The sequence below is a fragment of the Chanos chanos genome, chromosome 12, assembly GCF_902362185.1.
Source record: "Chanos chanos chromosome 12, fChaCha1.1, whole genome shotgun sequence".
NCBI lineage: Eukaryota > Metazoa > Chordata > Actinopteri > Gonorynchiformes > Chanidae > Chanos > Chanos chanos.
In genome coordinates this window covers 13,270,619-13,404,420 of record NC_044506.1, presented here as the reverse complement: position 1 = coordinate 13,404,420, position 133,802 = coordinate 13,270,619, and the positions used below count along the sequence as shown (strand labels likewise).

Genomic DNA, 133,802 nt, shown 5'->3' with positions numbered 1-133,802 from the left:
GTCTTACAGACATTTCAAATGTAATTTATTTTACTCAGTGGAGGTCTATCTGGGTAATAGGTAATTACTTTGGGTTCCCAGGTCATTTTTGTCTCACAGTGATGACCTTATTTTCTTTGTAGCTCTTATTTAATCATTGTGGGCCAATTGAATTAGGCTGCACTGCTTGGTTTTGTTAGCCGCACCAGAATCCCAGAATTACAAGGAGGAAGTGCTGTCAGATCCACGACACATCCTCAGATTGACGTTCCAAACTCACAAACAATGCCTCGAGGGGGGGTTTCTTCGAAACTACAAAGCCAGGCTCACTTTTTCGCCTCAGGTTAGAAAGGTTAAAATTAGGATTTGGTTACTTGAAACCTTATCTGGCAGCAGGGCGGTTGGGGCAGTTGTTGCCGATTGTTTTCAAGCCAGCTTTGTCTGGTTGGGTACCATAATAAAAAATATACAACACATTTCATAACACTTCACAGTATTAATGTGTAATCCTCTGGTGTAGGAAACGACTAATTGTTGAGCACCGATGAATTATTCATGTGCTGTGCCTGGTTCTTGAGGATCACAATGCATAATATTCTTTTTGATTGGTTCAGATCTACAGGTTCGCTCTTTTATATCACAGAGGAGCCCAATGAGACTCAGCCGAGTCTACGTCTGTGAGACTTAGTCATGTTTAGAGGATATGTAGAGTGGCAGTTACCTACAGAGAAAATTAGCACATATTTTAGCTCACCGATAATTACTGAGAACGGCATTTAAAGAAACGGAAAATCTGGGAGAGGAAACAGTGAATTTCTGGTAAATGTCTCTGCTGAATCACTGAAATGTTCCTAACCAGTGTTCAGTCACCATTTGTCTTAGGGTACTTCAGCCATACTTGCTGCTGAGGTAGTCTCTTTCTTTTTTTCCCTTATTGGTTATCACTTTATTTTCACAACTGTATAAAATGCATACAACTCTGTATTTTAAATTCGCAGAGATGTCAAAAGAAAATGTGTACCCTCACTATATGAAAACTGTATTTGACAGGTTGTTCATATCAGAGCTTTGAACAGTAAAAAAAAAAAAAATTGCACTACTCTTTTTCTTATTGCTGTGTCAGTTTGCTTTAGAGAAGTCAAGATGTCATTATCAGGTTCAATGTGGTCCCTATGCTAAAGGTGAGGTCTTCTATTACCACACTAGGAGGATGTCAGCGAGTGTTTATTTCTCATGACACAACACAAGAAATGAAGCCCTCACATCCTCAATCTCTATCTATCACTCTGTGTTAGCTGGAGGGGGAGCTGCAGTGTGGTCAGCAAGATCAGTCCAGGAGGTGATAGATAGAGCTAGAATGACAGTATCATAAGCAGTCTTCTTTTTCTGTACCTCTTTTACTCCCTGAGGTAATTTGACCAGTGCTCTATCTTTTAAATCCAGTCCTCCAGGATCCCACGCTCTGCCAATCCCTTTTATGTCAGGGTCCCGTAGATCTTGAAATGAAGCGGTAGTGGGTGCCGTGAGCAAGCCTTTCTGCATATTTAAGACGCATTCGAGTCGCAAAAGGTGGAATGACCGGCGTGGCTTGTGACCTGTCTGTCCTGTCGTGAAATCCGCAGCTGTGATGCGGCGTCGGTTGCCTCTCAGAAAAAATACTCATTTTTTGTATTTTCAACTAGTCTGACCCAGAAAAATGTTTGAAACTTGATTTAAAAAAAAAAAAAATCTTTTATGCTTCATTCTGTTGTTCTCCCGACCTGTGCCGTGACATTTTTTCCCTTTCGTTTTCAGCGTTCCCATTTTTATTGGACACCAGGTGTGCTTAACCAGTTCTCTGCTGGCGGAGCTAAAAGCTGCTTTGGGCTTCTGAAATCCATTTTACCTTTGATCCTACTGCTGTGAAATGGAGATTGTTCAGAAGGGCACAGTTTCTTTCTTTCTCTCTTTCTTTTTTTTAATTCGTGAAAGTTACTCGTGAACGTGATCATGGACATGATCACAATTTTTGTTCATTGTCAGTCTCTTGACATTATACTTATTCTCTCTGACATAATTATTCATAAAAACTGAAAATGATCTATTGCTGTGAGGGGAACTGTAATTATTATTTGCTGTCTCAAACCATTCGCCTTCTATGATTGCTACATTCCCATTACCACAGCACAAGAGACTTTTTTTTATTATCGCACCGCAAATTCTATCCAGACTTAATGAGCCGGAAAATAAGTTGCTTTTTTTCGCAATCCCTTTATCATATTCTCTCTGTCAGTCTCTTCTGTACCTCATTACACTCTTTTCTCTCACTCTTTTTTCTCTCTTTCAGGTGAATACTATCCATTCTCTTTATGCCGCTAAACCTCTTACTGTAATTTTAAATGAAAGTGTGCATATTAATGTTGCATAGAAAATGAAATACACGGTACAGCTGCTGTGCTGCTCCAAGAAATGGGGCAGCACCTCTCTCTCCCCCCCCCCCCTTAAAAAACACCTACATTGTAGGTACACCTTGCTGATGTACAGTAAGAGACTGTGGCCCGTCTGCTGACATGCACAGTTTGTGTTAGCCATTGTCTATCCCCTCATCAGTGGTCAGTTTCTGATCACAGAACTGCTGTTGGTTGGATATTTTTGGGTTGCAGGCCTCTCTTAATCCAGTGACACTGACGTGTGTAAAACCCCCAGGGAACACTGCTGTGCCTGATACATTCTTGTTTAGATCCTTTTTTGATCTGTGGTCTTTCCTCCCTTCCATCTGTCCTCCATGGACAATCATAAACTGTAAGTGGAGGTCCACTTTGACTAAGGTAGAACAGACTTTCCTCCCCTGTTCACCACTTGCTCCATAAATTCCAGGAGAGTTCTGGATAGAGGATGCAACATTTCACTCATTGTTTCAGAATTGTACAATATATTGATGAAGAGAATTCCTATTTTGGTTTTTTTCCCTTTCTTAGTCTAAAAGGGTTTTGGTTTTTTCAAGTATGTTTGGCACAAATGACAGGTTACAGCTCAGGAACATCTCCAGTTAGTGACTCATGGCACACATGTAAAGATAAGCCCTTGTTTGAGCCAGATTTGTATGTTTTGTGTGAGTGTGTGTGTGTGTGTGTGTGTGTGTGGGTGTACATGCGTGCCTTTGCATGTGTGTGTTTGTGCGTATGTTTGTGTGCACACAAAGGTCTGCATGCATTCCCCGCTCTGCGTTCCCTCTGTTGGCTTATTTCCTGTTGACAGAGCATTCTCTCCTGTGAGATCCAAGTAGAAACTATCAAATGATGAAAAGAATTCATGGAGATGGTGCATTTGTGCCTGTGTATGCAATATCCTTCTGTAAGTGATATATTTCTATAGTCTCTGGCAGCTTAGCTGGAGAGTGTGAGCTTTTATGTCCTGCTGAGTTCTGGCAAGTCCACTGCCTGTGAATGGCCTCATGCATTCTAGCACAGATGGATATTACGAGATCACATCGCAGCATAGCAAAAAGCCCAGCAGGAAAAATACAGTTGCTCGTTTTTAACTTGAGTGGAAATGGTTATTAAGGCCAAGGCCAAGAGAACTAGAACTTTTTCATTTTGCTGACTCCGAACAGTAATGCAGGAACTTTTAAAGATCATGTTCTAGAAAGAGAATCATTTGGAAGTGTGAGCCATAACGGTACGGTGGCAGTTACAAACAACACAACCAGGACAAAATACAATTTTTAGTCAACTTGTGTGATCTGTGTTTTTTGCAGTTTTTCTTTTTCTATTTTACATCTTTTCCTTTGTATCCTGTATCAAAGGATTATTTATCACACCTGTAAATATGATATTCACTCTTTCCCAGCGGGTGCTTTTCAAATGCTAATAACTCCACATATAATGTGGCCTGAATCTTTTTGTATGTGGTGAGGATGGCAATCCTCTTATCTTCCGGTGAATGTATCAGCTCATTCTCCCCTGGGAAGTGGTGACCACTCCGTGTAATTCCTTCTAGTCTGGTGCAAGATGAAGCGGGTATGTAGGGCCTGTTTCAGTGAGTTGCAGAACACGTTTAGTAGTTCCAGATCAAATAAAGGCCCCAAATGATCCAGAGTTTTCCACAATATGTGGCTTTAAGTCTTGCTGTTTATTAGATTAGTGTTATGCCTGAGGTCCAAGAGAGATTGTTTTTGGTCAGAACTGTAGAACAACAGCCAGGTGGATTTGATGTTTTGATGGTTATTTAAGAACAAATTGGTATATCATCCCTTTATTTTTTCAAAATGTAAATGCGCATTTTCTAGGACCAGCATAGCATTACAACTAATTTAAGATGGAAAAATAGGATTAATCCTTTATATTCATGTTTTCTCTGCATTATATTCTGATCAGAACCTTTACAGTGAAAGTAAATGAGAGCCTTCTCTACCTTATTTGGTGCCTGCTTGCACTGTTCTATGGAATAATATTCAAATGGGCAGTCATTTGTATGCCAACATCAATGTCACTGATGATATTCTGATTAGATCAGATGATACATTTCCATAGAAAATGCCACAAAATTTCCATTACTGAAAAGGCTAATTGTGCTAGTTGTCTGGTGTTATGTTAACTAAGCATACAATATTTCAACTGTCCCAAATGGTCCTCAGCGAGGTTATTATATAAATGTCATTTTTCAGTGTTTCTTACCATGCCATATTGTAATGTTGTCTAATCTGAAAGATGAATACCATGTGATTTTAAGTGCCCATGAATATGCAGAACTTGTCAGATAATTCCTGGTCAAAAGAATTATGAGGTCATTACCTTTGCATTGAAATCCAATTTTCTGGCTACTTTGTATGATCTTTCTTGGGACTAATATCATGCTTGATATCTTCTTCACAGAGGATCAAATGTAATACAGTGGTTGCGTTAGAAAGGTTTGTTTGGAACCCTCCCCCACTATGTGGAATTACTGTCATTGTGATAAAGTAATACACTGATGGCCCCTTCTCGTACGAGAGCTTTTAGCATGACACACAGGAAATGCTAAAAACACACACTGCTCACAAATATCATATATATATATATATATATATATATATATATATATATATATATATATATATATATATATATATATATATATATATAAATATAAATATATATGCATGCTTAGATAAGATACATGATGTAACAAGAACATTCATTCTAGTTGATCAAAGACTTCTTTGATCAGACAAAGAGTGCAAAGGCTTTCACCGTTATACCTTCAGCTTTAGTGATGTTTGTAGTGTGAATGAGAGAGAAATGTGTGAGAGAGGTAGAATGGGAAAGGGATAGAGTAGATGTATGTGAGAGCCGTGAGTGTCACAGAATGACATGTTGAGCTATGTGTGAGTAGATTTAGCAAACCTTAATAAAAGTGCTGGGAACCTATCATTGTCTGTAATGGTCACTCCTGACTGTGTGGTGAGTATTAACCCAATGCTAGAATGTATTATTACTTCTAATGAACATGCATAACATCCTGACAATATTTTTGTTTTGGTCTATTATATGACATACCGTTCTATGTGGTGTTCTGGTATTCTGGTGATATTCTGGAAACAATCCGAAAAGTGGATTCAAGATAACTATGAGCTAAAAATGAGACATTATAAGAATGTCTTACATATGTCCCAATTTCAATTCATGGTGGCTAAGTAATGCATTAATATAAGAATTCCCCAATCTGTTACTGAAAGTTTAATTAAAATGCCAGTGAAAGCAGGAGACTGATAAACACGCTCGCATTCCTCAATTACAGAGACCTGCTTGAACAGCAGTGAACATTCTCAAATTAAAGGGTAATTCAAACATCTGAGGCCAAAAAAAAGGGGGGGGGGGCATGATATGCATGTTTTAATCCTCATATTGTTGTTTGATTTGTCCACTATCTTCATTCCAGTGAAGACCCAAGAGAGTTAACTGTGTTCACATCAGAATGTCTGATATGATTATCCTGCAGTTGTGGCATCATCTAATATAATTAAGTCAAAAACCTTATTGGGCTGTATAAATCCAAGGTCATTAGAAATGCCTGGCTGTCCTTGGCTTAAGGTCACTTCTATTACCCTGCTCTATGGCACAACCAATTGGTCAATTACTTCTCAGCTTTATCCCCCTGCCTTTCTGTGTAAAAACACTCAAGTCATTTCATTTTCTAATCATGAACTTTGTCCTTTTATCCTCTAACTAATGCATCGATTAGATATCTCTTTAGAATGGCTACTGTGTTGTCCGTGTCAATGGTAAACTCTTGAGGTAAGCAAAATGTTACAGTTTAAAGTGCAAGTGCAGCAGTTTAAAGAGGCTGCCAGTTAACCATCAATACCTCCTTTTGCATCATCTAAAACAAGGCTATTTCATTTCAAGGCTTCATTTTCAAAGATCTGTGGATATTTTTGATTTCAGCTATACCATTTTTTTCAGCATTTTTCCTCATATCACAGTGCAAACTGACATTATTGATTTCTTATTACATTTATTTATTTTCCTGCAATAATGCATGTAAGTTAATATCAGATGTGTTACAGGCCCACAGGTGAATTCTAAATGTTATAAAGCACAGATACAAAGCTTCAAAAATTATAATAGCCTTGAAATGTGAACACAGAATTCAGAATAAACACTTATATCCACCAAATGGCACAATTTATTACACATGCATAGATATCAGAAAAAATGTTTTGAAAGTTAAGCTATTGTTATGCTTTAGAAGCAATGGTTTTCTTCCTCAAACAAGTTCCACAAGACAAAATCAGTTTTCATTTTTATGAATACACAGTTAATTTGTCCATTGAAAAAAAAAAGAAAGAAACACTTGTAATTACACATTTTGTAATTGTGACACTGACAGTAATCCAGAATTCCCAGAAGATGAAGACTACATTAAATAAAGTGGCATGGCCCTCATTTTGCCAATCAGTATCAGAGTAGCAATATTGAATATCCATTGTCCGGATAAAATCTCTTTGTAGAGGAACAGACATTATCTAAAACTGACACGGACCAGCAGGCATCTGTCTGAGGTGTGCTTCTGTACTCACTGCTCTTCTTAACTGTCATCCTCTAATATTAATATGCATGTGGAAAAAAAAAATATGGGAGAGTCACATGTAGCGTATACAACAATACCAGCGCGAGAAATGCAAAAATGTTATTTTAGAGGGAAAGGTTCATTTTGTACATGTTTTTTACACCCCAGAGAATATTCTGGACCTTGCCAGAGTATAGAAAAAAAGTATCTTAAAGTCAGTGTTTATGTTTGTCATTTTTATTTCCAGGAGCAGATATTTCTTTAGCAGGCACCACACTTTCTTATGAGGAAATACCACTGTAAACCAAACAGTTCCCCTCAGAGACCTATGCTTCTAGAGTGGAATGAGGATTTGTACTCTTCAGTGAGCTACATTCAAACATTCTTCAGTGGACACTGCTGTCAAACTGCATTACAATACAATAATGAACAGAAAATTTCCCTTACCCTTCCTTCCTTCCTTCCTTCCTTCATTCATTCATTCATTCAATTGTTCATGCATTCATTCGTTCGTTCATTTACGAGGGTTCTGCCTCTATACTGTGGGGCCTTTATCAGTAAAATGTGGGCTGAACGATACCTTGTGTTGTGTCAGAAAATCTTCTACCCTCTATTTACGTTTCTGTCTTTAAATTTACATGAAACATGTAAACATTTAACATTCTCTCATACTTTATTTTACAACTCTTACCATCTTAATATGTGCTTTAAAAAAACCCACTAAACAGTGTGTTCTTAAACTAATTATTTATTGCCTGGCCAATTACCTATTTATATTAACCCTTAGAAATACAACCTCCTGCTTACTTTGCATCATATGCATAAAACATGGCCCGGAAGTTAAATCTTCAGCACCACTTTATATCATCAAACTTAGCAACAAGATAACTCGCATTCTGCAGACTGCACGATTGGCTAAAACACTACCACATATCGGTGTGCTCTTATTAAAAAGCAATTTCATATATAGACATTGTCAGCTTCCTCTCATTTATTACCACAGCAACACCAGTTTGGAATCTGTTAACCTCTTTCCATAACCTCATTCCATTCCATTAGCAGTGCCTTCGTTTTGTCTGATATATAAAAGCTGGAATCGCAGGAGACTTGCCATAAATGAACGTCAGGGAAACGGTTTAAGCTCAAAATACTGATGTGGAACCAGAATTGGGGCGAACGCCACCCTCCCTAAACCACCCACCATTTAGGTCTCCTCAAAGAGCATCTTAAATGTCTGTAACAAACTACAGTATAAGACAGCTAGTCAATATTACCATTTCTGCTTCTAATTACAAAGTTAACAGAACACTTTCAGACCATCGCTTTTCTTACGCAAACATTTGCCTCGTCTTGTTGAGCGCATATCAAGATTGACTGTAAACCGGGTTCCCGTATGTGCATGTGTCCTGAAACAGCAGCTTCTTGTCAGGAAGCATATCCTCACAAGGTGTCAGATCATCTAGCTCAGTAGTGAAGTGCTCCGTGCTCTCAATCATGGAGGTTTCCTTGGCCACGCTGTAAGTTAGCGCGACACTATATGCTGCCTGTTTAGCCTGACTCTTGCGCCCACAGAGGCAGAGTTTCCGGAAAGCAGCACGAAACTTCTGCGACATGGCATTGTAAATGACTGGATTGACAGCGCTGTTTAGGTATATGCAGCTACGGCAGAAGAGGAGGAACCAGGTGTCCAAGTATGCTTCCTCAAGGAATGAGTTGACGACTACAAGGGTACGGTAGGGCATCCAGAGAACGGCGAACAAGATCACCACCACTGCCAGCATCTTTGTCACCTGCCAAAGAGAAGTGGTTTTTATACACAAGTATTAGACTATTAAATGTGTGGCCTTGCCTTTATTACAGATTGGAAATAAAGTCTATTGTCTGTAATAAAGGCACAGCAGGATCCTACGTGTTGTCGATGCTACATCTAACAACTGTTTCTGTTTTCTTTTCAAATTTTCTCTTTTTTACGTTTGATGAACGATTTAGTTAGCAATATGTAACCTATTCTGTAATATTATTAAAAACTGTAACAATAGATAATGTTAAATCACGACCAGTGTTAAAAGATGGATAAAATATGAAATAGTAACAGACTCATTACGATGTTCCACTGAAGACTGTCTTAAATTGGACTCAATGCATTATAAGAATAAGTCGAATTTTTGGTCACTGTTGGGGTTGTCGGATATGCTTGCAACTCAAGCTGACTCACCTGTCGTCGGGAAGTCGCTGTTGTGCTTGAGCTCTGGTTTGAATTTTTAAATTTGTTTATTTTATTCCTTTTCGAGATGCAGTTGTTGTCATTTTTAACCTTTTCCTTAGGGTCTGACGGCAGAGGGTTCAGAAAAAGGATTCGCGCAATGAGTCCGTATAGAATAGTGGCAAGAGTGAGAGGTAAAACAAAGAAAAAGCCAAAATCAAAGAAGTATATAGGCAAATAAAGGTTTCTGGACACTTTATAAGCGCACGTAATGATGGTCACATTTTCGTAGACAACCTCCTCAATATCAGACAGGTAAAACCACATTACACAGTAGAGTGAGGTGAAAACCCAGACTCCAAGAATGATCTTTTTTGCCCGAGAAAGCGTACACAAAAATTGGGCTTTAATCGGGTGGCAGATGGCGATGTATCTCTCGATAGTAAAAGCGGTAATGGAACAAGAGGACGCGTTAATTCCAAGGTACTGGAAATAGGTAATGCAGAGGCATCCAGAGTGTCCGAAAACCCAAGATCCATAGATGCTATCTGTTATATTCGGTAAGCCAGCTGCCGTCAACACCATGAGATCTGCCACTGCCAAGCTCACCAAGTAACAGTTGGTTGGGGTCCTCATGTGCTTGGTATTAAGGACCACTAAAATCACCATCACGTTTCCAATAATGCCTAGGGTACAGATTGCGAAAACTAACAAAGCACTGATCACTTTATATTCTATGCTGCGGTCCGTCCAAATTTCCAAGGTCTGATTATTTAAAGTGTTATTTGCCATTCTTACACTTAAAAACAAAAAGGTAGTTTCTAACCTGCCAACAGAATTACTTTAAGTATTTGACTAATGTCCAAAAAATGTCAGGTTTCAGTCAGATCGTCTGGCAACGTCAAAGATAATCAGCAGTCCGTAGTTTACCCTTGTCTACCAGTTTACAGTCAAAAAGAAGTTGTGAAATTTCACGCTGGATAGCTGTGTTGGTATTTCTGTACAAAACAGAATGACCTGGATTTCAGTTTTTTCACAAGAAAGTGGCAAATAAAAATGTAAAGAGCCGTTTTCAAAACTATGCTCTCTCCTCAAAGTTTAAAGACGGCGGAGGTCCGTTCGTTGTCTTATTACACTCGGTGGGAGTGAGTGAAGATGCTACCTTTGCCAAGTAAAGCGGTCCTATGATAGATAGCGCCGGTGGTGCCGAATTTGTCTTGCTCTAGGCTGCACGATTCATTGCGCAATGCAATGTGCAAATGAGGGGCGTTCCGAAGCAACACACGTTCAAATCAGATTAGCAAAACATAGCATTATTCATGAAGTGACAACACCGTGAGTTTCAGGGTGAACGGAATTTCCGAATAACAAGCTTCAACTACTTAATCGTAATACAGCCACCTACCTCTATTAATTAATCATAAAACTTCCAAACAACTCAGATCTTTCTCTGTTGACTATGAAATCAATGTCATTAATAGAGTGCAAGTTTGATTAACAGGCCTGCTTTGCTCTGATTTTCTAATCTATTGTAAATGAATGTGCCTCTTATCATTCATATATGTGTCTTCCTATACGTCTTACTCTGTATGTTCTGAAACACAAACTTGGTATTTTTGTTGGTGCTCCATCGTGTTGTAAGAAATATAACTCCTTCCGGTAACATGTCTTAGGTTGTTGGGCATTAAAGTATTTCTAACAGCATTTTAAACAGGGTTGTTGAAGTTTGACAAGGGAGGTCACACTGGTATGGAAGGAGGCACAGATGCTTTAGTCCATCGCCAACACAGACTGCACACTACATAGTAAAAAGGGAAGCAGAGGAAAATTGAACTCCAATGTCATTGCTTACATTGCTTTTCAGTTCCCATTGCTAATACAAAGTAAAGTTCAGTGCTTTGGTATTACAGTATCACACTAAACAAATTCTATTTGACCCTTAAGAAAGACTAATTTAGAAACCTCTAGCTGTTAAGACAGTGAATTCTTTGTTGTCTGGAAGACTCTTTCCTTCACTGATCAAACGAGGTCTGTAGCAGTCCCCAAGGGAATTCTCAGTAAAAAGTTGGACTGTGGAGTAATTAGACAGATCTCACAAATCTTACAAAGTCACCTTGTCCATAGAACTAGGAGTCACTCATTTTCACTCAAACTAAAGTTAAGGGTCCGCATAATGATAAACTATGCTTCTAAGCAAATTAGAGACCACTTACTATGTTAGAGATAAGACAGCTTCTCAAAGCACTCATTGGTTGCACCTGTCCACTCAACTGTCATACTGTCCTTGCAATAGCTGTGCCATACATAGGAATTGGTTTAGCTTCAGATACATTGAAGCTCTGGTGATTTGGCCAAGAGAGTGGCTGTTACTAGGTGACCTGATATGTTAAATTTGTCACTTACTTTTCTCTTTGTGTTTTAGCCAATATTGTATCAAATGAAATTTAACCTGGATAAACCTTGACTCAAATCTATGATTGATTTAATAAACCAATCCTGTAAAATTTATTACCTGGAGTTGGGGAAGAGCAATCATAAAAAACAATTTCAAAAAATCTTAAAAACGACAATTGTTTTTGTTTTTTGTTTTTTTAAAAAAAAAAGGTTTTACGTAACATACATTTATGTAATGATTCGTGACACTTTAAACAGTTGACAGTTTTTCTCTTTGTTTAATCCAAATGGTCCAGCTGATCAACCTTTCTATATGGTTAAATCATGAACATAATTGACTCATCTGGGACTAAACAGTTGCTCCATTTGTACATCATTGTGGATGTGAGAACAGTCTCTCCTCCTCACCAACTGTGACTATGGCAAGCACACAGCTCAGAGAATGTCCTCTACTGTGCCAAAAGTAATTCTTTATTTAAATTTTGTACTGAGGAGTATCTATCTTCCAGGACCTATCGACAGGTGGACAGATCCCCTAAGGGGACTTTGCTGTTCTTGTGCCATAATCTGTTCATTCTGCTGATGATAAAAAAATAAGACCACGAAAGACAGTGATCGCAGAATCCTTGTGTTTTCTATCTTGGTTGCCAGGATGTGTTCATTTTACATTGCTCGTTTAAAGGCACACATAATTAGAATCCTCTGCTCTGAAAATACACATTTCTGCGTATGTATTGCTCTGATAATACACAGTTCTATTATTTTGTATAATCAAATGGGCCGTGTCATATTGGTTCAGGTGCTACCTGTGATTTTCCTGAAACAAACAAAAGGAAGTACTGATAACAACTGGCCTAGCGACACATATTGACATACTGTTTTCTCTCAGTGCTGGCTACATGGGAGTACCAAGCACAATGGGTAGCACAAACATGTAGGTATGATAGCAGTTCAAAGACTCCATGGTTGTATTTATTTTTATTTGGAGGTTTGGTGGGGGGGAAAAGAGGGTCTTTGATTCAGAATGGTCCTGGAGCATGTTGGTTTGTGCCAATGGTTGGTATAAGTGGTCAATGGACCACAGAGACAGGAGAAGGTTTTGGCACAATTTTAGTGGTCTTTTTTGGTTTCTAAATGGGGCAAGGGGGTTATTTTATCATTAGCAGAGCTCAGAATAGACTGACTCACCGTCTTGGTGTTTACTTCTTTAGTTATCTCGATGCTTATTGGGGCTGAATGGAACCAGATGTCCCGTTTAATACAGCTTTACAGTGCCACTTTTGGCTTCCCAAACAAACCCTGTGCTGAAAGCTAGTTAATTGTAGGGCACTGTCCATGGTGCTGATCTGGGGTTTGCACTATGGTTGTTTTGGGGGAATGTAGTTGTATTTGTTGTAATGTAATTGTTGCCTCACAGGCAGACACACATATTCCCTAAACTAACTCCCATACTCTGGAAATACAGGAAACACTAACATAAAGCACCCCATAAGGTCATCATGCAATTGCTCATCTGTTTCACCCTTCATCTCAAACCAGTGTTTGAACAACATGATTGAGGAGTATGTGCTTTTGATCAGTTGACCCCAGATGGTAAGACTTCCACCCTAGACTTCCATGATGACATCACCTCATGAAGCATCAACATGCTGAACAGTCTGCATCCTTGAAGCTCCTGCTTAACCCAATGATTAGTCCTCTTCCTCTAGCCACAGTAGCCAATATACTTGACTTGGCCCATGACTTGGCTATTTTCATACATCACTTTAAACATAATTAGATGTTAATTGTATAATTAACTCGAGAAAGACACCAGTCTACTTCAATATAGTTGGTATCTCTCACTTACTTTTTCATTTTATCATGGTACGTGTCAGATTCATCCTTAGGGTTCATTTGACCTATCTTCCAGCGTTCAGCAGAGAAGACCTCTACTGCCACCTAGTGAATTGACTAGAAATGTTTCCTCACTGGTGTTTATTTTGATGTTTTTTCCCCCTTTTTTTCTTTCTTTTTTTCCTTTTTTTTATTGTAGTTGCTATGATATGCTCCTCTCACTTCCTTTACAAGCATATTTTCTTTTTGAGAAAATGTGCTCACAGAACGGTTCTTTTGTGAAATATAGATTCCTCATATGATAAAGTTCACGATTCATGGTAAGATGTGGATATTATTTTTGTGATCTCTCCACTGAAAAAGGGCCAGTCGAGGGCAGAATATAAATACATGCTACATAATATAAATACATATAAATACATGCTACAAACACATGCTTCAATTAAAAAAGTGTTTCCTTAATGACCACAAGCAGATTAATTGTAGAAATTAGCATATGAAATATTACCAGAATGTTGCAGAAGCGTATATGTGTAAGTATGATTGAGTAAACTGTCTTTGAATGAAGTAAAGTATAATATTGTTAGTGCCCTTTGAATATTCCGCGGCCTTATCCTGGCAGTCTCACATATCAAAGTGACATTACCACCAGAGAGACTTGCTTAAATGTGTGTCTTCCATATGATATGGGAACAAGTGGTCACCTAAACACACACAGGAGCCTTTGCATTCTCCGCAGTACTGCATTCACTCCTACTTCAGTTCCTTGTTTGTTGGAACCACTATTTTTATTTCAAAATCTAGGTTTATGGGTGATAAAGTTGAACTCACCCAAGATTTTTTTTTTTCGATGAACCAACCCCCACCCTACCCCAAACACTCCCAACCACCGCCCTCATTGCATAACTGATCTTTATGAATTCAAAGGGTTTGCTCCATCCCAGCTTGTCTTAGTAGACTACTACTCTGTGGATAACTCTTTATTCAACAACTCATTGATTGAAGCACTCAGAGGTAATGCAGAGGGGAAGGGTCAGCATAGAGCATATTGTTTATAGCTGGCCTTGAGTCATGGGGCAGAATTGTATTGGGTGGACTGCCTCTGGGGTTTTATTCAACCTCAACTTATTACTTCTGAAAATGACCTTCTACTGTGCTTATAAATCAGACCGGTCAAGGACCACGTTGGACCATAAAACATTTTTATAGCACAAGTGACTTAAAGTGCATTAAGGGAAAATTTAATGTATTCAGCAACAGAAGCTAAACTGCAAAATAGGGAGAGGAAAAATGTGCATTCACCATACACGTTCGATGAAATTTACCATAGGGAGCCTAGGCTGACTTTTGAACTCTGGAAACCATAATTGGTCTACTGAGTTTTTTTTTTTCTTCTTTAGTTTGAGCTAAGTTAGCCAGTGCTTTACAACAGAGCTACCATGATTAATTTAACTGAATGAGCTCAATAGAACATTTCTCAAAAATTAATACTGTGCGCACCACATCCCCTACAGAGATGAGAATGCAGTAGGTCTCTTCAACAGAGATAAAGTCAAAACTTGATAGGGATTCATTAAAAATCATTTTGTTTTCATATTTATCAATTGTGCTAAGTTTTTGCATACCTGGCTGAGTTAACCAAAGTTTCTAGAAGCATTGCAGTGTCACAGTTATAACCTGAATCTCAAAAGAGGGAATCTCCTCAGAGAAAAGATAAGCCTCTCTTGTTATAAAATGTTGTACTTGACCCATCGCATTTATGAGCTGATGAGCTGTCATAAAATTCTTTGTGATGGATCAAATACAATAATTTGGCGACTTTATTTGAATCTGTTTCAATTCTCACATTGATAAGTCAGTGAGTAAAAAAAAAACAATACGCTTTTTATATCTGTCACATCACTCATTTCCATGGAGCTCCATGGCAGAATAAAATCAGTTTGATATAGAAAGAAATGTTTAATCCAACCGAAGCCATCTCCAGCCACAGCGTTCCCCAGAGAAAAGGTTGTGTGCTTTATTTGTGTACGCCCTCTGCACTGAACAGACGAGCTCACTCTCATTGTCCTAGGGTAACCTTGCCTGTGCATCATAGCTGCTATGTCCCCTAAAGCTATTCTTGGCTTGACTGTGCTCTTATTTCAGAGCCTAATCATCAACAGAAATGCAAAATTAGACATATGTATGTAGTTATATAAATAAATACTGCGCATGTATCAAATGCTATTCTTACCATATAGAGTCATATAGATATGACACTGTATACTACAGTAAAGGCATGAGCAAGACATCATGTGAAAGCCAAAGAGAGATATACTTTGTGACATTGTTTACTGTGGTGTAGTGGTTTTGCACTAAGTTTTAAGTTCTTTCTGCATGCTCTTCTAAGAGTAGCTTTCAAGATCTTTCAATTTAGGATTTTTTTTTTTCTGTGAGTGAAAGTGTGTGTGTGTGTGTGTGTGTGTGTGAGTGTGAGTGAGTGAGAGAGAGAGAGAGAAAGAGAGAGAGCTAGCATTGTAACACACAACACTAATACAATTCTTGCTATAGAAATGTTAGATATGGCCCATGGAGTGTTACTGGGTCTGTGTTTTGTTCTGCCCGAGGGTCCTGACTAGTCTCTGTGAGCATTCGGCATGTGACACTGGTAATCGCTGATTTTAAACTTGCGCAGTGAGGAGAATCACTGAGCCATGTGCTGATATGACCTATGGCTACCTACATTCATGCCTGACTGCCCAGAATTATGCTAAGCATCATGAGGGGTCACTGTGGATTCCTAGTCTCATGAAATCAGACGGGCAAGATATTTTCTCCGTTTGAATTATAAGAATAATGGAGAAAAAATAACTACACACAACATACATATATGTAAAACTGCATGCGAATCCACACTAATATTGACGTATATGGAGTGTTTACAAAGACGATAATTTTCAGATTGCTCTTGCATATACGTCCTCAAACGCTGATCTGTTGATATGCCACAGCAGTCATCCTTGTCACAAACCTGTCGTTTATTTGCGTTCTCACGTTATTTCTCTCGGTGAACCAGCAATACGTGCATTGTATTTTCCTTTTCAGAACGTAGTTTCCACGAATGATATAATAAAAGTTGTATTCTCTTGTCCAAAGCGGTGATTTTTTTAATACAATATCTGAGCTAATTTTGTTTCCCCCAATTGCAACTTTGCACCTCTGTTGCTCTTTAGACTGACGGCGCTTTGGATACGCTAAGGAATACAGAACTTAATTCGACACCACTGTGAGGCGACCGGAGCGCTGTGCGTAGGAGGAACAAGCCAAACCTTTCCTTTTAATTACTGCACAAGGGAAAAGCCAGGAATGCAAGCGCGCAGATGCAGGGAAAAGGTAGGCAATCAATTCTTCAAATTCAACCCTTTCTCATTACCCAGAAAATGCATTCATCATTTCATTTTCTCTTTTAGCTTTTTTTCAGTATCAGGAGGACCGTAAATGCGGAAGCATGCCTTATTGTCTTCGTATGGTCGCAAACTGCACAGTATAAGGTGACTTGTCGTGTAGCATAAATGACGGGTGGAAAGTGTATTAGAGAAGCCCACTTTTTGATTTATGTGACAGATTGCTGCCATTTATTTTAACATTTTAATGTATGTAAGCAACTACGTTTTATGTTTAACGAAATGTAATTTGTAGGGATAATTAGAGAAGTCGTCTGTGTTTAAAATATCTAGTAGAATATATGGCTCTCAACAATTGGGCGTTGTGAGGTGATGAGTCATTTCAAGAAGTCAAAATGTTGAAAGGAGCTGAAAGAGTTGTGTCTTATCAATCAAAATGTTGCAGTTAGGTATGATGTGGAGGAAGCTCGTGATATCCACACCTAAACGGTATTAACTTGTCCAAAAGTTACGACTCATTTGTATTTCAGAATCTCAGTTGGGTACAACTTATTGTTGTGATATTTTGCTCACAGGAATGTTGGATGTGCCATAACAGAAACATAGGAAAATTGGAGAAAAAAGCATAAAGGTTCAAATGGCTGAGCTTGAGCCTTTTCACTGCGTTCACGAGAACAGACCATGTCACCACAAAGACTTTGTCTGTACTTCACAACGGGAGTATTCCAATTTTTCAACCGGCATAGAAGAAAAGGCTATCTCTTTTGAGTATCAGTGCGACTTTGAATGGAGAGAATATGCAAATGAGGTGCAGTACAATTCAGTACCATGGACAGCGCCCTCACAAAACAAGCGTTTCAACAAACTTAGAGAATCTGGTCAAGAAGTGGAAATTAGCTACGATGAAGAATCGGAGACGGTTTTCACTTGCCAGGAAGACGACATAAATTGCCGAGAAGACAATTTAGACCCACCGGAGGAGTGTAACAAGGACAGCATGAGTCTGAGTTCTTCCAGCGATTTCCAAGAACCTGTCCCTGAATTATCGATGCTGTCCGATGACGATTTCTCGTCAGAGTCATCAGGGACATCCGTGGATTATGGTTTCATAAGTGCTGTGACGTTCTTGGTCACCGGCATTTCTTTAGTCGTGCTCTCCTACACTATCCCCCGTGATGTAAAAGTCAGCCCGGACAGCGTTTCAGCACGGGAAATGGAAAGATTGGAACTGGAGAGTGCCCGAGTGGGTGCCCATCTGGACAGATGTGTGATTGCGGGGCTATGCCTTCTCACCCTAGGTGGTGTCGTACTCTCAACCCTACTGATGATTTCTATGTACAAAGGGGAAATGGTAAGGAGACAGGCTTTTGCATATTCTCGGCATTCTGCCAAACTTTATGGCTCCATCAATTTTAGAGGTGCTGGAAGCCCAGCTGCTGCATCATCACATTTGTCACTTGATGAAGATGACACACCCATCCAAGTTCCCAGCTGAGTCTAAAAATCTCAAGATGTAGTGGACCACCCAAAGGAAGGCACTGAAAGTTGTTTTATTTGGCCTGAGAGACATTTAGGTGAAAACCTAAATGAGGAAATCCTATAGTTCCACCTGCAAAATAAAGACCCATTCAGTCATGTTCATATATTCTATGCATGAAAGTGAATAATATGTGAGGTTCATTGTACTGTATGTTCTCTGTTGGGGACAGTGTAAAATATATGTTTTTCCAGTGTGTTGTGATGTACTTTTTGTGGGATACGTATCTTTAGAAACTGCACTTAAATCAAATGCAATATACAATATTCCCGTCATCTGCAGTGTTCATTCATTTCTCTCCATATTTTGGAGCCTTCAATTTATGTAAACAGAAGGTTCTTTTCCTCTGGCAAAGGATCTTGGATTTTGCTTGACTGCTGGGCTTTCTGTGACGATGACAGCTCTGCTAATCTGCAATCATATATTAATGCTTTTTTACCCCTTCATCCTGAGATGGAATATTCCCATTTTTTTGAACCCTCATACCTACATTTCCATAACATTTGCATAGAAAAAATACACACTCACAAGAGATTCTTGGCTCCTCAAAAGCTCTGGCAAGGTTGACATTAAATGTTTAAATATACTATACATACTATACATTCTGTCATGTATATTTAGAAAAATGGTTGTTCTCTTAAAACACACCGAGGGTATTTTGTGTGAACAGATGTTACACACACACACACACACACACACACACACAAATACAAACACGTGCATACACACACAAACACCCCTCAGTGATTAGCAGCCCCCCTCCCCTAGCATAAAAGAGTCTTGTGAGATTTATAGTCATTCAGTCCCTGCCTCCCAATGGCAACTGACTCAGTCACACAAACATTACACACTACTGTGTGGCAGCAAAGAGTTAAACCCAAACTTGAACAAAAATAAAAACTTAATTAAACCTTTGCTCTTACTTAAATCAGAAAAATAAATGGGAAAATTTCCATATATACATTTAACATATTCAGATAAACAACAGAAACATAGAGTAAAATTATCACACGTGTCCTAGATTTTCTGTGTATGTTTAAGGCTTTGGTCTGTGTAAAAAGCATTTATCTAAGCATGCCCCCAAGTTGTGATGGATGTATACTTAGGAGGCTGTGAACAAGCAAGAGCCTCTTTCTGTTTGCTGAGGAGTGCTGTGCATTGCAGCTTTTGCATAGGAAATGCTTACCGTGGACTGGATCAGATTATCCTGTTCTGTACAGAGGCTTGCATTTTCACTACAGCAAAGATGCCTGACACATAGGCACTCATTAATCCAGTTCAGTATCTGAATCTCAATATCTGAAGCGTGGCTTTTTTTTTGGCAATCATATGTGCAAGCTGTTTACTTTAAGGGTTTCATTTAACCATTGAATGATAACAGTAAAAATGCCACCAGGCAATACTAGCTAACATTATGTAAATCTGACAGTTTGGAAATAACATCCCATATTGTAACAAAGCTTTAATGCTCTTCTTACTGCCTGCTCCAAAATGCAGAATTCCCAGTGCCCTGCACGGGGGCTTTCGGCCAGATTTGTGTCATGGGCATATTTATAGTATGGTGTATAAGGTACTTTTAATGAAAATACTTCAAACCAGGGTATATAGAACGTTTACAGTATTTTAAAGTTAAATGATCTGCCCCACCATTTGAATTTGTTGGTCTAGATTGAACTGTGTCATATCATTAATCCTCTTCAATCACAAATTCAAGACAAACAGCAAACATGAGACAATTATGTGGCTATGTTAACATCACTCTCATTTGTAATCAAGCTGCGTTTTGCGGAATGAAGAATGTGCAGTTGGATGGTATTGTTATCACTGACTAATTGCTATCTGTGCTTGCTTTAGGGTTCTATCTTAAGTCTCATCCCTCTCTCCACCCCTCCTCTGCTTCTTACTAACCTCACTCAGAGTAATCAGTCAGGGCAGCAAGCAGAGGGAAATGGGATTGGACTGATGAAATAGATCACACAGGGTCAAGAGTTTGGGTGTGGTCAGATTCTCAGGGGACAACAGAGTACACGTACGCACCCAGACACACACCTAAACGCACAGACACACACGGAGACTCAGACTATGAGACACACACATGCAAAGAGAGAGAGGGAGGGGAGAGAGGGAGGGGAGAGAGAGAGAGAAAGTGTTGTTCACATGTTATATCAGGGATCAAAAGCTGTGTAGGGAAGAGGGAAGAGGGAAGAGAGAGGTTTGCAAAGAGGTAGGAGAGTGTGATTAAGTATCAACTGTCAGAATTCTGCTATTGACAACAGATCTCACTAAAGCAGCCTGCTACCTGTGTTTTTTCCTTTGTTTGCTGTTTTCAAACTAATCATACTTTTTAACCACTTTTTAGTATCATGCTGTTTAATAGCTCATTATAATGGGTTTGTTGCATAGCAACTGCATAGCACAAAGTAAGAAATTAGACAATAAGCAAGGGAGGTAGGAGAGACTTTAGAAGGTGAGACTGACCATTAAATGAAATGCTGGTGAAAAGGCAGTACTGACATACAATTCACTGTTCAAAGGTAAAATTTATGAGAACATAGTGAACTATTTCATAGACTATCACTGAAGCAGCCCAGTAAGCACAGATGATATATGATAGCTTCTATCACATAGCCTTCATGAATCTATCATAAATATGACATGATAGCCGTCATAAGAAGTTACAATAGGGCGCAGGATTGCTGTACAGCTATAGACACATTTTCTACAAAACAGAGATCCAGCATCAGTTTAGCAGCCTTCATGAGATATTGATACAGGAAATATGATATATATATATAATGTCCTAAACATATCTAATGAATGATAAAATAACAACAATTTAATTAGGCACCTTTTGGACCAATCCATTTCACGATAAGTGTTTCACTGTTACCCCAAGGAGGCTGCTGTAAACTGGAATTTGCCGTAACAACAACTAAAGCAGATGTTATTCCATTGTCTTGACACTGATACGTAATTCAACAGTAAGGGATGCAAATTACCGTGTGCATTTGTGTAAGATTTTTGTTTTTCTTTTCAACATTGTGTCTTTTGTTTACAGCCTTACTGTAGACCAAGGTCTGGGGATGAGTCAAGAGTTTCCAGAGTCTATGCTCAGTGCAGTATAAGTAATGGGTCTCTTGAGATTTCACATGGGTGAGTAACCCCTCAAGTAACAAAGGAAAGAGTGAAGGCTGCAATGAAAGAAAAGAGACAAACTTGTATCCTGTGTCTCAGTAGAATCCTTTAAGGTACCAAAAAAAGCACAGAGCTTGCTTCATATATATATATATATATACACATACACACACACACACACACACACACACACACACACACACATATATATATATATACACACACACACACACACACAGAGAGAGGACACACAATTCACTGAGAGTGTGTGTGTGTGTGTGTACACAACTGGATTGTATATACATATGACCTTCAAGTATAGACCTTCCAAGCTGATCTGATGAGGGCTCTTTAATCAGTTGCCTCACTGGAAATGGTATTATTGTCACATAAAGAACAGTTTGTGCCCTTCACTCTCTCTGTACCTCCATGTTCCACTCCGTGTTATCATTACATTCACATTGGATAATGAAGACTGTCAGCTGGGTTTGTATTCCCATCGCCCACACATCCATGTCCCTTTTGTCTCTCTGTTGTCCTGTCAAAGCAAAGAGAGGGCACCATAACCATAGAAACAAAGTCACCCAGTTGCTAAGGAGAGAGGGCTCTGTAATTCAAGTTTCACATGCACAGCAAAGTAATGGATAACAACATCCTTTTCTAGCTAACACTGCAGTTCCCTAAGATGTAGAAGCATTTTTCTACATTAAATCCCTGTGTCTGCATGAACATTTTGTGCAGTCCAAGGCTGATTCCATGCTGCTACCCATAGATCCTCTCAACAGGTACACGGGGATATGAACAGATGAGATCAGTATGATAAAAGCTGTATGTATCTGAGCATAAACAACCAAAAATTATGAAAGGGATAAAGATAAATTGTGAAACGGCATGTTTCGCATCACCGGGTGGTGTAAGATTAGCTGATTCATACAAAGCAGAATAGTGAAAGAAAAACATCTTAAAGTAATTGTACATTGGGAAAGTGCAGAATTCTGGTGGATTTTGGGTTTGGGCCAATTGGCATTACTGATGTGACTGTTAGTTTAGTTTTGCTACAACTAAATCACAAACAAGACCTGTTGTGTGGAAGTCATAACGTTGATCTGGTAGATATTAATTATCCATGCATGGTCTGACTGGCAGTGATGTCAGTGCCTTTGGCAACTGATCCCCTAGCCGATTAGAAAATCACTCATTTTTATGCATACCTTAAAAAGTGCTGAGTCATCAAAGCGTGGAGTCTGAAATACAAAGCAAATGGAAATATTCATTTCTACAGAGAACCTCATAACCCAAGCATCATAATTCTGAAACATGCATAATTTAGTTATGAGTGAGATGCAAGATAAATCTAGTGCTGTAACAGCTTTACTTTTCTCGCGAGTGATTCATACAGTAATTATATGGGGTAGCAGTTTTCTGCGTCCACGTCAGTTCCTCCGCGAGGAAATGAAAAGTTTCCATTATGTATTGATCATTCATTTTAAGTGCGCATGAAGCTCAGACTCTTAATGATTTGGACACTTATAGCCAGTGCTGGCTAAAGCACCAGTATCTAAGAGCAATATTTCAAGATTTTTAGTACATTGCATGCAGCTTATAATGCAAGTGTTTACCTCCAAAACAACTGATGTCGTCTGTAAAAATAGTGGAGTTAATTACACTTAGTTATTGTGTAATCTGTAACAGACAGTACTCACAGTAGTAGGGCTACCATTACAAATGAGGAGTATGTAGCATCTGTGTAACAAGGTTTCCTGTCTGATATGTATATAGCTTTGTCCTCAGTTAATATATGGCAAATAGAGTGTTGTGTAGAGGCCTACGTTTAATAGTTCTTAAATCCAAAATATTTGCATCTCTAACATATTTGAAAAGACTGCCTTGATTCAGCATCATCTGTGATGCTAACTACAGTGCTCTTAACAGTATAAGAGGCTTACACACATCCTCTAAGATGTATAAAGTTGACAAAAGAGGAAAGTGATGGCAGTGAGGGCATGGATAGGAATTTTCTCTGTCTTCATAATCTCAACCAATAAAGCACAGTTCCACACTTCAGATCCATGATGATGGGGACACACACTAATGTCAGGCAGCGTAGTGCAGGCAACAGCATGCAAAATCAGGATAATCTTTTGGTTATCACGGCATACCTGCTTCTCCTGCTGTTCACATAAATGAGGCCATCTGTCAACCCTGTGTTTTAATAGGGTGTGTAAAATACACCATAAAATTCAGAAGCTAGTATGCATGGCACTATTTTCTCACAAGATAGATAGTTAAAACAGTATGTGATTAATGAGGCCTGCAGTCTCTCGCTGACTTACAGAAATAAGTTTGTCACAGGTTAGTGACTGTGCCTCTGCCTGCGTATAATACAGATGCTGTTATCTCTGTCCTCTCTAATTTTTTTGACAGCGTAATCGCAAATACTGAAAGACACACCCGCCCTTGTTCCTCCGTTCTGTGCGATAAAAACTGTATGCCCGTTTTCTTATCAAGGCTGCAGATGATTTCTGTCAATGTTATTAGAATAATCAGCTGAGCCTGGCAGTGTTATTCTCATCTTGACATCAATGTGTTTCACAGTATCTTGGTAACTCCCCTAGAGGAACTTCCTCCACTCCACGAGACCTGAATTTTCTTCCTTTGTTAATTAGCAATAGCACACGCGAGTTTTCAAGACATAAGAAGCCAGGAGATCATTGGTAAATTAGATGAATTGAAACTGCAGATGCTAGTAATATATTCAGGAACAAAAGCACTGTATGGATGTTATCCATCTTAAGGTCGTGCTTAAGTCTAATTGACCAAAAAGGTTAAGTGTGCATAGACAGCCCACTATACTGAACGAGATAAGATTGAAAATGTATTTCTTATCCTTTCTTTAAATGTAAGCTATCATTTGTAAATTCAGTGACCCATCAATGACCCATATAAACAATGGATAAAATCAAATAACTGAGGTGAAAAATTACTTGTAACACAGTCCCATTTGCAACGTGTAGCTTTATGAACATATTTCTACACATTTTTACATTTAAAAAATGCATTTTATAAATAGGCTATAAGAGTGTGAGTCGTATTTAATTGTGTTATATACATGAAACATTACTGAATAACAATTGTTCTGGTGATAGCTGCTTTTATCTACATCACAGGGCGCACGCCTGTGGTGTTACAGACTCTATTCAATAAAGTTTTTTCAAACCACCCTTTCTTTTCCAAAATGGCGGAATACGATCTAACGACAAAGATCGCGCATTTTTTAGACCGGCACTTGGTGTTCCCCCTGTTGGAATTTCTCTCTGTCAAGGAGGTAATGACGATTAACATATTTGTGCCTGTAATAACGCATATATGACATTTACGACATTTATTTGTACTTAATTAATGTACCTAACCACGTGTGTACAGCTGGTTCGCTAGCATTCAGCTAGTCAGCTAGCTACAACATTGCCAAACTGTAAAGCATCAGTAAATTGCCGAAATTCCCTGTGTTATTTGTAGTCAGAGATATCTGTCTTAGGTTTAACAGCGTGTATATTTTGTTTAGATATTATGTAAGCTGTAAAGATTTTCTTCTGCGAATCTGTAATCAAGAGTTGCTCAAATATTACTTTTTGGTCAATTTTATGTATAAGCAATCTTACAAAGCTAACGTTGTTCCTGCTCGATAGCATCCTGCGAATGGAACATAATGTAACATGGACGTGTATAGGCGGTGATGTTAGAGTTATACAGTAACCTGCTGTGAATGTTTTTGCGGAGGGGGAGTTGTTGCCTCGATTTTCATGTTTCCGAATGCATCACCGCTGACTAGCCAGCTAAACCCGGTTACCATGCCAAAACTGTGGCTTATCGGCGCTGTGCCTACTGTTGCAGATCTACAATGAAAAGGAACTCCTTCAAGGAAAGCTGGACCTCCTCAGCGACACGAACATGGTGGATTTCGCCATGGATGTGTATAAAAACCTTTATCCTGATAAGGAGATCCCACACTGTAAGTGTTACATTAAAGAACATGCCAGTCTCAATAAACATCTCAGTTGATGAGTCAGGATCTGCACCCTCAGCTTAGTGTGTAACACCCTCCAAAACAACACTGGCCTGCAGTAGGATGAGTGAATGCAGAAAGATTTTGAACTGTGCAAATGCTTAGGCTGGTTGTTGGTTTGTGTGTTCGATATGCTAGAGCCTTAATCTGTCAGATGGTGATGGTGTGTTCACTCATTATTGACTGAATGTTACTGTTAGTTTCCTGTCCTGACATCAAATTTCAACGAATGAATGCATGTAATCCTGCATTCTATGTGTCTGCAGCATTGAGGGAGAAGAGAACTACAGTTGTTGCTCAGCTAAAGCAGCTGCAGTCAGAGACTGAACCCATAGTCAAGATGTTTGAGGACCCAGAAACTACAAGACAGATGCAATCTACAAGGTTTGTTGTGCAATGCACATAATGTAAAAGTTCAGATAAATGTCTTACTTCCAGAGGTTTATTTTACTAAGGCTCTAATTTTACACGTTTGGATGAAAGGTCACCATACACAGAGAGCATAAATTCCCTAGTAAAAGTATTTATTTTATGTAATGCATTTGAACAGCAACAGTACAGGGAATCTTGTTCTGTTAAATAATCAAAGGATTTTCTTTTATTAATACACATTTGTCTTCGTGGCTGAGTAGAAAAAAAAAAATAAAATAAGTGGAATAGCATTCTGAGTATATGCGGTGCTGCATTATAAGATGCTGCATTAATCTCCTTAGTCAAGTTCTATATGCGTCGCTTAACGATGGTGATATGTTCTGTGAAATGTGTCGTTAGGCGAATTCGTCGTTGTGTGAACATCATAGTGTAGTCACACAAACCTAGATGGTATAGCCTACTACACTCCTAGGCTATATGGTATAGCCTATTCCTCCTAGGCTACAAACCTGTACAGCATGTTACTGTACTGAATACTGTAGGCAATTGTAACACAATAAGTATTTGTGTATCTAAACGTTACAAACGTATGGGACCACCGTCGTATATGCAGCCTGTCATTGACCGAAACATTGTTATGGGGCGCATGACTGAAATTATGTGGTATAAGGAAGGATCATATTAAAGCTAGTACATTTTTTGTTCTTCTCTTGTAGAGATGGAAGGATGCTTTTTGACTACTTAGCAGAGAAACACAGTGTAAGTTATTGGGCTGTATTTCATTTTACTATATGCTTTACCACAACCCTGCTTTACCCCCGTGCCCCACACACACACACACACACACACACACACACACACACACACACACACACACAAACCATTAGAAATACAAATTAGCTTTTTGTGTTTTAAATTAAAATATCTACGTGTTAAATATAAACGTGGAGATGCATTTGGCAAGTTAAATATCTGTGTCATTTTGAACCTCTGACCTACAGTGATATTTTATATGTTTTTCCTGTTTTTTCTATTTTTATATATACATACTACAGTTTCGGCAGGAGTATCTGGACACTCTGTACCGGTACGCCAAGTTCCAGTATGAGTGTGGGAACTATTCTGGTGCTGCTGAATATCTGTACTTCTTCCGTGTGCTGGTAAGCTCATTTGAGCAAGACTGCAAAAGCAAGTGCTTGAATTTTCCATTTGTTCTTTGTCTGCATGCACTGTGACAAATGCCATTTCAGCGTAAAATGTAAAAGGCTCTTGGCTGCATTGTCAAACACAGGGAACAGTTACAAACACAATCAAATGAAATATTCATGGTTCACCAGAACACATCTCTGAAGTTAATGCTGTATATCCAAAGCACAGAGATGGCGTTTTCTTCTGAGAAGTGGACCCCATAATGATTGGATGAATGTTTGAAGGTCTCTTTCAAAGAGTGGTTAATCTATGTGTCTTTTCTGACAGGTGCCCTCCACAGACAGGAATGCTCTAAGTTCATTGTGGGGTAAACTGGCTTCTGAGATCCTCATGCAGAACTGGGAGGCTGCCATGGAGGATCTGACACGACTAAGGGAGACCATTGATAATAACGTAAGCCTTTGGACTCTTAATTATTTTCACACGTCAGTTTGTTCGCAAGGCATCTGTCTTATTTTTAAGAAGAGTCATTTGTATGCTTTATACTTGGTTGGATATTATCAGTGGAGTTCAAAGCCAAGAAAAATTACTGTCAGCTTAGTTTTTTTTGTTTTTTTTTTTTCAGCGCCATCGGTCGCTGCCTGTTTTGTTTAAAGTTTTACGAGGTTGGCACTAAAAACTGGTGCAAGTTGGACTTGGTGCAAATCAGTGTCTTCCCACATAAGACCTGTGTCCCAGAGAGACAAAGGAGTTGTTAGTGCGTTACTGCCATTAAGTGGCTTCAGCTTAGATGAAGCGTCGTCGGGGGAGCGTGACAATGTTGCCAGATTCTCCCTTCAGTCTGTTAATGTTGATATGCCTCTTAAAAAAAAAAAAAAGGAGAAAAAAAAAAAGAAAGCAGAATTGGATGAATCAGTGAAGCCGGAGTTGCCCGATGCTCATTTCGCAGTGTCGACGGGACCGTATCATGTTATTTAGAGCTCTTTGTTTGTCTCTCCCTGTCAGTCTGTGAGCTCCCCACTGCAGTCTCTGCAACAGAGGACGTGGCTCATTCACTGGTCTCTGTTTGTGTTCTTCAATCACCCCAAAGGCAGAGACAATATCATCGAGCTTTTCCTCTACCAGCCACAGTAAGTCCAGCACTGATTACTGTCACTGCCTCTGTTCTGCCATTAGCCGTGGGGAGAACAAGTCCCTGAGCTCAATAGCTGAAACCATTCTTTTGCAGCAGATTGATTTGCCAGGTGTAACCCCTTTTTGTCTTTTGTACCATATTTGGACATAGGGATATCTCATCTTAATGTCACTGTGCTTCATAAATTCAGATGTAAATCAGTAGATTTTGCAGCACCTGTATGTGAAGTAGCTTGAATAGCGCTTTTTTTTCCTGCAAAGATCACAGGCAGTTTTTTTTTTATTAACATGCTAAATAAATATTTAAAAACAAGTCTCCTTTTATAGATTCTTCTTCAGCATAACCCTAACCCCCTTAAGAAATTCTCATTCAGTTGAGTTGGAACAGAAGTGATTTTCAAAAAAAGAGTAAACAGAAGGACTGAGAGAGCAGTGAAGACACACTTCAAGAGGACGTTTCAGATCTTTTTATTTGAACTGAACTCAAGTACTTTGAAATGCAAATAATAAGTCATCTTGAAAGAGTTTTCTAAATTGTCTGAGAAGTTTCTCTGGGGTCATTTCTAAGCTAAGCTTTAAATGTAAAATAGGTACATGCGAAATCATCTCCTGTGTTTATTTTTCAGGTACCTAAATGCCATTCAGACTATGTGTCCGCACATATTGCGCTACCTTACCACTGCGGTCATCACGAATAAGGACGTGCGAAAGCGAAGGCAGGTTCTGAAGGACCTGGTTAAAGTCATCCAGCAGGTGAGGGAACGGTATTCAGCGGTGTATCTTTTACACATTGGATTGATTTTGCCGAGTGTGGAATACACGTTTTGACATTAGAACTTTGATGCCAGCTGAAAAAAAAAAAGTCTGTCACCTGTGATTTCAAAGTAATTTAAAGGAATGATCGCTGTCTATTGATTCAGTGTGGTAGGCTTTTCTACAGTGGGGTAAATATTGATCACAACATATTGCAAAAAATCCTTTCATATTTAGAGGTAGGACAGCTTAAGCAAACCAAGCTGCTTTGTCAGAACGCGTGTATTAAAAACGGGCGCTAGATGTCAAATTACTGTTGGATTTACGTTGTGTATCTCCTGTCTCTCTCACCAGGAATCTTACACTTACAAGGATCCCATCACAGAGTTTGTGGAGTGCCTGTATGTTAATTTTGACTTTGACAGCGCTCAAAAGAAACTGAGGGAGTGCGAGTCGGTAAGGCTCACCACCAGCTGGTTTTTGTGTGTTCGGTTAAAACGACTGAATGGACTGTCAAGACTAATAAGTCCCCACGTACATGCCTTCCCAAGTATGAATGACATTTCAAATGAGAGGCGGACATTGCCGTGGGACTTTACGCTGTTGCTTTGAACCGTAGGGCCATTCATCCCAGGCAAAGCCCTGTCGACTGTAATTTACTGCCGTTTTCTCAGCATTTCTGCGTTTAGCTCTGAGGTTTTGACTTTCTCAGTCAAGTTGGGTTTAAAGGTTTATCGCTAGACTTGAGGGTTCATACTGTTGGAAGATGTGTTAAAATGTAATCTTCTCACAGCAGTTTTTACTGTCTGTCACTTTTTGATGATATGACTTTACTAACTGATTCAGGATCAGCAGTACGTAGGAATTAACAGTAGATGGGATGGTTAACATGAGGTGTAGTGTCTGATGCATTGATCCTTAATCTGATGAGATCCAGGCTTGTTCATTTAGTAAAGGAAAGAACACATCTGTAAGGGTACAATTTACATGGTGATTCAGTCTGAAAAAATGTATTTCTCTGTTACAGAAAGCCCCTCTGATGCATCCTGTACTGATTAGTGAATATTTGTAAATAATTGCAAAATGTGCATATATTTTAGTTACATGGGTATACAAATGTAATTTTGAAAAATTTTTATTTAGGTCCTGGTTAACGACTTCTTCCTGGTCGCCTGTCTGGAGGACTTCATTGAAAACGCTCGCCTGTTCATCTTTGAGACTTTCTGTCGCATTCATCAGTGCATCAGCATTAGGTAGAGTCTCCAGGGAATATTCCCTCTCAAATCCATCTTGAATCCTCTTAAACCTGTAAATAGACTTCAGTCTGGTGTGAATGCGCAGAGCTGACAGCATCATTTGGACTTTATCCACATCTGTCAGAAGCAGAGAGGAGCCACAAAGAGGGCCTAAATGACTGGTGCAGGAGCGCCTTTGTGTCGTCTAAAGAACCGAGGATTGCTTGTTGTGTTTGTAGTGCGGTGCCTTTAGCTGCTGCTTTGTGTCCGACGTTTTACTATTAATTCCTCTTCCATTCGTGTATAGACTCCAAGCAGATTTCATTGTTTATTTCCCATTGGTTCATCAAGGGCCCAGGTATCTAAATAACATTGATTAAACAGTGTATATGTTCCTTTTTGAATTATTACCGAGGACGCGTAAAAGTGTTTTTCTTTTCTTTTTTTCTTTTTTCTTTTTCTTTTTCTTTTTCTTACCATTCCAGCATGTTGGCAGACAAGCTCAACATGAGCCCAGAGGAGGCGGAGAGATGGATTGTCAATCTCATCCGGAATGCCAGGCTGGATGCGAAAATCGACTCCAAATTGGTGAGGATCCCCCAGGGCACGGAGCAGACCTGTTCAAAACTCATTAGTTTGATATGTAACACAGTTCAGCTGATCCGTGTCTAAATGGGAATTGTGTTCCTGTCTTGGTCAGGAGTGATTGGCTCTGCTTTCTTGCAGATTCCCCTGCCATTAGCATGGGAATTAGTAGCCTGCTCCCTCCCCCCCCCCACCACCAAAGCACCTTATTTTACAAGCTTTGTTCTTCAGGCTGTAGCAACAGTTGGGGGTTCTTGACCCTATTTCAATTCCTGGTAAATGAAAGTTCTAAAAAGCAATGGAAGAGTTGTTGCCCAAAGCTGTTTTGTATCTGTCCAATTAAGCGCTGAAACAGACCAGGTTGAGGTCTGTAGTGAGAATTTGTGCTGTTCATAGACCCTGACCTTAATGGTGGTTGATTCTGATGCCTAGGGTCACGTCGTGATGGGAAACAATGCCGTGTCACCGTACCAACAAGTCATTGAGAAAACCAAGAGCCTGTCCTTCCGCAGTCAGATGCTGGCCATGAACATTGAGAAGAGACTAAGCCACAGTAACAGGAACGAGGTATGGCAATCAGCAGTGAGAGAGAAGAATTTTATTTTGCCAGTGAATAACAAATGAATCATTTGACAGTCAAACCGAGGGAATGTTTATATAAATTGTTTATTTAAACTGCACTACATTTTAAATTTTCTTTCCATTTCCTTTTCAGACACCAAATTGGGCAGCACAAGATACAGGGTTTTATTAGATGAACAGGAGAAAAGAATGGAATGTTTGTGGAACTCACAGAGGCATTTGGATTTTCTTAGTATTTAACTGAATTTTATAGACCTTTTACGTTAAGGCCCTTTTACAAATGGGATTAAGAAGTGTGAAAATGATACAGAATTAATTCATGGCCATAATTACAAAGCCTGTGAAACGCTGTAATTTTTCTGTTTTATACCATCAAGTTTAAGAGTTGTTCTGCATATCTTGACCATGTATTAAAATAAACATAGTACTACAGTCATTGTGAATTTCTGTTGTTATTGTAGTCTGGTTTGTCTAACCGGGGTTGTGTCCAAAATGATTTCAGTGACTTGTTTGTCTCATTATCTTAGATGTTTGTTCATGTATATATGAATAGTTCAAATAAAACATAGCTCTAGAACTGCAATCTGCTCCCTATAACACACCTAACCAGTTTTGTAACAGACAATGCATACTCTTCCAGATATTTGCCTTATAGCTGCTGTTCAGTAAGAAATATCCTCCCACTAGGTGGCAACAGTGATCCATTTTATCAACTCCTTTCAGTAATTCAGAAACATTCACTGAACCAGTAATTTAGATGAATTCACCCCCCCCCCCCTTAATTATGTTCTCGATGAGTGCAGTGAATGGAACACCATGACCTGATTGTAGTTCTCACAAAGCCTGTGTGGGTGTTCAGCGCAGCTTTGGGACTGGACTGGGTCCTGGGAATGTTGGGGAAGCCACTGTGGTTGGGAGAACCAGGTAATTGTGGGTAGTACTTGGGGAGATTGTGTTGTTGTTGTCATAGAAACCCAACAGGATGGAAAGATTCTGCTGTTATGCGTCAGTGATTCAAATAAAGGTGGGTTCCTTCGCTGTAAAGATTTATATCTGTGTTTGTGCGCGTGTGCGTTTTTTTTTCTTGTGGTTCTCCGCAACAATGATTTAGTACCACCTCAACACTCATCAGAAACCCTCTGAGACCAACACAAAACAGTAATAAGGATGTACTCTCTTTGCAGATTTCACCCCATATCCTATTACAGTACATATTTGACAAGTGGGAGGTGTTTACAGTACTCTAACGTCTGTTTTAAATTTGTATAACTTTATACAATTTACATAACTTTGTGTATGCCCTAAAAGGTTTTGTACTGTGACAGTAACCCTAACAAATAAATTCCCATGTAGAGAGATGGTCAAGAATGCTTTTTGAAGGGAACAAAATGAATAGTAAGCAGAAAGAAAAGAAAAGCTGCCAGACTGAAGAATGACTTTCATCTTCATGGACATTGTCTTCACAGGAACACCTAACAAATTTTTTTTTGCATTTTAACTGAATACTCACTGCTTTAAAACGGCCTTGGGTGCATTCCTCAGTATCCCTCTACCATTAATGGGCAGGTTCTTTTAGTGTCTGTAAAAAAACGAGGGTGTGTGTGGGTGTGTGTGTATTCGTGTCCTGGGAGTGGCTGTTGAATATTCCAGGCAAAACTGCGCTTCTCTGTCCGTCGTGCTTTCGACAACAGTTAAACACACATCCGTGCGCACACGTGCACACACACACTTGAAGCCAGAGCTGACGTGGGCTGAGGGTTCCATCCAGCACAGCTGGTACCCATCTGCATCTGCCACAGGAATTGCTTCTGGAGAGAACAAGAGAGGAAGAGAGACAGAAAGAGAGAGAGAGAGAGAAGGAAAGGAGGGAGAGAAAGAGACATTTAAGAATGGATGTCCTTCAGGACTGGGTCATTGCTTACCCACCTCTGGTTCGACTCATCTGGGTACTGGTTCTGGTGCTGGCCACGTTCCTGGTATGGGTTCTGTTCTTCTGCTGCACCAGAGAGCACAGCTCCACATCTCCACTGGAGAAATATCTTTCAGGTAAGAGCATTCCACTTCCTGATCTCAGATGATGATTTATGGTCAGATCTCTCCCCTAACAATTGATCTAGGACCAACTGGAGCAACTTCAGAACACTGTTCCTGGATCAGCTGTCAGACTATGACAGCTTGTGAAATGGTGATCCTCTGAAAGGCCTCACTTCTCTCTGGCCTAGACCGAGCTCAGTGTGGAGTGGCATTGTATGAGGCATGGGTTCCAAATGAGCATCACAAACTCCTGAAGCTGTAGGTCAAGTTTGGAAAGATTTTCCAAAGTTTTGATGGTTTCCAAGACGATGCTTTTCCACTTTTTCCATAATTGGCTTTTTTACTGGCACAGGATCCATTATGTGGTTATGTTGGTTTGTGTTCTTTCTAAACATGCTCTTAAACATGTTTTCTTTTCTTTCATATATCTTCATCTAAATAGATGGTCTGCATCTTCTAAATATAATTTATATTATTTTCACTGCTTCTGAATAATATTATTACAAACTCCTGTGACTCTGATTTACAGACATATAATTAAATGTTCATAACAATTAAAATTTAACTAACTGGACTTGTCATTTACATGTATTAAGTATATGAATGACAAAACATGGACACCCTTCATGTGTAGAACCAATGTACTTTATTTGACATAATCTGACCTGCTAATTGTCACAAAGAAGGCCATGACTTCCCAGCCATTTGCATCAGACAAACCCTCTCCCAAGTGTGGTTAATACATCTGTTATAATGTTTGTGCTTTGACATCTGCCTCTGTTGATTGCCTAGAATGCCTAGTTTTGTTGATTATCTAGAATGCCTAGTATATTAAACATTTAGGACAGCATACTCAAGAATAATTCATTAGTTATTAATCTATCTACCTATCTATTTATCTGCAGCTCTACTATCTGTCTGTCTGTCTGTCTGTCTGTCTGTGTCTCTTAGATATCTAAAACAGATATGTGTCTGTCGTATCACATTTGCTGTGTCATATTTAAAATCTCATATGTGTTTATTTCAGCGACGGAGAAGGCCTCAAAGAAAAAAGCTCAAAGCCAGGTGAGCATCTCCTAACCTATCATTAGTGTGTCTGAAGCTCCATAACTCGTTTCTCGTGGATCCAGAGAACATGGGAGGGGTGATCCCTTATCACTGGCTGAAGTTACATTCTCTTTCTTGCTGCTGCATATCTCTCTTCTTTTCTTTTTGGTAATGCATTGCCTCAAGTTGACTCTAAAGGCCAGTGTCAGTATAAACTCAGACGTTATAGACTGATACACTCAGTTCTCCCCTGCTGTGTTTGGATTTGTCAATCATATTTGTTTGGCTCCACTTGAAGGTCATTGTCGTAGAACATCAGGAATCACACATGTAAATAAAATTTGTCCAGGACCCTGTGAGAAAGACATCAGGTGCTTTTCAGTCTCAAACAAGGAAAAGAAACATATTTAAAGCTGTGATATCTGTCACCTGTCCTGAGCATGAATGATCAAACATCATTCACCTGTTACTGCACTAAAACATTACCACAACTGTTGTCATGTGCCTCAAGCAATAATGCTTGCATTGCAGATTTAAGCTCCCTTTAACTGTCTTCACTTATGAGATCATGAATGAATGTATTATTAATCTTGTAAATGGTGTGAAAGGTAACTGGTACCACATACTTTTTAAGAACTGTAGGTACAAAATGAGTTGGCCTGTTATGTTGTTAAATGGGAGGCCCTGTATTCTTAATGGGAGGTTGATGAGCCTGATATAGCGTTGGACAGAAATGACTTGAGATGAGACTGAGGAAAAGACTTTGTCTGTAACTAGTAATGAGCAAACAAAGAACCATCTCCTATTCTGTTCACCAAGTGGGCACACAGTAGAAAAACAGAGCTTCATTCAGTGCCTGGAAAATAAAGGACTGTGATTAATGGAGCTGTTCTGTTGTAGACAATCCCTTGCTGTTACATGTTGGATTCTCTTTGTGTTGTGCCTTATAGGAATAGTTATATAATTTTCTGACTAGATGACAAAATTTGGGTATTTGAATGGAACATCCAAAACATATTCTTTATAGATATAATCAAAACAGGTATAGCTACAGGCCTTGCACAACTTAATTTTTCTGATTGTTGCTATTATTTTAACCATTTATATCAACTGAAAATGAACAGTGAATTAGCTCTACTTTGCTGTGGTTTATTTGTTCATCACATGACAGTTTTCCATTTGTTTCCCTGACAACTCTAATTACTGTCAGAGATTGGCTAATATAGGCTCCTTTGTGTTGAGTGGGCCCAGGAAAGGCAGGAGTTGTAGTTTCTGTCAATAATCAAAAGATTGTAGCTGTTATGTTAATTAAGCTGCACTTGTTATGCTGTACCTCATATCCTAGACACTAGAGATACTAGACGATCCATCTGCTTCAGCTGAAGGACAGAACCCAGATAAGAGAGCGATTTATTTTGTTGTTAATGTTGTTGTTATTGTGGCTTCGGCAGCTGAATGCATACATTGATTTCATTGTTTTTCCAGAGGAAGAGGAAGCCAAAGGAGAAAAGCGTTACTTTGGCTCTCCTAAATGAAGGCATAATGGGGGTGATAGATCTGGCAAGTCCTGCACAGGAGAAACAGGAGAAGCCTTCTCCTTCTGTGAGAAAGAGGAGCAAGCGTTCACTAAAGGTGACAATTGCTCCTGAAGCACTCAACTCCAAAACTTCTCAAAAGGTGAGTCTTCACACAAAGAATGGCTGCATGTTTTGATTTATGTGATGCCTACACAGAAAATTTCATAAATGTGCACACGTGCTTTACCAGTAGAATAACATTTTAATACATGTTTTCACTGAGGTTTTGTCTCCCCTGTCCGTGACATTGGTCATATGGTGGGAAATGGAAAATTATGGATCTTACATTGAATTCCATGAGAAATACCCTATCTTAGAAGAGGAAATGAATTGTATTTGTGACTCTGGAATATAAAATTAATTTCTTCATCAATGTTCATAATTAACGTGGATGATAGAGAATTACTGTCTACTGCTCAGTTACAGGATTAATTTCAAACAGAATCATTCAGATTTACTCCAAATACTGCTGCTTTGTGCAGTCATATGAGACCATCTTTTGTTCACTGTACTGCACGTGAGGAAACTATTCTTTTCAAGCAGATGATGACAGTGTTGTTGTTATCACAGTGCGAAGTATCAGTTTAAAGTCATCACAGCTGAATAACCAGTGATGTGACAAGCTGCTGTATGGTGCACAGTTATCAAGATTTAACAAATTAAATACCTGTCAATTTTTAATCATTTTCAATCCACCAAACATTTAATTGCATGTGAATTATGTAATAATCAAGGCTTTGTAAAGTTATATTTTGCCTGGAGTTGCATAGCGATCTGATGAATACTGTGTAGATAGTATGTATCTTTCAATGGGCCCGCTGTATCCACTGGACTCAGAGAATTGCAATCAGTCTATGATGGTCATTTTACACAATAGGGCAAAGTTGACACTGGGACTGGCACCAAGAATGGATGGCACCACTAGTTTGTCTGCTTCCCTCCCCCGGTTCTGTGCCACAGCAGACTAATGCTTTATTCACAAACTAACCCTCCGTGGATACAAAGAGGTGCAGTATTATGTAAGATTCTGTGAGGTAAAAGACTGACTCCATGCAATGTTTATTACAGTTAGTAAATGACTTAGAATGTGTTCATGTAGCTTAAGTTAAAACCCTGCTTGATGGATTGACATTTTTATGGAATTTTGAGTATACTCTTTAGTAAAGGAGGAGAATGATGTAAACATTAACAAAGCCTTTTAAATTTACAAGCAAGCTCCAAAGCAGCGATCATGCACAGAAATAAGTCGCCTAACTGTGGTCAGCAGGAGAAAGTTGTGGTAAGGTTGGATTCCTTTATATCGGATCACATCGCGAGCGCGAAACAAGGCGAACGTGCTGTGTTGCAGTCACTCATATAACGGTATAGTCTTTGCATCACTGAGCTGTAGGAGCAGACACAGACATTCCACTATCCACTGTATGATACTTCTTTGCAGTCGAATTGGTCAGACTTTGGAGTCTGGGCTCCTATCACCGACACCTCTATTAATATCTGTTTTGATTGCATAGTCAGCGGGATGCACAAGCTAAAATTCCTGGTCTAGTCAATTAAACGCCTTAGGTCTCCGCCGTGAATCAAGACGAAGCGTATTTGAGGACGTTTCACACCCGGTAAGTGGCTCACTGATGACATAATGAGATCACAGGTGACGTGAACTGGCGGGTGGACGTCTTCGCTAGGAATGCTGATCACACTAAATAGGCGAGGGTGTTACTCTACTCCAAAGAGATTTTGCCAAGTTTAGTGTCGCCTCATGGAGACGTGTTTCTAAGCTTTGTTACAGCCCGAGGATTGTGAATAAGGCTAGATGGTGTTTTGACAGGTCGGACGGGTGGGAGAACAGCTTGATTTTAACAGCCTACAATCAGTGTTTTTAAACGTGAGTAGTCACTGGAGTCTAAATTTGGATTGTTTCCGCACTATGCACTGCTGCTTATTTTGCCGCATCGTCTGCAGAGCAATGATGACGAAATTATGACCGCGAGATAACATTCCTTCTAGCAGAACAGGATTTACGTACCAAATGATACGTAAAGGATGAGCAGAGAAGCCCTAAAGCATAATTCAGAATTAGCCGGTTGTTGGCTGTATCTGAACGAGGCAGGTGCACGTCAAAACAACGTTCAGACATGAACATGAAAAATATGAGTAAAGGGCTGTTGTGTTGGTGTTCTAGGGCATGTGTTTGGATACACTGTATGCGGACTAAGTAGGTTAAATCAGTTAGGATTCACACAGTTCCATATTATAATTTCTCTTTTGCGTCACAGCATTAAGACGATTTTGATATTTTCGTTTAATTCATATTTCATTATTTTAGAAACGTTGCCACTTACGGTTTTCAGCACTGGGTGCTAATTGTACATTATTTTACAAGGAGATATTGAAGAATCAAGTATTAAGATATTTTATTTTCCCCGGAGTGCCCTTAGAGAGTTAGTGATGTTTAAAGTTTATTTTGATTTGGAGACAGTGATTGCTTCCTTCTTTTCTGTCAAGTCTGTAGACCTTAGAAAACATGCTTTCTAAAACTTCTTCAGGTTGCTTAGTAACACACTCTTGATTGCTTTCACCCTAGACAGGTTTGGGCACTCTCCAAGAAATAGAAAAGTGTTCTGAATAGAAATAATGTTGTTCAGGAACATGTTAATTAAATTAGATTTGTCTTAGAAAGTCGTTTTTACATTGCTGGGCAGCAATTTGCCGGGCACATAAGGTAATAAATTTCTACAGCAGCAGTGTGCAAAAGACCGATAGCCACTGAAGGAACAGTACAGTAATTCAAGCTTGGTCAATATGTAAACACAGTTACTCACTTTTTCTAGTTCTTATTAACTTTATGTGTGTGTGTGTGTGTGTGTGTGTGTGTGTGTGTGAAGGGGTGGGGCCCGATGAGCCATTATTGATCAAGTTTTTTGTGGTTCTTGATCTTGTAGTCCTGATGGTATTGTCCTGATCTGGTCTGTTATTCTGGTAGATCCTTTCCTTGCCTTTCTTTTTTGTGTGATATAAAATTTCTGTTTCTGTTTCTGCAATACATTTTATTAAAGTTATGTAGTAACTAAGATATTTACCCTCCTCAACCCTGGTCAACATGATCAAATCATTCTTTTTTTTTTAACTGTCCCATTCTCCTGTCCTATTCTCCTCCCCCATTCTCCTGCCCTATTCTCCTGTCCTATTCTCCTGCCCTATTCTCCTGCCCTATTCTCCTGTCCCATTGTCCTGTCCCATTCTCTTGTCCTATTCTCCTGTCCTATTCTCCTGTCCCATTCTCTTGTCCCTATTCTCCTGTCCTATTCTCCTGTCCTATTCTCCTGCCCTATTCTCCTGTCCTATTCTCCTGTCCCATTCTCTTGTCCTATTCTCCTGTCCCATTCTCTTGTCCTATTCTCCTGTCCCATTCTCTTGTCCTATTCTCCTGTCCTATCAGAAACTGTCCTATTTTCCCTCTCAAGTCCCAGCTAACTGCATTTTGTATAGTTTTAATTTGATCTGTTGTAGTTGACCTGCCTTTAACTCCTGTGTCTTTGTTCACTTCGTAAGCGCTGTGAGCTGAATATTTGTGAACACTATCTGTACAAACCTTGGAGAAATTGCAAAACATTAAGAGGCTATTGTCAGTGTAGGAGCCATCCCTGACACACTACATCACACATCATATCTCGAGGGACCAGCTCCTGTGTAATTTCGTTCATTCACTGAGAGACGTATATAGCAGCAAGTGCTCCGTTATGAGTCATGGACAATGACTCAGCGGGTTAGAACCTGGGAGAAGTGGAGGGCTCTTCTCCTGAGGAGCGAACACTCTGAAAGATTTAGTTGAAATGTCTTTTCAATTATCCTTTCCCCTTATCCATTTAACATACATGACAATGTTGACGAGTTACCTTAGCTTTCTATTTTTGAACTGAATGTTATGATTTTATCTGATTTAAACCTCATGGATCCGAGTGAGATGTTTTTTTTTTGCACATGAATCATCTAGGAATAATCTCTACACAACCCATGTGGAATCACCAGGCTTGTGCACATGAATCCAGACAATGCATTATCCAGAAGGCTTCTTTTGCAGGAATTCAGAGAATAGATGCTATTAGTTAACTTTTAGGTGTAGGTTTCAAAGCAGCAGTTGTCACCATTGTACAGACTTCAAACCCAGTTTCCCCTTGTTCTGTCAGTCCCACTGAGTAAAGGGTCCTCTGATTTTTCTTTCTTTGTGTCTATTATTTAGGGTATGACGGAGACACGGGCAAAACTGCGGGAGAGATCGGCGTCAGAGGAAAGTCGCAGTGAGCTGAGCAACTCGCCCAGCCCTGGAGACACTCTGCCATGGAACCTGCCTAAACACCAGCGCGTCAAGCGGTCCAAGTCCGCCTCTGGAGATGTACTGGACCCGGCCGAGAGAGCTGTCATCCGCATCGCAGGTAAGGTGGATTGTGTGGGTGGGGTTTTTGATCTACCATCTAAACTAACGCTGCAAGACCAATAAGGAGCAGGTAAGACCTGCATTCTGGGCCATGTTCTTTAAAGAGGATGTTCTGAGTGTTTTTAGGGTTCCTGGATGTCACAGAGAGTGAGGATATGTTTAACAGAGTCAAAAGGAAAAGAAAAACTGTGAGGCAAATGGAACAATGCGGTAATTTCTGCAGTAGTATGGATTCAGAAGGCCGCAGTTGCTGTAATTGAGACCTGTAAACATAATGTGACAATAAAGTTTGTGGGATATAGTGATACACATGTTTTGGCGTGTGACAGATACAGTATGACAGCCATAACACTGTGGTTATCTGGTTGTCCAAGTTTCCTTTTCTTCATTTTCTCTTGTTAGACACGTATATTGGAGTATTGCCTTCTAGCTGCATTGCAACTACATGTCTGCCCTATCTTATCTCTGAATCCCTCCACCCCTGTCCCCGATTGACCACATGGTGGTACAGGCCTGACTCAGCATTTTGCAGGATGTAAGGAGACAAGATACAAATGGTGAGAGAGAGAGAGAGAGAGAGAGGTGTCAGGGCACTAGGGTGGGGTCGGAGGATTGCAGTACTTTGTGAATCTCAGTGTGGGTTGGATATTGTAGCACAGTGCTTCTGCAAATCAGAGAGCTCATGTAATGATAGTCCTAGCGAGGAGATGATAATGGCACTCCTTTGGGAGCAGTAAATGACTTGCAGGCAGTGGAGTATTTTTTCTGCCCATTTAATACTCCTCACCATACACATGAGCAGACTGACCATATCTCTCTCTAGCACTGTGTTCTGCGCAAAAAGGTGACCAGTTTTTCTCCAGACGCTCTACTCAACATACATGCTTTCCCTTCTGCCCCAAAAACTGCTATTTTGGGCGGTGTTTTGTAGGCACTCACATACTCTGTATGATTTATTCATGCTCTGCTGGGTATGCAGAAGGCTAGACAAGATGGTTTTGTAATATTGGTCCCCTCCACACTGCCATCCTGTGGTTATCTGACTGTACTGCATCAGGTCCCACGCAAAGGTTTTCTCTCATTATGGTGTTTGCAATGCAGTTTTCCCAAACAACTCGGAGCTTATCAGAGATGGATTTTATTCTGCCTTTCATTGAAAGCCAGATGCCATGAGGACCTGAACTCATTTCTAGAGGATTTGAATAAAAATTCACAGTTTTTCTTTAATCCTCTTTAAAAAAAAATCTTGAAGTCTAATAACTTCTAAATAAGAGTAAGAGGTCAACTTAGTTTGAATGACCCATAAAAACACTAAACCTTTTACTCTGGGACAGCTGCTTGAAGGGTTTGTATACCTGTGCACCCAAAAAAATTGAATTTTAAAGAAGGTACCACAGGCTGTCATCAGGTTCCCTGTGGAAAGTTCTAGAATGTGTGGAATGTGACTCTGCCTAAGGGAAGGTGAGAGGGATGGTCTACTGGGTTCTCCTTCAAAGTGTTGTAAAACCCTTACCAGAAACTGACCACACAGAAGCATGGGGGAGTACAGTTATTTCATCTTATCTGTAAATAAATGCATATTTAGTGTGATTTAAAGAACTCTGTATGTTAGACATGAACACAACTAGGGGAAATGCCATAATACAAGAAATAGGTTGCCGGAGAATATAAAAATAATACTGACTGAGGAAGAGGTGTGTTGTTCCTGAACAACATTTTGATTGGACGGCAGGTGTGCTCAGACATTCACAGAGGCTAAATATGACCCATGGGGACATATACAGTGTCACGTTATACTGTAGTGTTTCAAAGCATTAGCCTGGAAAATATTTACCACTTAAAGTTACACTGACCATTTTTTTATTTTTCTGATTTAAAGATTTTAGACTGTAGTTAACCATTATATAACCATTATGTTTTCAGTTTTTCTGTGAACACATTATGAACATATTTACAAATAAGAATGAAGTTGATGAGGCTGATGGGTATTGGGAAATCATACCTGTTTAATGTTAAGAAGAGGAATGTTCTTCTCATGCTCTCTCTGGCAACACGCCCTCTCAGAGACATCACTGAGGAGCACACTAGGCAGATTTCCAGCTCTCCTTCCAGGAAGGGAGGCTATGCACAAAGCCCCAGAGAGCCAAAAGTTTGTACATAAATGTGATTGTGTTACCTGCAAAGAAATATTGAAACATTTAAAAATTTCCTAACTTTTCAACATTCCATCTGTATTAAGAAAGCAGTGTACAACAATTCATCGTATCCCATTCTAGTAGTTTCTCTTTCAGTGTTTGCACAATTTTGTACTGCAGCAGAATTTACTAAAAGTCTAATTAAACCCTACAGAGGAGATTTAGAAAAAGGCCCAGTTTGCACAGTTGTGGTACACATCTGCTAAACTCTGTCAGTGTATGGGAGTGATGGGTGTGAGAGTGAAATGCACTCTGTAATTTCTGTAAGTAGTCTCTGTCATGTATGTTACTGGTTTACTGGTTTGGTTGCTTTGAAGCTTTTTCTAGTCCTGGTCAGATGACTCCCGACGAGTCCTGTCGATCCTAGGAGTCATTGTGTGTCCTTTTGCAGAATGTGCATGAGACTTGATTCTAATTTACATTCAGAGAGAATGAGAACGCTTTCATTCATATCATTTTCCCTTATCATTTTCAAAAAAAGTCAAAGGGAAAAACCCTTAACTTTGTGTTAAACATGCCTAGGTCTAATCAATTATTTACTTTTTATCACTGACACACTAAACAGAAACTCAGTCAGTCTTCACAGAGAATCCTTAAATTGAGTTAATTATTTATGTGGATGTTAACTTCAAAAGAAATGCCACATTCCTTAGACATTCCTGCAGCTTCACAAATCATTTAGTCTGTGTAAATAAAGACAGAGAGCAAAAGATTAATTCTGACCCTCATCGCTGTTTCAGTCACATCTAAGTGGTCGATCTCTGGTAGCAACGGTGTAGTCCCTGATATTACTGTAATGTAAGATGGTCAACATATAGTTGTACAGTTTTATTGAAACGGCGTACATCATCATGAACTGACGGTCAAGTTTTGTCTTTCCTTTGTTTACATGCCCGTGTATTTAGAAAGGGCCCTATTCAGTGATCCTTTCAGACTGAGTGGATCTTATCAGGAGCTTGTTTTAACGTAACACTTATCTCATCGATTGTCTCTGGATCTGCTGTATTTACGGCTACCACAAGATGTCAGTAGGTAAAGTACCAGTGTCTGTGTTTGGTAGAGAAATATACTTCAGAATAATTCAGTATAACCTGAACTTTGTGCGTGAATGTGTGAAAGTGAAGTTCATTTTAGTGTTATTCAATGTGGTTAGTTTGAACCTGTGATATCATCTAGTACTTTTTTTCAGAATTACACTGTTCAGCTTAACAGCATTTAAAAACTTAAAGTTGTAGCATGTTAATGTGCAACCTTTGTGAACGACTTGTATTTAGTAGTTGTATTGAGAAAACACAATATGTATCTTTACTAAGCAAAAATGAAGCATTGGAATTAGGATATGGAAACAGTTAATAATGATATCACGGCGTGGTCAAGACATTTTTTGTTCAGCTTCAAAATGATTGTTATTCTCTTGTGGTTGTAATAATTGTAATTATGTAGACACATGTTCCTGTGTTTTCTAATACTTTAACTGTCACTTACTATGACTCTGGTTCTTGCTTCCTTGCGAGGCCTGTACCGTATTCCAATCACTAGAAACTTGTGAATGGTCGTTCTCTCACTGCAGACTAGCCTACTTCTCAGGAAAACACAGAGAAGGGCATGTTTGTTTTGTGTCCGTAAATGTGGAAATGTGGAACCCACTTGTACTGGCTGGTGACGGCTGTGCAGATGTCAGCTATTACCCCATACACCCTAAAAAAAAGTAAGACAAATAACAGCCATCCCACCATTGTGAAGTTATTTTAGGAAATTTCACAAGATGCCTGTGAGGAGACACGGTTGCAGTCTCTTGATTGTGGCTTCATGTTTTTCTGTGTTCTGACTTCTGCTGGGATTTCTGTCCTAATATTTGCTGCTGCTCTTACAACAGTGCTTTGCCTCAGTGGTTGGCTGAGCATCGCTCTTGGTGTCACTATTTGAGGAAAGTTAAGAAAACAGTTGGAGTTCATCACATTTATTTCAATCACATGGTCTATCATAGTCTTCCTCAGAGTCTATCATTGTCTTCCTCACGGTAACTCAGGATGACAGTGTCTGTTGGTGTGAGAGAAGGGGCTTGTATACTTGTGCTGGTGTTGTTACTGATTTTACCAGTTTACTAACCACTGCTTTATTGTCTACTATCAACTATTTACTAAGTTACTGTTCGTTGCTTGATTTGATCAAGGTGATGTGTTTACAATTTTTTTTTTAGGAAAGTTAACAAATTAGGTTTTACAGTGTGCTTTAGACTGATGATCTGATAGATTTGTGATAAAATGATAGAATCAAATATTTATTAGTTTAAGTGGTCTTAAGGAAATTTTGCAAGCCAGCACTTGTAGACTTACATTCTAGTCCGAATATTTGATAGTTGTTTATATGATGCTGTTTGTGTGTATGATAAAGCATTTCATGAAGTTAATTCTGTGCTGAACCATTGGCACAAGTCAAAAGAGTTCTCGCACACACACACACACACACACACACACACACACACACAGACAGATTTAATTTACCTCTCACATCAAAGCTTTTCCATGTCCTCCTGTGAAAGTAGAGGTGAACAACAGTGACCCTCTTCCTCTTTCTTTATTCTCTCTACCCACTCCTCGCTCTTTTGTCCTTTCTTATTCTGCCTCCTCCCTTCTTCTCTCACTGACATCCTCTCCAAGTACATTTTCCTCTCAGGAAGCCACCATTCATGGTCTTGGCATCCTTTGTGATAAAGCACGGGTATGAATCACTACAGGTCACATTGTCTCAGATAAAAATCACAAAATAAAACACAAAAAAGAAATATTTTGATTTCCAGAAAACTGTCAAGAGAAAATAGTCATATGTAAAACAATGAAAAAAAAAAAAAAACACGGCGAAGCTTGAGAAAACAAATGAAGTAAGCCAAGAATGGCATTTGATATTCTGCTCTCAGTGTCATTAGCAGTTGCCATCTCACTTTGTTTACTTGTACCGCGTATCCCATTACAGGATTCGTCGTCATCAGTTCTGATATTTAATAGTTTTTTTTTTATGGGGTTTTTCAAGGATCTTTTCTCTGAACAACAACTTTTGCAGTTTCAGCTGGTGTACTCTGACGCACATGCTCTGAAGAGGTGTGGTTTTTTGGCAGAAAGCTAAAGCCAGTCTACCACTTCTCTGTTCTGAGAATTTGACCTCTTTTAAAATGCACCAGAGGCTGAGACCAGAAGGCCCTTTAAGCGCCGAGAGGAAAGCAATAGTTTGTTTGATTTGGCTTTGCTTTTTCTCACTGTTAACCCCTTTGTTTTGATAACCCCCCCCCCCCCCCCCCCTTTAGATTGTAATCATAAGCATTTAATTCTACTAGTCTTGGTTCCCTGTGGTTTCCCTGGTTCACCTTTCCTTCAGTCTTGCTTTTATCACGGCCTTTCCAAGAGGAACTCGCCAGAGGTTATAATACTGTGCTTCTCTTGTTTGCTTGTTTACATGTGTGTTTGTGTTTGTATGTTCCTGTTGTCAATGGTGACAGAAGGCTTAATGTTGAACCAAGTTAATGCTTAGCATGTTACCACTATAAATTTAAGGTCTACAGATTCATCTCAACGTATCCATGTGGTTGCATACTGTATGCACTGTAGTGATAGTGGGAGACACTACTAGTCTGGCCAAAACTTAGGGAGGTCCTCGTCCCCCTGTGCCTTTAAGAGGAGGTCCTGTGGTGTGTGTTGCTATTTCTCAAGCTGAGGAGGGGAGTGGTGCTGGTGGTCTGGAATGAGAGCCAGTGCTGTGAAGGGGAATACTCTCTCTCTCTCTCTTTCTCTCTCACACACATACACACACACACACACACACACACACACACACATTCAAAACTGAGAGGGACACCCAACACACGCACACACTCCCACGCGCACGCACACACGCACGCCACTGTACGCTGCAGACACAGCAATCAGAGGGGGAGCTTGAAGAGGAGGAGAGAAAGAGAGAGATTGAGGAAGACCTGAGACAGAGATAAAAGAGGCATAGTGTTTTGACCTCTCCAGGGCCATGTCTATGTATGATCCAGCCAGCCTTCCAGCCAACGCTGAGGAGCAGGACTTTGTACAGGCGTATGAGAACGTCAGGGAGAAGTATAAAGGTACAGAGAACCTCCATCACCTGCAGTATGCTTACTGTCTAATTACATGGGACTAGTATTTATTTATTTTGTGTGAGGCTATAGAAAGAGTGTGTGTTCACCATAAAGCTGTCTTCCCGCCTCATGTTAAGTAGTTCCATATTGATTGGCGCACATATGCAGTATAGCTGTGTAACACAGACCTGAGCTGATGGAGAAAGCAGCTATTTTTACGGTCTGTATTTAACTTTAGCAAGGCATTCTTCTGCTGTGTTGTCATTGGATTTGTAAAATTGCATTGACACTGAAACACCCTATACAGTGTTAAAGACAGCACTATGTTTATGATTTTGAGTGTGGAAAAAAAGCCCCAATCTCTGTTTGAATGAGACTTTGATAAGTTAATACAATAAATCCAATAAATCTGTTTGATCCAATGACGCTGTCAGTTGGCCATTTGCTCTGTGCTCCATTCAAAATGATGTGCCCTGTTCATAGCCTTGCCTTGGCACCTCAACTCCTAAAGTTCATTAAAGCACCATGAAACCTTTATAATACATCGCGTGGGAAATAAGGGTTATAAATACATTATGTCTGAATAATATTTTTGCTTTGTCTACCCTAGATGCTACATGCATTGTCAAGTGTTGTAAAGAGTGGTCTTTGAAGACTGTAAAATATTCATAATGACTCACAAGTCAGAGTTCAATTGTAGTTCAATTACAGTCTCATGGTATGACCAATTACATCAACAGCTTTTAAAACAAAAACTGTTCGTATTAAACTAAGCTATCTTTTCCCATGCTCTTCTACCAGCTGCACATCTGAAAGATGTCTAAAAATATCGGCTCAATGTATTGTCATTGCGGGGAGCTATGCCCACCAGTTTGTTCTTCCCACTGGATCCTGCTGGGTGCCAAGCCTCTCCAGAGGCCACTGTTCCCACAGTTTCATTGGTGGCAGTGTTTAGCTGCGATGGTGAGGAGAATGCACTGGCCTTGATACTTTTGATTGTTTGTGTCATTATTCTTCTTCTTCAAATGGTCTTTAGGTTAAGTTTGATTATATTTCTTCAAGTACTGTCCTTAAAGTAATGACCTCATATGCAAGGTGTTTTGCACTCAGTCAAAAATGAAACTGACCGCTGAAAAGCAAAAAAAAAAGTCATTCAGTTAAAAAGCTTAATGCTGTCCTCCTTTACAGAGCTACGGAAGACACTGTAATTCTGTGACTGAATTTTGCCTTTTGGTCTGTGGAGAATAAACCATTGGCCATTCTGCTTACTCATCAGGATTATGCTAAGCACATTAGCGCTAAGGGCGAGAGACTTTGTGTCGACTCAGTGGAGTCAATGGAAAGGCAGCCACAGATGCCCAGACCAATTGTTGCTGGCTGCAGTCATGGCAGTATTTGGGCTAGAGTTTGAATTTATGCTGAGCTACAATTAAGTCTTTCCCCACTAGCTTAAACTTCACTGTCTATTTATATCACTTGCGTACAGGCCCCAGACTGGACCTGGTTTCAGTCAACTTTTATGATTAAGATGGAAGTGTGTGAACTCCTTTATCTTTTCCCTGGATATGTTTTCTCCACAATCCTGTTCAGATCACAGGATGTCACATTCCTGAAAGTGTTCCTTTGGTGTGAGTGTGTTGTTCCGTACCCCACTGAGACAGGCTGGTCTCCCCTCATCTGACCCCTATTCTTCCCTGTAACATTGAGATAAACAGCCCTCCAGTCTGAGATAACATACAAGACATATGAAAAATCTGGATAGATTATGATGTAGAATGAAAGAGTTTGTTATTTTTTCATCATGGGAGTTATCAGATGCTGTCTGTTGATTGAATAATGCATTAAATTGTTTTGAACCTTCCCAGTGTTAGTGCTGTGCGAAACCTATCCAAAAAATTACACCAAATAAGCATCGGGAGTTTTTGTTCTGTAAGACAAAAAGGGTTAACCAGTTTGTGTATGTCTACATATTTGTCTTTGGCCTTTCATGTCTGATTCAAGAGGTACTTACATGTTCTTAAGCCAAAGAGTTTTGGACACAATAAAGTCTTTGCTTTGTAAGGAATTTGTCTTGGCAGTATCAGTTAACTAGAACTGTAGAGAAGTCCAAAGATTTTGGGTCAGTTCTGCAAAGTCATTGTTTCATACTGTAGTTGACATTATGTTGAAAACCTCTTATTCTTTTGTACCAGCCAAAGATCAGATGTGAGATAGTAAGAATAAGGATCTTTTTGTGTGCATTTTGTATTGTGTCTGGTAAAACAGGCATAAAAAATGAACTCAATTATATTAGTGTACTAAAAAATGTGAGCACTACTATATATTGGATAGCTTACCTTAGCCCACTGAACATTATAGAGGGGATACCTTGGTAGTGATCACAATGTATGGCTCTAAATTCCCAAAGTAAATATAACTCAAAGTTAAATATAAACGTGTTAGTATATTAGCTGGAATTACTTAAGTTGAAACCAGAGCGTGATTGTCTTAGGTCATTACAATAACAACATATGCCGCCAGATGCTAGCCAATAATTAGCGATTTCCACCAGTTGGACTTTTTCCCCACTTGACGTACCGTCTTATATGCATTTTTTCCTTAAAACGAAGGTTTTTTGGGCACATAAAAATCTTTGCTTTGTAAGGAATTTGTTTGTGGTAGTATCATGTAACCATTGCATGTAAGGCCTATAATTCATAATCATATTTCTGCTGGTCTGCTCCGTCGGGATGTTCAATTGACCTTATTAATGATGAAGATCATTTGTGATGAAACATGTATCTTGTGTTTATGCTCCTACAGATTTTTCCTCTTTGTAAAGAAAACACTGTCCTTACTATGAGCTCTGCTGAGCTACGGGATGCTTTATCTTTCTTACATCTGTCATTGAAGCAGGGAGTTGACCTTCAACTGTGTTTAACCGTGCTAGTTGGGTTGACTGAACGTGTGGACTGACGGTAAAAACTGAAAAATGTCTATTTGCTCTGAGTGATTGTGTTCACTGAAACCAAACGTTTGGGGTTACTCAAATGGCCAGTTCACATCCTCAAGGAGCACTGGGTTTCCAGTAAAAAGGGTATGGCTCACTTGTCAATAAGGTTCCAAGAATCCCCTTTATTTCACACTCTTTTTCATTCACTTGAAGAGATTTCATGTTAATTCTGTCGAGTGTTTTGCATTAAAGTCTCCAGATCTTTGAAACCCTATCATAATTTCTGGGAATTAGTATATACATTTCCTTATTGATCACTGAAACTGTTTTCCAGCTTTACAGTTCTATTCCTTCCAGCTGTGAGACTGGGACGAATTACAGTCAAATATGAGTAACATTACCTTAAATGATCTATCACAGATACAGATGGATTCACAATCATGAAAGGGTTGCCTTATAAAGGAGTCATTTGCCAAAGGGATTGTCCTGTGTTGTGGTGTTTGGGGTAAAGTCTCATTAATAGAAAGTGACTGTGAGGATGAGTGAATGAATAAGCTATGTTTGTCAGATAAATCAGTGTCTCTTGGTGCGCCTGGTTGGCTCAAGTATTGAATCTTTCAGAGAAGTCCTGCCTCATGCTACTTCCAGTCTGGCACAAGGATCAGTTTCATGCAACATGAAACGTGTACTCAAAAATAGGCTCTTTTAAAGGCCTGCCAACACATTCAAGAACACTGTTTAGTTTATAGCTGTGAATAAATAGATAAATATGTATTCATCTCTATGTCAGGCTATTTATTTTTATAGAATACATACCTGACATTATCAACACTTGCTAGAATAATGCACATGCACACACACACACACACACACACACACAGATCAGCACAGATAAACACATACAGAGGTATACAGTAGACAATCACTGTCTTATAGTTAAAGAAAGGGTGCTAATGATCAGCAATAGAGCTGTCACATTCTCTAGGAACGCAGCCGTGATATTTATAATGTGATAACAAATAATAGTTCACATTCTCTTGAAATTATTTGTGTCATCCTGGGAAAGTCATATGCTGAGTTTATAAGACGTTTCTATATTCAGAATGAAATTCTTTGTTTTGTCGATGTTTGTATCCCTTCATTGAATGAATTTTGCCCAGTGTTGTCAGATTTCATGACAGTGTCTATTGGACAAGCCAGGCATTGTTCTTTTCAGAGTTGTATTTAGATCTTCTAGCGGAATATTCAGCCGTCTAAAACTCCATTTATGGACTAAGCAAATCATGTAGCTCAGGATGGAAAGTAAGACATGAGAGAGTGTTGGGGTGTTTTCCTGACTGAGTGCCCTGCTCAAGCTTAGGCCATTGGAAGCCGGCCTAGTGGGTATGTGTAGAAGAGGAAAATTTGGGTAATGGAATATGATTTAAAGTGAAAATGGTGCAGAAATATCATTCACACTTGGTCAAACAAGGCCCTCTTGTTTTGACAGAGAGAGAGAGAGAGAGAGAGAGAGAAAGACTTCTTAAGTTGCTTGTTTTCTTCAACATGCTGTGCTATAGGCATGCTTTGCATTAATGCAGTATGAAAATACTGTCCATTCAGTCTTGTGTGGAATCCCACACAGAGTCTGTTAACAGAGAATGTGCACATTAGATGCATACTTTTTCAGGCATGCCAAGCTCTTTCACATACATAAATCACAGCTGTTTACGATTTGTTCATTTCACATTTGGTTTTTCTCTGCACTCCAGTTTGAATTTTTAACTGATCCTATAAACAGGTGACTAGGAGGACACTGTGTTGCCTCTCACACCTGAGTTCCACCAGACACACTTGGTCTCACACACACGGACTGGATCTGCAGGTGTCCAGCTCAGATTTATAGGCTTCTCTCACCCCTCTGTCATTTCACACACACACATGATGTCAGACCTGTTGGTCAGCACAGCTTCTTCTCCATACGCTTTTTCCATATACCTCCCACCCCTTCTCTGGTCACATGTAAATAAGGTTAGGAGTTCGTCAACATTGTTGTGTGGGGTGTTTAAGCAACGAGGAGCAGGGTGTACCATGAAACATTTGACCTGTTTTACCTAAGTGCTATTTCATTATGGGGTTCATATCATTACATTGTGCATTAAAATTGGATGCACGTATTCTTAAGTGCAGTGATTTCTAGAGCTATCAATAAGACATGCCCCCTCTGATGCATTTGACTGGAATTTGAATTCTAACAATCACCACTCCTGGGATGACAGTGAATTTTCCTGAATATTAAAATGTAAGTGTATTGGATGGCCTTGTAGCCAGCACCACTGGGACAGTCAGTAGAGTGTATCTGCAGATTATTTCTCTCCCCAGTATCCAGGCATGTGGAACAATCGATTTTAAGCCTCAGAGCTGGCAAGGCTTGCCAGACTGATGTCAGGAATGTCACGTCAGGTTGGCTTGGCTCGGTTGGCATGTGTGCTTCTAAACCCGGTGAGGATGGGGCGGGGGGGTGACCCAGTGCCATTGTTAGACCCCCATCAACCCCCTGCTTTCAAAGTCCTCACGCAAGACTCTGCACACCCACCGCTGTGATTGGAAAAGTCTGACCGCTCATACCGCTGGATTGTCATTTGTTGCTTGTCAGCAAAGATAACCAAGCTGTCACCCGCTGTGATCAAACTACAAACTGTGTTGTACAATCACTCAATGACTGTGGTATGACACTCCAATACACAGCTTTGCAGTGGCCTTTTATGCGGTTTAGAAGGCTCAGTAACTGATGACACACAGATAAGCCAAATGAAAATGTTATAAATTGTAGTAATTTTCACCTGCATAGGCCTTTCAAAGCTTAGGATTTTGCATTTCTGAGATTTGTTTCATGCCAAAAACAAGAACTCAATGAAGAACACAGAATATAAAATAAAGTAGCTTGTGTTTACTTTTGTTGGAAGGGCAACTGTCAGCTCTACATGTGACATGATTCACTTACTCTTTATCAGCTTGACAGTGTAAATAATTGTCTTTAACCGAGTCACCCTTGTTCTTTGTTGTCATTAGATAGCAGTTTTATCTCACACTGATGAAAGGCCATGTTCTGTATCTTACGGGAGGGAATGTTCTTTAATTTTCTGTGTTACAGCTTCTCCTGGGGTTTCTACACTGTGTTGTATATTTCACTTTGAAATAAAGGGTGGACTACTTCCAGAATGTGTTTTTCAATTACACAGTGCATGATGATGGTAAGTTTCATTGCAGCTTATACACATTAGTACAGTTTTCAGCAATGTGGCTCTGTCTAGGTCACTTAGTTCACTTCAGTGTGGGCATCTGCCATAAATTACCACACTGATTGTAAAATTGCTTTCTGCATATGCAGACAAGACACTTTGAATTAGGGGCAAATGGAACCCTCATAAAACTCTCTAGCATATTGAGGTTAAGTAAGGATTCAAGATGAATCAAAGCAGACCTTTAAAATAGCTCTGCGGATGCTCCTGCATTTTCTTCTCAAGCATGAAAAAGCCCTTTATTAATGCTGAGACTACAAAAAAAGGCTAGGGGCTTAGTGCTGTACATCAAAGATGTTGTCTCTTTTGATTTTACTTCAGTGAACATTCCCACACTGAAAAACAGGTCCCTATATTGACTGGCTCTTGATTGGTTCCGGCTCTGACTTCATGAGTTTGTAGTATCTCTTAGTTTAATGTGTTTTTTAATGGCATTCCAGATGACAGTGGCTCCCAATGCGTCAGATGACGTGAGTGCTAATGCACCATTTCTCTGCTATACACATTTCTTGTGACAACATGTTTTTAGCTTCATGACCATGCTAAGTAGGTTTACTGCATCATCCAGTAGGTCATCTGGTATGAGTGGACATAAAGAAACATTATATTTCATTTATAATAAATTAATATGTCATTTAAGCGTTATGTTGTTTGTCTCTCCAGAGCGGCTTATGACTGTGTATTCCAAAAGACTAGTTGAGGGATTGGCTCACTTTAGTTTAGTGTTTATGAGTAGTCATCGCAACAGCGGATGATATCATATTGATAACTTTAGATGACATTCCAAATATGATCACCTCGCCTCTGGGTCTCCTCAGGCTACATCCTGCTATGAAGCGATATCTAGTATGAAAGTAATATCTAGTAATTACGCAGAGTCTGTGCGTGTGTGTGTGTGTGTGTGTGTGTGTGTGTGTATGTGTGTGTTTGCATGTGCTTGTGCGTGAGTGCGTGTGTGTGCGCGCGCATGAAAATATATGTTTGCTTGTGCATGTTTGCTGATCTAATTTGTAGCTGTAGGGCCAGAATTTGCTGGGGTATCCAGTGCCTTCTAGGGGTATATAGGGAAGAACTGTGGTCTCCAATGCTCTGTCACCCAACCCTTGCTAAGGTTTTTGGATCTAGCTCTAGCTGTTTCCAACTCTGAACAGCTGCTTGGGCCTTTGCCTTATCGAGCAATTCTTGTCTCTTTAATACATTCACAAAAGTTCTATTTGAGGATGCCATATGATTTTGTAACTGGGATGGACTGACTTTACCCGATTCACTTCTGGAATCATTAATCATTTCCAATTGTGCTATCAGAAGAATAGCATATATAAATCCTTTCAATTTCCATACTTTTGTTAACACATACCTAGAACTATGATTTCATTATCCTGGCATATTAGTGTCAGAATACCCGGCTGTTGTTGACCCCTCACCTGTCATGTGCTAGGTGAATGTCATGTCTACGTTTATTACATTTTTCAGTTGACCCATTTTTTTTCTTTCATTTATTATTTTTATAAATCTCTTTTTGTGAATTCAGTTCTACTGACAATTTAGAACATGTGAACTAAAGCTTTAAAATCTAATATTTAAGTCAGTTGGTGTGAAAATCTCTGAAAATGACTTCTGACCCTCCCATGTTCATGACCGTAGTAAAAGGACAGCATCAGTACATTCAGAGGGCAGCTTCACTGTGAGCCTCGATGACACCCAGTGCTATTTTCTCATTAATTTTTAAATATGTTTTGTGTTACTTGCTCAAAAAAGCTTGTTCCATGCAGAGTGCACATACTGAAGATACTGTAATATGGGATTTAGTTTATTGATTAAAGGATTCTGTCAATGGATGTTCACACGTGCCCCTCCTCTCTTCCTCTAACTCTCAGAGACACAAAGCCCCTCTGTGTTAGTGTTTTAAGTGGGGGGAAAAAAGACGGTAGTCATCTGCACTCCTGACTGTGACTGTAGTGGGAGGCAGTGCATGGCCACCTCTGCTCTAAGGCTGGCTCTTTTCAGGCAGGGAGATTTGTGGTCGCCTGTGACATACGCAGGATGGAATGTTTGTTGGCTGGCACAGCCAGTGTTCCAGTGGTGGTCTGATGAATCACTGAAAAACCACAGTGATGTCCATCATTTCTCTTCCTCCCACATCGACACTGCACTTCAAGCTTTTGGTTTGAGATGGCTTCTCGTTATAGGATATAGATGGTTGAGTGAAATATTGAGTACCTTTGGCCCGTTTCCTTATTTTATTGCTATTTTAATTCAATTTATCACCGGTTATAGGGTTAATTGATGACATTCAATCGGTTTTTGAAGAGATAGACATAGTTGCTCTTCAAATTTCCATATAATTAATACATTTACATAAATGGGCATCAGCCATAAAGAGCACAGCAAAATGCTTTACATGATAATTTTAAAAACGACATATTCCCTGCTGAGTGACAAAAATGTTATTTCTTAGTATGTTGATATTAATACATTTACATAAATGGGCATCAGCCATAAAGAGCACAGCAAAATGCTTTACATGATAATTTTAAAAACGACATATTCCCTGCTGAGTGACAAAAATGTTATTTCTTAGTATGTTGATAGTTTGCTGAACAGTATCTACAGAAGTAACTGAAAAGGTGCTTTTGCTAAGTTTTAGACCCGTATTCTTGTTTTTCTCTCACCGTCGGGTTATCCATACCAGGCGACTAAGCTGGCCAAAGAGACAGAATGAGGGATCTGCATGTGAAAGAGTAAACAGGCCAAGACAGGCTGCTGAATTCAACAAGGTTTTGTGAGGAGGAAAAAAATAGGATTCCATTCTGTGTGTCTCTGTGTTGGGCTGCACATACAGAGATAAGCACTTAAAATGGTTTAAAGCGAAGGATGGTGATAAATGAATGTTTGGTTCTTAGTAGATCATTTTTATAATAACATTAATTAGGGTTTTTTTTTTGCTGGTATTTTGTCTTTATCAAGAGGTTTATTTTTGTAGTACCGAAAGTCTAACAGGTGTTAAAATGCTTTTTCTACTGTTTTTGTATCGAAGAATAACACACTGGGCAGTCAGATGGAAAGTAGCTGTTTTCTACAACACAAATGAGCTGACTTAGCTTAATAGCCCACAGTATCGCTTGGATAAGCATCACACCTCATTGACTTGGTATAGTATGAGTCACACATTGTTTTTGTCTCCGACGATTGTAATAAAATATTCATTACGTGCTATTATGTGAGCCACCCTCATTAACCTGATGTTGACAATTAAACCAGACACCTGTGTTTGTCAGATTCATACAGGCTAACCAGCTCCAGAGCAAAGCACTGGACAAATTTCACAATGTAAAACCGGTCAGTTTCTGTTGCCTGCAAACCGTCTGAGTGAATCTGATGTATTCGGGCTGGCAAGAGCTGTGGATACTAGGAGGCTTTTTGGTGAATGGTTTTATTTGTTACGTAATTGGATTGATAGTTTCAGTCTATTTATAACAGAGCATTACGGGTGTCTGCTGACGCATCTGCTCTGCTTTGACATGCCAGACACATTTGTACGGCACTTAACTCCTCAGTCACTCAGGTAGTGATGCAAAGCATTTCATTAGTTACTTCACTGATAATATCCTATTGGCAGTTGGTAATGGAGCTTTATATTGTGCCAGAGTTTGAGACAATGTTCTGCATTGTTTTCTGCCCCTCCTTTTACAAACCTGGCGCTATGACAAGAGGAGAGCTGCAGCAGCATGCTCAGGACCAACAGGCAAGATTACAGCCAGCTCCAAACCGCTGTGTCATCTTGAATGAGGATTTTGTGTGCTTGTTTTTTTTTTTTGTTTTGTTTTGTTTTTTTTTAAATCTAGAACACATACTCCACGGTACATCTTATGATGCTGCTCAATACATTCCCCACATGGGCCATAACAGCATAAATTATCATTTTTGTCAAGCTTTTTGGTGCTATGCATCTTTTTTTTTTCCTTCGAGTATATATCTTTTCATTTTTTTACACGCTGATCTCATGCACTTTATTTGTTCCTATTTAATGTGTTTGTCTTAGAAATGTACTGTGAAAGAACGCAAGCTTTGCACAGAATGTTGCGCTTGACAAGGCCATCAATTTCTTGTTGATAATTTTTAATGTTTCTCTGGAGTGAAGTGTGTTTACAATTAAGAGGGTCAGTGTATCAAGTTGGTGACGGAGTTTAACTCTGTATATTCTCTGTATTTTATCAATGTGACAACGTTAAAGTTAAGAACCTGGACGGTTTTGACTGAAGTGAGAATTCAAGTCACCATGAAATTAGGGTGTATGCACATGGATTTGGAAACTTTTGGGCTGTCATTTTTTATATTTCATTTGTTAAACAGATATAAATTATACTGTAATTTATTCTGCATAGTGTCTTCTTCAGTTGACCTGAAATGGCATGATGTTTTGCTCACAGAATATTAAATGTTTTTGATTAAATTTAATCACTGTCACGCTACAGTTATTGAGAAATGCTGGCAACATGAAACTTTATGAGAATAGTCATAATGAATTACCTGTCAAAAATTCTTGCAATGCAGTGAATTATACTCAATCAATACATTTCAGATTTCCAGTCATTTTTTGTTCAAGGTTTTTAGAAATTATTTTAGGGGCCCAAATGAAAATCACACTATTTAAAGTGGAATGGTTGTGACTGGAAAACTGGAAAGTGCTGTATTTAACTTCCACAGTGTGAAGGCACCGGACTGAAATATACAGCAGTTAAATAAATTATAGGGGTGGACAGAGGACAAAGTGATCTCTCTCTCTCTCTCTCACTCACTGACTCTCACCATGGAAACGTTCTTTTATTTTACAATATCTGCAATGACTTCCTGTTGCCAAATGCCCCATCAGTGAGCATGATTGTTGCTTGTCCTGCATTGTGATTGGCTCAAACAGCTCTTAATGAAAAGTGAAGGACTGGATGTTTGGCAGCAGCGCTAGAAAAAGGAGGGAGGAAATGGGAGAGGAGGGGGTATTTCTCTCAGTTCCCCTGCAGACAGGGAGGCAGAGAGAGAGAGAGAGAGAGAGAGAGAGAGATCAAAACACAGTAGCCACGCTGTCAGTAAGCAGCATTTGTAGACTGCAGAGTGAAACAGACAGAGAGAGAGAGTGAGAGATTACAAGAAGCTTTAAATTACCTTATTGCGCTAAGGACTGTTGGGCTGCTGACCTTGCTCAGTGCACACATACCCAGGGACGGAATTGTAGGATCCAGCAGCATCAGGCACATCAGCATGGATACTGGCCGGTCTATCCAGCATGAGATCACCTCTCTCAAAGGTACTCTCCTGTTTCAATGCCCCCCTCTCTATCTTTCTTTCTCTCTTTCTGTGCAACACAATATAAACACTTAAATCACATAACTGAGGAATGCACCACTCACCGAACCGTGAACTGTTCATGTAGACAAAAAAAGCTTTCTCACAAGTTTTTTAGCACAAACAGCCTCAGCACTCAATTCTCTGTCTCTCCCACACTCCTGGTCTCCCGTTTGCCTTTGTTGTGTTGCTTAAAAGGATAATGAAGACCATTGTGATATGTCTAAGGCGGGGGCAGGGGGAGAGTTGTATTGGTGTCAGGGTTAGCTGAGGGGTTAGCCGCAGGCTTAGCTGCGTGCTGATTCCTGCTGTATGCCGGCTCAGCGGCAGGAGGCTGCAGTATGCATGCGGCACACAGAGCATGTCTGTGGTAGGGTGTGTTGAGTGCTGCATCGCCACGGCAACAGCAGCGGACCATTCTGGGATATCCTCAGTCCTGTTATCCTACTGCGGAGTAAGCATGACACGCCTCTTTGTGTGAGGCTAACATGCTATTTTCTCATAGCGTTTCTTTGTAGAACTTAACTGCACTCTGCTACGTGAGGATGTCTCAGTTTATCATAAATTTAAACATCGCCGTTTCCCAGAGAACAGCTTACAGTCTCACATTCCAGACCTGGTCCAAAGAACGTTCATGGATTTGAAAGAGTTGAAGTTCAAGAGGTTATTAACATTGGTGTGCGTGAAAAAACATCCTAACCTTTACACACCCCAGCTGCAGATCCAGCAAGTATATCTGTTTGACCCTGCTCTGTTTACCATACACACACTTCTATCATCAGGGGCCACCCCTTTATTTACATCACTAGCCCAGCCCTGAGGCATACATAAAGAAATATGAGTTATTGTTGGACACACAGGACAATGTGTAAGGTGGGTATATGTGTGTGTGTGTGTGTGTGTGGGGGGGGGGGGGGGTATTGTGGTGTAAGTATCATGGTTTCATCTCCTGCAAATCTGTCTTTGTCATGATTTTTAAGACATTCAGCTGTTCTGAATTTCCTCATATGTTCCTGTTGACCCCACTGTTTCTATCAAAACAATTTGGGATAGGTTGCTTACACAGAGATCAGCTGGTTAGAAAAACATAGCACATTTGCTACTAGCCTTATGAATATTGCTCTAATATAACATAGGGTTATTTAAACAGCTGGGTCAAGCAGGTAACTGAATGACACACAGTGTTCTTTGGAATAAATATAGTCATGAGATATGAGATAAGATAACAAGATTGTGAAGAAAGGCTATAAATAACTGATTAAGAGTACGTCATAATTTTGCACATAGAAATGCAGTAATTTTGATGACTTTAAGAGTGGAAGTACTTGCTTAATCATTCTTGCTTGATCAAAATAAAAATAATTAAACATGTGGCTAAGCATAACTTGATTTGAATAATTATGATGCCTTCTACTGTAGTAATATTTTCTTGATCTCTTTTGATGATGATAAAATGGTAACACAAAGTGGTTCATTTGTTCATTCTTTCAGCTGCAAGGCATGGTTGTCTGATTCAGCCTGGATTCTAAGAAACAGTCCTTTTTTTGCCTCCTCCAAAATTTACTGTCTGAGTGCTTAAATAGCTGGTCACGCAGACAGAACTCCCCAGGCTGAGAGCTCTGCTCTCTTTCAGACGCTGTACTGCTGCAATGCTGAGTAATTTGTGGTCTAGGTTGACAAAACATGGCTGTACCATTCAGCCAGAATCTGGAAATAAAGCTATTTAAATGAAACTGGCAAGGCATCTAAAGAGGTCCTCAGTTGTCCTGATCTAACTGAATGTTTTCCTGACTGTTTGGAAGACAAAGGCTCGCTCACCCCATTGAAGGTTCCCAGAATACTCACTTAATATGCTTCTCAGGACTCTACTAGTCACTTAACTTTATTTAGGGGCTTAGCCCTTACCATTGACACTCCTGCTGTATGAAAAGGTGTATCTGACACAAAAGTGATGAATCCAGCATACTGGTAAAGGGTTTGGCAGTCTGACAGACACCGATAGCCCGACAGTGGCTTTAGTCTTCATGGTTGTTTAGTTGACAATTTAATTGTCTGACACAGTGTCTAAACTTATTTTGTTGTGTGATCAAAGTGCGGCTCTGAGCAGGTCTGAATCAGAGATGTTGTTTGTTCTAGTTTTTCATCTTGCCGTGTGCAGATTAAAATAAAAAAGACCTTTCCTACTCTGGCGGCTCATATTAATTAGGGGCAGTAAAGTATCCAGAACCACAGTGGTCTGATAGTGCCAAGCAGACTGGCACCACATTCCTCTCTGCTTTGCCTAATTAAAAAGCAACAGAATGTCTTGACCTGGATTTTCTCTGCTGCTCTAATGAGCTCTCTGACAGCTTTATTTTTTGTTCAGTTTGAGGCAACCAGTTTTCCTTTAAAACGGTTTGTGTTATTAGCATACCATAGTAGTGCTAAGAGAGCAAAATTCTAAGTCCACTCTTGAAGCTAGGAGTTAGAGTAGATATAGTGGTGGATTATAAAAAATGTCCACCTGTTAATTCACTGACTTGCATTTTGAAACTAATTTGTGTGTGTGTGTGTGTATGTGTGTGTGTGCGCGCATGAGTGTGTATGTGAGTGTGTGTGTGTGCGTGTTTGCATGTGCGTGTGTGTATCTGTGTGCACGTGTGTGTGTGATCGAGTGAGAGTCAGCACCTGATAATTGTTTACCTGTGTTCTTGTTCTCGCGTGCCAGCATGTGTCTGTGGTTTGCATGTCTGTTTTGGTGGTTTGCAAATGTGTTTGCACAGGGCAGGCCTTTAAAAAAACACCGTACTGAGGAATGTTGTTCAACTTGTATCATTTGAATTTGATCAGCCTTAATTCTTAATGTGTTAAATATATGAACTGAAACTAAATGTGGTCTAAAGGACCAGCAGCAGACTTCAGTTATAGAAAAATAGAGTTGGTTGTTCATCTGAGACCATAAAGTCAGGATCCGGGAACAGATCAGTGTTTCACAGAAGGAGAAACGAAAGTCATCTAGTCTTTTGGCTGTTTGACACTTAAATTAAAACATCTTTACTATACTAGTTCAACCACAGTGATCCGCAAGGTCAGTCCTGCATTTTACATTGCATTAATCCTCCTCTGCCTATACAGAAATGTCTATCACCCTAAAGCTTAGCGCACTGTTATTTAACAGTAATATAGACACTTTAGATTAGGAGGGCTTCATAGTTGGGCATTTTGGGGAAGGTCATAATTAGAAATTAAGACCGTGGACTGAGGCAGTTTCACAGTTCTCAGAATGCTCCCGGGCCTCGCCCATTTCTCTGATGCTATAAGCCTCTTAGTAAGAGCTCACTCTGATCATGACTCTGTGGGCTAGTGAAGCTAATACAGAATGGGTGTGTTGACCTCATAGATCCAGAGCCACAGTGCAGACACAGAGTCTGTGGGTTAGAACAGCCTCAAGCTCTCCAGGAAATGGGCTGCATCACTCTATTATAAATGTTAATATATTGTCAATGTAATATAATATGTCTAAATACAATCGCCATTATTATTGTATTACTGAAAATAACTGTGGTTGTGTTTGAAATTGAAAAATTCATCCTCAAACCCATTTTGTTTTCAAGCGCTCATAATATTTCAAAGGCAGTCAGTACGTGTCCAGCATGGTTTCTGAACATGAGGTTGCGGGAGTGGTTTGCTGCTTTGCTAGGAGTCTGTGAAGACTTGAGTCTGTCATCTCTCTCTGACTCAGCCTGCAAACTGGAGGTCATCCAGTTCAGTCCCGCATGTCCAGAACAGTGTGGTACCATCAAGGATGCCGTACCCCCTTATTTCTCTCATGGAGACCTGATCCCAAATCAGTTTTCTGAGCAGTATGTTACCAGAGAGGGGCACAGAGGGTGTTCTCTTGGAGTATAAGACATTACATCACTGCTTTTGGGGCGGATCATGATGATGATGATGATGACATCATCAGCATTACCCACCCTAGCCTCTCATTTTTTCTGGATAAGCGGCCACACCCCTGACTGCTTCATTCTACATTATGTGTAACTCCAGGATTCTGGTCGCTATCCTATCTCATAATTAAAATTTTTGGTTAATACAGCCAACATATGATCATCCCACATTATCTGGGATTAAAATGGTAAATCACTTGAGGTGGAAATGGTTTCCCTCCCAACATTTGCCGGTGAGGCACATACACACACACACACACACGCGCACACACACACACACACACACACACACACACACACACACACACACACACACAGGCATATATAAAAAGCATATTGTTATTGTTAGCCATTAGCCATATAGTCGTAAATTCATCTGTGCTTTGTCATGGTCAGGCTCTGCTGGTGCCAACATGTTTTTGTCATCACATATGCTACACTGTATACACTCAGCATTTTCCCCTCCCAGAACAGGGACTCTTTTCTGAGCGCCCAGAGACACTGCTCTCTTAGCAAAAATAAAGATCTGAGGAGAGGAGGGAGCGGGATGGATCGATAAATTTTTGCTGTCCAGAGCAAGATGTTTTGCAGCACTGCAGTGAGGGAGGCTTTTCATCCTCATATCTTTGGTTTCATAAGACGCAGAGCAGTGCTATACATGGCTTAGGGCACAGACTGTATAGCTTGCTATTACTCCATCTCAGGAATTATTTATGAAAAGTGTCCTTCAACAGAAATGTAATAGGAATTTCCTCTCGACAGGTTACAAATAAAGTGTAGAATAGAGTGACAAGAAGTGCAGTAGAATTCAGCATAGAACTGGCTATAATGGAGACAAATGGTGCTCTGAGACAGTTTCTTTCATCGTAAGCGTCGCTTTATACCATATACAATTTGTTGTTCAGTCAAGCCGTTTTTCACTGGTCCTGTGTGAAGCCTATATGGTCTCTTTAGACACTTTGGCTAGTGAAATCCCTCCTCAGTGCATTGGACTAGACACACTGAGAAGCCAAGCCCCTGCTCTATTAATAACTACACATCACCAGGGTTCTTGTGAGATAAGACTGACAGTAGTCTATTTTCAGCATGATGAACTTGCTTTCTCGAATGACCACTACACACTGAGAAATAGCAGAAGTGCATTATGGGTTTCGCTTAGCCACAGCAGGTGGCATGTAAGATTCTATATCAGTAGTGTCACTAGCCATTGACTCCACATCCACAACTATCAACAGCAACTACACTAGAACAATATTGAACAGCTCAGTTGTATGGTGTTGTCTTTGGATGGTGTATTTCAGGAATGTTGCCAAATGCAACATGCTCATTTCTATTTTAACTGTGTAAGTTTATCTAGATAGTGGTTTTAGTATGTTCCATTTACCAGTCAATACCTCTGTTTCTGCTTTTAGAAGAGGTAGCTTACTGACCTGTTGCAGGGATATACAATTAATTTGTCCATTTGAAACCTCTCTGTGCATATTTTAGCAGTGGAAATTGTGTCAGGGCATTTAGTAAGGCGCTAGTTCAGATAGTAAACATATCTTGCCCCATAGTTTGTGTTGAGTAGATTGGCCCATGTGGTAACCGCAAATAATCAACTTCAGATTATTAACCCACCAATTCTAAGGTAATAGCACTCTTAATTTAACTCATCCTTTGCAATCTACATCTGTGTCTTATGATGTTTGTCCAGCTGGCATTTAATTACATTTGTTAAGCTTTATTAGTTGTGGTGGGAATTTGGAGCAAAATGGAAACAAGACGTGATGTGTCCCTGTCAATGTCACTGTGTGGACCTGTGGTGTGGTCGATTAATAACTCGTTAAGGACTAATCTGTCCTTCCTATCATAACCATGTCCTGAACCGCAAGTCTTTTTGTTTAGCTTTTTTTACAGTCATGAGAAAATTTTTAACAGGAAATCAGACCCTACAAATCAGCCCCCAGGGATACTTCTTTCATAACCACCATTGCTCAACTACCCAGTAGGTGGTGCTATGATGACAGCAACAGTAGTACTCTGGCCTTGTGCTAAAGCAAATGAAACACGCTTAGCTGTATCAGAAAGGTCAGAGAATCTCACCAAGGGTTAAGTGTTTCAAAATGAGCCACCAGTCTTTAAAACAATTCCACCATATGTGCCCATTGCTGTTTCCTGAGATTTACTTTCCTTTGTTTTATCTTTCCTCAGCAATTTTAATAGCCGACACATTTTATGGCAAATCCTGTCTGATGTTTTTAACAGCTCTTCCTGTAAAACTGGAGTTGGTTTATGCTTTAGCACGCGTACAGATTTCAGATAGAGATGGAGAAATTAGAATGTTTTTAATACTCAAGCAGATACTGAAACATTTGTTAACAGCAGAGGCAGTTGTACCTGTTTGTAAACTGAATATTTCTCATGCAGTTTTATTTCTCTCTTGTTTTACAGGTAAGTTGATGTTTGACTGCAGTGGGTGTGGGAGGGCAAATGCATCCAGGTAAGGTAATTTAAGCTGACATTTGCTTGACTCAGTACTTTTCACTCAAGTCTTATGAAAGCAATTCTGCATCACAAAGATTATCAAAGTAGGGAACTGAAATGACTCATGCGCAATTCAGCCATCTTGTCAAATATACAGGTTGTTCCCATTGCATTCTCTCTCAAAATTTTCTTAGGTTTTCTTAGAGGTTTGCTTAATTTATCACCATGTCCCCACATCAAAACGAACAGATTGACGGCATTGAGCCTTTTGACCATTTTAAGTAGGTCACCAAAGTGCTGAAACCTGACCGGTGAAAAACTGTGTGGAGCAACCGTTCAAGATCTGCATATCTGGCCTTTTACTAGCTGTTTTCTCAGTTTCATGTAATGCTTGAGTAACAGGACTGAACAACTATTGTTATTGCTTTCTGGCTGATGGATGTCACAGGTGACACAGGGTCACATAGCTCACATTCACGGGCAAGCCATTTGACATGCTCTGACAACAAAGTTAATGGTCAAAGTGTTCACATTTTCTCACTCTGAAAGAGAAAACAGTGTTTTTATTTGAAAGTCCTGTTAGGAGGATATTGTGGTGATAATGGTTACCTTCAAATACTGTAATGTTCCCGGCAACATTTGTTTTTCATTCTCTGTTTACTGACGGTTAGCAATGTCAGTTATTAATTTAAATAGCTCTCGGTGTGGTGCCAGTCACAGTTTGGCTGTCTGCCTGGCATGATATTGTGAAAACCTCATGAGATTGGAGGGTTTTCAGCATTCTCCATATGGGCTGTGTCCAGGGACTGTTTCAGAGGCGCCTTGGTGTACTGAAAAATATAAAAAATTACCCCAACTCCCTGCTTACACAACAAACACTCGAACGCATAACACAGCTCATGAGATCTGAACAGTTTTAATCTACAAATTTCATGTCAAAATATCTTTAAATGTTTATAGCTGAACTGAGTTTTCAAATGACTTAAAATACATATTTGACAAAGGTCTTCCCCTCTACTGTTTAACCAAGACTGCACACCGTGTTACTGTTCCTCACATGTCTCTCTTACATATTTTCACTCATTACTGAACGTTTTGAGAGCACACTGCCGTTACTGCTGTACTGCTTTACGGGTGGTCATGGCAAGGGTGTATAAGAGAAAGGGGTCTTTTGAAACAGTGGACTCTCACACACATTGAAGTTGAGGTTCATTGAGAGGTCACAGACTTACCTCTGACCGTCCCCTCATCTGTCAAAGACCAGTGGGGGGGGCCCCACAACATTGTCACCATGGCAATGCATGTTAACTTATAGTGAAGGTGACTTTTTCAAAGTAACTTGTGGTACCATTACAATATCACAAGCACTCTTGGGTTAATGTTCAATGTTTCATGCAAATACATTGTTGAGAAAAAAAAAAAAACTTGACAAGTGAGCACGTTTGACAATTCATTTCAGTTTCAGCTCTTTTAAGTAGGCATATCAATGGCCTCATCGTTGTATATGGACAGCTATGAGACCATTGTACCGTGCTGTTTGAAAAAAAGATTATACTGTGTTGGTGGGACCAAAAAGTGCTGACAGTTATTTTTAAAGTAGGTGTGTCTGAGCTCCTCATTCCAACAAACTGCATAGACATAGTGGAGTGGGTGGAAGCTCAAAAGTGCTGAAGATGAAAGCAACTGGGTGAACAGTGAAAAAGGTGATAAAAAAATTATAGTTCAAAACTGTCTCTCAAGGCAAGCAGAAGAAAAGAAGTTCTTGTGAGCCACCGTTATATTTTCCTGTAGTAACTGCAGCAGATGGAATATTCCATGAATAAATCTGAAGAAATATTCCTTGTTCTAGTTAAATTTTTATTTTACAGTGGATAGCTTATATTTTATTTGTGGTTTGTGAATAGTGATTTTGATTCTAATTATAGTGTAGAGGGAACAATACAATACACAGTTTCAGAGAGCTGGACATACATGCTAGTCTAAGGTTGGTTTCCTTCCCTGCAATCACAATTTCATGCTAAAGGTTAACCCTTGTAAGATGAAGCGCTTGAATGACTGCAAAACAAGGTTTAGGGTGACTCCCACTAACACCACTTACATAATCCTTGGTTAAAACTTGGAACATCATAGATGGGTTTCATGAGAATTTAAGTGTTCAGGGGTCCCGATTAAGGAAACTCACTTAAAAAACAAGTAGTTCTTCCCCCAAGGTGAGGCTGTTCTTTAATGTCAGTATTTTCTGGTTTTGTTGCCAAGAGCCAGTTTTAAAAACAACAGGAAATGCCCATCTGTTCTATCTTAGCTGCACATTTAGGCTTATTTTTTCATTTGGACAAATAGCTCAACTGATCAAAATGCAAACCAGGGTAAATAAAAGGTGTATTTAGTTGCACAATCTTCCTCCTCTGAAATAACTCTGTCCTTTATCAATACCCTCTTTATTGCTGCTTAGATCCCTGATATGCCACCAACTTTAGGCTGTCTCATATGACAGAATTTGAAGAATACTAACATTTTGTTGGTGGCTTTGTTCTGTCGCAGAATAAATTTCCAGAAGTGCTTAATTGGTGTTTGTATAGAAAGATGCCTTTAGTTTTCTCTGTTGCTCATGGCAACAATGTGTTTGTGACCACTGCTTTGGTCAGGCGGGTGGTTTCCTCACTCTGGTTTGTAGCAGTGTCATGTTGCCATGACAACAATAGTTTTGGATAGACCACACCCTTGCCCATATTTTGAATACTGAGTCACCCTTCTAGGATGAGTCAGTAGCTGCCATTACAGAAGATTTAGCTAATTGCTTATTGTATTTTCTGCATGCTGAGTCCTTCCTCCCTTGTTGCCATGGTGTCCTTCCTGCCTCTGTATTTTGATTATATTACAATTCCTCTTTTGTTGACATCACACAATATTTAAGTCCACTAAGTGTGCTCTGTTTTGCAACAATGCTGTGAGTCCAAGATAGATACAAGGTCCAAGTCCAAATCATCTTGTTCAGTTAAGATCACATGTGACATAAGAAATACTGATGTTCAGTGACATTTACTACTGCAACAAATATTTTAAGGAAACTGTCTGTTATGATTATTAATTTTGTCCTTGAACAGTTCAGTGGTTATTTAATGACAATATGTAAGTCATTTGTTTCATTAAAGAGTTAGACATGAAGGTGCCACAAAATAAACACAGTGAATTACACACATTCAGTGTTTCGGAAAACATAATGATATCACAATATGCTACCTTTGTAAAATGTATAAAATATAGTTTACCGACATCAGTTTCCATTTATGGTATATGAGAGAAACTTCCTCAAGTCATGCTTTTGACATGAAGTGGTTTTCATTAGTCTCATTTTCATTTTATTTTGCTTGAAGGCAGAAATGACTTCTGCTTTCATATAAATGATGTTCTCATTTTGAAGTGCCATGCCATTTATTGCAGTTAATTCACTGAGTAAATTTGATAGTACTCTGTTTGCATAGCTTTTGCATATGCATTATAACTAGTTCTAAAGAATTTATAGAAGTGTGGTGACCACAGTACTTTAAATTTGTTCACTGAAAAGCTAGGATGGGATGAAATACACAGAAAAGTTTCTGTGTTTAGTATCAAGGCCTTACATAGTTTGCGATCCAAATAAACAATTCTGTAAATCCCCCACCATTGTAATTTTTTGCCCACAAACTAGTCACAGAGTAGAATTCACCTACTTTCCAAAATAACACAGAATAGTAAAACTTTGTGAAGGACCACAGAATCTCCAATCCTCTTTAATTTGTCACGGGTGCTGCATATACTGTAGCATACATTTGTGCAACAAACCGCCAGCTGAACAAGTGTTTCTGTTCAATGGATAATCGTGGGAGGCACTTGTCAACTTGTGATGAATTGTCATTGGATAATTGCTTGAGGGAGAAGAGCATACTTTGGATCAGTGGAATTTTTCACACTTATATTACATAAGATGAGGGGAACGTACAGAGTGTACAACCAACATACATGTTCAGAAGAAAAGGGGGTTGTGGGAAAAAAAAACAGGGATAGTAGGATTTTGTAAGAAAAAGCCAGTGTCCCACATTTCTCGACATGTTCAGCTAGTTATGTAAATAAGCTTTTTTGGAGAGTAAGAGGTCCCTTGTGTTTCCTTACTCATGAGTGTGTGTTTCTGTGTGTGTGTGTGTGTGTGTGTGTGTGTGTGTGTGTGTGTGTGTGAGAGAGAGAGAGAGAGAGAGAGAGAGAGAGAGAGAGACTACATGCATAAGAGATTTATTCTCCTGTTAGTATTTTTCCCCCCCTCTACTCCCTATTCAAATGTCAGAATGCAGAGTTGCATTTGCATTTAATGGTTTGGAAGACTCCCATGTGCTATTAATTGTTCCTCATAAACTGAACACTGGAATGCTTGACAAGCGCCAGCATGGATGCAGCCTAAAGTTTAGAGGCATTCTGTCTGCCAGTGGCTTTGAATGAGCTCTTTTCATAAAGTTCTCAGCACTTTTGTGCTCCCTCCAGTATTCTCTACTCCAATGGTAACTCCATGGAGATTCGTTTTCATTTGTTTTCCTTTAAAGAGATTCACAGGTTCTAAATAGGAACCTGACTTAATATATGTCAGCTTAAATAGCTTAAGGGTAACACACTCTCTCTCTCTCTCTCTCTTTTTCTCTCCGTGCATGTGCCTGTGTGATGGATTGATAGCATTAGGATAATACATATTTGACAAGGCTGAATGATTTAAACCTTTCCTTGAGGGATTCAGCAAACGCAGCCACACTGTTTACCTAGTTCTGTCTAAATTAGTTCCATAGACAGGTAATGGGTTACAGATGAGCAGTCTCACAGTTTGTTGCTTCATGTGGAGTGGTTCGGCTTCTGGCAGTAGTGTCAATGTGGTAATTATATCATAGATGTGGTGCTTTGGTAAATCATGTTGGAATACCGCACAAACCATCTATTTTCTCATAATTTCTTTATAGTGTTAGGATTACTTAATATTTGCCTCAGAAGATCCAAATGATGATGGCTGGCATGCACCCATAATGTATCAGGACCTTGATGCGAATATGTCAGTAACCTGATGTTGTACTAGCCAACTTTGTTGTTGCCTGTGGTAGTAAAGAAATGCTCTAAACTAATTTTACAAGCTAAAATAGTAAACTCATTATTGCATTACGTGTTCATTTAGAGCCCCTGAGCAGAGAGAACACCTATCTTACATTTTTATCTCTAAGATGTGAAATTCATGTGGAGAGACTCAAAACTACAGAAATTGAAGTCACAATTGCTGTTCTCTGGATTGATATAAAGTAAATGGTACCCAGTGTGCTTCAAATGTGCTTCTGATTACCGAGAAAGTATAAAAAATGGAGAGGATTTATTGTACTCAAAATGATTGATTGAAAAGTGAAGTAATACCACATGACTATAAAGCTTCTCTAGTATTATGAAATGCTAATTATTTACAGGTCCTAAGGTCCTGAACTTTCTTTACTTTGGTGAATAGGGGAGGGTAGCATCTTACAGTGAGAAGAAGTTAACTTAAATAAGAATTCATTTGAACAATTTGAAACCATATATTTAAAAATGTCAGATTTTAACATCTTTGTACCACCTAATGTGCAAAATTCTATCCAGACCCCAGGCATTGCATATAAAATTACACGGAGAGTAGCTTAACAGGTTCAGGTTAAGTTAACTCTGGCAGTTATTCCAACAGGTATGCAAAGCTCCACTCTGTCTGATAAGGAATGAAGAGGTGACAGATAGAAGCAGAATTCCACAACCTTTGAGAGAGAGAGAGAGAGAGAGAGAGAGAGAGAGGGAGAGAGAGAGAAATTCCCTGCTGTGCAGAGCTCCTGACCCATGTATTTTTAGCTTCATTTTTAGATTGGTAGTCTGTGACTCCAGATTTCTTTCCATTGTGAATCAGTTAGCAATGAGTTGCTGCATGAGTTATATAATGCAGAACTTTGTCATGATTTCTGCATTTCTTGTGAAAACATTTAATGGCTTTTTCGTGATTTAAGTTGTTTGCCAAGTGTTGTAGATAATTTTAAGGAGACAGAAGATTATGTAGTTTTTCTGTATTGGTTGGCATTGGTTTCTTCTACATGAATTTTGAATTGTTTATTGTTAAATTTTATAACATGGCACTATGTGCATGTAGTGTTGTTCAGAAAGTGTTGTTCATATCTGCACTCTCATAGAATTCTCCCAAAGGATTTTAATGATGTATGGTGTTGTATGGGTCACAACTTTAAATGTTGTTAGAATATCATAAAATTGTAGTTCCATCTTCTCCCAAATCCTCACTGGGTCAGTTAGGGTGTCTCTGGCATCCTGATGCTTTTACACAAGACTCAACAAATAGGATGAAGAAAGAATTAGTGGTGGCGCCTTTCTTTTTGGGTACAAAAAACCTGAAACAGTACCCCTCTTGTCTCTGTCATGGAATGAAAGTCAGTGGTTTTCCCTTAGGCCCAATCTTAAATTTATATGGTTGACCACTGGCTCCAATGTGGAAAGTACTTGGTGGAAGTCCCCAGTCACACTGACATATTCTACTGTAGCTGGAAGATGAGAAACAAGGGCTGCTTTCTTTTTGTTTGCTTTGTTATTGACCTTTTCCAGTGACTTTCTGAATTCAGTGGGTATAGTGCTGTTCTCTGGTGTCCTGCTAAATTCTTTATTTATGTGAATGTAATTGCAAAACCTATATCCCCTGAGATTCAGGAAATTCCATATGATGCCAGAGTCTTTGTTTAACTGTGGTTTGAAGATGGAAAATATTATCAAAATATGGCAGTGACAGGTGCATTGATCTCCCAAATTTTATTTGATTTTGAACTTCGGTGCCCAGTATATCCTTGTAAAAATAATGATCTGACAAAGATCTGGAACTGAACATGTCAAAAATGATGCTTAGCTGTGCTTATAATCATCCTGCTCGTACTGTGGAATGTAACGTCTTGGCCCTGCCTGAGGATTTTGTAGGAAATGCAAAATGTATGTGAGTGTATGTGTGTTAGAGACAGATCAAAAGATAAGGGAAGAAACCAGTGAGATGGTTAGATGACAGGACATTAATCAGTGAAGATATGATCTTCTGTCCTCTCAGTTCTCCTCAAACAGGTGTTACGGGCCAGTGAAGTCTCAGAGAGAGAGAGGGAGAACCCATCAGCATTTCACTGTTGCAAGACAGCTGTTAGTTGTGAGAAGACGGATCCAGTGTAAACCCAATGCAGAGAGCTGAGTAGATTCATCATAAATCACAGGGTAACTTGAGGGATATGCTTACTGCTTGTACATTAGGCGAACACTGTATCCAGCACAAGGAGACTTCTTAAAGCTAAACACTATTGTTTCTGTCTTTTGTTATTACAAAGATGTCTTGAGGTTATTTTCAGTAATATAATGACCGACACATTTGCACAAGTGTAGAACCTAGTTTGACATTGTGTTTATAGAGGTAAGTACCTGGCCGTAATGAATACAAAGTATGTTGTACCAGTCAACCTTTATACATACAGTTCAGTGGTTATATTAGCTGATCCAACAGTGTTGTTCAGCACGGCAATACTACACGTAATACTACAATACTACATTTCATAATAGAAATTATGAGAAAATCATAAATCACTTTTTTTTTTCAACTATAGTAATGTTCATGCTATTTTATTCTGACATTATTTTTACTCAGTGTCTGTTATCTGATTATGTAGGCACTGGTGGCCCGGACAAATTTCTTCTCAGCATTGTTTAGAATTTCCTATATTTGTCACGTCTGAGCAGGTCTGACTCATCCCTTTATAGGGTATGAGTTAGATTGTTTGTTAAGTTTGTTTCCATAGCTACGCAATGACAATCGTACCATCAATCAGTGTCCTGTTTTATGTTAGCCTTTCCAGCTGGTCAGAGTGAAATTTGCTTCTATTTGGGAACTTTCTGTTGTTCCTAGCTTAGCCAATTAACAGTAAGTAAAATTAAAAATATGAGGGACATTTTATTTATGATGAACCTGACATACTAGTGGCTGCACTGCAGTAATGATGATCTTAGCTAACTGTTATTTCCCCTGAACACTGGGGAAGAGTAATAGCACCCGCAACCTCTCACTCTGTGTTATCTTGGCTGTTTGCCATGTGCCAACCCCTTGTCACCAGTAATAGATCTATTCCTGGTGATGGAGGCCCCTTGGCAGTCCAGACTCCTATTGCGCTATGGGCAGGGTGTGTCTAACATGACTTGATGAACTCATTATATCTCTCTGTAATATGGTGTTACAACTGTTTGTCTAAGAATTCAATGCTATATCAGGGGGATATTTTTTATAAGCAGACACACGAGTATCAATGACTTATGAGAACAAATATCTATCATCTATCAATTACTTGTACCATGATAAATCTATCAGTACAGTTGCATTACAATTGCAGTGTTTAAATAAGCTTTTAAATGTGGGTAACAATACACACGTGACGTGACATTGTAATACGTGTGGTGTGTAAACTGACCATGTTAGAGTCATTCAGTTATCACAGAGGTCCGGTGGAGTTAAATGTCATTGCCCTCTGTTAGTAAACAGATCATGAACTTTTCGTCTAAACACCCATTTTCTCATAAAATGTTGTTGCATGGATGCTTCTTCTGTGTCGGTGCTCCGTGTCTGATACTAGTTGGAGAATTTAAAATGAGAACTTGACAAATGCATCAAGGTGGCTGGTTTCAAGACAAACACGTCTTTTTGCAGCACTTCACTAATTAATGGTGGTCTGGACTGCTGATAGATGATTGTTTTTTTAGACTGGGAACTTCAAGTACTCCATGTGGTGCACTTCCACATAAATACTACACCAAGAAATTCAGAGAGATTTTTAAATCTGAGCTTTTTAAGTGGTGTAACTGTGTTGTCACCTGTGAGTGCGCTTTTATTCTCTCTTTGCTGCATATTAAAATAGAGTGTATCTGTATTTTTAAAACATCGATTTACATGTTGGAGTAACTTAAAAATATGACATTGACATTAATACTTTCCAGTGGCAAAAATCAACTTTTGGTTTTGTTGTATCTTTTTGTTTGATTTTTTTTTTTATTTTTGTTGTATCTTTTTGTTGTTTTTTGTTGTATCTTCCAACTGCAGCACGAAGGCACGTGCTTTGCTTTGTGATACTTCTTTGCACTCTGTAAATATGAACCCTTACATGTGTTTTAGCTGCTCTCGCCAGGCTGAGTTTGTTACCGAGGCCTCATTTAGAGGGGTTTAACAGGAAACTAGAGACCCCTCTCTCAGACTGCGCATACTTTTCACACACGAAAACACGCAGAGACAGATGCATGAAAAGGGCACATGTGAGCTCCTATGTCGATGAACACTGCTGAGCAGGCAAAAATGTAAAGTGAACGACTTCATGTAAAGTACTGTGCCTTATTTTAGACCCATCAGATACAGCTTGATTTCACCAGCCTCTCATTTTTTTTTTTCTCATTTGCTGTTGTCTTGAAACCCTTTCCATGTACTCAGTGTTCAAGCGTGTTGAGTTGCACGTGTGTGCAAAATGACTCTATCTCTCAGTTGTTTTAAAACACACAAGTATGATGTGAAACAGGTTTAGCTGCAGTGCTCTGCAACTTTTTTGTTCCCTGAGTCTTGTTGTGCTTCTCTGCTGCTCAGCGGGTGACTTTTCTTTCCTTGCTTGCTTTTTAGTTATTTGTGCTACAATACACATTGGCAGCCAAATGACAAATTTTGCACAAGATTTGCACTTTTTCTCACTTAATATCAACAACGGCATAGGTTTAAAAAAGTTCGAAAAAACTTGAAAAAACTTGATTATGTGTTGAACATGGACTCCAACCGATCGCCACCAGCGCCTATGTGAAAGTCTGTGATATTATTTACACAAATGGGTGCGAAGAGTGGACTTTGCCAATAAGAAGCCAAAATGTGGTGTGTGAGATACACGAAGTAAAGTGACCATGTGTTTTCAGGACTGGGGATTGCCTACTGTTACTGTGAGGGGATGGGTGTCTCAAATTTACTTTGTTCATGAACTGGAGCCCTGCCCACTCTAGACAACATGTGCTTATATCGACCTAAGGGGGTGTGTGCGGCCCTCTTTCGACTAGGACTCCATGTGCTTTGCTGGAGAGGTGTGTCGCTCCTTCCTTTCCTCTTTTCAGCTTGCAAGCTCACTCACTCACTCTTTCCCCACGCTGCTCCCCCTCTTTCTTCAGCTCGTCTCCCGTACAAGCTGTTTCTTTCCTCCGCACAGAAAGGTAGGAGGGGTTGAGGGTTTGCTTTACTCCACATTGCCTCAGACACTGTATTAGAACAGTGCCTTCCAAAGGAAGCTGGTTTATTGTGAAGATATTCTTTTTTTTCACTCTTTTCTATGCTTTCCTTAAATTGTTAGCTTCCAAAACAGTAATGTAAATTTCCAAAGACAGATACAAAAGTGAAGAACATTGTTTTGTTCTAAGTTAAATTTAGAATGTTGAGGCAACTGGTTTTGCCATTAGAAATTCTGCTGTGACATCATCTGTATCATTTTTTTGTCCTAGCTAATTTTTAACACAATAATAGAATCAAAATGGTGGCTGGAATGGTTATGCCGCTCGCTGACCTGAGGTCAATTTATGAGCTGCTCTTTCGGGATGGTGTCATGGTTGCCAAGAAGGACAAGCGTCCCCAGTGCATGCATCCGGACATCCAAGGGGTCAGCAACCTGAAAGTGATCCGTGCCATGGGCTCGCTGAAGTCGAAGGGGTACGTGAGGGAGACCTTCGCATGGAGACATTGCTACTGGTACCTTACCAATGAGGGCATTGTCTACCTGCGTGACTATTTGCGTCTGCCCCCTGAGATTGTGCCTTCTTCTCTGCAAAGGGTGCGTAAGCCATCATCAACACTGGATGTGATGCGCAGGGTGGCCAGGGTCCAGACTGTGGAAGGCCCAACTTCTTATGTACCCAAACCGAGGGTTGGAGGAGAGAGCCAGGAGTCACTGATGGATCGACAGGGCTACCGTCACAAGAAAGGGACCACTGGAGAGGAGGAGCCCCAGTCCGAGCGGCCACCCATGAGATTCAGAGGGGGGTACATGTCCAGAGCTCCAGGAGAGGCTGGAGCTCAGGGCCAGACCTTTTACAGGAGAGGTGGAGGCTTCCGCAGGGAGGACCGAGGGACTGAGGAAGGCCAGAGAAGAGGCCCAAGGTCTTTTGCGTTCTCTGAGAGGAGTGCAAGGCCTGCTGGTCCATTCAGAGATGTCAAGGCTGAGTCTCCTGTACCTGCTATGGTTGAGCCAGAGAAGCCCATAGTTGCTGCAGTGCCTGTGGCCATGGAGGCCAGAACACCAGTTCCAACACCACCACCACCAGTGCTTACACCACCACCAGTGCTTACACCACCACCAGCACCTGTGTCCCTTTCACCAGTCCCAGCTGTGGAAGTGCAGCAAGCATCAAATGTTTCTATGGAGGAGCCAACCATGCCTGTGGTGGAAGATATGCCTGTGGCAGCTGAGCATGTTGAAGATGTGATTGTCACTTCTGAGGTGGTACCTGACATGTGGGAGCAAGTTGAGGAGCCAAAGACTTCTGCTGAGGAGCCAGCATCTGTTACTGAGGAGGAAGCTGATTCTCTTCTTCCTGCTGAGAAGATAGAGGAGGCCTTAGAGGAGCCCGCTGAGCCCTCTGAGCCCACTGATGAGATACATGTTGTAGCAGAAGAAGCTGTTTCTACTGAAACAGTGATTGTGCAGGATGTTGTGGAGGACATGCCTGAACCATCTTCTGAGGATATCCCTGTTGAAGCTGCATCTGAGCTGGAGGAAGAGCCAACTGCTGTAATTGATGAGCCTCTCATCCAAGAAGAGTCCTTGGAGTACTCTGTGTCTGTGGAGAGTGAAACAGTCATGACCCCAGATGCTGTGGAGGCCTCTGCTTCTATTCCCACGACCACGGTTGAGTCTCCGTTACCAGACAGTGATCTACCTCCACCGCCACCCCCAATCACTGATGATGTCTCTGATATCAAGGAAACAGTCGTTGACAGTGTTGTTCCTGAAGACCCCGCAATCTCCCTCATGCCCATGAGTCCTCCTGAAGAGGAACCACCAATAGCCTCAGTGATGGAACAGGTCACTGAGACTGAGCAGTTCCCTGAGTCTGCTGTCCCTCTTGAGGCTATCGGTACTGTCCCTGACTTGGTCGCCTTGGAGCTTGAGCTTGAACGTGAGAGAGAGGGAGAATTTCTTCAGGCAGCCGTTGCTGAGAGTCCAGAAGATGCAACGAAAACCTCTCCTCCTCCAGGAGACTGGGCCTTCATCACAGAAGAGCATGATGAAGAGAAGGATACGGGGAAGTCTTGGTCAGACTTTCAGGAAGGTTAGAAATCATTCTCTGCACATTTGCCACTCTTACTTAATTTCAGTGTCTTTTAAGGCACCTATTTATCATTTTTGGGGTTGCTTTTTTGGGTTTGTTTAGGTTTGTGTACTTTCATATGTTGGAAGGGATTTTAGTCTGAACAGTTATCATGCCATTATCCAAATGATGAAGTTACTCAGAAGTAATAGTGCAATTTTGTTTTTTAGTTGGTGCTTTTCTAATTTTATATTTCAGATTTATGTTATTATTTTAAATCGTACAGTCACATGATCACACGAGTGCATGTGATAATTGTTTTTCTGTACTTATCCACTCGTTTATTTTGTTCGCAGGTATTCTATTTTTTTTTTAATGTCTCTATTTATTCTTTTTTATGTCTGCTTCTGTTGTCTCACAGAGGACTGCCAAAATGGTGGAGCACTTATGCACATTATACCTTTAAACTACAAATCATGTATATAAATACAATATTAATACACAAACTGAATCAATAGTACACTCACTGGTACCTGATATACATGTCCGTGAATTAGATAAAGCAGCTCTTGAGCTGCAGCACTATTTGTTCTGAGCTCTGTTCAAATATGGAGTGGAGCAGCATACACCGTGGCAATGACACAGCTCCTCTCTCCTGGCCCTCTGGCCTTGACAATGATGGTGCAAGTCTGCCATGATTTATGTATGCCGCAAATATTTACAAAGCCCCGTTCTTCCCTCCACTATCCCACCCTCTGCTTAAGGCAGGATGACTGGCCCAGGGAATGAAAGAAAACGCCATGGAGGTCTTACATAAGAGAGGCACTCTGCACTCGGCCATGTGCTACCGGTACTCTGCTTTCGTAGATGACAATACACAGTTGAAAAATCTGCAGTACGTTAGATTTATTTTGAGACTGTAACATGCAGATTTCGGTGCTGTTCATATTGAACAGCAATTTATTATTATTTTTTTTTTATGTTATACATGGCACAATTTGTTTGAAGAGATCAGAGAAGCTTTTTGACATCATCTTTTTTTTTTTTTTTTACCCACGATTTAAATTTATCAATAGTGTGTAGTTCAATTCAGCTGAGCTCAATACTGAACTTTTTGCAGCACACAGTGGGATAAAGCAGCCTCACCAGCTACCTCACTTAAAATGAATGAGTGCAAGTGTGTGACAGTGCAAGTAGTTCTTTGTTTGATCGACATCTGTTTTGTAGACACTTGAATGCAGTTAAGTTTTAAACGCTATGGCAAAACAATACAGTCTATTTTAACCTATTCTGGAATCAATTTTCATACATCCTTAGAAACTGACTTCACCTCAGAACAAACTGTACTTCCTACTTTAGGTAGTGTTTCTTATTTGTTAGCGTGGGTTTACAGAAAACAGGCATTACATCTTGACTCTAGGCTACAGGCTGCCACCTGCTGTACATAGAAATCTTGACATGAAAGAGATGCAGTCATTTTATTATGCCAGTCTTAGATACTTCTAGGACATAATTAAAATTGCTTTAATTTTTTTCACTTTTTCAGGGAAACTGTTTCTTCATGGTTCATAGTATTAATGAAATGATACAGTATTGCAAGTAATCCAAACTTCAAAGTCACGATGAAGATTATGTTTTTTTTTTTTTAAACTTCCCCTTCTGTACCGCCTGAGAAGTTTCCATTCCCAAGCTGATAAATGACTAAGCAGAAGCAGGATCTGAGTCCAATTAACGTCCATTCAGTTTTTCCTCCCCCCCACCCCCACCCCCCCCTCGTTGAACGGGCAGAAGCGTGGTTGCACGTGGAGCACCGATGAGCACATTCAGACATTGCCACCGTAGAGCTTGCCAGTGTAGAACTCCTTGTTTCTGCTGAAGTACATGTTCATTTTACAACTAAGAGAACAATTTTAAAAGGAAAGTTAGAATTCATTTCTATTCCTCAGTTTATTTTTGTGGTAGCCTTGGGTGTGGCCTTGGGTGTTTTAGCTAATTGTTGGACACAGGCTAAGATGGAGATTGATGATGGTAGACTCTTCATGGAAGATTTGATTCAACAGGGCCAAGGTAGGAATCCTTTAATGTTTAATTTAATCAGCCATTAGAAAATTGCACAGTGTTGTAGGCTTTCCCTGCACAATTACAGAACAAGTTGTTTACTTTGAATAGGACCAAATAGAGCACATATGTCCAGGGCAGTCTTGTTAATAGTAGTGGGAAAGACCTGTATTGTCCTGGTCCTTATCATCTTGAACAGTTGTGACGCACCCTCTTCTCTCTCTCTCCCTCTCTCTGTCTCTCTCACACACACACACACACACACACACACACACACACACACACACACGCAAGACAATGTGTGTAATACTACAATTCATTACACTCAGATACTCAGATATACTTTGTCATTGTATTATTAGTTCCAGGGTGTGTTGATGACACTTTTTCATCCATTGAATGAAGAGACATCGCTAAGTGCAGTATGGGTAACAATTAGTGCTTGTGCACTCATTGTCAGCATCTACCCTCCCTTGACTTAAACTAAATTTGAATTGTGCGAAATTGTGTAGTGTTTAAAAAAGATGAAAGTACCAGCAAGACTGAGATTGCTGGATGCACCCATAATTACTCTAATCTTTGCAGTCACAGTAGCATGCTACTGTACTGGACAAGTAGGAGAGACACAATGAGATCTTTGTTCATGGGAATCTATTACATTTCTCACACTTCATGAACATGATGTGAAAAAATGAGCGTGTTTGTTGGTGTTTACAGAGTTAAGTGTGTGATGGAATGTTTTCACTGTCCAGTATTGTAACCAGTTCTCCAGGGACGATCGTTTCCACTGTGGAAAAAGACTCGGAGCAAGTAAAACCTTGCGGTCTCTCTCTCTTTCTTTCTTTCTTTCTTTCTTTTTTTTTTTCTCTTTTTTTTTGGCAGCAATTTCCTGTCAGCCTTTTCCTTTTTTTTCATCGTGCTGTACGCCCCTCTGGTTTTGATCAGCGTATTATGTCTTGAGGTCAGATGTGCAACATTAATAGTGGGTGTCAGTGTGTGGCCGAACACATCGCAATGGATCTCTGCTGTTGCTGTTGCATCCCTCGACCTCACGGTAGGTGGGAACCAGTGTTTATTTGGACCCTTGGTTTTTTCTAAGTGTACCAGGCATGACAGAGAAGGGTGGTATGGAAATTCGGTCAGTTCTGAAGAATTAGCCTGTAGAGATCCTTCCCACAGAATGCATGATGTTTCTCATAACAGGGGTTCACAAACTGAAGGTTTTATGTCTTCAATGTTTAAATATTGACAGTGTAATTTGTTTGGTCAGTTTTGATGAAATGTGTGTGTTTTTTAATATTCTGGTGACTAAAAGGACTCATTTAATTGTTACAAATTCATTTTATAACCATTGAATAATTCTGAATTTTATTTGTTGTGGTACTCTAATTCAATCCTTGAATATCATGAAGAAAATAACAGTATAAATTAGTTGTTATAAATCTCAGTAATTGTAATACCTTATGCTGGATATTTGTCCACTCAAAATGTATTTACTGTGCAAATTAAGGCTTCATAATGGGGGACTTACACAAATAGGGACACAAATATAATTAGATAAATATACATAAATATAATTATGATTAGCATATTTCAGCAGTCTCTTGTAATTTGAATAAGGGGACTTAGAAGTCCTGGCTCAGAAATATGGGAAATGACCTCATTGAAGGGCTGCATGGACGCCATTTTGTCCATCATGGTGGGCCGTGTACCATTCCAACACAATGTACTGTGATCTCTCTCAGGTTCCGCTAAGCACAGAAAAAAGTACAATGGATGAACCCATCCAAGTCTCCTTTTCCCCTTATCCGACATTTCCTCTGTCTTATCACTCCTTTCATTTCTTCCCAGTTTGATGTAGATGAGGATCATACCTGGTGAGGCAGTGACACCCATGTTTGCCACCATGCGTGCCACATGTTTGACCTGGATTCTTTTCCAGTTTTAAACCCTTCCGTGGTTCATGCCATGCAGTGCATGAATTGAGTGTAAGGAGTGAAAGATCTATTTTAGTATCTTTATTCAGCTGTGAGTGACAGTGTCACAAGTGTTCCTGCTTTACTCTGGACGGGTGACAGGTTTAGAGGTGTTGGATTACGGTGTGGCATTAGGCTTACGAATATGACTTTCTATCGGTTTACTGGGTGTTCACTTACAGTATGGTTGTTTCTGTTTGAGGAGAACAGAAGTATGCACTTTTTTGAATTTCCTAAAGAACATGACTTTTTATCTCCCCCAGTGACCTTGTGTTCATGTGTTAATGTACTTTATGCCGGTGGGAGGGTTGTATATTCTTTGTTTGGTGACAGGTAATACATTGGAACGTTGAAGGGTTCTTTCTTACTTAGTTCATTAACCTGTTCCAGCAGAACCAGCCTGACAAATAGTAAAACTTGGCAACCATTTTAAAGCACTCTTTTCCACTATCCAGACACGGAAATAGACCAGTGACTTAACTTGCCGGAAGGCACTAACCTAAAATAATTTTGCTACACAAGATAGCTGGACCAGTCGATTAAGTATGTGTGTAACTTATGGAGAAAAAAAAATTTTGTTTATAGGAGTGCATGTTGCTGGCAGTTTGGTCACAGACTTTGTGCTCAGACAGTAGGCTTGTGCCATAAGAATGTCTTATTTTTTTTATTAAAACAATGTTCGTTTCTTGTATGTACAGAGTGGTTGAAAGTCTGAAGATATCCGTTTTAGTTTAGACATGGGCAAAACCTTACATAAGGATGAAAAGCTGTAAAGTTAGATAAGCACAAAAATGACTAAATGAAAGAATATTGTTGGCCAACATGGGAATTAACATTTGTTGTGATAAACCAGTTGAAACTGTTAGTCTGTAAAGTTGAGATTGTTAGTCTTTAATGCTGTTTTTTTTTGTGAAAGAACAAGGATACCGTCACTGCGTGTGTTTATATCAGCTCGTGTGTGCGCACTCGAAAAAAAAAAAAAAAAGAAAAGAAAAACTCTCATGTATTATTAACTGGAGGCAGAGCTGCGAGAGGACGAGAGCCTGTTCCAGGAAACAAGGACTTTTAAATGTATAAGTCAGTAAGGTGATTGCATAGAGGATGTGGATGTGAAATCTTAAGTACTGTTTCACTACGCTAGGACCTATGGATTAAAGAAAGCATAGAATTTGTTGAAAGGAGAGACAATTGAAAAAAAAAAGATTCAGTTCTGAAGGCGAGTGTTTGGACAAACTGAAGCACGCAAGCAAAGGAGGGAGGGAGCAGAGGCAGAGGACTGAGTCACTGGGAGGAAAAAAAAAAAAGGAGGGGGCAGCAGTCTCTTTCTGTCTTTCACTACTTGCGTAGTTTGGAGTAAGCTTGCTGCCGGCGTCATTTTAAGTCTGGGGACAGCACCACACCCCTCTCTGCCGCCCCCCCCCACCCTCTTCCCCTACTCCTCAGCTCTCTCACCTTTCACCTTCTCCCTCCCTCTTCTGAGTGGAGCCTCCGATTCCCCAGTCTGTCCCAGGCCCAATGCCGGCAAGCCCCCCAGGAAACGTGTTCCCAACCCTGGTGGTCTTGGGGCATATTGTTACCTTGATTGCAGTCTGGCGATGGAGGCAGCGTAAGAGGCAAATCGGTGAAGGTAAGGCTGTTGTTGAAAACTTTCCAAACAGTACGAATAGCTGTTGTTGCTGGACTGAGTATTGTTGAAAGAAAGTACAGTCATGGAACTAGAGCTCAGTGTGTTTTTAATGCGTTGGTCTTGGAGTGCAGCATTTCCCGTAACGGAGATCTCTGTCTAGCTCTCTCTCGTTCTCTGCGAGTGTCTGGTGTGCACTCTTGATTTCCAGTCCCCCCCACCCCCCCCCCCCTCTTCTCACTCTCTTTTTCCTGGCGATTTGAGCCCGTGAGGTTAACCCTGTAAATGCTGGACGTCGCGTGATGACATTGGAGTTGTTGACTCCTTATAGGTGTAGTTGACTGTGTAAATGAACTTATTTTTAAATGTTGTTGTCTTAGATTTTATTTCTAAGATTGCCTAAAAACACTGTAGGCTTTTTTCATTGGCATAATTGTCATCAGAATATTTTGTACATGCCTTGTCATCACCAATGTGTGTATATGTGTTGTGTGAATTCATATGGTACTGCAGTGACAACACTATATGGGGTTGTGCTTAAGAAACATTTTATGAGTTCTTTTCTTAGACACCCATTGGAATGTTCGCAGTAGTAATTATTTGCCTGACAGAGGCACACCTGTTTTTCATGAGCACTCCCACTACCTTTTGTGAGCAAGACAGCTGTGCCTGTTTGAAGTGAAAAGTCATTTTTAAACATGGTATGAACATGGATTGTTGGGTGTTAAGACACAGGTATTTAGGTTGCCACACCCTATACACCTTGTACACAGGAATCTTCTATGTCCTTTGAACACACACACTCATACATCATAAATTGCCTCATAAACCTACAACATTACTATCGTACCTGTCTGATGAGTTCTCGTGATAGCTTTACCAATCAGATTAACAGCTAGGAAACCGTGTATTTGTAGACCTCTGGTGCATAACCTGTTTCATCATTTGCACTGTCCAGAACGGACTTTCAAGAGCCCCCGTACATCTGAGAACTCTGAAGACACAGTTTAATGACATTCAAGGTGCTGGGGTATTTCCCGTTACCTCTTCTGTCTGATCTTCCTGTTGACTATGTAATACTCTGAGTCTCAAAACATTGGTGTAGCAGTTCTAGAGCTAATTTATATCGCACTGAAATTCCACACAACATATGCACACCCTGAGCTTAAATCGATCCATCTTGTGTCAACAAAGCGAACTATTAGATAAACAAATTTTAATTGGTTACGTCAAATGTTTACTTTTAAGTAGCCTTTAACCCTGAAGTGAAGACTAGTGTACTTGCAATGTACTTTCACTGACAACTCATATTATCATAAAAAAACAAAACAAAAAAAAAACCAGACCAAAAAAAACAAAAAACAAAACAAAAACCTGTTCGCACGACTCTAAGTAATCAGTAAATAATGAGCAAATTATGTAAGCAGCCTGTTGTTTTCCCTTTTCGAGTTTTCTAGTGTATTCTTTTTCTCAGGACGTACATTGGGCTGTGCTGGTTTGTGTTAGGTACTACTTTTACTGGTAAATTAGTACTGGGAGTTATGCTGGAGGCTAGACCACATTGTGCACCTGGCGTTTACCCTGCAGCTTCGTATTTCACATGACCTCCATTCAGACAGATAAACCTGTATCTCCTGCTCACTTTATTTAGACAAGTCATATCTTGGTACATTTAATTTCTCTGTTCCCTTTAGGTGTGTGCCTGGTTAGATAAATGTACCATTGTGTATTTAATGAGACTTCCTTTAGTAAGGCATGTGGGAGGACACCAGCGTGGCAGATGATAAGGATTAAACAAATGCAATACCAGTTGAAAAGGTTTTGATCACATGCCAGTTAAAAAAGGCTCCGATCACATGGTAACCACAGACTGTAGGGTTGTCAGTTGAAGGGCATGGTACTAACATTGGAAAAGGACAGTTGCGCAAGGAGGGGGTTGCCTGTTGGTTGTCATGTAAAAACCTCTGTGATGAGGTTGGGGTAATAATCAGAGCCAGTTTAAAAAAAGAACACTCTCTCCCTCTGCAGTGTGCGAGGGCAGAAACAGTAGTTTTACTCAACCCAGTGAAGGCTATGTGTGTATCCTGGATACAGTCATAACAGTTCTGCTGATACCCTTGAGTGCTCTGAAGGTCTCGGTTCCTTGCACCGAGAAGCGTGTCAGGTATCTGATGTGTACCCCAGTAATACTTGGACAGATAACTCACTGCACAGCCTAGACATGAAGCTTAAATAAGAAAGTCTACTGTTGGCTCAGCTAATGTAGCAACTCCTGTGAAAATGTTAAAATAGTCTGGTGCAATTTTTATGCTTGGACTTAGGCTGTAGGAGACAGATTTGTATATAGCTGTTGTTTGTGTTTACTCTGGCCTGCCAAAGCATAAAGAAGAATTGGCAAGGTAGTCCACTTGTGTATTTAAAGATATGACTGTCTCAAGTAACTATGTCTGTACGTTTCTTTGGGACATGAGTCACATTTTCTTTATGATCTTGTTTATTTGCATTTCTATAGTTAGAATACTTTTACAACCCCTCCCTGTGAATTCTATCTAATTGTTCCTTTGAACCTTGGAGGAGAATCTGCCCTCCCCTTTTTTTTACAGTGCTGTTGTAATTTCTTAATGTATGTAAATGTAATTTATCAACTTGTGTAGCCTAATACTGTTTATTGTGATATGTAGATAATACATTGACATACCTTTACATTTTCTGACTCCTTTAATTTAGCAGACATTTTTGAATACGTCTCCACCTAAAAACAAATATCTCAACTCTTCGTAAACTGTGTTGGACCTACAGGCTTAAAGATCATTCATCTCTGAAACAGACATCTCACTGTGTGTTTAGTGAGTATAGATACAGTACATACAATTAGAATCCTCAACTCCTCATGTCCTAAAAACCAAATCAGTCATTTGATTTGAGGCGTCCAGTCACTAGCTTTTCCCAAACACTACCAAACATACCCATTCACACTGCTGCCCTCTTTGTTAATTTGTAGCTTTTAAATGTGCCTCTCCTGCATCTTGGCCTGTCCTCTGTCTAATGCTGCATGTCCATCACCGTGTTGCTGGGACCTCACTGTTGAGGTGGTGCTACTTCTCTGAGCTTTGTCCAATTATGTCTCTTAGGGTGAAGATCAGCGGTCCAAGCGCTACGCCCTTTCCAACACAAAAAGGCTTGCTCTTTTCAGGGACACGCCATCATCTACCTCTGCTATATGCTGGACTTGCCTCTTACACAAACACGACACTTGAAGTTTAGGAGATTAGGGAAATGTCCTTTTTTTTTAAATGTTGGATATGGGTGTCTGCCTGGCAACCCAGAAATGCAGACAGTATTGAAAATACAAATAGAGTTGTAGGATATCATTAGCAACTGCAACATATTTTCAATGTGAAACCATAGCTACAGTACCTCTAAAACTTCTAATACTGTATACTGATTAAATTTGAAATAGAAGTAGTGTTAGCATTGTAGAAACCATTTACTTTTCCGTACACTGGGCCACAGTTACTTAAACCTAGTCCAGATGTGCCATAGCTACATGCACAGAGACTGACTCACGTTTCCTGTACACGTTTCTGATGAATCTCTCAATATTGAATTCTCATGCTGGATGACTCACTTTAACCGTACAGCATTGCCTACATTTTATGCCATGTTTAATAGAAACCTTTTTAAATGCAGCAACACTGATCTACACCGATTGGTGTGACTATACAAAACAAATTCTTTTCAGTCAAGCATGCAATAAACAACAGTTACAATAAACAGTTTCACATAGATTTTCCAAGCCATATTCAGTAAAGACACAAAGGCACTATAGAAAACATATCAGTCTTGTCAATGTACCAGACATCACTTTGGAGTTTTTTGGGCTCTGTACCTTCCTTCTATTTTATTTTAATTGTAAAGGTACAGAATGTTGACTATTTTTGGGGGTGGAGAAAAGGGATAAAAATTAAATATATTGCTTACCCTAAGACAATTTTCCCTCATTAGTTTGATGAATCTAATAACTACTCACTATGTCCTGGAACTGCCCTTGTGTGCTTTTCTAACCAAATATTGGATTTAGTGCCTTGCAGAAGTTTGTAGCATGTACACACGCATACCCACCCCATACTACCTCAGCAATCTATTTGAAAGAAAGAAGGATTGAGAGAGAGAGAGAGAGAGAGAGAGAGAGAGAGAGAGAAAGGCAAAAACTATGCTTCTCAAAACAGCAAATACATTTGTTTCTTCAATATCATTAAAATATACCTCTTTAAGAAAAAAATAACAGATGTGTGCACGTGTTTTTCTTTCTTTTATTCTTTCTTTTTTGTTCAAAAACGCACATCCGTATATATCTGCAAATATGTTCAAAGGCGTATTGTTATGCCTGACAAAATGAGTGATGATGGGAATTTGAACATACGTAACTGTAACTAACGTCAAGAGAGAACATCGCGGTACCTCTTCTCAAAAAGTTACTAAGGGCATCTTTGATTTGTTTTCTTTTGTGAGAGCTCCTGAAGAGATGGTACGAATGAAATGAAATGTTTCACCGAGATAGGCGACGTGTCTTTGGGTGTCTCGCTAATTTTAAGGTTTCCGTGTTCTTTTTTATCTCCGTTCGACCGCTTTATCGCTTCAGGATGCATTACTCGTATAAAAACAGAAAGTACAAAACAGCAACTGCAATAAAAAAACAAAGCCATCGATAGCTGGTATACCGACGTCTACACTGTAACGCAAATTAATATATCGGGATGACCTTCGGAATCACATTTCAGTGGAGGGCTAAGAAGAAGTACATACATTTTCGCTGGCGGTGTGGGACTACAGCGATGGAAGTGCGCGTTCTACACAACCAGAGAAATGACGATGGGTTGGGCTACTGAGGTGAAGATTTCTCTCACTATTTGAGACGCCCCAAATTTCAGTCTAATGTCGACCAGACTATAAACAAAAGAATCTAATCCTGAATCACTCGGAGTTGTGGAGAACTTGTCTGGGGAGAGGCGGAGGCGCAAAACAAGTCAGTGAAGTTTTATTTTGAAGATGGCTGGTGCAAATGATACCACTATGGCAGCTGCGTCGTGCCTTGGGATTTTCGATTTGGATGTGATTTACGGACGTGCAAATTTCATCCATGAAATGTCTTGTGGAGAAGTTGGACCTCATTTGTACAGCCGAATGTGTTGCGCAGGTAGGTATGGTGTGCCGATCCTGACTTGGTTCCGTCCGATAGGAGGAGCTGAGTTACGGGGGCTGTGGCTGCAGGGGGCGATATATCGTATTAACCTGTTGTATGCCAGCAAGATATTGAGCGGATTTGTTCATACGTACAGTATAGGACAGTTTCGACAGGCAGATTGTCCTGTTGTTACAAGATTGTTGTTCCGCTTTCTTTAACGTTTATTTCTGTGGATTTGCCCCATTCCCGACACATTCACTTTAATGTGTCTGGGGAAAAAAAAGAATTTATATTGCTGTTTTTCTGTTACAGCTGTGTAACATTTGTTTTCGCTTGTTTACATTGCAGGATACAAACAATAACTCACCGTTATTGAAATATAAATTGTTATGAGATATAATTCGATTATGATAAATGTTTCAGAGAAATTCGCTGTTATGCACAAACTGATTTGTTATACAATTAATGTTTTTAGTAATAATATGTCGCTACTACACCCAGACCTGTAGCCTAGTCAAACATGCATACAGCATAAAACTGTCAGTTACTGCCACGGAAATGTCTACTTGATGAGTAAGTGCTTAGGGAATGCTGCACAGACCATAGCCTAGCCGCTGGAGCAGCTCAATTTTCCCAGAAAAGTGGCTTGTATAACTTTCCCTCCCAGTGGAAACTCTCACTGCCTCCTCGAGACTTAGGGGCCAAAACCGCACTTCTAAAAATACTGACTGATGGTACCCTTGCTTACAGCTTTTGTGTGTTTGGGTCTGTTGTCTTGGTAACCGTGCTTACATTGCATTTTCCGCAGCTCAGTATGGCCATTAAATGAATGGACAGCATGAGATGCTGATCTTGGACATAACTTACGTAGAGCACCGACAAAACTAATTAGGCTGATCATAAATAGGAAGAGACTGAAAGATAGGTACTGAACAAGTTACTCCTCCATCGCATTCTGTGTCTTAGTCTACTCAGCTCGAGTTGTAGGTGCCAGTTTTAAACACAGGGGGGAGACTGCCTTTTAGACCATAAAAAGACTTGCCAATTTCTTTAGCATACTGACATGACTGATAAATTAGAACATCTTTCTAGATACAGGTTTATTGATTGCAAAAAACAAACAAAAAACTGAACAAAACAAACAAACAAACAAACAAACAAAAACAAGTAAATTAAAGTTTTCCGCAAAGTTAAAACAACTAATTTTATACTGTCCAACTAAAGAAACAGAACTGCATACAGAAAGAATTCACTTGCAGCCAGTGTCTGTTTATTTTCCAAAAGTCTGGAGTTTCCTTTAATGATTATTTTAACTGACAAGGTTTTACTACTTTAAATCATATGGTTTCATCCATGATCAAAGCAAATTATTAATTTGTTGTTAAATAAATTTCTAAATGTACCCAACTAATTCCTTCGTTGTACTAGAGCACCTGCTTGACTCCGTCTTCCTTGCCCCATGGCACATTTTACTTGGCCTTGCATTAAGATTCCATTCGTGCTCCATAAATTTGGATGTCTGCATTTGTGTTGAACTGTCTCCTGTTTTGTTAACATTTCTGTTATCATCAGTTTGTTGGCACAGGCTGTTGCTTGTGGGCTTTGCCATACATTATGGGTGCAGGTGTTGGAGGTAGTTTTGATCATAGTTGACATAGTCGATTTGGCAAGGGCAGACCTGATCTCGGATCAGCATGGGGAATGTTGTAAATAGGCGTGTAGCATGTGATGAGAGGGCCGTTCCAGCTGTCTGTGAAGAAAGTTGGTGTGGCTCAGACAGGTATGTGCATATTAACAACCTTATGCTCAGGCTTAAGCCCGACAAAATAAAATCCTTCACATCCTTGACATTTTTGAGTGCCTTCTGAGACAAACACAGTTTATCTCTTTGCAATGAATGTTATGAGATTAAACAATTCTGTTTGTAAGCGAATGTATAAAATGAGAGTATGAGGAGGATCTCATCTGGAGATTGCATTATCTGCAAAGTTGTGCTGATTTTCTCTCTGCTCTTAGATAGTGACAGATTGTCTAGAATCAGTAATTTGGATGGTAATTTAAAAAAAAAAAAAAAGCACTTGGAGTAGATTTTTGTGAGGGATGTGTTTTCGTCGATATGAATGTTTGTCGCAACTGCTGTTAAAATGCTTTGTTTATCATATAGATTGTGCTATCCTGTCCATCTGTCTCATCTCTGAAAATATATGGGCTAATTGGTTACATAGGTGCTGTGTTTAAGAGAGATCTCAGATTAGTGAATGAAAAGAACTCTGCACTACATCCAGCTTGCTCTCACATATCTGAAGATGATTTTGGTACACAAGACATAAGACATACCTGTGAACCCTGTAAACATGTGGGTGTAGGGTCATAGCTTTACTTGCTGATGCATGACTTTACTGCCTCATTCCTCAGATGGACTTAAGGCCTTTCAGAGAAAACATGTTGACGGTATTCCTGCCAATCCTACAAATACAACACGGTAAAAAAGAGGGACAATGGGTACTTTTAAGTATTTGAATTCCAGAAAGAGTGGCACACTTCAGGCCCAGAACATTTGTTTGTGACAACACGTTGTTCTACTTTGTACTTTATATTTTGTAGTTGTCCATCCTCTATATGTTGCAGCTATGATTTTGTCTTGTATATTACTTTTGTTCATATTGCGAGGCAAATATTATTTTCCTGATACTTGTCATACTTGTGACAAATTCCTTGATTTATACCTGAGCAAGTTTTGTTATTTGGAGTATTTGTGTCATGTCATAGTGCTTAGTAATCCTTATGACGTAGTATTTTTATGATCTTCCTGGTATTTATCGGCTTTGTAAGCTTTGTAAGTTTTATGTAATATTTTGATTGGCCGACACAGTTCAGTCACCTATTTTAACCAGGCATGATATGTCTGTGTTGTGTAAATCTTCTCCATTTTGGCAACTAGACAGCTCTCAAGCCTGGGCAGGCTAACGACTGGGGTTGAAATGCTAAGAATCCTCTGCTTTCACTCACATTCCGTGTGTGTCTTCTTTTTTTTTTGAAGAGAGAAGATATATTGTTATCACAGTAAAGCTCCTGAATGGCACTCTGGCTTGAGTTCACATCTGCTTGCAAAGGAATTTTGACTGTGGTTTGTCTTGGTGTTTATTGCAAGATGTGCGTGTATAGACAGAATGACACACGCGTGTGCACAAACACATGATTGTAGAAATACCCCTTTAACCACAAAACTGTTGCTTGGTGTTCTCATAGCTACGCTATGGGGGGTGTTGTCAGTAAACTTAAGGGGAGTGTTGTTTGAAAAAAAAAAGGAATCTATCTGTGTGTCAAAACTCCCAGCAAATGCACTAAATGTACCCATTACGGCCACAGATGGATAATGATTGTACTGTTCTTTGTTTAAGTTGTTGAATCTTAGCTTTTGTCTGTAATCCATTTTTGTTCTTCTTTGTCATGTAGATATTTTGTTGTGCAGTAAATTACTAAAAGTGATTCTGGATCCAATCACACCATTAAAAATTTGGCATTTGTATTTGAAATGTGAGATTGACTGCATGCAATCACATTGTTGCTGAAATCTCTTAAATTGTGTTCTTATTCCTCTATCTGGTGATACATTTTCCTCCATGCAGAGGTTTTGTTTTACCCATGGCTGGATCTCTCCACAGTGTGCTGGTACCCATATGGAAATGGAATCTCCTAGGAGGGGGGTTCCCCAACATTGTATAACCTGGTGAAAAGAATGATGATGAATTTCCATTGCCTTGGACCATTCTGAATCACCTCCGTTAGAGCACAGTTCTTTCATTCAGTGCAAATCACCACAGTGGTCTGTGCCATGCACAGGCTTCCTGTCTGAAACCACACTCTCGGAGTAGTCACCTTCCTGGCCATATGGTTTACGGACATGCAGTAGAATAGAGGAGTCACATAAGCATCATGTGTAACCTTTTCCTTCCATGACTTAGAGGCGAAACAAATTTATTCATGCAACATTTGGCATTGTTCTCTGCTTTGCATGTAACAAGTAATGTCTTAGTGTCCATATTCTTACCGGTGAATTGGAATTTTCTACATGATACATATGCGTTTTTAGAGAATTCCAGCACTACACTGTTATTACGTACCTAGGAGCAGAAGGAGCCTCTTAGGGTTGTGTTGGTGCCACACCCTTTCAGACCCACCACCCAAATCCAACTCCCATTGTTACTCTCCCCTCCCACCTTTACTTACCCACCACACCTTAAACAGCAGAAACATGGGTTATACTGTGTTTTTTTCCTTACATGCTCCCACAACCTCCTACACAATGACAGGCTCCTGTTCCATAACCTGCAGGGAGGTATTTAGCTAAAGACGAGTGAAAAAAAAGGAGGAGGGAGAAAGTATGTGGTTCAGAGACACTGAATGAGAGGGAAAGAGAGAAGATATATAGATAGAGAGAGAGAGTGAGAGAGAGAGAGAGAGTTGAGCAAGAGCAGAATCAGTGAGTTGGAACACACCCACCAGACTGCATGGTTCCTCTCCTTCTCTCTCTGTACCAGGGGGTTGGACAACAGGAGCAGTCAGTGGAGTCATTTGATTGAAATCTCAGAGCTTTGAAACCTTAGAGCTTTAGAAAGCATATTCATTTCCAACTGACTCAAACGTCTTTAAGAATGTCTCTGCAGCAATGCTTTAAAAATTATTCCACTGATAGTGTGGGAAGTGATAGGGTCTTCACCGAGGAAGGCTATTACCAGGGGATGCTCAGAGCCACGGATGGAAGAAAAGGTAGATATCAGTAGATTTCGTTGCTCACAGCCATTCTTTGTACTTAGACATGTTTATTTAATAATGTGTACGTTGTCAGCATCGGCCTTCAGCAAATCTCTCTCTGTCAGGTGTTTTTATTTCAATTAATCTGTTGGTTACATAGATTCAGAGTAGGCCACAGGTTTTTGCAAGTGTTTAGAGATTCTCCTGCAGGGGTGACAGTGTCCTCTGTTTTTGTAATATATTATTACAATGTAGCTCACGAGATTTGTTCAAATAATTTTGTTACTTTTGTCTCATTACATAAATGCAGCTGGCACTTGACATGAATTTATAGCAGTATCCTTTCATGTGTCCACGCCCCCTCTAAACTACCTCTCTACTCTTCTGTGGCCTGACTGAAGTAGCACTTAGAGTGTACAGCTAATTAAGTTGTCAGTGCACCTCTGAGGAGGCTGTATTCATTCACAACGCTGTTAACATGAGCAACTTGGTCTGACTGTAAAATTTGCTGTCAAGGGTACAATGTCCTGCATGCACAGGCATAGGATACTGTAGTTGAGGACATGGTCTGGGTACTACCTGTAGGCAGGTTACGCAATGATACTTTAAAGCTATTGGCATGTTGTTAACCTCTTTAGAACAGTGTCAAATCAGAAATCCCTTAAGCTATGCCTCGTATAACATGGGCAATAAATTTGAAAAATAAATCTCTTTTCTGAGAAGTTTGTATACCACTATCTCAGGCCATGGAATGTTCAAGAATCGGCCTTAAAACCAAACACATGTGGAATAGATCAATGGATTAGAATTCCCATTTTATCATTTTTAAGAGAAGTTCTTTCATGTGAAGTAATAATAATTTAGCCCATGTAGTTTGTAATATTAAGGCTGTTTTTAAATAGACTTTAAATTACTTCTTCCCTAAGCATGGACTAATTTAAATTAGTCGTCATTTTAAGCTAACCTATGAGAATGTAAGTATTAGTCAGTCATCTGTAAGTCTTTAAGTTGTGGTTAGCCTCCATGTAATTCAAACTATGATGATTCATATTTAGTGTCATTTGAGGATAATGATGGGGATACAAATCCTCTTAAAATCCTCATTTACAGACTGGATATGCCTAGAAGACTGCAAGTCCAATGTTTGCCCTGACAAAATCATATTACAGTCTTATTTATTTGTTACAACTGGCCTATGTATCATATTCTGGTATTTTAGAGTTTAAATAAATATCTCTCATGAGCAGTTTTTGTCTTGAATGCTAGTCATTGAGAGCTAACCGACGTCATTATCTGCTCAATCCTGTGGTCTAGAGCTCCTCTGTTCTTTGCAGCAACCTCAAGACTGACTTTCTAAACATATCTAAATACATTTAAACAATCAACAATTTATTCATCCTTTTGTGCTTGAGGACATTTCCTCTATCATGCAAGAAAATGGAACAGAATTTTGAAACTTGTGATTTTCGCAGTAAGACTTGCAACAAAGAACTGGAACTGAAACTGGCATTTGTATTTAAGAATTTAAAATGGCCAAAAAAAATAATTTGCTTTGATGAGTCATTTTCAAAAATTGCACAAGTAAGACAAACTGATTTACCAGTTGTTTCCATAGTTACAACCTTGTGTAGCACCGCAGTCTTACTAGTAGGTACTCACTGGAGTGTTCAGTGATATGGATGTGTTCATTCAGTGTATTTTACTGACGTGTCTGATCTTTATTAATGTTTAATGTTATGTTTTGTAAACTGATGTTTCGTAAATCATGCAAAAAGTTTGTGGCTTTTAGTATTGTCAAGGGGGCTTTGTGCTTCATCCACACTTTTGTTATATAAAGCATCAGATGATTTTCCTTGCTATGACCAATGTGGAGTTCTGCTGAAGCAACACATGCCATGTCAAACTAATTGGCGCTTGAATGTTTTTAGTCAACCAGCAATCCACATTATGCACTGACGAAGAACTGTTAATCCAAGCATACAAAGACAACATTTGGCAGTAATATGTTATTTTTCTCCTCCTCTGGTTAGACAAGCATAGTCAAAGACCTTTGTGATATCAAGATTAGAAAACAAGATAGAACATGTTCATGGCAATGCAAGTGAGAAATGCCTCATTACAACTGAATATCAAATGAACATCACGTCAAAATGGGATGCAGTTTTGAGTATTTTTTGTTAACAATGGATCATATAGATGTTATACAGGATATCAATTAAATAAGCAGTGTGAAGCCTTTCAAATGGCAAGCAAAAAAAAAGCAAAAGAATGACATTGTACATTACATTTACTCTTGAGCATTGCTTTAGCGGCCAAAACTGAATTATCTTAAAGTATTCAAGTAGCTTTTATTTATCCTAAATAATGTCACTGGGTGATATGTAACACACGAGAGTGCAATCTGATGCATCTTATTCCAGTTTACTACCAGTAAATTTGTTCATGCACTTTTTGTGATTTTTACATTCCTCTGTTGACCATATCTCTCCCTCATGTGTTCTCCACAGATGAACGAGATCGGGTACAGAAGAAGACCTTCACCAAATGGGTGAACAAACATTTAACAAAGGTATGGTGACAACAGTACTCCACACCACACCCACACTATTTGCTTCAATGATCAACATCTCAACCCTCACTCCAAGTTAGACTTTACTTTTACTCATCCTCACATGGCACATTCGATACTGCTAATAGCTACAATAAACTGCTAATAAGTGACAACTTAGTGTTAAATTAGTGACAAACTGCAACCCATAACTAAATGCATATGAAAAAAAGTGTTTCACATTACATTTTGGAGGACGTAATGTTTTTCCCTGTTTAAGTGAAACACAAGTACAGAACCCCTTTTAACAGTGCAGCTCAGTGTTCATGCCAGTTAGGGGTTCATACCAGCGCTGTGAGACAACGAATCTGTCCACGTGTAATTACCATGTTGTGCTGTACTGTAGGTTCAGCTGTCTCTGTCAATACATGCCTCAGACAACTTCATAGCTGACTTATGGTGGCATTTCAGGTCAATAATGCCTGTGGAGACAAGGATGTAAATTGTGGCTGTGCTGTTGACTGTGTGATGTTATGTATGATATTGGGTATTTACATGCTGCAGGCTATGACACGTGATCATTTAGCACAAATAACTTTAATTGTATTCAGTTGCTTGGATGTAGATGATAACACACTTAAATATTCAAGGAGAAATTTTGCTATTTATTTCTTTTTGTCTTAATCTGAAATCAACTTGAAACAAGAAAATGTGTGGTAAGCGGGGGAGAGGGGTGCAAGGGAAAGTATTTGCTGATTAATGTTCTTTGCCTTTTGGCAAAAGCTTTTCAAATTCTGTTGTCAGAACTGGCTGTATAATCGCTAATGTCACTTTAAGTTTGTGTTTAGTTTACATTAAAAGTTTACACTGAACTGAAGTGAACTTATTCATGCAATGTGCGTGTAAACAGAAACAAAATGGGAGTAAGTCTCTATTTGCTACTCTCCCATTCAGAATTCCTCTTTGGAGATAATGACAACTTTGGCTAAAGACCTCAATGGCCTGTAACACAATTAGAAAATCTGTTTTTACTGCTTTGGTTATACATGGTGCCTTGTGATTTGTCTGTCCTTGCACAGTCATTCATTATGATTAGACACACTGAATTACGTGTGCCGAAAGACACACAATAGACTTAGGACTGTTCAAGGACCTAGTCAGAGAGCCTTTAAACTTAAAAAAAAAAACCAAACAAAAAACAACAACAAAAAACTCTTTTGTGACACAACCACAAAAAACCCCCCCTCACTTCAGTTATCTAACAACAATACAAATACATTTTCTTACTGTGTTATGTAATTTCTGTTGCTGTTGGAAGACGAGCTATGGTTTCAAGGGATATATCACTCAAATTCAGCACCCATTCAGCACAAACATGCTATTTCTGTGCGTATGTGAGAGGATGACTCATCAACATCTGGTCTCTCTTTAGATTCTTCTAGAAGGGACTCTGGTTCTGGCTAAGGTTTCACATCTGTCCCACAGGCGTCTGGTTTCTGCTTTATTCCAGTGCTCTACCACTGAAAAAGCAGACTGTGTAGCACAACATTAGAAACTAATTAGATTTTCAAATTCAGCTCTGAGGAGTCTGTCAGACGTGCTTCAGCTCTCAGATCTTATCAGACTGGTAGTGGTGACTAATGCAGTTGGAGAAGAAAGTGTGCAGTGTGTATAAATGGGGAAATTATGCCACCAGACTGTTTTTCTGCCTATCCCCCCCAAAAAAACACCTTATGGATGTTTCTTCCCATTACATTAGTTACTTGAAATAGATTAAATGTTCTAAGTACATGTTGTTTATGCTCTTCTCTGTTTTGAAGTCAGAATGCCTATCTGAATACTGATGGCACATTTTAAATGGTGCGTAAAGATCAAAAGGTCTTTGGTTTCTGAGGATTCTTTCAGTACAAGCCTTGAATTCAGTCTTCAGTCACAGTTTTTTGAGGGATTCAGACTATTAGCATATCAAACTGGGACAATTAGATGGGACAGAACTGTATTTCCATGCAAAACTAGACAATATTAGGAGAAAAGAGACCTTCTCCCTAGGATGTCTTTTGTTTTGCTCTTGTTAACTGAAGTGTGTGGAAAATGCTATGCACAAGGTTATTCAGAATTCTTATCCAACACTCTTTTCTTTTTCTTTTTTTGGAGCGGGATGGTAGTCATGAAAGCACCTGTCATTTGTTGTAAAGATCAGTGATTCAGAGGATTTGAGTCATGTTCTGTTTCTCCATTGTTTGGAAATCCCTCTCATCTGTGTCCAATAGTTTTATGGTTTGATGGTTTAAGACTTCTCACGCCTCACGGCATGTTTGACTGTCTTCATGCCCCTGGTGCCTGCGGTGTCTTCAGACCTGCACTCAAATATACAAATGACAAACCATACTGGTCCAGTTTGAAATCATTTTAATTGTTTTTGAAAAGTAATTGACATGTAACTCAAGTGGTTTTGCGTGTTTCTTTTAAGTTCAATGTTCAAAAATGATTTAATAACCACAACGACTCTTTATAAGTTATTACTTGCCCACACTGTATTTGTGGAGCAATTAGGTGATGTTAATGACTTTTTTTTTCACTCACATTCTTTTCTGTTACCACAGGGAGTGTACTCTTAACATCTCCAAAGATCCACAGTAGGTTAGAGTATAAATTTTGCCTTGACACTTCTATAGTCTCATTGTGTGATAACAGTGGACCCCTGTGGTGATATGTGTAAAATACATGAAGTTTAGAACTTACAGAGCCCCTCTCACCTTTCACATGGAAATGAAGGTTTTAATTGGTGGTGGATCAAGATGTCGGGGAAACACTTCTAATCAAAATAGAAATATTGTTTGTTTGACATATGTTATGAGTAGCTCTATTGCCAAAGAGTTGTATTGCTTTAATGAAAACACAAATAGGTTGCCAAAACGCATTTCAAAATGGAACCACTTAACAGAACCACGTAAACCATGTAAACATTGTCTCACGATCAAATTGTCAGTGGAATGTTTTACCATATTGTGCGTCTGTTTTTCTTTCTTTCATCAAACTCAAATCTATCCCTTAGCTACAATACTCATCATGTCCTGTCTTTCTTTCTTCTCGTCTCTCTGTCTCTCCATTTCTCACCTTTGTCCCCATATTTATCCATCAGCACTGGAGAGCTGAGGTAGGTGGTGCCTAAGGGTAGGCTTTTGCTGAGTGCTGAGTGGACCTCATTTTCACCTGCATGGATTTTACTTGCTGTCCCTGAGACTTTCTGTTCTTTCATTTCTTCCTTTGTGTTATAACAACCTCTCTTAACCCTCCTCACAATTTAAATGACTGCTTTGCCTCTCTACAGAAAGAGTGAATGGTCAGGCATATCAAAAACCTCGTGGCTTAAAAACTGTAGTATCCAGTCCTGACGTTAGATTGATTATTCTAGGACTTAAGAGATCGAAAATAAGAAGTCGATAGGAGAAATGTCAATGTAATGCTTTCACAAAACAGAATGCCTTGCTTTTTTGTTTTCTTTTAACAAATGTGTGTTACTAAGTGGTGATTGTTTTTAACTTGAAATATGGTGAACCCCGAGAGGGCCACTCTACTGCAGTAGGCATTTAGTAGCCACATAAAACACCCTGAAAGATTTGCAGTGACTTCATTTATATTGCTCTCTGTTTTTTCTTCATCACTTTACGCATATCACATGTGAGGCTTGGAACTGTAAAAGACTTGTTTGACAGTGGAATTTAATAAATCATGTGCATCTTTAATGCATATGATTTTCCATTAACAGACTTTGAGCTTAAACATAAACAGATTACTCCAATCAGTCAGTTTTGAACACTTCTCTTTTAAATGATAAATGCAGTTGTCAGGGATTAAGACTTCAAATATACTGTTCAATATACTTTTTTCAATTGTGATCTTTGACCTCTGACCTTAGTTTCCATTGAAAGAATGATTTTGTTTCAACCCATATCTAGTTACTTGAGGTTCACATTTTAGATGAGGCTTATGTCAGTATGAAATTTCTTTTTAAGGATTTTTTGTTTAAATTTAGTAAATTGAAAACGCCAACAATGTGTATAGATTCTTCGTCATAAAATCCTATAGAACAGTCTGGACTGCCTGTGATTTAATGTTGTGCTCCTCTTCCTTTTCAGGCTCAGAGGCATATTACTGACCTGTATGAAGATCTCAGAGATGGACACAACCTCATCTCTCTGCTGGAGGTGCTCTCTGGGGAGACACTGGTGAGTGAGAAAGAGAAGGATCTTGTAGTGCTGATCTAGGGTCAGGTTCTCTACTTGCTAAAACTCAACTCAACAAGAAGAAAGTAAAAGACCAAACTGTTCCCAGATCAGCACTTGTACCAGTGCTGCTACACTCTGCTTCTGCATCTTAAGTTCCACCCAGACTTGACTCCCTTCCCCAAGTTCTCTTTTACCCTCTCAGCTATTTCCAAATTTGTGTTATTTACATTTAGTGAGGCTATGGCTGACTATCATTTACCCTGTGAACCTGCTTTGATTGCTTTGAATACACTTTTTAACACCGTGTCAGAATTCTGCTCCTTTTCAGAATCTTGCATGTATTAATGGCTGTGTTGACTCAACACATTAAGGCTTGTATAGCTATTATAGAAAATAACTGCACACACACAATGGAATATATGCAGAACTATTAATGTTCAAACACATGAATCCATAACAATGAATGACATTTTATGTAACTCTTTTGCTTCACTGTGTCTAACACCTTTAACGCATTAATCTCACATTTTCAGCTTCTCTCAGTTCAACTATTTGCACTTGCTTGACACCTCACCTCCCCGTGAATTTTCCTTTTCTACTTCCTGTTTGCTGACCTTTGCCCTGACCTTGACCCCTTTGCCTTTGCCTCTTCTCTTGCGATGCTCTTGCTGTGGTAGCCGAGGGAACGTGACGTTGTCAGGAACTTGCGGTTGGTGAGTGGGTCTAGACATTTCGGGGCGTCTCTTTAGGGTGTGGCATGTGTCACTCCCAGGTGGCCTGGGTTGTGCATGATGTCACCTCCTTGTCTTGTCACTTAATGCCAGCATTGTCCCCTTTCATTAAAGAAAAAAAAAAATTTTTAAAACATAGGAAAATGTTGGTGACAGTAAGTATACCAAGAATAATGTGGAAACTCATCATTGTACCAGTTCAGTCTATGGGGCACATATACCTTTGTCATTGTCAGACCATGCAGGAAGTTTTGTTAAATGTTGAGTTGTGTGACAAAGCTTTAAAAACAACTTGGAGGAGACTGAAAATGCGGCTGCAGTATATGCATTATTTTAATTTGCCATTTCCTTGTCACTACTTCCATTCTGCCTGAACTATACTTTCTTGTCTAATGTAATCCTTGTTCTGCTTGATATATATAAAAGTGTGAGACACTGGGTCATTTGGCGTATTATGTTGAAATCAGAAGCATCAGTGACATCATACACTGCAAACCTCTGGCTCACGTGAAAGCTCAGCTTTTGACTCTAGGTTTGTGATTGGCATCAAGGTCAATGCATGATTGACTGAATGTTGCTTCCTTACCTTTAAAGCTGTCCATGTCTCTTGTGATGGGTTAAAAAAAGAGGATAATGCATTGAAATGTGTATCACTGTGGCTTGGCTGCTAGTTGGAACTGGATGGATTGTCTTAGTGATCCATGTGCTACAGTCTTCAAGGATAATGTACTAAGAAGAGGGTAGCTACTGTATTACACATCTTGTGTACCTAAATGCATAGCTAATGTAACAGGTATTATGAATTGCGCTATTTTTGGCCAGGATTTAGGGACGAACAGGAGATTCCAACATAAAGTAGGTTGTAGGAATTTTAATAGGAAAGGAAAATTTTGCTTAACTTTTAGAAGATCTCATTAGAATTCTACATATAGCTGGAGTTCAGATGAATTTACGGTCAGTAGTTTTGAGTTCATGCTATCCTTGCCCTGATGAAATTTGCTATGATTTCATCTGTATTATCTGTTAGGCAAAGTAATGTCTGTGTTTGTTCAGTGTGTCAAGGCACATTTTGAGCATTTGTATTTACCCTGTTCTAAAAAGACAATTCTTTCTTGAAGGTAATGTTTACATTAAAGGTGAAAAAACATTTATTTTCAAACATGTAAGTGGTTTTAAGAGAAAGTCAGTACCAATGATAGATGTTTAAAGTTATTTATGTAGGTAGTGACAAATCAACAAATAATAATGAACAGATAAACCAATGTGAAAAGATATTAAGGCATCCCAATTTAAACTCCTGTCTTTGTAGTTATTTGTCATAACCGCACCTCTTATGACATGACTTCACCTTACCCTCTTACCCTTTTCTTCTCTTTTATGCCCTTAGCCCAGAGAGAAGGGGCGCATGCGCTTCCATAAGCTCCAGAATGTACAGATTGCATTGGACTTCCTTAAACATAGACAGGTAATGTGGACCAAAGACATGGTTTTTACTTCTTACAGCCATAGCTTTATTCACTTTTTCATTTCTTAAGCACTCCCCATTTGCCCCATTTAATGTTACTGTTTTACAATGGCAGGTCAAACTGGTCAACATCAGAAATGATGACATCGCAGATGGAAACCCCAAGCTTACCTTGGGTTTGATATGGACAATCATCCTTCATTTCCAGGTAAGGAATTCCATGGGTTTTTTTTATATATCTATTTTAACATCTTTGTTACGAGACCACTATTGCCTTCTGAAAGTCACTTGTCATCTACGAAACTATCTATCCATCTATCTATCTATCTATCTATCTATCTATCTATCTATCTATCTATCTATCTATCTATCTATCTATCTATCTATCTATCTATCTATCTATCTATCTATCTATCTATCTATCTATCTATGTCAGATTTCCAGTTATAAATGGAGAGGCCGCGTTAGCTTGGCATATTGGTTGGGGTTGAGGCATTTTCTGTTGGTTGAGACAGATGAGATGAAGATGAACAGATGAGCCAACCAGACCACAATTGTAAAGAGTAGTGTCAGCGGAGACTGTGAGGATTGTGGACTCACATTAAAGAACGGGCTCACAGCTCCCCAATTTTTTTTTATTGGTCAAGCTTCAGAACCATGCCACGTTACGGGTCATAGTTCAACCTATTGAGCTTAGCATGAAGGAGATCATAGAAAATTGCCTTGCTGCCTGAAACATCATACCTTTTTGTTGACCTCCCAAATGGTTGCCAGGTGAAGTTAATTTTTAAATTATAAATATAATTTTTGTCAAATACTTCTTAGTCTCTGGTCATGTCAGGCCATTACAGCTTTAAACCCAAAGTGGCTCATCCAGTAGATCTCATAATCTACATCAGATTGTGCATCCTCCTGCACCCCCCCAACCTCCATGCATAAGATTATTTGGGGCTCCAAAGTCAATTTGGACTCACATGAACAGCTCTACAAATGATTCGCATTTATGTGACTTCCCCGAGACTAAATATTGAAAGACACTATTGAGACTTTTTGGCAGTATGTAGGGATTTTCTTTGCCTGGAAAACTTAAGATCCTTTGCTGAAATGGTAAATTAGGACTGGAGTTGGTTAATCATTCAGTCTCTGGGTTTTTTTTTAACTATGGAAAAAGAGAACACAAACAGATTTCTTTGATGTTATATTGAGCCTGTGTGGTACTATGGTCTGGGACTGTGTCCATCTCAGTGAGTGAGTCAGTGTTTCCTAAAAGGAAGAAGGAGATGGCGCACTGGCATGGCAGTTTGTTGACTCATCGGTGCAACCATTTTTTTTTTAATCTAAAGGAATTTCCCTTGATTTTTGAAATTGTCGACAAGGGGATTCCATTGTTGATTCCCACTCTGTTTGTTAGGCAGATGTGTATTCTTGGATATGCGATGTCCTATTAAACAGATACAGGTTTAGGGGAATACATTGTCCTGCAGAGACATATACAAAATTGGCAAGATGCTAAAACTCTTAAAAACTGCTCAGAAGCAAAGGGAGGGAGACAAGTTTTGTGTAACTAGAAAAACAGGCCCATAGAGTGTCAAATTGTGCCATTTGCTTCTAATCCGAACATTATCTTTGCAAGCTTCCTTGTGAAATGTTCTCTGGTCAAAAACCGTGCATGTTTGTGGACACTGCATTGTGCAGACTTGGAGATAGTTTTAATTAAATGTATGCACTACTCCTCTGCTGGAAAACAAAATACTGCTCTCTAGATTCTCATAATGCAAGAGGGAGAGAGGGTGGAGGACTTGTTCCCATTGCTGTCTGAGTCACCGTGTGCGTACACAGTGGTAGGGTTTGCCATTTTAAACTCTGTCCAGATTTCCCCTCACTGCTGTTCTCAGCAGGACGGCCTGGTAATAAAATAATAACTGGTGTGTGTTCCTGCCACAGAGCACTGATTGTTCCAGAAGGAAGCCCTGACGATGAGTCATTCTACACCAAAAAACCACCAACACACACCCACACACAGCAAAAGAGAGTTTCCCAAAATATAAATAATTTCTTGATCATAAGAGTGCCTGGAAATAGTCTTATGATAAGTGGTAACTCGCTTCTCTGATACATCTAGGGGAAAACGCTATGGTCTCCCTTTAACAGGCGGCTCATGTGGATATTGAGACCATTTCATTTAAGACCAGGCCTGTAATCTCAGAAGAGCATCTAGAATGTTCCATGGTGAAATATATCTGTGAACATATGCAAACTACAGGGAGGAATGATCATTAGATGTGCATGTATGTATATTGCATTATTTTGATAGACTTACATGCATAAACAATGTGCTACAGTTGTTAATTTCTGCTGACGACAGTTTATGTCGTCTTGACAAGTCAAATAAAGGTGTTGGCCCACCTTGAGATGCCAGAAGAGTGTTGGCCCACCTTGAGATGCTAGAGGAGCATCAGTGCTCTTTGGCTTATGTTCTGAAACTGTATTGGAGAGATGTGAAATCTAACTCTAGGATAAATGTGATCACTCAGAACGGCTTCTTTTTTCATTCTTATATCCCTTGACCTTTTAGAGGTTAGGTAGACCTAAGTCATGCCAGGAAACTGTACTCCACACCATAGCCGAGAGCCCAGAATCATTTACTATGGGAAACATCTCCCAGGCCTGTAGGTTGCTTTTGGCATGCACTTATTTGCTTGTTAAGAACAAGGTGAAGTTTGACTTGTTAGTATGATTTACTTCCACAGCCCAGTAGATCACTCACTATTTTCTTTCAGTTACTTTGTACACATTTGCCTGCTGGCGTACAAGATTGATATTTACAGTCTGTAACTGTAACTCTGTCAAAGTGGCAAAGATATCCTCTTCTAGCTGTGGTGGCAAAAGTAGTTGTTGGCTAGGCCTGCCCTAAGAGTGATGAGATATTAATTACATAACATTGCACAGAAAGCATATGGAAACACATAGAAGTACTTTTAGTATACTTTGTGTCCATGATTTATTCAAGTATTTCCCTTTCTTTTGGCAGCTCGCTGTAAAAACTTTATTATTTTAGTTTGGAAAAAGTGCCCTCTACCTTAGATCTGATATTAAGGGTATGTGATTAGCAGTGCTCTCTCTCTCTCTGAGGGTTAAATCATAATCTTTGGTGTGTCACAGATCTCATAACACCACGATTAGTTTCCTTTTGGCTGAGAAAGACTGTTTCAATGTCTGAAAGTCTGATTTCCAAAGAATGTCTACAAATGTACTTGATTGAGTCTATATGGGTTCTAGATAATGTGTTTGTAGAATTGCCCATAACATTATAGAAGACAAACTTCAACACGTGAGTCTCACCCTAAATTATAGTGCTTACTCCAATGTCAAATATCAGAATGTCTGGGCAGTCTGATTACCTTGTGTCCTTTCCCTTACAGATCTCGGACATACAAGTGAATGGGCAGTCAGATGACATGACAGCCAAAGAAAAGCTACTCTTGTGGTCCCAGCGAATGGTTGAGGGTTATCATGGCATGCGCTGTGATAACTTCACCTCTAGCTGGCGGGATGGAAAACTCTTCAATGCCATTATCCACAAACACAGGTGAGACATAGCTACAGACATAGGAGATGAACCTCAATTGGAATGGTTGAGATTTTAAATGAGTTTGTCCTCATATAGCACTTAGATGGCAAATTGTTTTGACAGGGATGCTGTTTTGGCTCTGTTCCAAAAGCTAAGAGCCAAAATAAATGTTATAGGTTGCATCATATTGGTTAGTGATACCTGGTCAAAAAGGTCATGAGCTATATTAGAATAGTAGATTTATTAGCACGAGCCTTAGAAATCACAAATCAATTCCTGTCTACAGGATAGCCTATGCAGGTCAAAATTTATTGGTTCTGTTTACTTGCCATCTATCTTTCTCCAGAGGTGACCACTGCAATTCTTGTTAATGTTTGAACCTGCCCGGATGTTTCACTGATATCCTCAGAGCTCGTATCTACCTTACATGGGTCCATATTTATGTGTGAATTCCTTATTTTTTTTTGGAGTAAATTGAGACAGGGACGCAAGCTTGATAATGTCTTATGGCACTTTCCCTGACCTATATATGATGTTGGGTACATACCTTTGCAACATGAACACACTTTTTAAGTTCCTGGCACTATTTAAGATAAAATATGCCACACAGAGAATGATTCAGGAGATGAAAAGTAGACACATGAGTCCTAAAATGTGGGCGTAACGTATGAATGGGAGTTGAGGATCCCCAGAGGGTGTATTTTAATGCTCTGCATGTAAGTACAAAGCTCAGGTACACCCAGGTGTCTCTAGCAGAACATGAACATCCAAAGAAGTCCAAACAAGGAGAGGCGAGCAGCTCCGTGTTTACCTATTTGAACTCACTTACTTCACAGAGCGAAACCTGTTCTCTGTTCATTTTGCATGCACAGCAACATTAGAGCTGTGCACTGGAATATCATTGGAAGACTTGGAGTGTGGTGCGAAAAGACTGCAATGGAATTTATGAAGATTTTTGTTTTGATAAACGAAGCAAAGTTACGATCATTGCAACCTTAAGTACTGTTTCAATACCTTCATTATATTTTGATACACTGGGAAATACAACGGATGGCGCTAATCATTTAGACCCTGAGATGAACATCATTCCCACCTCATCTTATGGATGCATGGATTTTTAGAAGCAATTTGTTATACAGGAGCAAAGTAGACCAATAAATTTATTCCCTCTCTGTGTGAAATTCACCCTCCTGCAAATAAAATGCTTAATCTGAAGAGGAAGTTTCGCTCTAGGAAGAAACGCAGTAGCTCATCCAGCAGTGCCCATGGCTCAGTCAGTGATCTGGAGGACCATGTGGTCATGCTGTGTGAAGACGTTCCATCCGAGGGCTCCTGGGATTCAGGACGGGAGTCACTGAGCCCAGGAGCCTGTTCTAGCCCTGGCTCCCAGAACGGGCAGCTAGACCTAGGCACAGCCCAGCTTCTGTCCCCCTTGAGCAGGGACAGATTTTCTTATAGACAAGCATGCTATGCAGAATTGGAGCATCCCAGGGCACATGTATACTACCAGATCCAGAGAGATAATCCAGTGTATGAATTTTATTTTACAGTTCTCTAATGTAATTCTGTGCAGTGACGTGACTTAAGTAGAAATGTAATGAAAATGCTTAATGAAGTGTTTTGTAATTTCACAATGAATGTGTCTTAACAGCGTCTTGTCATATTAGACCTAATGTAGTTTGTGCTTGAAACAGTATTATCCTTCTTTACTGCCACACTTTTGAAAAAAATGTTTATATCTAAAGCAGTAAGAGCTTGTGTGTGCAAATAATTTGACAGCAGGTGTGTTATGAGAAATATATAGTACCCAGTAAGAATATGTTCGCTTTATATATGTTAGGAGAAGGTTTAGTGCTGGTTTTTAAAATGAAATGAATGGGTCTCGCTCATGTTTATGCCTGCCTCTGAGAACTTACATTCTTCTCATTGCTGCACTGGAGGCATGTCACTCAGGTTTAGACAGCTCTAAGACATGAGCAAATTATTTTTACAGGATTTATAGCTTGGAGTTGGCAGGTTAAAAATGAAATGAACCATTACAGTCAGTCAGATCAGGTGTAAATCAGGCCAAGGTGGCATAGTGCTTGTGGATGAATGTTCAGTGGTAGTGAATATTAACAGTGATTAACAAACTGGATCAGTGTATCGGCCGAAATCTAGAACCTTATTCATAAGGTGTCTTCTGATGGTTAATGTATAATATTTTGATGTTGCAAAGTTTTTATCAGCTGCCTTTTAGAACCAACAGAAATCACTGCAATTGCAAGTCACTGATTGTTGTTAGAGCGGTGGTTGTGACCTCTTTCTTTGGCACTGACTATAACTAATATATTTCTCTGCTTTGCCTGTTCCCTTTAGACCCAATCTGATTGACATGAATAAAGTGTACAGGCAGACCAACCTGGAGAATCTGGAGCAGGCTTTTAGTGTGGCAGAGAGAGACTTGGGCGTCACCCGTCTGCTTGATCCTGAAGGTAGGAATACCTGCCTTGGGGCTGGGGATTTCTCGCTCACCTTTAAACCACGCCTTCCTCTGTCTTCCAATTCTGTGGTTTAATGATTTATAGCACACCCTTTAACACAGATAAAGATAAAGGACTGAGTTTGGTGATTTCTAGCTTTTAGTTTGCAGTCAAATCTTTGTTCCTCCTCTCTCCTCTTTGCAGATGTGGATGTGCCACACCCAGATGAGAAGTCCATAATCACATATGTCTCTTCCCTCTACGATGTCATGCCCAGAGTTCCTGATGTGCAGGATGGAGTCAAAGCCAATGTTAGTACCCCAAAAGACATTAAACTATAATAGTTTCAGACCTACAATACTGTATAAAATCGTTTTAATGCTGTTATTTTAAGAAGAGAGGATCCTTAAATTTTGCTGGAGTTGCGTAAGTTTTGTTGTACCTGCAGGAGCTGGAGCTTCGCTGGCAGGAGTACTATGAGATTGTTACTATGCTGCTCCAATGGATCAGACATCACATCATTGTGTTTGAAGAGAAGAAGTTCCCCACCAGCTATGAGGAGATTGAGGTGGGTTTCATTCATAAAAGTGAAGGCTTTTCTGCCCATGTTCATGTCACCATGACAGGGAATGTCTTTTTTGTACTCTGTAGGCTGACTTCTCGAACTAAGTTTAGGCTTCATTTTGTTCTTTGTTTTTCAGGATTACTGGTTCAGATTATCTACTCAAGATGTAATTAAGATCAGTATTTAACATAAGTTATGAGGAAAATTAAAAAAAAAAATGCTGAAAGTAGTCAGACGGTTTTTAGTGGTGACTTAATTAATGCGGTCATTAATATTAGTGAAAAAAAATCAGCAGGGACAAGACAGACTGCAGACCGTACTGCTATTTGCTGCAGTATTTGAATAGTCAAAATGATAATCCATAGGACAGCAACTACTTTCAAGTTTCAAAGGTCATAAAGCCTCTGCCTGCATCTGTATTCCACAGGTCCTTTGGCGTCAATTTTTGAAGTTTAAAGAGACTGAATTGCCAGCAAAGGAAGCTGATAAAAATCGCTCCAAACACATCTACAAGTCCTTGGAGGTAAAAGACAACCATCCAGAATGTTCTTGTTAATATAATAAACTTCCTTAATCTGCACTATAATCTTAGTAAACGGACATAAGAGAGACTATATGTGACAAACTTTTTGTCTTGGGGTATTTTCTCCGGTATACAGCCTGCAGTTCAGGCTGGTCAGATCAAGGTGCCCCCTGGTTACCATCCTCTGGATGTGGAGAAGGAGTGGGGTCGTCTGCATGTGGCCATCCTGGAGCGTGAGCGCCTGCTTAGGACGGAATTTGAAAGGTGAGTTACCAGATCTCTTGTTCAGAGGACTGTATGTAAAAATCTAGAATGAGGATCTTCTCTCTGATCTGTGGCTCTTATTGGACCATTTAGAACCAGTAGCTATTTCTTAACACTTTATGACCTTATGTGTGGCTAAATGACCCCTTTTCAGTCTCATAATTCAGTCTAGGACATTGCAGATCAGTCTACTTATATTGAAAAGCAGTTGCTTTATAGTTGTGTTCTCAAAATTTTATTGCACTTTGTCACAAGCTATTTTGAACAAAGTCTCTCCTCTCTAATAACAAACTCTCTCTTCTCTAATAAACAAACTCTTCATTAGGGAAGAATTTCTGACTGCCACAAGAGATCATAGGGGTGATATAAAACATTGTTGTTTAACATTTAATCTAACATTTAGTGAATAAACACTTTCATATCCTAACTGCCATACCTTTTAATACAATGAATAATCTAATGATGGTTAATCTAATCAGGTCAAGTTTGAAAGAAAATAGAAGAAAAGGCTTTAAAACTTTATGGGACAATGATGTTAAAACATATCTGCTCAATAAGCTGGTGTCACAGGATAGTCATAAAGACCTGAGTCTCAGTGATATGACATCAGCAATGATATGATAGTATTCAGTTCTTTTGCATCTCGATGATAGCCGGATATTACTGTTACTCTAAGCTGTCTCTAAACGTCTAAAGAAACTCTAGGCCCTAGTAAACCAAGCACTGCTTCATGCACAGCAAAGGCAGCAGAAGACATTTTATTTCTTGGGTCATGATTATGATATTAGCATTTTCCAAATCAGGCTTTATCTAGATCAGAAGTAAACAGGGCGTTGCTTTTGGAAGGGTTGTCTCTTTATCACAAGACCGTCTCAGTTGGCTGGTCCTGGTCAGGCAGCTGATGTAGAGGCTGGAGAGAATAAAACATGAGCTTCAGTTCTAAGAGAGAGCTGTGAACTTTTGCATAGAGTAAGCAAGCAAAGACCCATCAACCATGGCTTTTGTTAACCACAGCCATGGTTTGGAATATCTGCTTCGCCAGAAGAGGGAGTGAGTGTTCCAGTTTTGCATGTCATTCATTGTTGTTGTCATATGTATGTTGATGTTTATTAGGTATATGTACTTGGTGGACAAATGTTCTTATAAAGTAATTTATTCATAATTCATGAAGATTATTATAAAACTCGATTAGTTCGTACTTTTTAAATAGCCCCTTTTGAAAAAATAGTCTAATTTTCAAATTTTAACGTTGTCACAACTGGTTCGATTGTCAGAAAGTTCCTTTTTTTGAATAAGTAATTGTTTTTCTTTTTTTTTTTTTATTACATGAACAGTAGTTCATGTTCGGTGATGTTGCACGACTTCATTTTATTAGGTTTCAGTATTTGTTCATACAGAAACTCTTTTAGCTCAGTTCAGCAGTTTTGATAGTTACATACAAAGCTTGGTGTTCATGTCCACAGGCTGGAGAGGCTGCAGAGGATTGTCAGCAAAGTGCAGATGGAGTCTGGAGTGTGTGAGGAGCAGCTCAACCAGGTCGAGACTTTGCTGCAGACGGTGAGATTTCACATTCCCTCTCAAAGTCTAGTTGTAATGCCACTTAAAGCTTCAATTATAGCAATACCAGTTATGAAAGCAGTGGACAAAAACAAGCCATTATAACTGTGTGCGTGTGTGTGTGTGTGTGTGTGTGTGTGTGTGTGTGTGTGTGTGTGTGTGTGTGTGTTTGTATGTGTGTGCTGCAGAATGTGCGACTGCTCAGTGCTGGAAAACCAGTTCAGCACACAGGTGAAATGGAGGCAGACCTGGACAAGGCTGAGAACATGATCCGTTTTTTGTTCAATGATGTACAGCTGCTTAAAGATGGGCGCCATCTACAGGCAGAACAAATGTACAGGAGGTAGGATCTATCATAGACTCTCACTGGAATGTACTTAAAGCAACTCTTACATTATATGTCAGAACAGCCGTAATATGAACAACATATTCACTGAGGTGAGCGGAAAGATTTCATTTTTTATATATCACTGGTTTAAGAAACAGAATTTTTTTTTTTTTTATTGTGTTAGCTCTCCTAACTTGGCACATTGAAAAACTGTGTAGCATCAGTGCTACTCTTTTTAATGTTTCTTGAGCAAGGAGGCCGCAGATATACATGGAGATGTATTCAAAGCCTACAAAGTAATACAGGATACTCTGATATATTTTTGATGTAAGATTGGGTCGTTTTGATATAGCGCACATATTTGCATGGATGGATGAAATGTTAGTGTATTATTTCACCCCTCAGGCCATTTTGCTAACCTCTGTCTTTTTCCTGTGTGCCCACAGAGTGTATCGTCTACACGAGCGTCTTGTGAACCTACGCAGTGAGTACAACCTGCGTCTGAAATCTGGAGTAACTATAACACAGGTGCCCATGACCCAGGTGCCGATTACACAGACTGTACAGCAGTCTGCCATGCGAGTGCGCCCAGAGCTGGATGAGGTCACCCTGCGTTACATCCAGGACCTCTTAGCTTGGGTGGAGGAGAACCAGCGACGCATAGACGGGGCTGAATGGGGCTCAGATCTGCCCTCTGTTGAGTCTCATCTGGGCAGCCACCGTGGCCTCCACCAGTCTGTGGAGGATTTCAAGTCCAAGATTGACAGAGCACGGGCAGATGAGGTACAACACAATTAGCCTCTCTCTCATTTAAAATCCGATTACTGACTCAGCAGAAATGTCCTCTCAGTGTCCTAATCTTATGATCTGATGCATTTGAAACCATTATTTACATTCTCCCACTACAGACCCAGTTAACCCCAGTCAGCAAAGGAGCCTACAGAGACTATCTCGGCAAGCTGGACTTGCAATATGGAAAATTGCTGGTAGGGCCTTGGTTAAAAACCTCAGTTCAGTTTCATTTACTTTCAAACTCGTTTTTATGCCTTTAATCTTGTTTTACTTTACTTCCTCCCCCAGAACTCTTCCAAGGCTCGCCTGCGCCATCTGGATCAACTTCATGCTTTTGTCAGCGCTGCTACAAAAGAGTTGATTTGGCTTAATGAGAAAGAGGAGGAAGAGGTCAACTATGACTGGAGTGACCGCAACAGCAACATGACTGCAAAGAAAGATAACTACTCGGTACAATAGGCCCTGATTCCTCCTTTAATCTGATCGGTCTGGTTTGAATCGATTAAATACTTACAATGTTTGCAGTTGCAAAGATATTAAACACCAGATTAGTGTGACTACCAAAATATTTGACCAAACCAGTTTTACCAATTTTACATGTTTGTTTATTTTGTTGGGTTTGTTTGCTACATTTAGGGTTTGATGAGAGAATTAGAACAGAGAGAGAAAAAAGTCAACAGTGTCCAGGCTACAGGAGACAAACTACTGAAGGAGGGCCATCCAGCCAAGAAGACTGTGGAGGTCAGAAACTCTATCCTCTAATGTGGTTCATTTAATCAGTAAATTCTGTTTATTGGTACAGACGATTGTCATATCCATTTATGATATATCATGGACTTGAAATTTGGACTGGAAAAAGGTTTTAGTAGGTCTGTCAAAAGTTATTACTGTAGTGCCAACATCTGTGTGGGGTTTTTAGCTTAACCTTTCATCCCTTGTAAAACCAGGCAAGTATCAAGCCAATAAGTTCCTTTAACATGGATGAGCATGTAGAAGCATGAAACTCATGCAAACCTTAAGGGCTCATACAGAACAGTTATGATTTATCTGAATTCACTGTACTCATTAGTTTTATAAGGTTGAATGGAAGCACTTTTAAGAGCATTAAAAAAAAAAAAAAAATGTATCATGAATTTGAAAAAGGAAGCTACAGGAATTTACAAAAATGATACTCATTCTGTTCTTCTGTATATGTCTCTCTCTGTCTGTATACTCTGTGTTCTGAAGGCCTTCACTGCAGCTCTGCAGACTCAGTGGAGTTGGATCTTGCAGCTGTGCTGTTGCATTGAGAGTCACCTTAAAGAAAACACAGCTTACTTCCAGGTACATAAATAAACTGTGATCTGCTCAGATCTGTTCAATATGTGCCAGTTGCCGTACTATTAAACCTGTAGACTAGGCTTATATACAAACAGTTATAATCATGTTATAGGTTTTGTATGCACTCAAACATTTCATAAACTCAGAGGGTGAGCTTGAAGAGGAAGATGAACTCTAATCATGCTCTCTGGTCCACAGTTTTTCTCTGATGTGAAAGAGGCAGAGGAGAAAATGAGGAAGATGCAGGAGATGATGAAGAAAAAATACATTTGTGACCGTTCCATTACTGTCACACGACTGGAGGACCTGCTACAGGATGCAATGGTTGGTGGATTTCATTTTTTTATTGTGCTGGAAGCATCATTCCGAGTACAAAGATTCTGCAGTATTTCTTGTTTGTTTTATGCCGAACATTCATTTGAAAATAGTGCTTTGGAAATAACAGTGTAGGGAACAGAGAACTCTGGTATGTTCAAATAACTCTCTCTTCTTCCAGTTGATATCTGATCATGAATTAAGTTGAGTCCCAGATTCCATGTTCTGTCTCTCATTCTGTGTTCTTTAGGATGAAAAAGAGCAGCTGAATGAGTTTAAGACACATTTGGATGGCCTCAACAGAAGGGCAAAGACTGTCATTCAGCTAAAGCCCCGGAATCCTGCCACTCCTATCAAGGGCAAAATGCCCATTCAGGCTGTCTGTGACTTCAAACAAATGGAGGTACGAGATTGTTTGAAACTGTGGTGAAACTGGGTCTGTGTGCCTTAAAACATGAATTTCTACTTAAGATTTATTTTAATATCTTGCCTGAAAATGGTGTATTAAAATATTTTGCAGTTTAGGTCAACATGAACCAATTGCAGATTCTTAGCCTGACAAATCAATGCAGTGCTTTGATACTGCTTTCCAAATTGTTTTATCAGTGACATCTGTCTCCTCTGTCTCTTAGATCACAGTTCATAGAGGTGATGAGTGTACCCTGGTGAACAATTCTCAGCCCTATAAATGGAAGGTCCTGAGCTCAACTGGAAATGATGCCACTGTACCCTCCATCTGCTTCATCATCCCTCCTACCAACAAAGAGGCTGTGGACAGTGTCTCTGGGTAAGTACCAACCACCTTATGTTTTCATTAAATGATAACTGTGCTCACCCGATATGCTAAAAATAAATTCCTATTTCTTGATTGAGCATTCATTGACAGCAATATTTTCACTTGTAGTTTTCCAACCTTTTGGAACGTCAGACGATTCACACGACTGTTTATTCTGGAAGAGTAATCCAGTTTGTATTACAGATCTCTGATTTTTTTTTTATGCTCAGGCTGAGCTCCAGTCTTCAAAAGTTGCTGGTTTTGTGGCAGAAGCTGCATGTGGACATGAAGAGCCTCCTGTCCTGGCAATACCTCATGAGAGACATCCAGCTTATCAACTCCTGGAACTTCATCATTGTAAGTATACAGTCTGTTTGTTAAGTTGAGGTTACATGCGTTTGGGAATGTTGTTGACGATGGCAGTCTTTTAAGGAATCTATGGCACATCATGTTAAATATGATTTTAACTTTATATCACAAGTAGGAGTGTACTTACAGTTCAGTTTAAATAGGTTTATATAGTCATTAAAAATATATAATTGAAGGAAACTCAGTATATTTGTCCTGTATGACTAGGAGCTGGTTTAACTTTCTGAATGCACTGATTACCCTTTTCTTTGACTGCTGATTTGAATGCTTTTGAAATTTAATCTCTGTTCCATCCCATGTTTTTTAAGTTTAAGACTCTGAAAGTTGAAGAATACAGGCTGGCTCAGAAGAATCTGGAGCAGCATTATCAGGACTTCATGCGTGATAGTCAAGATTCAGAACTGTTTGGACCAGATGACCGGATGCAAGTAGAGAGTGGCTACAACAAGGCCACACAACACTACGACAGTCTCTTGCGCTCTGCTGAACAAGGTTTGTGTGAAGTTCCTGTTTATTTATTTATTTATTTATTTACAATTTACTTTAGAGAGAAAATTCCATGTGCTCCCACAATGTGGACTTGGATGTTTTGTCAGAAAATAATGGAAAAATTGACTTTTCAGGACCCGTTCACATTCCCAAAGACAAGACCACTGGTAAAGACTAGAACTAATGTGTGCAAAACTGAGTGGATTGTCCTTGTCACTGAATGTCTCACTATATTGCCTGTATCAATACATGCACAAGTAATTTTTTACACACGGATTCAGATGTGGTACAAATGGTACAATGTAAATCTGTGGAAATTGTCATACTAAGAGCATGTGGGTTTTTACTTCAGGGTTTCGCTTGTCTGTGTAAAATTATGCGCTTATAAGCATGACTGCTAATTGTTGGCATGAACGTTTTCATTTATGGTGTCTTGCGAAATCAAACTAACAATTTTTTAAGCAACGAAGTGCATATTATGAAAATCTAAGGATATTACTAAGGTTGCATATCGGTGGTTACATTAAATTAATACAAAACTAATTAGAACATTTGTTAAAACTGAGCAAAGACTGTACTTAAGTATTAATTGGGAGGCTGAGCACTAAAATTCTCATGTTTATATTGCGTAGTACATCACAGGGTCAATGTCTGCAGGGTCAATGTTTCTCTTAAACATGATTTACAAGGGTTATTTTTTTTTTTTATTGTCTGTTTGTGTACAGGTGAGCAAGATGAGTCAGTGTGCAAGAGCTACCTGTCTCAGATAAAGGATCTGAGGCTGAGACTGGAGGGGTGCGAGTCTCGTACAGTCAACCGCCTCAGACAGCCTGTGGACAAAGAGCCTCTAAAGGCCTGTACACAGAGAACCACTGAGCAGAAGGTACAGTTGGTATATGTTGAGACTGAAAGTGAAAGTAACATAGGTTTTTATAATCCGCACAAAACAGCTCAGTGTCACCGCTGGCATATATTCGTAATGTTTACAACCTCAAGTGTGAGACATTGACCCAAATTATCATGGTTATCAACTCTTCTGATTGATGTTACAGCCAAAAGAATGGTTTCAGATTGAAACTCTTTTGACAAAACAAGACAGGAAAGCAACAACTCGCACGCACACTTACACACACACACACACACACACACACAAAGTCGCACGCAAAAAAAGTTGCAGGCCCAGAGTACAGCTAACAGAAGATCATTTGAAAGATACTGTGTATAGGTTCCCTTATACAGGGTAATTGAGTTAGATGACTAACGAACATCTATAACTGAATTTGGCATGTGGTTTATAAGAAATGTTTTTTAGTCCTTTTGTACACATTTACTGAGTTTAACTGAAAACCTCTGAAAGATAAACAGTTCATTTTATGAGGTTTTACTCTCATTTTTCATGGTTATTTACTGATGCATGCTGTTTCAGTGCACATAAACAGTGTATGTATTACATATGTATGTGTGTGTATTTATTTGTACAATGTAGAAAAAAGAAAAAGTAATAGAGTGGATGAATGGTTGCATATTCGATCCGTGTTTGAAGTAGTTTCTGACTGACTGTGTTTTCTCTGTGTCAAACAGAAAGTGCAGTTGGAACTGGAAGGCATTAAGAAAGACCTTGATAAGGTGGCAGAGAAGACAGAAGCTGTGCTGGCATCTGCTCAGCAGTCCAGCTCTGCCCCCATGTTACGCTCTGAGCTTGACATCACACTGAAAAAGATGGAGCATGTCCACAGTCTGTCATCTGTCTATCTGGACAAGTGAGTTTCTGCTATTGTAATCTTGAGCTTTTTACATATTGCCACTGATTATGTTTTGTAAGATCCTGTAGGTATGAGTGTCTCCTTTAGAAACAAAACAGGAACTGTGACAGCATTATGTTCTTTTGTTGTCTCCTCAGATTGAAGACCATTGATGTGGTCATCCGAAGCACACAAGAGGCTGAGGACATACTCAGGAAATATGAGAACCAGTTACGTGATGTCCACAAAGTTCCTGCAGATGAAAAGGGAGTGGAGGCTGACCTTGCTCAGCTCAAGGTATAGTTTCTACATCTCTTAGTTGACTTGTCCTTTAAAAATAAGATCTCTCGTTAAATGTCATGTAACCATGTTGAATTCTGTTTTTGTGCAAGAGTACCACCAAGGTGTTGTCAATCGGTATGCATTCAACCGCAAACACTTGTTCACCATCTTCACCTTCTATCTATCACAGAAATTGCGTAAAGATGCTGAAGGCAAACAGCCAGTCTTTGACAATTTGGAGGCAGAGTTACAGAAAGCCATGGGGGTAAACGAGCGCATGGTGCGAGTGCACAGCGAGCGTGATTCAGAGCTTGAACACTACAGGCAGGCGGTGGCTGGCCTGAAAGATCGCTGGCAGGCCATTTTTGCTCAGATCGAATTGAGGCAGCGTGAGCTGGACCATCTTGCCCGCCAGATGCAGGCTTATCGACAGAGCTATGACTGGCTCATCCACTGGACCACTGATGCCAAGCAGAGGCAGGAGAAGATCCAGGCCAAGCCTATTAATGACAACAAGGCACTTAAGGAGCAGCTAGATCAAGAGAAGGTAGTATTAAAGATAGATATTTTTAAAAGAACATCATATACAAGTTTGAATAACTGATTTTACAGTTCCTAATTCTTTTGAAAAGAAACTCCTGGAGGAGATTGAGAAGAATAAAGAAAAGGTTGAAGAGTGTCATAAATTTGCCAAGTCCTACATTGATTCTGTAAAGGTAAGTGTACAGGCAATGTAAATGAAAATACTACTGCACAGATCTTGCCTTTGAGGGTCCATAATTCCATTTTTCTCCCAGGATTATGAGCTTCAGCTGGTCACATACAAAGCCTTGGTAGAACCCATGGCTTCACCTCTGAAGAAAGCCAAAATGGAATCTGCATCTGACAGTATCATCCAAGAGGTATTTGATGCATTAATACAAGTCCTTATTATGGCCCTTTTTACAAATATGTGCGACATTTACTTTCCTCAGATATTTTTGATAGAGTTCCTTCCACGTGTCTCTAGAACATTGTACGTTACATTCAGATATTGAATCTGGTTACGATTATGCTCTGGGATATTTTTCAGTATGTGACGCTGAGAACACGCTACAGTGAACTAATGACTCTGACAAGCCAGTACATTAAATTCATTAATGATACACAGCGACGTCTAGAGGATGAGGAGGTAAGTGTTTAAACATAAACTCATAGAGGAGCACCGGTGTTCCTCCCTACTTAGGCCACTAACCAGATGTTTAGTAACACTTTCTCAAATAGGTGGATGTATGAATAATAATAAGAACATACATACACAAAATAAACTGTCATAATGACTCACAGAAAGAGACACGAAACTGATTAAATTTTTCCCTGCGGGAAATAAGAACAGTCATTTCAATATGATTCAGTTCTATGCATTTATGAGGTAAACTGCCATAATAATCAAAGTTGTGAAGTACATTGAGTTGCAAGATACTCATAGTATTTTCAAAAACCTGCATTTAGCTGCGTTACTAAGCTTTAACTCAATATGCTAAAACTAATGGAACATATTATTAAGTATTTTTTATGCTGCTCACCTAGGCATTTTTATGTAGTGGTAACTGCTAGTGGTGCAGCACATCTCATTTTGTCCCAAATGATCTGTCTCTCATTTTCTGTGTTCTGTTGTACTGGATAGATCTTAAGTGTCTCTGTTTGAATTGGGACCTCTAAATCAGCATGGCTGCCCCTTAGTCTGAAGCAAACTCAAGTTTCCATATTTAAAGAGAAGTTTTCCCATGGATTTTTGCATCAGACACCATTAAACTCAAATGGTGTTTTATACTTCCTATGATTTCCTTTTCTTGAGCAACTATACTGTTTTTTGCCAACCTGTTATCCCTTCATACATATTTTATGTAGCTATTGATTTTCAGCCTGAGTATGCTTCAGGCTCTTTATCACCATTCTTTGAAATTAATTCAGATGAGCACAATTTTGGTTTCCCCTTTGCTTGCTAACCTTACTTTTCTTTTTTTTCGTCGCTTCTCTAAACTGCTTGCCAGTGCTTTGTCATGATGAATGTTTGTCATGTATGGGCACTAAAGAGGTAAATTATCAACCAGAAACCATACTTACATCTGTTATGTTGTCATTCATTGTTCAAAATTCGGTTCATTTATAGAACACCATTCCTGCACATCCGGTTCTAAATTCTGAGTAGTTATCTTACTGAGAACTTTCATGTGTTTAAATACTCAAGTAATTTAAACAGTCTTTTGTCATTTGGAGATATATTGAACAGCAAGGCAACGACAGGGATTATATACTTAAAGCTGCTTGCCTTTATGACATTCATCACATTCATCTGTCCTGTTAAAGCCACTGCAATGCATATTTCATTTACTGTGGTCTATTGTCTGCTGAACACTCACATTTTCTTTGCTGCATCACTAGGCAACAGTTTTGTAGACGACCATTATATAAATTTTAAACTTGAATAGTTTAAGATGCTTTAAAATGGTTTAAATTCAGCTCTTCTCTTGCTATGCACTTTGAAGCTTGTCTGATTGCTTTCTGCTTAGACTCTCTAAAGCATAACTGCAGATCTTCATTTCCTCTGCTCCTCTCAATTTATTTGTGCTATTCATTTATGGCAAGATTTTAACACAACATGGGAATATAAGGGGAGCTGATCTTCTGGAATCATATTGACAATAGCTAGGTTTTTGCTATCAAGAATCAAGTAAAAACATTGTAAATGCATGATCCCATCCAATATCCCAACTGTGCTACTGTGTTGTGAAGTGATTGTGTCTCATTCTGTGTACATTACATGATAGTAAGAACTTTGTCTTATGTAAAGCTGATATAACCTACTATATATATATATATATATAACTATATATTTCCGCAAAGACATGTACAAGACTAGCTCTAACTTTATTCATGTATTTACATCTGTATGTACCTACATGTGTCTGTATCTGTGTCTACATGTATAATACATAACCCTTCAGTACTTAACTGTTTTAATTTCCTTTTGCTGTTTACTTTCACTAATACAGAAAGCTTCTGAAAAACTTAAAGAGGAAGAGAGAAAAAAGCTGGCAGAGATGCAGGCTGAGTTAGAAAAGCAAAGGCAGTTAGCTGAATCTCATGCAAAAGCCATTGCCAAAGCTGAGCAAGAGGCGGAAGAGCTAAAGTTAAAAATGAAAGAAGAGGTCAACAAGAGACAGGTTGTTGCTGTGGATGCAGAGAAACAGAAGCAAAACATTCAACAGGAGCTGCATGAGCTCAAAAACCTTTCAGAACAGGAAATCAAGTCAAAGAGTCAGCAAGTGGAGGAAGCTCTGCTTAGCCGTACCAAAATCGAGGAGGAGATCCGTGTCATCCGACTCCAGTTGGAAACCACGGTTAAACAAAAGGCTACAGCTGAGTCTGAACTCAAGCAACTCAAGGATAAGGCAACTGAGGCTGATCGGCTGAGAAAGGCGGCTCAGGAGGAAGCTGAGAAGCTTCGCAAACAGGTTACTGAAGAAACACAGAAAAAACGCAAGGCAGAGGAAGAGCTCAAATCCAAATCAGAAGCTGAGAAGGAGGCAGCTAAGCAGAAACAGAGGGCCCTGGATGATTTGGAGAAGTTCAAGAGACTAGCAGAGGAGGCTGAGAGGCACATGAAACAAGCTGAACAGGAGAAGGAGAGACAGATCAAGGTTGTAGAGGAGGTAGCTCAGAAAACTGCTGCCACAGAGCTCCAGAGTAAACGCCTGTCATTTGCTGAGAAAACAGCAAAGCTAGAGGAGTCTCTCAAGCAAGAGCATGGCACTGTTATTCAGCTGCAGGAGGAAGCAGAACATCTTAAAAAGCAACAAGCTGAAGCAGACAAGGCAAGAGAGGAAGCAGAAAAGGAGCTGGAAGTCTGGAGGCAGAAAGCCAATGAAGCCCTACGTCTTAGGCTCCAGGCAGAGGAGGAGGCCCATAAAAAGAGTGCTGCCCAAGCAGAGGCAGAGAAGCAGAAGGAGGAGGCTGAGCGAGAGGCAAAGAAGAGAGCTAAAGCCGAAGAAGCTGCTCTGAAACAGAAAGAAATTGCTGAGAAAGAGTTGGATAAACAGAGGAAACTTGCTGAGGAGACAGCCCAGCAAAAACTTAAGGCAGAGCAAGAGCTAATTCGCTTAAGAGCAGATTTTGACCAAGCTGAACAGCAAAGAACTCTGCTGGATGATGAGCTTCAGCGCCTTAAAAGAGATGTAGATGCTGCGGTAAAACAAAGAAAGCAGCTAGAAGAAGAACTGGCTAAAATGAAGAAAGAAATGGAAGATCTTCTGCAAATGAAAGTCAAAGCAGAAAAAGAGACTTTGTCTAACACTGAAAAGAGCAAGCAGCTTCTTGAAACTGAGGCATCCAAATTGAGGGAACTTGCCGAAGAGGCAGCTAAGCTAAGGTCAGTTGCAGAGGAGGCCAAAAAGCAGAGGCAGGTCGCTGAAGAAGAGGCAGCTCGTCAGAGAGCAGAAGCAGAGAGGATCCTTAAAGAAAAGCTTGCTGCTATTAATGAGGCAATGCGTTTGAAGACTGAGGCAGAGATTGCTTTGAAAGAGAAAGAGGCTGAAAATGAACGTCTCAAGAGGAGAGCTGAGGATGAAGCTGATCAGAGGAAGGTTCTTGAAGATCAAGCAGCCCAACACAAAAAAGATATTGAGGAAAAGATCAACCAGCTAAAGAAGTCCTCTGATTCTGAATTAGAAAGGCAAAAGACAATTGTTGAAGAAACTTTGAAACAAAGGAAGATCATTGAAGAGGAGATCCTCATTCTTAAACTCAATTTTGAGAAGGCATCAACTGGGAAACAGGACCTTGAGTTGGAGCTGAACAAACTAAAGAGCATTGCAGATGGCACTGAAAAGAGCAAAATAAAGGCAGAGAAAGAGGCTGAGAAACTACGAAAAATTGCTCTGGAAGAGGAGAAGAAGAGGAGAGAGGCAGAGGAAAAAGTGAAAAAGATCACTGCTGCAGAAGAAGAGGCAGCAAGACAGTGCAAAGCTGCTCAGGAAGAAGTTGAGCGCCTCAAACAGAAAGCTGAGGAGGCCAAAAAGCAGAAGGAAGATGCTGATAAAGAAGCAGAAAAACAGAGAGTTTTGGCCAAAGATGCAGCACAAAAATGCACTGCTGCAGAACAGAAAGCCCAGAATGTAATTGTTCAACAGAAACAGGATAGTGCTGCCCAGGGAAAACTTAAAGAAGAGTTTGAAAAGGCCAAGAAATTAGCAGAGGATGCTGCAAAGGCTAAAGAAAAGGCCGAAAAAGAAGCTGCACTCCTCCGTCAAAAAGCAGAGGAGGCTGAGCGACAGAAGAAGGCAGCTGAGGCTGAGGCTGCCAAACAGGCTAAGGCTCAGGAGGATGCTGAAAGACAAAGAAAGGAAGCTGAAAATGAAGCTGCTAAGCGATCAGAGGCTGAAGCAGCTGCTCTGAAACAGAAACAGCAAGCTGATGAGGAGATGGCCAAGCACAAAAAGCTGGCTGAAAAGACCCTTAAGCAAAAGTCTCAGGTTGAGCAAGAATTGGCCAAAGTGAAGTTACAACTTGATGAGACTGACAAACAGAAATCAGTGTTAGATGATGAGTTGCAACGTCTAAAGAATGAGGTCAGTGTTGCTGTCAAGCAGAAGTCTCAAGTGGAAGATGAGCTCTCCAGAGTAAAGATTCAAATGGAGGAGTTAGTCAAGCTGAAGCTGAAAATTGAAGAAGAAAACCGACAACTTATTAAAAAAGATAAGGACAACACAAAGAAACTGCTTGAGGAAGAAGCTGAAAACATGAAAAAGCTGGCAGAAGAGGCTGCACGGCTCAGTGTGGAGGCGCAAGAAGCAGCCAGATTGAGACAGATTGCTGAATCTGACCTTGCACAACAGAGGGAACTGGCTGAAAAAATGCTAAAGGAAAAAATGCAAGCAATTCAAGAAGCAACCAAGCTCAAGGCTGAGGCTGAAAAGCTTCAGAAGCAGAAAGACCAGGCACAAGAGCAGGCTCAAAAACTGCTAGTTGACAAACAAGAGATGCAGCAACGCTTAGAACAAGAAACAGAGGGTTTCCAGAAATCTTTAGAGGCTGAACGTAAAATTCAGCAAGAGGTGGCTGCTGAAGCTGAGAAACTGAAGCTCAGGGTGGCTAAGCTTAGTGATGCTCAGTCCAGAGCAGAGGAGGAAGCTAAGAAATATAAGAAACAGGCAGATGAGATCAGAGCTCGGCTCCAGGAGACAGAAAAGCAAACTACAGAAAAACTCACTGTTGTTGAGAAACTGGAAGTTCAAAGGCTGCAGAGCAACAAAGAAGCCGATGATCTGCGTAAAGCAATAACTGAACTTGAGAAAGAAAAGGAGAAGCTGAAAAAAGAGGCAGAGGATTTAAAAAATAAATCTAAAGAGGTATTGTGTCATGTACTGGTATTAAAATGCCTAGCTCTCTTAAAAAACCATAACCCTCTTAAGTAACTATTAACTTGCTTAAACTACCTTTTTAAATGTACAAGGTCCTTGTCTTCTTGTTCATGTGAATAGCAATAGCCAGTAACATAGCTAGAACATTTTCTTATTATTTAATAATTACTTTACCAAACATATTCAGATAAACTGTCATGAAAGTAACATGCACAGTCAAATCATCCTATCATAATTTATTATGATATTTGTGATGATGGTGGGCTCTATTTTCATGGTCAATAACAATATCACCAATTACTATCGCAACTTATTTGTATATTCCTACATTTTTGCATTTTTATGCAAAGGAGAGGGTTGTCAATGTATGTAGTTGTGTTTTTGGATAAATGAATACAGTACTTGTAGGTGTGGCAGGGCTTTGTGGTAGGAGTACATTACTTGTAGTTGTTGCATTAGACTTGTCCTCTGACAGCTTTTGAAGTCTGTAACCCAATTGTGAATAGAGGGGTGCTCCATTCCCGTTTTAAATGTTTTATTTTTTAGTGATTGGACATGCAGTCTTTGTCTACGTGAGTCATGATAGCATTAGTTTCAAGAATGAGGTTGGCTGTTTCAAAAGTACAACCACTGTGTTTTAATTCCCTGTCAGTGTGTGTCCCTCTGTGTATTGTTTGTCTGTAGGTGTCATTGTCAGTTTTTCTGCAGTGGGGAGCATTTGACTGTTATCTGTTCCCCAAAAGAAAAACATCCAGAAATGTTTTGAAGAAATATTTACAGATAATCAATGAACAAACTGTCAAACCATTTCCGATTATGTGTCCTGTAAATTAACTCATTTTGAAGCAATTTCATATTATACTATATACATACATACCATCAGCAGATATCTGGTTGATATTTTAAAAAAACAACCTTAATTTGTAATTGATTTATTGACTGGTAATACTTCTCCAGAGGGCTACTGTTCCCTACTCTCTGTTAATTGATAGACTGTTGCAATCCCCTGAGGTCAGTATTGCAATGTTGTTGTGGTCATATTATATGAACAAAATTACCAACGTGCTCATCAAGATTACTGCTGCATGTCAGTAATTCTACTATACCAGCCATGCTTGTGTGACTCTTCCCATAACAATTTGATGCAGTGTACTCTACAAAACAAACAGAAAATGCAGAAGTGGGAAATAAAGCATCTGCTCCAGTGTTCATGTGCACCATGCATGTCTACACTACCACTTGCATGAAAATAGAGCCCTGTGCATCGCAGAGTTAACAAGAATTATAAAGTGTGAGGTCATGTCATGTTTGCATGTTATATGTTAATGATGTTTTTCTCTTCCAAAATAGATGGCCAGTGCTCAGCAGGAGCAAATAATTCAGGAAAAGACCATCTTGCAGAAGAGTTTTCTTACAGAAAAAGAAGTGCTCTTGAAAAAAGAGAAAACAATTGAAGAAGAGAAAAATAAACTTGAGAAAAAGTTTGAAGATGAAGTGAAGAAGGCCAAAGCGCTAAAAGATGAACAGGAGCGTCAGATGAAGCAAATGGAAGAGGAAAAGAAGAAACTCCAGGCTGCCATGGATGCTGCTGTGAAGAAGCAGAAAGACGCAGAGAAAGAGATGACCAACAAGCAAAGGGAAATGCAGGAACTTGAAAAGAAAAGACTTGAGCAAGAAAAGCTTCTGGCTGACGAAAACAAGAAACTGCGTGAGAAGCTCCAGCAGCTAGAGAGTGCCCAAAAACCCACAACATCACAGACTAAAGAAATTGAGATCCAGACGGATAAAGTCCCTGAAAATGAAGTTACTACGGATACAGCAAAGAAAGTTCTTAATGGGGCTGCAGAGGTAGATGGGATGAAGAAAAATGGAGAATCACCATTTAGTTTTGATGGAATTAGAGAGAAAGTGTCTGCAAGTAGGCTAAACGATGTTGGCATACTGAGCAAAAAAGAATTTGACAAACTGAAGAAGGGCAAAACTACAGTACAAGAACTTAGCAAGACTGATAAGCTTAAGACCTGCTTGAAAGGAAAAGATTCCATTGCTGGTGTAATCTCAGAGTCCAATCAAAAAATGAGCATTTATCAAGCTTTGAAGGAAAAGAAAATTACACCTGATATAGCCATGATGCTCTTGGAGGCTCAGGCTGCATCTGGATATATTGTTGACCCCATTAAGAACAGAAAGCTGTCTGTCAATGAAGCTGTAAAAGAAGGTTTAATTGGACCAGAACTCCATAACAAATTGCTGTCAGCAGAAAGAGCAGCAGTAGGATTCAAAGATCCTTTTACTGGAGGCAGAATTTCTCTCTTTGAAGCTATGAGAAAAGGTCTAATTGCAGAAGACCAGGCCATAAAACTTCTTGATGTTCAAATTGCAACCGGTGGGATCATTGATCCAGTAAACAGTCATCGTGTTCCCATACAGACAGCCTGTAAACAAGGACAACTGGATGATGAACTAAACAAAGTCCTGTCCAGTATACCAGATGACAATAAAGGATTCTTTGACCCCAATACACAAGAGAAACTCACTTATTCAGAGTTGTTAGAAAAATGCAGAAAAGATCCTGAAACAAACCTCCCTCTTCTGCCTATAACAGAGAAGGCAGCATTTGCTGAAAAGACCTACACAGATGAGGAAACTAAAGATGTATTCAGTAAGGCGAGTGTCTCTGTGCCCTTTGGGAGATTTAAGGGAAAGACAGTGACCATATGGGAAATTATAAACTCTGAGTACTTCACGGAGGAACAGAGAAGAGATCTAATTCGTCAGTATAAGACAGGGAAAATCACAGTTGAGAAAATTATAAAAATAGTAATCACTGTGGTTGAAGAAAAGGAGAAAAAGAATGAGCTTACATTTGATGGTTTGAGATCATCTGTGTCTGCCTCTGAACTCCTAGACTCCAAGATCATAAACAAGGATCTTTTCAACAAGTTGCATAATGGAAAAGCCTCAGTTAAAGAGGTGTCTGAGATGGAGACTGTTAAGAAGGCTTTGAAGGGAACAAACAGCATTGCTGGAGTGATTATTGAGTCAACCAAGGAGAAGTTACCATTTTATCAAGCTATGAAGAAAAATCTGCTTGGAGCAGACCATGCATTGAACCTTCTAGAAGCTCAGGCTGGGACTGGATTTGTAATTGATCCAGTAAAAAACCAAAAGCTCACTGTTGATGAGGCTGTAAAATCAGGTCTTATTGGTCCAGAGCTGCATGAGAAACTGTTGTCTGCGGAGCGAGCTGTATGTGGATACAATGACCCCTACACTGGAAAAACTGCTTCTGTGTTTGAGGCAATGCAAAAAGACCTTATTACCAAGGATCAGGCTGTCAGACTTCTTGAGGCTCAGCTAGCCACTGGTGGAATTATTGACCCTGTTAAAGGTTACCACATCCCTCAAGATGTTGCCTACAAACGTGGCTATTTTGATGAAGAAATGAACAAGCACATAAGCAGTGCTTCTGATGTCAGTAAGGTGTTCTTTGATCCTAACACACAGGAGAATGTCTCCTATGCTCAGTTACAGAAAAAATGCATCACTGACAAAGAGACTGGTCTATCATTACTCCCACTCTCAGAGAAAGCCCTTAAGTTAAAGGAAGAGTATTCACTCAGTGAAGTCCAAACCAAAGAAGCTTTTAACCAGGCAACAGTGGAGTTACACAGTGGATCTTTTAAAGGAAGAAAAGTTACAATTTGGGAGATAATTAGCTCTGAATATCTTACAGAGGAACAAAGAACTGAGCTGATCCGGCAGTACAGATCGGGTAAAGTCAGTATTGAAAAGATTATTAAAATTGTCATTACAATCGTTGAAGAAAAAGAGACACAAAAGCTCAAGGCCAGCTTTGAGGGGCTCAGAGAACATGTAACAGCAAAATCCCTTTTGGAGTCAAAAATAATTGACAAAGCTACTTATGATCAGCTCCAGCAAGGTAAAAGGACACCTAAAGAGATAAGTGAAAATGACTCAGTCAAGAGGTATTTGCAAGGTACTCCTTGCATTGCAGGGATCTTTGATGAAAAATCCAAAGAAAAGCTGAGCATTTATCAAGCAATGAAGCAGAAACTTTTGACTCAGGACACAGGTATTTCTTTATTAGAGGCCCAAGCAGCCACAGGCTATTTAGTTGACCCTGTCAGGAACCAGAGATTTACTGTGGATGATGCTGTTAAAGCTGGCATTGTGGGACCTGAGCTTCATGAAAAACTGCTGCTAGCTGAGAAGGCAGTGACTGGTTACAAAGACCCCTACACTGGTAACAAAATTTCCCTTCTTCAAGCAATGCAGAAAGAGCTTGTCCTGAGGGAACACGCCATCCCTCTGTTGGAAGCTCAAGAAGCCACTGGAGGGATCATTGATCCAGTAAATAGCCATCGTGTTCCAAATGACATTGCCATTCAGCGAGGCTACTTCAGCAAGCAGTGGGCCAAACTATTTAGTGATCCAACAGACGATGTCAAAGGTTTCACAGATCCCAGAACAAATGAGAATGTCACTTATAAAGAACTTAAACAAAGGTGCATGAAAGATCCTGACTTCAGCATTGACCTATTACCACTCACCAAGGCTGAGGTGCCATCCCAAATTGAGAAGTCCTTTGTATATACAGAGGAACAAGCACAAACAGACTTGGCTAACACCAAAGTGGATATACCACATGAAAGCTTTTCAGGAAATCAGATGACCTTGTGGGATGTAATGAAGTCAGATTTGCTTCCAGATGAGGAAAAACAAAGACTTCTTGAACAGTATCGTTCTGGGAAAATCACAAAAGAACGAATGATCATCATCATCATTGAAATCATTGAACAGAGGGAGTTAATTAAGACAGAGCGAAGCATGTCATGTGACATTATCAGACGAAGAGTTACAGTTGAAGAGCTCTATAGTTCTCGTATAATTGACCTGGAAACATATAATCTCCTCAAACAAGGCAAGAAAACCATCCGGGAGGTTATGGAAATGATCACCGTGAGGTCGTATCTCTTTGGAACTGGTAGCATTGCTGGTGTGCTCTCAGATAATTATTCCAAAGTCAGCATATACCAGGCCATGAAGAGAGGTCTGATCAAGCCAGACATTGGTATTGCTCTGTTGGAGGCGCAAGCAGCAACTGGATTTATCGTTGACCCAGTGAAAGATGAACTGCTAACAGTTGATGAAGCTGTCCGCAAGGGTGTTGTTGGTCCTGAGATCCATGATAAACTTTTGTCTGCAGAAAGGGCAGTTACAGGGTACAAAGACCCTTACAGTGGGAAAATCATATCTTTATTTCAAGCCATGAAGAAAGATCTGGTTCCAGAGGAATTTGCACTGAAGCTTCTTGAAACCCAGGTTGCAACAGGTGGGATCATGGACCCTGAGTACAATTTCCACCTCCCCATTGATGTTGCCATGCAGCGTGGGTACATAAACAAGGAAACCAGTGAGAGGATATCGGACCCAAGCGGAGATGTGAAAGAGTTTATTGACCCAACAACAGATGAAAAACTGTCTTATGCTCAACTGCTTAAGAGATGTAGAGTAGATAAAGAGAGTGGCCTACGCCTACTGTCCCTTGCAGACAAGCGACTTTTGTTCAAGGGTCTTAGAAAACAAATTACTTTGGACGAGCTGCTTCATTCTCAGATCATAGATCAGAAGACATACACAGAACTCACTGAGGGCATTATTTCAGTGGAGGACATTAGCAAAGACCTGAAGAAGTACCTGGAGGGAACAAGTTGCATAGCTGGAGTATATGTAGAGGCTTCAAAAGAATGTCTGTCAATCTACCAAGCTATGAAAAAGAACATGATCAGACCAGGTACTGCCTTTGAACTGCTAGAGGCCCAAGCAGCCACAGGATATGTGATTGATCCAATCAAAAATCTAAAACTCAATGTCAATGAAGCAATTAAAATGGCAATTGTGGGCCCAGAATTTAAAGACAAGCTTTTGTCTGCTGAAAGGGCAGTGACTGGTTACAAAGATCCATACTCTGGCAAGGTCATCTCTTTGTTCCAGGCCATGAAGAAAGGTCTCATTCTCAAAGATCATGGCATTCGCCTGTTAGAAGCTCAGATTGCCACAGGCGGAATCATTGATCCTGAAGAGAGTCATCGCTTACCTGTGGAGGTGGCCTACAAACGTGGTCTCTTTGATGAGGAGATGAACAGCATTCTCACTGACCCCTCTGATGACACTAAGGGGTTCTTTGATCCAAACACAGAGGAAAATTTGACTTACCTTCAACTGATGGAACGGTGTATGACTGACCCAGAGACAGGACTTACACTTTTACCATTGAAAGAGAAGAAACGGGAGAGGAAGACATCTTCCAAATCCTCAGTACGCAAACGAAGAGTAGTGATTGTTGATCCTGAAACTGGCAAAGAGATGTCTGTCTATGAGGCATATCGCAAAGGTCTCATTGATCACCAGACATATTTGGAGCTAGCAGAGCAAGAGTGTGAGTGGGAGGAGATCACATTCTCATCATCAGATGGTGTTGTGAAATCTATGATCATTGACAGGAGATCTGGACGACAATATGACATTGATGATGCCATCACAAAGGGCCTCATAGACCAGTCTGCTTTGGATCAGTATCGTGCTGGGACTCTCTCTATTACTGAGTTTGCAGACATGTTGTCTGGAAATATGGGTGGTATAAGATCACGGTCTTCCTCCTTTGGATCAAGTTCATCCTACTCCATGAGCCCAGCTCCCTCTATTAGGCCACCAGCAACAACTTGGAGTGACCCTACGGAGGAAACAGGTCCAGTTGCTGGAATTCTGGATACAGATACTTTGGAGAAAGTGTCTGTTACAGAGGCTATGCATAGAAATCTTGTGGATAATATTACTGGTCAAAGACTGTTGGAAGCACAGGCATGCACTGGAGGAATCATTGACCCAAACACTGGAGAAAAATTCTCTGTTGCTGATGCAGTGAACAAAGGTCTTGTGGATAAGATAATGGTTGACCGAATTAACTTAGCTCAGAAAGCCTTTAATGGATTTGAGGATCCTAGAACCAAAACAAAAATGTCTGCTGCTCAAGCCTTAAAAAAGGGGTGGTTATACTATGAAGCAGGCCAACGATTTCTTGAAGTACAGTATCTAACTGGTGGATTGATTGAACCTGACATCTCTGGAAGAGTGTCTTTGGATGATGCTGTAAAGAAAGGCACCCTTGATGCGCGCACAGCACAGAAACTCCGAGATGTCAGTGCATATTCAAAATATCTCACCTGCCCCAAAACAAAGCTGAAAATTTCTTACAAGGATGCCATGGACAGAAGCATGATTGAGGAAGGAACTGGTTTGCGTCTGCTTGAAGCCTCCTCCCAGTCAAGTAAAGGGCTATACAGTCCCTACAGTATCAGCACTTCAGGATCAACCTCTGGTTCAAGGTCTGGCTCCAGATCAGGATCTAGGTCAGGCTCCAGACGAGGAAGCTTTGATGCTTCAAGCTCTGGATTCTCCATGACTTTCTCCTCATCCTCTTATGGCTCCCCAAGCTATGGCCGGCGATATGACTCTGGGTCATATAGTGGACTCAGTGTAGAGAAATTAACACAGTCCCTGATGCTGTTAGGACCTGGCAGACACTGTGGGTCTGAGGAGAGAGGAATGTTCACACCATTATATGGACAGTCCTCTTTAATCATTTAATTCTTTAAGAAGAAGACATTTATTCTGCTCTGCATGTGGTTGCTACAGGGCTTTGCAGTGTCAGGGAAAGTGCTTTTAAAATTGCTGGCTTTAATTTTCATTTATTTTGTCTTTTAGTTAAGTTTAATATCTGAAGGCAGACTTTAATTTGTTTTGTATAATATGATGACTGTGTCGTGTCTGTATTTTACCAAACATTAAAAAACATGAAATTATTATTTTCATTACTTTCTGATATAATAGAACAATAATTTGTAGCTTAATATTTCATTCTTCTTTTTTGATCAAATTGTGTAATAACCAGAATTTAACTTCTTTCATTTTTAAGATATACTTTGTTAAGAATGTTTGTAAAAGTCTGATTATATGACAGATCAGATGTAAAAGTTTTTCATTAGAGTTCTTATCATGTATATATATATACGGTAGAGAAGGGTTATTTTAACAGTAAATATTCTGTTAGCAATATTATCCAGCAGAGACAGCTTGGCTTCTTGCAATCTGCAGAGCAGAATGTAAACATTCTTAGACATAGTGACACTGGAGTGTATCCTTTAAGAAACAGAGCTTTGGGACCTTTTTTTTTTTTTTTTTTAGCAAAATTGTCATGTGTACCCTTTCCAGTGGAAATTGTCCTTACCCTGTATTTGTCATGGGGAGTGGATAAACAATCATTCGTTGTACAATATAGACTCCACACTTATATAATACCTACGTCATATGCCACAATCCTACGCTATCCATTGTCTTCCTATCTGCTCCTGGCTTCATAACAAATTAAGGAGGGAATCAGGGCCCTAACCTTTCCAGATGTCTACATACAATTCCTTGTAAGTGTTATTCTGTTATATGATTGTGACTGACAAAGATGAACCCAGTCTTTCCTTTTTTAACTTAATAAATGGCAGTAAAGATCCTAACAGATCTTCCTTTAAGTGCACAATCCAAATGATAATATGATGCAAACACTGAATATGGAACTTAATAGTTTTGCATCCTTTGTGATTATGTTAAATAATAATGATTGTTACATCAGATAAAGTGCTTGATGAGCATTTACATTTACAGATGGGTTTTGCTCTTTGTCCTATCTCTTATGTGAAATTGTTACTTTCAGTTCATTTCAGCCAATGATTTTGTCGACTGTGTCAACATGCTTCATGTTATTCAATTTAGATCAGAATATGTGATGATCCATCACGTTTGTGTTTATTTTCTAAACAAGCTTCTCCCTCTTTGTCAACAGCATTCTTGCCCTGAAAAAAAACCTGCCTCATTTAGATGTTCCGAGCATTCTGGCACTCCACCTCACATAGCCTTCAGATTTCAGGGATGAAGGTATTTATGAGTTACATATTTTGTTTTGTGTTAGGACTGTCACTATAATTAAGCCTTCAATACATAGCTCACCCAACTTTCTATATACACAGGTGGGGTCATCAGTGACTCTAGACATAAAGACTCACTCCTTCAAAAATCTATGTATACACAATCTATCTATATAAATATCTGTCCGTACATGCTCTCATTTGACCATGCAGAACTTTTTTCTTTTTTTTTCCTTCTAAAAATATCTGATACATTTTATTGCATTTTCATGTTTGGTAACAAAGAAATCGTAGTATCATATTGGGATTTTTTTTTTTTTTCATTTTTTGGTAAAATGTAATTACCACTCATTGTGCTCATGTGTGCAGGAGGAAAGTTTTATTATATCCTTTAATCAACAACAAGAATATGATTATGAAGGCAACTCTGTATGAATGTGTAAACTACACATCATTACAATAAACAAATTTATCTTACAGCCTGAGGTCCAAAAGTAATCGCAAAAATGATATTATTCACGACACTACTTCTGTAGAATGCCTACAGTTTCATTTGGTCAAATGCATTTTTAGGATAAACAAAAGAATGAATGATTGCAAAAGACATAAGCTAGAGGTATCTTAAATATTAAACATGATTATCTCAACAAGTAAAAACAAAAATCACAAAAGTCAAATTGATGGGTATTCTGCAACAGTATTGTATTTTATACAACATTTAGTTCTGGTCGAGTAATTTCATTGGAGTGTTCCAGAGAGTGCTGATATAAAAGCACTGGGATGTTTTACTGTCATGTATTTCGTCACTTTACAGATGTTCCAAGGCAATCGTTGATTACACCAATGCCAATTTAATTCACATTTACTAACAGTGCAAATATGGATACGTTTCCGTGTATGGTAAAAAAGAACGTAGCTAGCCTGCAGTTAGGTATGATAAACAATAGCTAGCTAGCAAGCCGATCATATGTCTCGCCCATCCATGTATGCTAAAAAGTAGCTCGCTATCCTGTAGTGGGCTATGATTAAAAGTGGCTTGCTTGCCTACCGTATAGCTAGCCTTGTGTGTATGAAAAAAAGTAGCTGGCGAGCATGCCGTCAGGTATGAAAGAAAGTAACTAGCTAGTGTTTTCATGTATGATAAAAAGCAGCTAGCCAGCTAGCTAGCTAACTAAGCTGTAGTCAAGAAACTGTTTATGTGTTGCTTGGCAACATGTGTTAATGTAATTCTGAAGGAACTATTTTTGTCAGCTGAGCCGAATAAATGAGTATTTGAGTACTAACAGTTCAAAAGCTTATTAGATGAGATTCAACCATTTGTATATACATTGTTGAACATTAGTTGAACATTAGAATGTTCAACAAGATTAACAAACTGGTTTACTAATTGTTTGTTGAGTATCTGTATATACA

The 133,802-nt window shown here is 39.6% G+C and overlaps 4 protein-coding genes across 5 annotated transcripts; 3 read left to right on the top strand and 1 right to left on the bottom strand.

Moving 5' to 3' along the window:
• Window positions 1-8,372: 8,372 nt before the first annotated feature.
• trhrb (thyrotropin-releasing hormone receptor b) lies at window positions 8,373-10,003 on the bottom strand. The gene is made up of 2 exons (XM_030789237.1): window positions 9,224-10,003; window positions 8,373-8,798 (listed from the first exon to the last, which is right to left on the bottom strand). Exons 1-2 carry the CDS (start codon window positions 10,001-10,003, stop codon window positions 8,373-8,375), a joined length of 1,206 nt encoding a protein of 401 aa, XP_030645097.1.
• A 7,458-nt stretch (window positions 10,004-17,461) lies between these two features.
• LOC115824747 (transmembrane protein 74) lies at window positions 17,462-18,319 on the top strand. The gene has a single exon (XM_030788501.1). The coding sequence runs from the start codon at window positions 17,462-17,464 to the stop codon at window positions 18,317-18,319; it is 858 nt and encodes a 285-aa protein (XP_030644361.1).
• A 6,412-nt stretch (window positions 18,320-24,731) lies between these two features.
• eif3eb (eukaryotic translation initiation factor 3, subunit E, b) lies at window positions 24,732-31,802 on the top strand. The gene is made up of 13 exons (XM_030789205.1): window positions 24,732-24,821; window positions 25,388-25,505; window positions 25,826-25,943; window positions 26,648-26,690; window positions 26,987-27,091; window positions 27,408-27,533; window positions 28,086-28,210; window positions 28,841-28,967; window positions 29,322-29,423; window positions 30,111-30,220; window positions 30,688-30,790; window positions 31,220-31,354; window positions 31,503-31,802. Exons 1-13 carry the CDS (start codon window positions 24,732-24,734, stop codon window positions 31,539-31,541), a joined length of 1,341 nt encoding a protein of 446 aa, XP_030645065.1. The 3' UTR covers window positions 31,542-31,802.
• An 8,465-nt stretch (window positions 31,803-40,267) lies between these two features.
• pleca (plectin a) lies at window positions 40,268-131,129 on the top strand. Of its 2 annotated transcripts, none has more exons than XM_030789189.1 (32): window positions 40,268-40,457; window positions 95,170-95,231; window positions 99,350-99,439; window positions 101,558-101,635; window positions 101,751-101,843; window positions 105,058-105,224; window positions 107,565-107,680; window positions 107,873-107,979; window positions 108,117-108,236; window positions 108,661-108,756; window positions 108,893-109,020; window positions 110,484-110,577; window positions 110,766-110,920; window positions 111,352-111,688; window positions 111,814-111,891; window positions 111,986-112,147; window positions 112,334-112,438; window positions 112,925-113,020; window positions 113,216-113,341; window positions 113,583-113,735; window positions 113,965-114,119; window positions 114,338-114,464; window positions 114,785-114,968; window positions 115,691-115,848; window positions 116,547-116,725; window positions 116,866-117,004; window positions 117,180-117,536; window positions 117,622-117,705; window positions 117,787-117,891; window positions 118,062-118,160; window positions 120,025-123,378; window positions 124,741-131,129. In XM_030789189.1, the coding sequence occupies exons 1-32, from the start codon at window positions 40,268-40,270 to the stop codon at window positions 131,059-131,061; spliced, it is 13,815 nt and encodes a 4,604-aa protein (XP_030645049.1). In that variant the 3' UTR covers window positions 131,062-131,129. The 2 variants fall into 2 exon arrangements, with proteins under 2 accessions (XP_030645049.1, XP_030645050.1); XM_030789190.1 differs by lacking the exon at window positions 40,268-40,457 and adding an exon at window positions 92,563-92,677.
• The last annotated feature ends 2,673 nt before the right edge of the window (window positions 131,130-133,802 follow it).

Excerpts from the sequence above, each read along its gene's own strand:
- trhrb (XM_030789237.1), bottom strand. The coding sequence starts at position 10,003 with ATGGCAAATAACACTTTAAATAATCAGACCTTGGAAATTTGGACGGAC. Across the intron at positions 8,799-9,223 it reads CAGCGACTTCCCGACGACAG|GTGACAAAGATGCTGGCAGT; the intron begins GTGAGTCAGCTT and ends TCTCTTTGGCAG.
- LOC115824747 (XM_030788501.1), top strand. The coding sequence starts at position 17,462 with ATGGCTGAGCTTGAGCCTTTTCACTGCGTTCACGAGAACAGACCATGT.
- eif3eb (XM_030789205.1), top strand. The coding sequence starts at position 24,732 with ATGGCGGAATACGATCTAACGACAAAGATCGCGCATTTTTTAGACCGG. Across the intron at positions 25,506-25,825 it reads TGATAAGGAGATCCCACACT|CATTGAGGGAGAAGAGAACT; the intron begins GTAAGTGTTACA and ends ATGTGTCTGCAG. Across the intron at positions 29,424-30,110 it reads AACTGAGGGAGTGCGAGTCG|GTCCTGGTTAACGACTTCTT; the intron begins GTAAGGCTCACC and ends ATTTTTATTTAG.
- pleca (XM_030789189.1), top strand. The coding sequence starts at position 40,268 with ATGACGGAGACACGGGCAAAACTGCGGGAGAGATCGGCGTCAGAGGAA. Across the intron at positions 114,120-114,337 it reads GCTGTGGACAGTGTCTCTGG|GCTGAGCTCCAGTCTTCAAA; the intron begins GTAAGTACCAAC and ends TTTTATGCTCAG. Across the intron at positions 117,892-118,061 it reads CTGACAGTATCATCCAAGAG|TATGTGACGCTGAGAACACG; the intron begins GTATTTGATGCA and ends GATATTTTTCAG.